The sequence below is a fragment of the Camellia sinensis genome, chromosome 4, assembly GCF_055761805.1.
Source record: "Camellia sinensis isolate YWXY chromosome 4, ASM5576180v1, whole genome shotgun sequence".
NCBI lineage: Eukaryota > Viridiplantae > Streptophyta > Magnoliopsida > Ericales > Theaceae > Camellia > Camellia sinensis.
This window is the reverse complement of record NC_138964.1, coordinates 181362384-181506562: the sequence shown is the minus strand read 5'-3', so window position 1 is coordinate 181506562 and position 144179 is coordinate 181362384. Positions and strand designations below refer to the sequence as shown.

Below are 144179 nucleotides of genomic sequence, written 5' to 3'. Positions count from 1 at the left end.
CTTATAATTGTGATATATTTTTTCTGTAAGAAGCTTCCCATAACACTTGAGAGATTTGTAGGTGAATCAGCTCAGAGGTGTAAAGCAAGGTTAGAGAGGCATCGAAGAACTGCTGAACGTATGTATGAATTGTGATGATCTAAATCCTTAGAAAACATTTTTTGAATGTGATCCGAGCAAACCCATGGAAGATATGTGTCATCTTCCCATTGTTAAGTTCAATATGCGGGGTTTGATCAGTAGCTTTGTTGGGATCTGGGATCTCGCCCAAGACCTTATAGAAATTATTTAATGCAGAAAAACACACCCACACTCAAGGAGACATAATATTTAACGTGGTTCGGCCTCAATGCCTACGTCCACGGGAGAGTAGCCGGTTATCACTATAACAATGGAGATATTACAGAAAGATTATAATAGAGGAGGAGCTCACACTCTCCTCACTCACCCACTCACCCGTCTCCCTCGCTCACACCGAGGGAGACGGTCTCTCCGCCTCACATATCTCACTCTCTGTGGCTTGCTCTGCTCACTCTCAAACCCTCCCCTTAGCCTCCATTTATACTCAATCAGAATGGAGATGGAGAGGCTGGCCTTGCATATGGCCAGCTATCTTGTGTGCTGGCTTCACATGGCCAGCTCATGTGTGTTGGCTTCCTAACATGGCCAACCTTGCAACACATGGAGGATCACCCCTCACATGGGGTGATGATATCCCACAAATCACCCCCTCAACCCATGTGAGGTGATCCACAACACACATTGCTGCTAATCTTGTCACGCCCAAACACAGTTTGCATCTTCTCACTGAGACGCTGCATCCCTTGAAAGCTAGAGATAATACACCAGAGATACAAGAGAAGGAGGGAATCCTACATCCTCAACTCAACTCACACCACTCTCTGATTTGGAGAGAACCGCTGCTCCTATCTCCTACAGATCTCTTCCATGCTTCCTGTCTTGGATGCCTTCACTGAGACGCTATGCTTGAACTTGCGCAACCAAGATATCCGACACCCCCTGATTGGATGTCCTGCACCCCCTGCTCGGGATACCCTTGCATTACCGTGCAACTCCTTGCATGATGAACACTGGAGCAACTAGAAAACTTCAGAGTTTGACACATCAACATCCTCAATTTTTCTTGCTCGGAGCTTATTTCTAAACAACCAGCCTTTGCTTTCTGCACTTCAGAACAACTTCCCAGCGATCTCATACGCCCGTTGTCTATGCTGCAATCCCTGATGTTCGGTTCTGTCTCACTTGTACGTCCGTACTGATGTTTGACAGTTAGCCCTTCTGCCAAGACAACTTCCACCGGTCTGTACAAGTTACCACTATGCAACTCCGTGCATAGTGCTCGCACCCATGGCTTCTAGTCTCCCTGCGTCAAGCTTGCTTGAGACATCTGCATCAACTCTATCATCTGCTGCCATGGAACTCAAGAAACCACCATAGAGAAAAAAGACTTGCCACTCCTTAACGCGCACTCTTGCGTTTTACCTGTCTCAATTTCTCTGTCTGGAAGTTTCTGTGAACTGTCAACAACCCGTTGCTGCACACTCTTCTCGCGCCTCTGTACGACACTCTAGCGTACCCTTGCACTGTTGCACGTCTGCAATTGTACTTCTGCACTTAGTATGCTCCTCTGCAACTATTGTTCTACATGTCCACATACCATTAGTACCTTCTCGTATACAGTAGCTCCAACAGCCACAGTATTTCCCTGAGCCTGTACTGGTTGCCAAATCATCTATCCGTCGATGAATGGTCTTCTCTTTTGATTGAACCAGATCCTCCAACGAACTCCGGAGATAATCATCTTTGCAATCCTCTGATCACCCCTGACCAATCCTGATCTCCCTTGATTTGCCATTTGATCAAGCCTGATCTCCTCTGGTCTTCAATGATCTATCTCAATCTGTATCTGGTTGTCCAATCTGGTCAGAATCTGCCCATTCTAACCTCTTCAGTGAATCCGCAACGTTCCACAATATCCGGTAACCTTCCTTCGACTATTGAAGATGACAAACACCCATGTTTTGACAATCTTTCCAAACCGTTCAGAATTTCACTATTCTGACCTCGCGGTTGCATCCGGAGCGGTCCATTTAGCTAGAACCAATCTTTGCTGCAGTTTCGGGGACCTCACTGAAAACTATCCCCGAAAGCTGGGCCACACCACAATTTTCTGAAAATTCTAGGCCAAATTGCAATTTTCAGAAGTTCAGGGAATATTCCGTGTACTAACAGAATATTCCGTCCACTGCCCCTGATGCCGTTCGCCTCTTTAATCTGCCTTCTTTTTACAGAAACTCCGTCTCTAGAATCTGACCATACGGATGTGTCCGGAATACTCCAAATAGTCGGAAATCACTATTGGATCACCAAAAACGGATTCCAAATGGCTTAGATCTAGCCAAAACATTTTGTACGCCTCAGATCTAAGGCTGCACCGTAGCCGCGAAGCACTGGATCCTTCTTCCTGCGGCTACACCCTTGCCGCGTAGCACTGGATCCCTCCCTGCCTCTGGTTGACTGGTCAACACCACTGCTAACGTGGCAGACACGTGGCACACCTGTGCTGACGTGGCAATGCTCTATGGACACGTGTCGATGACGTGGCTGGTCACGTGGCGGTGACCTGGCTGATAACGTGGCAACCACGTGGCAACTCTTGCTGACGTGTCGCCACGTGTTGACGACGTGGCACGCTGACGCGGCATGCGCGTGTCTTACACGCGCCTTCCCCCACTCGTCTTCTTCCTTCAGCCGCGCGTGGGGCGCGTACGTGAGACTGGGCCGACGGGCCGACTCTCTTCACGGCGCGTGGGAGCGCGTGCAGCGACTGGGCCTCACGCGCCTTCTTCAGGAGGTGCGTGAGGGAGCGTGGGGACTCCTCTGGGTGTCTGCTTTATATGGTTGGACTCCTCTTCTCGAGCCCTTGCTCCTGGTATACTCAAAACCTGATTTCGAGCAACTTGATTTCTGGGCAGTTTCAAACAACACGCTGTTTTTGTTCCGAAACGCCACCAACGAGGCTCTGATACCAATTGTTGGGATCTGGGATCCCGCCCAAGACCTTATAGAAATTATTTAATGCAGAAAAACACACCCACACTCAAGGAGACACAATATTTAACGTGGTTCGGCCTCAATGCCTACGTCCATGGGAGAGTAGCCGGTTATCACTATAACAATGGAGATATTACAGAAAGATTACAATAGAGGAGGAGCTCACACTCTCCTCACTCACCCACTCACCCGTCTCCCTCGCTCACACCAAGGGAGACGGTCTCTCCGCCTCACATATCTCACTTTCTGTGGCTTGCTCTGCTCACTCTCAAACCCTCCTCTTAGCCTCCATTTATACTCAATCAGAATGGAGATGGAGAGGCTGGCCTTGCATATGGCCAGCTATCATGTGTGCTGGCTTCACATGGCCAGCTCATGTGTGTTGGCTTCCTAACATGGCCAACCTTGCAACACATGGAGGATCACCCCTCACATGGGGTGATGATATCCCACAAGCTTGAATCTGTCTTCATATTTCAATGGCGCCAATAATGCTATTCCAATGCACTAATCTACGAGAGAATACTATTTTCTCAGTATGATGTTGCCAAGAGAAATTCAGAACTTAAGTTTTTTTGAGGAACCATTCGTGAGTAGTGATCCTTTAGTGGTATGCATGATACAAACAATAGTTTTCAAAAACAATTGGTCTTTCCAAAAATACTTTTACTTCAGAGGTGTTTCAGTTCTCTTATGACTCTCTAATGCACATTTTGAAATCTAGTGACACTTGAATCTAATTTTCAGAAATGAAAGAAGCTCATCACCTAGCATGTGAATGACACTTAATTCAGATGTATTTTTCTTGCGAATGGTGCTCTCACTAAGACTACAAAGATTTTAACCAATCGATTTTGTTGAAAGTATTTCATCTCAAATCACTTTATAATCTTAATCACTCACTTCTTTCATTTATTGTTATTCATATATTTGTATAAACAAAACCGAAATCCAAATGTTGAGCAGGGATGTTTGTTGTGTGATCCATGTCCATATCAATAGCTGATCACATTGTCCCACAAGAGGATATCGCAGCATTTTTCATCACATTTTTGTGTTTGATGATTTTTGGGCGAAGCTAGTAAATACATGCTACCGCATCTCTTACTTGAGTGCACCATCATGATGTTACTTGAGAAGTCCAACTTCAGCTTGTCATCCCTTTTATTAGACAGAATGATATTGTCAATTCCATCCATGCTAACCATGTGTTATACATAATACATGTGATAGGTACTTTTTCTACAAGTGATAGATGTATAAATAATTGTACCAATCCTCCAACTTATGTTATGTGGACTCTTCTAAATGCATGAAGTACCGTGTCGGACATTCAACCTTTGGGTAAGGGTATAGGATGTGTCCGACATGTGTAGTTAGACTTTCACCTAGTAAGCATATATGGAATTTGAGTTAATCATAAATCTATGTATAAAACCCCCCACATTATGGATGAAATTCTTTATGACACCTTTTGAGCACCATTTTACCTTAGAAAATTAATGAAGTATAGTAAAAAATCCAAATACTTTTTTTGCATGACATCGGATTAAATGAATTGGACACTTAGACACATACCCGCACCCAATACCCATCCCTGACTCCATGTATAATAACCTCCAACATATGGGCTGGCATTTATATGCAAAAGAATCCAGTGAGTGAACAGGGTGGCAACATATTTCATGTTTGTTGAAATCACTAGGTTAAATGTTTCGTGAGGTTACTGAGACAAAAACGTGTCATCAGATGGTTTACATTCTCACAGCGAATAACTTATAATTTCTACATATTTGCACCTATTTCGGTTTGTTAGTTTGTGATGAATTAGTCTTTCTCTGGTAGTTTCTGCTACAAAAGAGTACAACAGTTTTGATAGATTTGAATTCTACTTCTACATATCTAATTCATATTATTCCTTATAGACAATTCAACTTTCAGTTGGGGACTAGGTGTTGGAATCATGTGTATGATGTCTGCTGGGAAGGCTGAAATCAGTAGGCTGAACACGGCAGTGGATGAGACTACAAAAGTTGTTCAAGAATTAAAAATTGAATTTTCTAGAAGAAAATCATCACGTAATCTGCAAGTTTCAAGTTCTAAAACTGAAATTAGTACAAGTCCATACAAAACTAGAGGCAAACATACTGAACCAATACCTCAGTCAAGCACTGAGAAAAGAGACAATGTTCAAGATTCTGGTGTCTTTGTAACTGAAGAAGGTGAAAGTACAAGTAGTGTTCTTACAGAAGAGCCACAGCAAGAGGTGCTGGAGATGGACCTTCTGGAAGCAGAGCTCGAGTCTGAACTGCAAAAGCTTTCTTGGTGCTCCACAGAAGCTTCTGGATTTGAAGGAAAAATATCAGACATTTGTGAGTTGTGCTTTGTCCTTATTTTTGTTTTTACTAGCATTGACTCATCATTTATATCTTTATACTCATCCTTGAGATACAAGATTCTTTTGTTTCTATGGCTCTTTGATTATTTACCGCACTAGGAAAGTGCTTCTAGCAAATGAATTTGCTTCTAAACAACTGTGCTTCTCAGTTTAATACAGACATAATTTGTGTTGTACAAAATGAAGATGCTTCTTTCGAAGGATTTTACAGACCAGATGTGCCAGACTTCTGATTCTTGTCAATTGAGTGGGGTGTTGCCATCTGAACTGGATCAGAAACTGTGCCATTTGCTCATCGAACAGCAAGAGAGCCAGATTGTAGGGCTAGAGTCTGAACTGCATTGGGCCCAATCTAAACTCCATGAGAAAGAAGCTGAACTCCAAGCATTGAAGGACTACGTTAAGCACCTTACTGAATTTTCTCTGGCAACTGACTCAGGTATAATTTTCTTTCATCACTTATTTAAACCAGTCTTTAATTTTTTTTTTTTTTAAATTTCTTCGTGCTTAAATTTTTTCTCTGTACAGCTGCATGACTAGTTTGGATTAATTTTTGTTAAATTGAGTTAAAGATTCTTTTGTTTTTTCATGATGATCCCTGTTTGGCCTCAATTTTTTTGGATTTTTACTTTTCTTTTGTGTTTTTGGGACTTGAAAATTTTTAAAAATACTATAGCAAACAAAACAAAAAAAAAAAAGAAACAAAAACAAAAACAAAACGACGACAACAAAAAACAATCAGAAAAAAAGTTCGGACGAAATGGGCACAATTTTAGATTTCTTTGTTTAACATTGCTGCCACTCTTTGCACTTAAAAGAGTAAAGGTAAGTGGACAAATAATTTTTCACTGGGATACAAAGATGTGAGATAAATGGCAGGTCCTACATATATAGTGAATTTCACAAGTCGGACTCACTTTTTGTCTCTATTCTGTAATCCATTTTTGTAAAAACCATCTTTATTTTACAGATGAAGAAAGTGAAGCGCAGAAGGAAGAAGAGAAGATTATTGATCATGGGGATTATGATAACAAGATGGGACCTGAGTCAAAGAGATCAGTGGTTGGGATGAAAAGATCAATGGACTTTGAACCATACAGTTGTGACATGAAATGAAATGATAATCATTTTATATCTACCAAAAGCAAAGTGGGGAAAGGATAGTAAACTGGCAATCCTTGGATGCCCTGAGATTTCATTCTAGGTATATACTTTTCATATGTGTGGGCCATCCATAACCATTAAATATTGTATCTATGTAGTGCACATTGCCTCTTTCTCACTACAATACACTTGTCCCCCTCCCTAACTTCAGTTGTATGAACACATTTAGGAGCTGTTTCTTTCAGTTTATTAGTTGTAACTTTTAACTTCTAGTTTTAGTTTAATTAGAAATAATATGTTGCTTGTAATTTATGATGAAATAACTTGAGTTTATTTCAGTTTATTTGATGTCACATAAGTTCATATTAAAAAGTTGTTTAGGGCATGCTTCTCAACTTTCAGCTCTCATAGGAAGTTGTTTTTATTTGAAAATTTTCTTTTATTTTTCTTGAATATTATTGAAAGTTATGATCTACAATCTATTAAGTTATTATAGTGTTTAGTGTTGCTTATAGCTTGTTTCATTGGTTTGTTTTTATTTTTATGTTGTGAATCCATGTCAAGACTGTTTGATAATAATTTTGTTTATAGCTTATGTGTAACTTAAATAATTTTTTAAAAAATAATTATTTGATATATGGAGAAAGAGTGTCTTTAACTATTTTTTATTATCAATTTTCAGTAGTTACACCAAATAAATGGGCATTTAATCTTTTGCCTATATCAAGAATTCTATGTTTTAAAATATTTTTGTTTGTCTCGATATATTAAAAGAAAAAAAAAATCTATGGACCATGAAAACAAAACCAAAAAAATGTCCAGAATGTTAAATGTATTGTGTAAAATCAAAGTTGTATGTGTGAGACCATATCATCCATGAATCTAGACTTTTGATTTCAATTTTTGGATAATTTTTGCTTCTTTTTGTCTGGTTCATAGAATTATTCATATTAAAATTGCAATATGCTATGGCATCTCGAAACATAAAATTGCAATAATTGCAAGTATACACTGCCTAATAACATTTCTTTTCCTAGTGTCTCGAGCTTTTTACAGTTCAGTGATTTCTAATTGACTTTCTTAATATTCTTACTATTCACTTTTTTCTTTTCTTTTCTTTTTGCTCTGTTTTTCAGTGCCAGAAGAAAGAGTGCCTGAAACCTTAGTTGACTTTTGCTTTCTTGTTGGAAAAAAAATAATATTTATCAATCCACTGATACTGTGACAACTACGGAGTTGTTTGGAATGTCCTAAATAAGTGTTCTTTTTGTATTTTTAGATTAAAAAATTGAGAAAAAAAATATAGATGTTTGGATTAACTTTTTGACTTTTTATGAAAAAATGTGTATTAAAAAAATATATAAATTAGTGTGTAGGAAAAAATTAAGATTGGGAGTTGTGCAGCCGTAATTTTTGACTTTTGGCGAATAATGATAACTTTTTAACTTTTTGACTTTTTGAGTAACTTTTTGACTTTTTTTCAACTTGCCAAACTTGACCTAAATTGCCCATCCCTTACCAGAAGTTAATCAACAATATAATGAAAAACTTTATATACTATATGATAATACTGGTTGAGAGATAAGACAATTCATCTAGTGTGTTTTATGGTTTTTAATTATTGAGAACACTTCATAAATAATATCGTATAATATTTCAAAATTACTTAATAATTTTCAAAAAAATAATGGAATATCATGAAGAATGGCATTGGCTACACAGAAAATACTGTTGGAGGGGTAGAGGGTTGCGAGAGGAGGGTGATGGGCATAAAAACTTATTTTCAAAATAAATGTAAATTCCTTCACTTTTTTTTTTCCTTCAAAATTTTGAAAAATTTGCCACTTCTTTCGCTTAAATGTAATTGCAAGCATGCTTTAATTTTAGTTTCCCAAAAAAAAATTGAAAACAAAATAAACGAAAATGTCATCAATTTGGCACCAAGTTCAAACTACCTACCTTCTAAAGTAAGGCTGCATGCTTATCTCTCAAAATCCCTGATGCAAGTACAAGATTTCCAAACAGTTCAATTCTTCACATGTATGAGATATATATATATATATATATAAAGAACAAAAAAAGAAAAAGAAAAAGAAAAAGAAAAAGAAAAAGGATACAGGCCACAAAACAGTCAATGTTGTTATTTTGTGTTTATTACAGACTGAGCATTTTCACTGGAAATCTCTTCCCATAATGCAGGTCTATGTTGATTCATATTTTCTTTTTCTTAAGCGAGTTTTATTCATGTTTTCTTTATTTTTCCCCCCGTAATTGCCATGAAGCAAATAGATCATGTGCCCAAAAGCCAGACTCAGGACGCTATTGGGAGTCCATTCTGTGTCCAAGCAGCATACCCACCAGCCATGTCTGTAGCACCTGTAAAACCCTGCATCAAAGAATTGAGGTTTCATTTAGTTCTGCAGAACTTGCATCAAATTTGAAGCTCATTTCAGCAAAATTAATTGGAACAACAGAATTAAGTCATGTCAAACTTAAATAAATTTGCAAATGAAGGCTGCCAAAGAGATATGCTCACTATCCAGCTGCACAATTATATATATATTCTATTATATAAAACACACTACTCAAAACAGTTTTTTGAAACTGTCAGATTTTGTTTTTTTCTTCAAGAATGCCCGTATTGTTAACTGCTCTGGTAAATAAATGTCTACAGTTTTCAAATTCAATACATCTTTCTCATTCATCAAATCACCAAAAAAATTGAGATGAAAAATTGTTAACATATTGCATTTGCACACACTGCTTATATAATTCTAAGAAGTGTATAATTTAGTTTAACATATTGCATTTGCACACACTGCTTATATAATTCTAGGAAGTGTATAATTTAGTGTTCTGCTTATGAGTTACACAAGTTCACCACACTATTATCAAAGTATCTCAAATTTTCATTTCCCAAGCAAAAGGCAACCTCCCAATCAAAAACCATGAAAATCGTGGAATTAAAAAGCTAAAAAACATACAATTCTTTTTAAGATCCTCGTAAGTGCAAGTTTACGATATCCCAATCTGATTACGAATCACCAAATGATTAATATGCAAAGCTAACAACTACTTGCGGAAAATCTTCAACGGTTTCAAGCCAACTGTGGTCAATTTTTTTAAAGATTTCACAATCTGACAACTAATGTTTCACTCAAATAACCCATGAGTGGGTTGGAGTAAGGATGCACCTAATTAATGGCACCAACAATAAAAAATTTGGAATACAGGAAATGATATGTTCTCTCTGTTAATTTTTTTAAATGATTTACTGAGTCCAAAATTGAGGCAATATGTTGACATAAAATATTTTTGAACCTAATATCTTTACACTAGAAGATTAGTAATTGGAATACAATAGCTGATAAAAACTCATCCAAAAGGGCATCTCAAAAAAAAAACAAAAAACCTCGTAAAAAATTGAAGCTATACAAAATATTTTTGTGCTTTTGTTATCACCAAGCAAATTCCCAGAAATTTCTACTTGATTGCTTTTGCATTTAGCCTCTTATAAAGATCAATTCTTCACCAAAACTTCAAACGTCTTAACTACTACAAGAATGTAGCTTTTCAAGACTAGTCTATCAAACCATAGCCTTCGGTGATCTTATTGACATATCTTTCTATTTAGAATCCACAAGCTAGTAAGTGGTTGAAGCAGAGGACTTCTACTATTCTAAAAACTAAAATGACAAAAACTCCTATCAAGTTCAGACAACATTAGAGCAGTAGACCTCCAACATGCAATGCCAAGCTAATACGCATTCATCTCTTAACTGCAAACTTAGATTTGCATAGTTCTTCCCAAAGATAGATAAGTTCCATTACTTCTACTATTCTAAAAACTAAAATGACAAAAACTCCTATCAAGTTCAGACAACATTAGAGCAGTAGACCTCCAACATGCAATGCCAAGCTAATACGCATTCATCTCTTAACTGCAAACTTAGATTTGCATAGTTCTTCCCAAAGATATAAGTTTCTTTACTTGGAGGTGTCTTCAACAATGATAGATAAGTTCCTAACTTCCAATAGAACATTTTAATTATACGTTCAGAACTTCTGATTAGCATTCAAGTGAGGCTCTTAAAAGTCAAAATCCATTTTTAGAAGGGTGAAGAGAAGATTGCATACCAGTCTCATGGGATGACACAAGACAAAAAATTTATGTGAGTAGCAGCAGGATGACAGTCATAAAGTTAAAAGTAAGGCATCACAAGGTAGTCAATAGGACGAAGCTACCAGCAGTTAGCAGAAAATTTTGCACCTCTCGTTTCTTTGTGGGAACCAAAGGGTCAAGAAATATGTGGTGTGCGACATGAACTTATTGCGGAAGTTGGAAAATAGCATTTCTTGTATACAAGGTTTAAGAAAATTACAAACACTGGTGAAGGGCATCCCAACATGCAGATTATGCATACAGAAGTTTTCATCACTTATCTCATACTCATACTATAATGAAAGAAATAAAAACACGAGAGTATAGTATTTTTGGTAATTTAAACATATACAAAATAAGTGTAGAGATCCTTCTATTAATGACATGTACTTACAGCAGATATAAGGCTTGTTGCTGCCATCATCGATCTTTTGCCAGACTGGCATCCCTGCAACATCAGAAAGTAAAACACTTTCAAATTCAGCAAAGAGAATAAAACAATGTCATGCCAAAGAATAAATAAGGCAAAAACCAGTGGCAGGAACTCACAACAATAATCTTATCATCTTTTGTAAACTGCAACAATACTTCCTCCAGAAACTTAGGGTTCTTTGTCATCCCTGCATCGATGAATAAAAGAAGAATAACGCGACAAATTGAAAGAACTAGTGGGCCGTATACATAAACAATGGAAAAATAAATGTTAATTCGTACCAAGCCTAAAGGGTTGACATGCAAAATATAGGTTTTATGCATAAATGTTGACGCCAAGACTGTGCCCTTGGGCTTGTTACCATTAACATTCATATATTTTTTGAAGTTTTTTTTTTTTTTTTTTTTTTTTTTAAATGTAGGGACTTTTTTAACTTATTTCCTATTCTAAGTGAAAAGCGTGCAACTAAACACGTTTTTTGAAAGCGTGTATAGTAGAAATTTGAAGCTAGATTTAGAGTAAAAATTTGTTAAAAGTCAAAGTGTAGAAAAAGCAAAATTGATAAAAGCATTGTTAGCAGCCACATTTTCCTCAAAGTTTGAAATAAAATAGAAAATTAGAAAGCGTGGTTATTAAAAGCATGTTTAGTACATGTGGTTTGGGAAATAAGTTGAAAAGGGCCAAATTTTTAAAAGAACCGTATTGATTGTAAAAAGCCCAGTACTTGTCCGGGATCACATTCGTCTCCCCTTTATAGGTAAAGAAAATGATATAAAAGTCCACTTTCTTGACCCATTTTTAAGACCCAGTGATGTGTAAAAGAAATTATTGGCTGATGATTAGGAAAAACATGAAAGAAAGTTGCCTTAGATATTTTAATAAACTGCTACATCACTAGATTTGAAAAATGAGTCTAACTTTTGGGCTAGAATAGCACTACTCCATAGGTAAACATTGATTTTGAGCAAGTTAGGCAGGCATGGAATCACTGTTGATATGCTGTTGAGCTTCTATCAATTGCATAAGCCTCAATGAAATACTTCCAGTTTTGAAGTTAAGAAAGTCCAACATAAAACCCAGAGTAAGTTCAATATAGATGTTCACCCCTAGTATTTAGCTGTAGAACCTCACGCTTTTCCCAAAAGTTTAGACATAAAACAGTGAAATTGACAAATCTACAGCAGAGCAAAGAAGTAAACAGAACAGAAAAGAATTATAGTTTTTTACATAGTTGCAATGCATAAATATCTTCCTACAAGTGCGTACCATGACCTTGGGTTGGCCCAGTGGTCTTGTAGCTACACTTTAGGGTGTGGTGAGGGGAAGGTAAGGAGTTCGAATTGATGGAGCAACGGATTGAGGGGAAGGTAAAGTGCATAAACCACGAGGCTGTGTTTGGATCGTGGATTTGGGAAGGGGAAGAGATTTGGAAAGGGAAAACAAAAAATTGAGTAACCCTACCCAAATCCATGATTCAAACACACCCTAAACGTGCGTTGACCCGTTTTTTAGTGCTAGGAACACAAGTATTTCTCACCAAACACTATGGATTTGGGTAGGGATTAGAAAAGGAAATGAAAAATGTGGATGAATCCAAATTTCTACCCAAATATATGATCTAAACAAATAAAAACTATTTTATTAATAGATTGAATTGCAGAATTGCTTTCAGTAATTGACATAAACCTGATCCAACTTTGAACATGTAAGGAACATTGGTGGCCCCAACAGCATGCCCAGCACTGAACTCCTCAGCAGTCCTACACACACACACACACACAGAGTCACACCCACCACCACCAACAAAAATAATTAAAACACAAGCAGTAACATTTCTGGGCAAACAAACATGGATTTGTAATTCTGAAAACAACTCTGCAAAGAAACAAACCCAAATGAATAAATTTGTACCTGACATCCAAATAACGATGTCCAGCTTGAAGAAGGTCATGGGCTACTCGAACCGGCACCGACGTAGGAACTGCTGAGGATTCCACATTCCCTCCCACAGTAGTAGCCATCCCAACAACAACTGCTCATCATCACCGAATAATAACAAAACCCAAGTCAGTATCTATGAGTAATTTAAGCAAACACTTGACAGACGTACCACAAGAAAACTAGAATTTCTGTATTGGGTGCTTACAATTCGTCTTTCTGATGAAGTTTTTCAGATTGTATCAAGTCAAAGAAACAAAAATATACCCAAGTTAAATGGAAACTATCTATGTCTCTATATATACAGGAAGACAGGAACTTAGGACGTAACACAATGACCTGGAATTGAGACTTTGCTAGCGAATAAGAGGACGAATTGACGAAATAGGGGTGGAAAAAAAGGACCTTGTTGGGCTCCATTGTTTTTTCCAAGTTTTTCTCGGTTTCTCCTCTTTTCTTTGGGTGTGTCAGTGTATTTGACTTTTGAGATGCAGTACCTGTCATCTTCTGGATGAAGTTGACGAGGAGGGTGACGGTTATGGACCGCTTGGTGATGCAGTAAAAGGAAAACCGTTGACGAGAAATTAGTCATTGCCCCCCCGGAGCAAATCCGGAGGTATCTCATGGTTGAAATAGTGATCCTTCTATTTGTTTGTTTCTTTAGGGAAGATACACTTGTTCAAACATGAATGGTGTGACCAATATTTCTCAGATACCGAGGGCTAATTTGGCAACACGTTTAAAGTCGAAAGCTATTTTTTAAGAACGGTTTTACTTATATCACTATTTTATTTCTTTATACTTTTTATATGATTTTTTTTTTAATTTTATTTACGTGTGAAATTATTTTTAAAGATAAAATATTAAAATTAAAGTTCTATTTGGTTTGGATTTCAAAATATAATTTTATCATTGATTTGAGTGTAGTATTTGATTGTACCTTTCAAAACATAATTTTACACTCATTTCTTAAAACTGATTTTAAACTATAATCATTATTTTTCAAAACTTATAACCAAACACACAACTCAAAATTCTATTCAAAACTCAATTTTAAATATTTTTTATTTTTTTATTTTAAATATTTCATTCTATTTTATAGGAATATTTTTAGTATTTTAATTTTCATTATTTTTTTTAATATTTTGATATTTTAATTGTAAATATTTTGATTTTTGAAATATTTTTAATATTTTGATTTTCGAAATATTTTTAATATTCTTAATATTTTAATTTTCTAAATATTTTTAAAATATTTTTATGTTTATACAGGCCTAAAAAATTAATTGACAGAAAAATTAATTGACAAAAAATAATTGACATAGAAGTTATTTGAAAAAATAATTATTTGAAAAAAAATTATTCAAAAAAATTACTTAAAAACAATTAAAAAATCATTTTTTATTTGAGTATTTTAAAAATAGTTTGGTTATGACTGTTGATCAAAAATACGGATATCGAGTTATGAGTTGTGTGTTTGATTATCAATTATAGATTGAATTAAGTTTTGAAAATTTATCACCAAACAAATTTTCTTATTTCACATGTCACATCACATACAATTCAAAACTCAATTCAACATTCTATTCAAAAACGATAACCAAATAAATTTTCTACACTCAAATTATAATTTCACAACTCACAAACTCAAAATACAATTCATACTCTCAAATCATATTTACAAAACTCTGCCAAACGCAACCTAAATATATTTTATTATCCCCTTACACTTCTTGGTTTTCAATTCCTACTCTTCTTTTTTTTTTCAATTTTTTTTTTCTCTTACACATCTCTTTTCAAAAAGTGAGAATCATAGTATTTTAATCATCAAAGAAAGCAATGGATGAATAAATGGTGGTGAAGAATCATTAAAAAAGTGAAATTGTGAGTTTTTTTATTTGTTTGGAAGGTTTTTGTTTTGTTTTTCTAAACTATTCTTCGACTTTTATTCGGTGTTTCGAAATCAAACAAAATAAAATAGTCCGACATAATATTGCCGAACAAAAAATATAAGTCTAGTAACTAAATGCCAAATAAAAGATACATTTCCAATAACCTAACACCGAATTTTTTTTATTTGTTCAGCTAATCATTACCATGTATTTTCAGTTTTATTTTTTTGCTTTGAAGGATTATACTTATACTCATTGCAACAATGCAAGTATTTCATTATTAGTGGACTTCAGTCATAAATTCATTACGAACGAGGTTTGTTAAGTGTTTTTACGAATACAATTTTTTCTTATTTTTAATTTGTATTGAGTTTTATTAATAATTTGACGTATAAATATGTTTATTATGTTTAGATTTTTAGTAGTCATCAAGCATTAATTAAATGGGCTTCTAACGTTGAAAAGAAGACTGGATTTGTCATTATTATAAAGATATCAGATGCGGGAGGTAATGGCAGAAAATCAAGACTTACACTTGCTTGTGAAATGAGTGGTTACTATAGAGACAACATGAAGATCAAGGGGGAATGATTGAGGTTGATAGGTTCTAAAAAGTATGGATATCCATTTCTATTAAGGAGGAAAAATTACCTACAAATGATGACTGGATGTTGCATGTCTTATGCAGAGTATACAATTATCTGCCTGCTGAACATCTTGAAGGGACATTTGCTGGCAAATTATCTAATGAGGAAACATACTTATTAGTTGATATGTCAAAGAGTATGGTGCTACCAAAAGCGATATTGATTACATTGAAACGAAGAGATATTGCTTAAATCAAATCATATCTCTTACTTCGAACAATTTCTACAGAAGTTGAGACCATATATCCGTCACATAAAAAATGTACAAGCAGATGGCAATTGTGGTTTCAGGGCAATAACTGGATTGATTGGTTTAAGTGAATATGATTGGCAACAAGGTAGGCAAAACTTGTCGAATGAGCTGCATTTGAATGTAGTGCACTACGTGTAACTATTTGGTTCACAAGAAAGGGTTAATGACCTTACCTCTATCTTATCCTACTTCGAACCTAGCCCTGGATGTAATCATTGGATGACTATGCCCAACATAGGCCATTTGATAGCATCATACTATCGAGTCATTCTTTATCATTTATCCATGCAATAATGCTTGACATTTCTATCACTTAGAGCAATATTGATTGCAACACCTAATCAAAGAGATATCTGTATAGGATTTGTAAATGGAAACCGTTTCGTGTAGGTAACTACCGAGCATACTTTAATCATTACCATGTCTTATTTTGTAATTCTACTTATTGATTTCTTTGTTATAGGTTTATTTGCAACCTGGTCATCCAGTACTTCCGATAGCAAATAATTGGATTTGTTTTCATCACCCGCATGCTAGTGGATGAGAGAAAACATATACTATCTATATTCATCAATTTCGTATTCTTGTCAGCCTTGATGTAGTAACTACTAAAACTATTGATATAGGCGAATTATGATGACATGTTTGATTAAAAGATGCAAACAGCGACGGATTTTATGAATGTTTTTATGGATATTAATACATTGATTTTTTAATGAATAATTTTATGGATACTTTTTATCTATGATTTTATGGATGCATGTTTGATTTATGAATGTTTAAAGAAAAAAGTAAATCTTTCAATGTATATCGACAAGTGCCTAGACAAATCTATTATAGTTTGGCAACATGACACTAGAGTAATCCAATTTGTATAGTAATGTATCACCAAATAAGCACTTCACAACTAATCGGAATTAATTTCTTGCTATCATCCAATTAAACGACAACATATTGCTAAGAAAAAAAAGTTTTTCTGGTAACATGGCACTCGATGAATTCAAATTCGTTAGCATTGTATTACCGAACAGGTCCAAATTATTGTTTGGAATAAAATGGCTATGTAAATATATAGCAGCAAAACACTGGACAAACTTATTTTTCCCGGCAACATAACATCAGAAGAATGTAAATTGTCTAGTATTGTGTAACCGAACAAACACTTCACTATGGGCTCTACCGAACCCCTTGTCTTCCCTATTTTCTCTTTTTCTCTGTTGCTTCTCTTTTTTTCCTCAAAAAATTAGTGGTGTAAAGAGATGAAATAGTTAATTTAGGGTTAGTTTTGGTAATATATTAGGGGTGTAATGAGAATTACATTTTTTTTAGTGATGTAATGAGATGGAGGGTGTAAAGAGGTAAAATAGTGGCGAAAGTAAAATCACTCTTTTTTAATTCATTATGAGTCACATCGTCTCTAACATTTTTTATATATATTTTTTAAAAAAGTCAAAAAAAAATTTTAAAAATCAATTTTTAACTATCTTTCTAAAATACCCATTGGATAAATTTCTCATGACTGAGATCTACGAAAAAAAATTCCCACAAGGTGTCTTTAAAAATAAATATATTTGAGAGTTAATTGGTGAAAAATTCATTTTTATGGGTTCTATGTTATTTAATTCAATACTTAATCTTTTTTTGTGACAAAAATATGGGCTGAAAAGTTATCAAAAATCACCAGTAGTGAGGTGAACAAATAGGTTACATTAAATAGATAGATGATAAGTATACAGATAGGTGGATATTTGAATAGATAATTGATTTGAATAGATAATTAGACATATAGATGGCATGACATTTGAAGAGATATTTGTCGTTTTAGACAAATAATATCCATTTAGCCGAACAAATTATATACTTGGGCCTATCAGCCAAAAAAAATTTGAAATTGAATTTTGACCTAAACGTTTTATTTGAAAAACTCGAAAAAACAAATTAATTAAAAATAAAAACAATTAGTAAAAAGAAGGGTTAAAATGCAATTGTCAAACCCAATCAGCCAATGAGAGTTGCTGTTAGAGTTGTTTTAGGAATTAATTATTTTAATTAATTTTTAAATTTTTTACGAAGAAATGTGTAAAAAAATATATAGAAAAGTTTTAAATTTTTTTGGATTAAATTTATTTTACCCCTGTGGTTTGGTATTGGAGCACTTTACCCTCCTATGGTTTAAATATAGATAGAAAGCCCCTATGTAGTTTTGAACTAAAGTAACACTGTTAGTTTTTCTATCAAAACTAATGGAAAGTGTATTACACATACCATTTTTTACAGTGAGTTTTTTTGAAAAAACAGAATGAAATTAATATAACAAAAGGATAATTTTACCCCCATTTTATCGAAACCTGAAATTAGATTAATATGTTAATTAGAATAAAATAAAATAAAATATAATTAAGAATTGATCTAAAATGTATTTAAATTAAAATTAGATTAACATGTTAGAAATTATAATAAATAATTAAGAATTTAGGATTAATTTTGATGAAAAATATAATTAAATTAAAAAGTTAGTAATTATAATAAATAATTAAATATTTAGGATTAATTATGATTTAAAAAATAACTATATTAAATTTAGAATAAAATTTCAAAATTACAATAAATAATTAAGAATTTATAATTAATTGTGATTTAATTGAATTAATAGTATTGTGTGTATGAGATATCAGAGATAAAAAAAATAACAAAAAATGTAAGGTTTGATAGTATTTCACATCTCTAGTTATATATTTGAGGAGACCATATATATTTATATCTTTCTTGGGTTGAATCAGAACACAAACATTAAGAGAGAGGATGCTGTTGTCCGCCGACGCCAATAAACACGCTGCCCTACTGCCCATGAAGCTATTCCCAAAGTTTATTCCAAGTTTGAAATAACCAGGTTCTTTTCCAAACTTGAAAAATTATGAGTTTTTTTATTTTTTATTTGGAACTTTTTACCTGATTTATTGAAATTATATTATTGGGTAAAAATTAAGGATTTTTACTAGTCGGTTCCAATAATTGAATCTATTACCCATTAGGTCCTAAGTTTCTATCTCATGCACTAAGAAGCTCCGTTATATTTTTTTATCCCGATTTTGCCCTTGTTACCAGCCGATAAAAATCCCTATTTAAATAATCCCAAACGCTTTCAAAATCTTTAATTGTTTATAATATCTATTACTCATTAATTTTTTCAATTTGTATTAACTTCTCTCTTGATCATTTTTCCAAAACTCTTCTTCTTTCTCATCTATCTCTCTCTCTCTCTCTCTCTCTCTCTCTCTCTGTGTAGAAAATTTCACCATTGTAGCTATGGCCATGGCCATGGCCATCCACCCACAACTACCATCGTCGTTCGTCACTAACCACCGCCACCTCTATCGATCACCACCACCACCACCACCACCTTCGCCGACCACTACCACCACCATTGTTCACCAATCATCTCTACTCTCGCCGATCTATACTTCACTATCTCTCAACCGTTTGACTCGCTCGCCTAACATTGTCGTCTTTCTTCCTCTTTGTCATTACTGTCGCTTTTCCTCCATCCTCCATCATTCATCTGTCATCACCATTGTTTTTCTTCAATCATCAATCCACCATCTTCAACGTCAAACTTCACTAATGGCTTCAAATCTAGTTGTATTCAATGCCGATCTGCCATCTTCGGCGCCAATCTGGTACTTTACATGGTTGCCGATGAGATCGAGACTCTTTCTACAGTGTGTTGGTGAAGATCTACCTTTGCAAAATATGTTGAACTAATGTAATGAATTTATCACTTAATTCAGTGATAAATTTATCACTGATTTGTTTAATATGTTGTGGACTGCTGCTGCTGGAATTTTGATATTAATACAATGATAAATTTATCACTAATTTTTGTTCATATTATATGTATCACTTATCTCTTCCTCGCTCTCTCTCTCTCTTTATTTCTCTTAAACCAAATCTACTGTACTAATGATAAATGTATCACTGATATATTTTTCTGAATCTTATGTTGATTTGTGACAATGATGACGAGATATTTTTTTTGTAATCTTTTAACAAACAACTAGTGAGAAATTTATCAGTAAATGTGTTTATCACTGCTAAATTTATTACTGAATATGTCTTTGAATCTTGTGTTAATTTGTGACGATGATGATGAGATTTTCTTTTTATAATTTTTTAACAAACAGTCAGTGATAAATTTACCATTTTTGTCACTAGAGAGAGATGAATATGCAGTATGATTAATCTATCAGAGATAAATTTATCATTGATTTGTTGAATATGTATATATTGTTGCTGTTGTTTATATTTATAAAGTGATGAATTTATCAATGATTTGTCATTGTAGATATGAATATGTTGGATGGGTCAATCTATCAGTGATAAATTTATCACTGGAAAGAGGACAAAGAGCAGATGGTAAAGGCATGGTTATGTTGATCTACGACACGAAGGTTAACAATTTTCTACTAAGGCATTTCCTTTTCCTTTTCATCTTCATCTTCTCTCTTCTTCTTCTTCTTCTTCTTCTTCTTCTTCTTCTTCTTCTTCTTATGTCGCCATCAGATCTTAGGAGATAGTGACAGTAATAATCGTCGGAGGTTGCCAGAGGTGATCATCAGAGGTTATCGGAGGTTATCACCGGCGGTTGAAAGTACTCATCGATGGCTAGAAGTAGAAGGTGGTAGGTCATAGCAATGATTTGATAATTGAGTTGTTAAAGAAGGTGTAGGAAGCGTATTTTGGGGATATTTAGAGGTGAAAAATTGAGCAGGACTTACAGGTAAATAAATCTGGTCAATGTGACCGACCCGTAAGTCCTCTAAAAATTAAGGTATTAATTTGGGACTTTTTACATGAATATTTTAAAATATATTCTTGGATAAAAGTTACGATTTTGATTTGGGGGTTTTATATACAATTTCTTTCATATTTTCTGTGTTGATTCAAGTTATGCCTTTGTTACCTTTTCTTCGGTATATTTTTTTTAATAATGTCTCAATATTCATATACAATCCAATCACTCTAGCTGTGAATAATTATGAATTTGTTATAGATTTGTATTTTTTTCCTACAGAACTGTTTCTCTGTTTGGTATATGGTGCACATGGAAAATGCCATAGCCCCATTGACTTTAGTGGTACTCACTGAACTAAGATTTGATGTTGAATTTGATGAGGGTTTTGTTGATATTTTGGATAAATTTCAAAATGCTAGTACGTAGCAGGATTAAAATATAAGTATGTACATATATATAATGTCCCCATCCCTTTCCTTGGTGGGTCATTTAGCTTGTTGATTACCTGGGTTGCGTTCATTGGCGCCAACGACAGGGCAATGGCGGGTGACGGCTCAATCGCAGTCTTACTCTCCTTTTTCTCTTTCTCTTTAGCCCTATTTGGCACAGCTTATAAGCAGCTTATTTAAGCTTCTAGCTTATATTAAGTTATTTTAGAGTGTTTGGCACAGCTTATCAAAACAACTTATAGCTTAAGTTAAGCTATTTTCAGCTTATTTTCCAAAGCAGCTTTGGGGGTGCTTAACAAATTCGACTTATGCGGGCAGCTGGTAAGAGGGGCTAAAATGACTTAAATGCCCTTCCTCAAATTTGATTATTACCAAATACCTCGTATATAAACCACACTCTCACACTGTTCACTCTGAGAGAGAGAGAGAGAGGATTTCCGGCGAGGGTGGCGATTTCCAGTGAAGGTCTTAAGTTTCTGGCAAATGTCTCTGTCTCTCTCTTTCTCTCCCCCTCTCTCGATCGACCTTCTACCATCGTGATCACAACTGAGGGGCAAAACCATAACCGTCGCATTTTATTTAAAACCCCAGAGTCGCTAGTGACGATTTGAAACCCTAGCGCCGCCGGTGATGATCTGAGCCAAATCTAGCTCTCTCTCACTCTCTCCGGCGTGAACCAGAGCTAGCTCTCTGTGAGCTCTATTTCTCTCTCTCTCTCTCTCTCTCTTCGCGATCGCTAAACCCTAACCGTGGCAGATCTCTCTCTGATACAAATTGAGAGTATACCTGACACAACGGTCTCGGTATTCTGTACATCTCCCGATACGAGTGCAAACACTCTGCCTTGCCTCATAGGCTCTTTTCCGGTAGCTGTCGGATTTGGTTTCGGTGCAACAGTTGATGCTGCGACGCTGGCTACAACTTTACTATTGCCCTGAGGAGCAGAAGGGCAATCTTTGACCATGTGGCCCACCTTGCCACACCTGTAACAAGCACCATAAATTTTATAGCAAACCCCTTTATGTTTCTTACCACATTCAGAACAGGACGGTATGGAACCACTTCCCTGACTGGAACTGGTTGTTGACCCTGTATTTTGCTTTTTATTCAATGAACTGTTCCGGCCTTTCTTAAACTTGAAGCCTCGTCTCTTACCAGGCCATTCAGTCGCTGGTGTTTCAGTCTATTTCAGTGCCTTGATGTTCGACTCAGCCATTATTGCTCGGTCAAAAATATCTACATATTTCAGTAGTTTCAGAACATTGATTATGTCAAGGATTTCAACATTAAGGCCGCCTACAAACTTCCTGGCCTTTTTGTAAGCGGTATCCACCATGTGTGGTGCATATCTGGCGAGTTCAGTGAATTTCAATTCGTACTCAGCTATGGACAGAGTGTCTTGTTTCAGTTGTTCAAATTCAGTCACTTTTTGGTCCCTGACACACTGTGGAAAGTATTTCTCAAAGAAGGCTCCCTTAAATTGAGCCCAAGTCATAGCAGTATTGGTGTCACAAACAAGCATCCACCACCTTCTAGCCTCTTCTTGTAAAGTGAAGGTAGCCAGTAGCACTTTGTGTGCTTCAGAACACGGAAAGACTTCATATAATTTCTCTATTTCAAGAACCCAGGCTTCGACCTTTAGTGGTTCAAGGCCTCCTTGGAATGATGGCGGTTTCATTTTACTAAACTTCTGTGTTAGAGCAATTATGTCATCATTCACATTCGGTTCCGGCTGTACCGGAGGAGGTGGGGGCTGTTGGTTCTGTTGTTGCCTTAAGGCCTCAGTTCGCAGTTCAACTGTTCTTTCTAGCCTTACCATTCTGGCCTCAGATGATTCAGGTTCATCAGTATTTCTTGCGTTATCCATTTCACTATAGACAATTATGGCAATTATAAACATAGACAGTTGCATACTTAACATATTAACACATTAGCACATATATTCATGTCATGGCCACACACACTTTTTTCAATGCTCATGCAGTGCCCTATTCGCTTTTCTAGGACATCCTATAGCTCGTTTGGACACGTGTGTGCTGTATAACTCATGGTTTAGTATCGCTCTGATACCACTCTGTCACGACCCAAACCCGCCCCTATGGGTTTAGCACCGTAACCGGCCAGTAATCCGTGATTACCGAAGGCCTGCTTAACAGTAATACAGAGTACAGGGGCTGACGGAAGCCAAAATAGTAATAAAAGATGTCCAATGAGCTGTGACAGTCTGTATGCAAAAAGACTTTTCATAACATATTCACATTCGGAACAAAAACAGTATGTACATACATCATAAACAGGCATTCAGGTTAGGGACCAAATCCCTACCATAACAGTACAGTACAAGTCTATACAGTATTATAGAACAGAGACAGAAGGGTGAACTGAGACACCCTAAACGAGCTTAAGCTTGAACACACTTGGAACCTCGCAGTGAGGCACGTTGGTTGGCTTGACAAAAAGGGAGTTTAACCCAACGCTCCTAGCTTCGATCCGGTGCCTGAACACCTACATATATATATATATAAACAGTGAGCTAAAGCCCAGTGAATAACATATGCGTAAAGAGGTTAAGAATGAATGTCCTTTCAGTATTTAAAACAGTCAGTTATAACAGTATATCAGTCATTCAGTCATAGCAATCATATGTGGTACATCCCATAGCAAAACAGTACAGTAGGTCTTAATAGACCGAACAGTCAGTTAATGGCTATCATATCAGTAAACAGTAGTGGTTCCAACATGGGAACCGACAGAGATCTCTGTGATAGTAGCAGTACAGTATAATAACAGTAAATTGCTATGGATGCCACGAATACAGTTCGCAAATAGGACAAGCATTCATTCAGTAAGAAATATCATTTCAGAAAGCAGTACAGTTGATCATTCAGAAAATATTCATGATTGAATATATCTTTACAACATTGTTACTCACAGAGTTCTAGACTACAGATAGGCTAGTGAGTGTCCTCGGATGCCAACCCTACACAGTTACAGGATGAACACACACTAAGTTACACGTTTGGGAAACAATAACTTAGTCCCTATCTTGACTTGATGTGGTTCTATAGCATTATCCTCATTAAGATGCCTTAAACTAGGCCTAGGAATGCCTAGGATGGAATGAGGATGCAAAGATGCACTTTAAAACACTTTTCAAATTTTTGCTGAAACAGGGGTCTCGCTCGAGCGTGGATTTCTACGCTCGAGTGGACATGCAGACAAAAGATCTCCGCTCGAGCGTGACTTTCTCCGCTCGAGCGGACTGCAAACTCAGGCAAAAGTACTGGATGTATGCAATTTATGCTCAACGAGCGCTCGACCTCCGCTCGAGCGTGAGACACAAGTCCTCGCTCGAGCGTGCATTCCCTCGCTGGAGCGACTGTAAACACATGCAAAGTACTGGATACACGCATTTCACGCTCGAGCGTTACTTTCCCTGCTCGAGCGGACTGCATGAACTCAGAGTGTACGCTCGAGCGTGGAGTTTCCCGCTCGAGCGTGGATCCAAAATCTGGAATTTCTAGATTTGTCTCCAAGCATGAAACTCAACATTTAAAGCATCAACATCGATCCTTTTGGGCTAATTTTCTGGAAAACACTTTAAAACTCATAGTATGACATGTTTCAAAGATCAATTTGCAAAATCAAAGCCCAAAGGTAGTTCAATTGAACCCATTTCCACACAAAACTTCAAGAACATGATGTACATGCAACATGCATGAATTAAATCAACTTCAAAGCTTCTATACAAGAACAAATGAGTCAATCCTTCCAAAAACATGCTGAATTTATGGACCAAAGCTAGAATATGGACATGCATGTGAGGATTTCCATGAAATCAACCTCATAACTCAACAATGTATACATGCATGCATAAATTAAGCCTCAATTCAACATTTTGAACCAATTCTAGACTCTAATCGCCAAACTTCCATGAAATATGCAAGATACAACTTAAATACAAGTTCAAGAAGATGATTCTCCTACCTTAGGTCTCAGTTTCAAGAATGGAAGCTCAATTTGCTATTATCCTTCAATTCCTTTAAATTTCAAGCCAAGATTTAAAGATGAATCAATTCTCTCCCAAGACACTCTCTCACTCTCTCGGTTTTGGACTTGAGGAAAATGGCTGAAGAGTTGTGATAATGCTAACACATATAAATCAAATAAATGGCTCATGAAATAATCCACTAAGTGGCCATTTGTTAATAAAGCCAAACTAATGTAATTTAACCTTATTTAATCCAATTTAATCATACCAAATCAAATTTCAACTAAATTTACCATAAAATTACATTAATTCTAATTAACACAAAACACTAATCAGTTCCGGATTCGGCCGCCGATAAGGCCTTCAATTTACAATTTAAAACATAAAACATGAACAGATCATTAGCAGTCAAACAGATAGACATGCATTCAAACTAATATACTTAATCAATCAGTCAGAATTTCAGTCAATCAGTCACTTAACATGCTTAATCATAGATTAGCACTAATCAGTGGTGAGGGTTGTCACAATATATATATATATATATATTTTTGTTTCCCTCACCAAAACACAATCATTTTAGTGAGAAGACATATTATCTCTTGAATTGTTTTAATGATATCGATATCACACCAGCATCACTCCACAGCATCCAAACACATTTTTAAAAAACTAAGCGATAAAGTACTATCAAACTAAAATGAATTTTAATCATTTTTTTTTTTTTGGTTGGAAATGGCTTCCCTCTAGTTCAATCATTGATTGGAGGGTACTGTTAGTCTTTGTGGGGGTCTATCACGGGTCCTGTTTCGATAATTCGAATCATTTAATGTATAAAACTTGTCGATTACTATATCCTTATAAAACATCACGTTGATCGGATATCGATAGTTATGTGATAAAAAAAAATAGATATCCGATCAACAAAAATTTGTATAAAAAAAATAGACGGTGAAAAATAAATGATTTACAAAAATTTGATTTGATCACATAGCTATCGATATCCGATCAACATGATTTTAGAGATATGTAGTACTTGACGAGTTCTACATATTGAACAGTTTGAATTATCGAAACGGAACTCATGATGGGGCCCATGGGCCCAACGGTATCTTTTTTTTTTTATAATGGCTTCTTTAATTTTTAGTTAAATAATAACTTTCGAGAACAACCCTTAGTGGGGGAGCCAGCCGAGCAATGATTCTCTCATTGAATCCTCTCATTGACTTCCTACTTGATGGGTTATTAGGTCCACTTTTGGGTCCAATTTTGATGATTCGAACCGTTCACATTTTAAGATTTGTCATGTATATTATACCTATAAAAAATCAAGTCGATTAGATATCAAAAATCACGTGAACTAAAAGTTTTATTAAACAATAAAACTGTTTATTAAATTTTTTTTTAATAAACAGTTTTTAGTTCTTCTGATATTCGATCAATTTGATTTTTTACAGGTATGATGTACATGACAAATTCTAAAATGTCAACGGTTTGGATCATCAAAATTAGGCCCAAAAGTGAACCCAATGACCCATCAAGTAGAGAGTCAAAGAGAGGATCCTTGCTCGAACCAGTGACCCAAATATCTTAAGTTAGAGCATCTCCAACGGTGAACTATTTTTTTGTCACGACTCAAACCCATCCCTATAGATTTAGCGTCGTAACTGGCCAGTAATCCGTAATTACCAAAGGCTGTTTAACAATAATGACAATAATACAATATAAAGGGGCTAGCGGAAGCCAATAAATAATAATATACATCGTACAATGAGCTGTGAGGACCTGAATGGAAATGAACTTTCATATACATAGTTATACTCACAAACACTTATGTCCATAAAGCTCATATATAGAAGACAAAACACAATGTAGGAAATTAAATCCCATTATTGAAAACAGTATTAACAAAATTCATAAAATATTTGTTTCAGTTGACCAATATCAAATGGGTGAATTTGAACCACCCAAAAAGCCTTGACACATGTTGGTTCGGAACCTCGCGGTGAGGCACAATAGTTGGCTTGACAAAATAAAGATTCGGGTCGACGCCACTAGCTTTGATCCGATACTCGAAAACCTACATATATATAATAAACAGTGAGCTAAAGCCCAGTGAATAACATATGTGTAAAGAGATTAAGAATGATGTCCTTACGGTCTTTGAAACAATCGATTTCAATCAATATCTTTGTCAATCAATCGTTCAATCATTCGATTCAATCAATCACTTTCAATCATGTTCATATTCATATAGGTCATACGTGATATATCCAATAACAATAATACAATACAATAGGTCTTGAAGACTGAACAATCAATTGATGGCCATCATACAATAACAATAGTGATATCAATAACAATAACAATAACAATACGCTATGGATGCCACGAATACAATTCAAAAGAGGATCATCATTCAATCGATAAACAGTAACCATTTAGAAACAATATGATTTATCATTCAGAAAATAAATACAATATGAACATATCTTTACAACATTGTTCTCACAGTGGGCTCCTCGGTACACATACTATTGGTTCGGCATCCGATCTAGACAAATAAAGTCAAGCACAACACAATTACAATTACACTCTTACAATTCTATTCAATTCGATCGTTCGATCTCTATTCGTTTTCTCTCATTTGATTCTTTTTTTTTTTCATTCGGTTATTCCTATTTATTTTTCTTCCATTCCTTTTTAAATATGTATGACTAGTATTAGGAATAAACTAGATTATTAACCTCCAATTAAAATATGTTTAGCTATGTATTAACCAAACTAATTAAATATAAATAATCAAATCATATATCAACCCTTATTAAGTTCACTAATTACACAATCAAACTTAAATTATGCTCATACACATTAAATTACAATTATTCAGTCATGTTTAAATTACTGAATCAGAAACTCATAAATATGTACATTTTGCAATTTCAACTCCATTTTCAAGCAAATCAAGGCTCAAATAATTAATCTTCACATTTATTTCTATAATCTTAAGCCTAACTCAATTTCAATTGAATTTAATTAATTCTTAATTTGACTACATCTAATTTTACAAACCAAAATCAGATTTGTAATTGACTTCTTATAAGGCTCTAAATATCAAACTCAACTCATTAATCCATTTTTGAAACTCAATTTCCATGCAAAATAAATCAAACTCTTGAATTCAAATATAATCCCATAACTTTACATTCTTGAGTTCAAATCCTCTATGTAAAACTTAGTTGCATGAAATCTCTATTTTCATGAACCCAAACTTAATTCATGTTTAATCTCTTCTCAAACTCCATGAATCATGGTTAAAAACAAGTTTAGAACCCAAGTTCTCTTAAGAATATGCCATGCATGTAAGGATTATGAGTTAAATTGATCAATTCTTCAATTTGTTTTAACATGCATGCCCTAAGTTCTCAATTACATGAGCAAATCTCCTATTTGAGGACAAATTCAATTCATTTAAACTTAGGCCTCGTTTGGGAACCCTCTCTTTTAGCCAAAAAGTCAAAAAATTACTAAATTAGCCAAAAAACCAACAACCCATACCAAAAAGTCAAAGATTCTCTTTTCTCTCTACTTTTTGCACATCTTTTTGTAAAAAGCCAAAAAAGTCATCCCAAACATACTAGTTTTTTTTAGCTCATATTTTAGCCAAATAGTCAAAAAGTTACTAAATTAGCCTGTTCCCAAACGAGGCCTTATATCTTGGAAGATGATGTGTAATAGAGCTTCAATATCAAGAATTGGGAATGATTTCTTACCTTAATTGAAGCTTTAAGACCAAAATTCTAGCTTTTCTTAAGGTTCCTCTTCCTCTTTTTCAATTTCTCTTCTATGAGCTTAAGCTTCAACTTACTCTTCCCCTCATTCTCTCTCTACGTGGTCTGTTTGGTGGGTAAAAAGATGATTAACGTAGACAACCAAGCACTCTCTCTCTCTTAGTCTATGATTATGAGATGAATAGAAATATAATTTATTATTTAGTTTTTCAATTAGTTTGTTAAATTGTGGTTCCAATTAAATTAGATAAATATAAATAAATAATTAAAAAAAGAAACACTCATTTCTACCCAAATAAATTAATCCTCTACATTAAATGATCTTAATTATACTAATATAAACTAGGCTCTAATTCCTATCTAATGATTTAATTCTAACTTGTTAAAATTAGCAAATCAAATAGGTTTAATTTTCATTCTAACCTATCTGTTCAAAAAATACAAGTCAATAAATTTCATAAAAATCAATAACACTTAATCACATAATTAACATGTAGGAACATAATTAATAGTTTCACTTAAGGCTTAATTCAATCACAGACAATTTCAGTAAACTGAATCAATTTTCAATTAAATTTCCCAAATGGCTCTAAAAATTCCCATAAACCCCTCCATGTACTCAATTTCAATTTGTGCACCCAATAAGATTGTTGATTTTAGTTTCAAAGTTGTAACCTTAATAGGTAATTTTCTAATTTGGATAGATATGCACAAATTAAATTACTAGGCACTTAGTTCAATTAGAATTAACACATAATTAATTAATTAAAATCACGATTAGCAAGTCTGGGCCGTCACATTTTTTCATTAAATCTGATGAAAAAAAAGGCTCTTTCTTCGATTTGATACGAGTTGCTCCAACGGTGAACACTGATGCTTGCATCAAATGCCTGGGTACGTTTAGTGGGATGATCGGCCGGACGACCGGCCCGTCGACCGGTTACGCCACTGATTTTTTTTCCCGCCCCTCTATTTTTGTTTCGATTTTGTTTCCCTTCATTTTTGTTTCCTCAATTCAAACAAGAATTCTTTAGAATATCCACAGTGAGAATTCTTCAGAATACGTATATATACAAATTATATATTTTTACATAATTTAATTGTTAGTCAAAAAGATTGGAAGATTGAGAAATTGAAAAAGATTGAACAACTGTTAGTCAATAATACGTATATATATTATTTGTGTCAATTTCCGACCACACTGCCAAACAGGTACTCAGCTGGAGAACACCGACAGAATGGATTAAGCCCGAACGACCTGTCACAGAAGGATAAGATTCTGGCGGTGGTTCGTCCACCCGGGGGCACTCCAACGATCAAGTCCGTTATCTCTCAAAGATAGCAAAAGTGGTTAACTCACTATTTAGAATACAAAAAGTTACTTTAGACCCACGAGGGTGTCTCTCTTTTATAGCCAACACTGACCTAATCCCAATAGAAGCCCAACTTCAACGGACTCTGGCTCAATGCTAATCCTGGATTCCCAGTTGGATTGGGATAAACTGTCTAAGAGTCTTATCTTTAGCTAAACTGAAGTTCTCTCTCATCCTAGGACTCTTGTCCCTTATTCTCTTATCTCGGATTCCGGTATCTCCACAGATAACCTCGGCCTAGCCGAGATTAACTCGGCGCCAAGTCAAGGACACGTGGCACCTCGGCTGGCACTTTGGTGCCACCTCGGCCACATGTTCATTATTCAAAAATTATGTCCCCATAACTGCCCCCTAGGTTCTATTACCTCGGCATCCTGAGGTGATGGAACCAATATCGTTTATTCCATTTAGCGCGTCGACTAAGCTCGCTTCGTCCTTCATTATCGAGGTCATCATTCGTCGACTCAGTATGACCAAGACTTAGTCTATTTTCATTAATGCCTTTAGAACCAATAATCAAGTTTGTTCAAGTTTCTCAGCCGAGACCATCTCCCTAGCCGAGTTCCTGCTCCATTAAATCAAGAACTCCAAGAGTTTCAACACGTGTATGAGCTGTCACGCACAGTATTTCAACCGTTTTTGCCACGCGTCTTTCCCTTACTGAGCCGTGCCCGACACGTGCCATTAAGTCGCATCGCATTTGCGTGCGCCGTCTAACAAACACGTCGTCCTAGGCACACTAATTGCCATTTTGCTGCCATTCTGCGTGTTTGATCAAAATCATCTTTCTCTCTCTCCGTCTTTTTACTTTTGCATCTTCGTTTTCATTCAAGTTCTCTCTCTACTCCCAAATCCTCAATTGCTGCTTTCACGAAGCTCTCTGCAACCACTTTCACTCTCCCCCTCCAGTGAGGCTTCTGCTGCATTTCTTTGCTCACTGCCACCGTCTGACACGGGCATTCTTCACACTGGCCATTTTTTTCGGTAAGCGACTGTTCCTCTTATTTCAATTTCTTGTTTCGCTTTAAACTGCTATGCTTGTACATTGTCATGGTGTTTTTATTCATGCTCTTAATTTGTTACTTGTGTGTTGATTTCCACCATTCGTCATCTGTTTCACGATTCTACTCTTGCACAATCTGTTGCTGGTATACACACACACACATACTGTTCATATACTTGACATTCTTGCTTGGTGTTCTTGATAGCTTAACACTGTTCTTGACTTGTGCAAATTTATATTTTATGCAATGTTCTTGAACCCCTTCTGGTTTTCTTGAGTCTGAATCTCTATTCTTCTCTGTTTTCTTGTGTCTTTTTCCAGATTCTTACCCTCAATCCTTGTTTCCGTAGCCTTAGGTTTGGACTTGTTCTAGGACTTAAACACTTTAGGAAAAAATTGAAACAAATTCCCTTTAGAACTTCAAAAACCCTTGCCCCAGCATTCGTTTGGGTTTCGCCGAGATCCTTTAAACCTTAACAAACCACTTCCTTTTACAATCCAACATTTTCCCCTTAAGCCGACGTCATGGGTATGTGGAGGTGGAAGGTTGACACCCCACTTAAGCTAGAATATTCAGGCAGGAGTTCGCCATCCCTACCGATGTTCACCTTAGGTTAGCTGGGAAGGAGGACTCCATCATGCCCAAAGACGATTCTATGCCTTTTCCAGTCGTAGCCTTCGTAGAGTGTGGACTTAGGCTCCCTCTCGATATTCTCTTCCTAGAATTCCTTCACTATTATAAACTCAACCCAATGCAATTAGCTATTATCTCTTACAGAGTCATCAACGGTATTATCACCTTAGCCAGCCAAGAAAATGCTAGGGTAACTCTAGCCGACATCCAGTACTGCTATACCATGTGTGGCCTTAAGTCAGAAAAAGGATACATTTACTACCTTAAGCCGAGGTCCACACAATACAAACTCATCGCCGACCTCCTCGATTCCAACAAGGGCGCCAAGGACGATTACTTCATCGTCTCAGGCAATTGGGAGTTCTTTCCAGATGATGACCTTCACCTCTACCCTCTAAGCCATACATTATTCAGAGAGGGAGATGGTAAGAGCCAAGTGCTTATTTTTACTTGCTTCTCAAGTCTGTTTTACTTTGATATATTTTTATATGTTCTGACGTCTGTATGTTTTACTTTTGCAGTTCTTCCTCAGCCTCTAAAGGACTTCTGCAAAAACTTCTATCCCAGCAAGGATTTTAAGAAGCTACTCAACTTGCCTATCAATCAACACAAGGCTCCTCTACTCCTGAACTATATCCCGACTTACAAATCCGTCTTGCCCGACATCCCGAAAAAGAGCAAGTCTCCTCCCTCAGCAACAACTCCTACTACAACTTCATCACCTCGGCTAGATCAGGGATCAACATTTGGTCCTATGGAACAGCCATCAACCTCGGCTCCACAAATAATCCTACCTTCTCAGCGCAAACGCCGACGCCGAACCGCAGCTGCCGTCGAGATGGGTCATAAGAAGGCTATAGCAGACGACCTTCTAGCCGACATCCCCGACACTGTCACCGTACAACCTTCACCATCCTAGTCTCAGCCAAAGCCAAAGCCAAAAAGACTGAAGAAAGCCCAACCTAAGGCAACGGTAACTCAGATCGACTCTGAGGATACCTTGCCGATCTCCAAAATTGCTAAGGTGGAAAAAAGTGCCTCCACCATCGAAAAGAGGCCCGCGCGAGGCTGCTCCATCTAAATCAACCCAGTCAAAGAAACCGAGGTCAGAGTCTGCGAAAACCTTAGGGTCCATGAAATCTGATGCCCCCTGGGCCCCTCCAATTACTATTGAGGACAAGCTAGTCAGGGTCGGCGATAGTGCAACTGACCTTGAAGTCGGCATCGCACTCTCCACTGCCTTATTCCTTCCAAAAGACCTGGAACGCAACGCCGAGGTTAGCAAATACGAAAACACTGCTCTAATGTTGTAGCACTCCGTTCAAGTAAGCCCTAACACTTGGTACTTTTCATTCTCTGTTTTTCCATATTTAGAGAATTTCAATAACTTTTGTTTTGCCCATTTCTTCTAGGCGATCCAGCATGCTTACTCTTTCGCGATGCAAGCTTTTGACATCAAGAAGGAGTTGGTCAACAAGACTAAGGAGGCTGCTAGTTTGCTGAAGACAGTCAACAAAGCCGAGGCCAAGATGAAAACACTGATGGATCAGGCCAAGGCAACAAAACAACCCCAAGACGAGGCTGAGGAGAGGGCTGGCGCTGCTAAGGCCATTGCTAAAGTTCTTGAAGCCGAGAAAAAAGAGGCTGAAGCAAAGATCGCCGAAGCCCAAGCCGAGCTCATTGCTGCCTTGGCCACAAAGGACGCTGAGATCAAGGCGGCAGATGAGAAGGCGTATGCCGAGGGGGCAACCGATGTCAAAGAAGACTACAAGAAACAAGTGAAGCAGGCATGCAACAAGGATTTCACCCTTGGTTGGATGGCTGCTCTAAAGGAGTTGGCTGTCCCTGAGGATTCTCCTCTCAAGAATGCTAGCAACCTCGTCCTGCCATTTCCTCCCTCTCCAAGCCAATCCGAGGATGCGGCTGAGTCCAAAGAGGAAGCTGAGGCCGAAAAGTCTGAGAAGGCTGTGGATATTGGGGCCAAGTCCCCAACTCTAAATGAGCAAGTCTTGGACTTGACTCAGGATGAGGCGGATGAGGTCTCAAAAGATGCCACCCCTGAGAAGACAACATCTGACGCGCCTATCGCCAAGAAAAGCATCGACCAGACTCTCCAAGAGATCGATGCCGAGCTCGCGGCTGAGAAGGCTGCCAAAAAGAGTTTTCAGATGTCTTCCGAGCCCCAAACCAATCTAGCCGATGATGTCGAATAGTTTAATCTTAAAGCTTTTTCTCTATACTTAGTACTTTTTTCCTTTGAACAATGTTTAGCTCTTTATTTGGCCAATGTGCCTTTTTGTAATCTGAACAATTATTCTTCAATGTCAGGCCGAAGTGCCTTCTTTCCTTATCTGAATGCATTCTCTAATTTCTTCTTTCAATGTGATTGTATGTTTGTATATTTTACTACTTCCATACTTAAAATATTTTACATGTCTTCAGTTTATGCCTTTCTTGTATAGTCTCCTCGGATTAACATACCTCGGACAAAACTTCCAATCTTGCTTATCTCGGCCTTGGCTTAACACTTGAAAACATTGTAAAAAATATTTTCACAAGTGCTATATAAAACCTGCCGCTTTACTCTTACTTAGCAAGATTTCTATTTTCAAATATCTTCCAAGTCTTGGCAACATGGTAATCTCGGCAACTACGTTGATACTTCTTTCAACATAATCTTGGCTTAACTTCAACTTGTAAATTTTTTAAAATTTCAACAAGTGTTAAACCAACCTTCCTTTAGCGTTACCTCGGCTTAACTTTATCTTGTAAATTTTTCTTAAAATTTTAACAAGTGTTAAACCAGTTTTTAGCTTGTAAATTCCAACTCTCAAGCACCATTCTTCCAGCCATCTGCCCCCTAATGTGAACTTAAGTTCCACTTGGGTTCTCATTAAGCATGTGGTTTTGACCCCATCGCCGAGGTGAGATTCAAATAAAGACTGGCCGAGGTTACCAACCTTGGTCTCTCTGTTTAATCTATATACTTAGTTTCAATCTGTGTTTAACTCTGCCGATATGGCAAGTCCAGGTTAATTCAACTTAGTTCAACTCTATTATATGCAAGTAGAAAAACTCTACCATATAATACGTCTAAGTTATTCGTCATGTTTCAATCAGAAACATCGCCAACTTAGTTCAACTCTATTATATGCAAGTATAATTCAATTCTGTCATATAATAAATCTAAGTTATTCGTCATGTTTCAATTAGAAACATCGCCAACTTAGTTTAATTCTATTATATACAAGTATAATTCAACTCTGCCATATAATAAGTCTAAGTTATTCGTCATGTTTCAATCAGAAACATCGCTAAGTGACTGGTCAGTCATACTACACAAGCTTTAAAAATCAAGCTAAGACTTTATTATTACTTTGGCTAATAACAAGAAACTTAAAGAAACAAAAAATCTAATGATAGAAAAATTTCAGATTGCAAGTATTCCAGGATTTTGGCAACTCTTTGCCTTCACTGTCTTCAAGCTGATATGCTCCATTGTCCAGGACCAAGATGATTCTATAAGGTCCCTCCCAATTTGGGCCAAGCTTGCCCTCTCTGGGATCCTTCTTGTTGTCGATGACCTTTCTCAGGACGAGGTCCCTAACTTAGAACTCTCTTGGGTTGACTTTCTTATTATAATCCTTAGCAAGCTGCTGCTGCTGGTATGCCCCCAGCTGAATTGCTAGTTTCTCCCTTCTTTCTTCTAACAGATCCAGATCTCGGGCCAAGAATGCCTCATTGGTCCCGTTTTCTACTCCCTGGGTTCTGATCCCTAGGATGCCAACCTCCAGTGGAATAACTGTTTCTGTGCCATAAGCCATGGCAAATAGGGACTCTCCAATTGATCTTCTCGGCGTAGTCCGATATACCCAGATGTAGACACCCCATTTTTGACCGACTTTAAGACTCAGACGTCACCGATTGAGCGCTTGGTGATGTTGCATAATGTGCTTGTTCAGAAGTTTCAGAGTTGCGGCCGTGAGCCCTACCTCCGGACTTCCGAACCCTCTTTCGTACCTTGCCTCGGTTTGTGAACCAGACTCGGTTTTCTTTGTTTCTTTTCCTGAGGGAAGGGAGAGGTCCCGTAGGCCATCTCTCAATGTCCGTAGGCTACATTTGGTGGCCGTAGGCCATTTTTCCTATTTCGGAGTCCGGTTTCCAGTTTTCGGAGCCGTCAGGCCGTGTGCCTCGGTTCGGGACCGCTTAACCATCTCCTATTGCTCTGATTTTTGGCATACATCTTATTTTCTCCCTTTCGAGGGACACTGGGGTCTGAGAAACCCACTTCGTGGCCGAATGCCACTTTCGGTGCTTAACAGCCCATTTTTGGGACCTCGAACTGCGCGTTTTGGCCCCTGAACTTTCGTTTTGCAACGGTTTTCGTTCATTTTTGGCAGGTACCTCTGTTTTATCACCGGAGAGGTCACTGAAGGGTGGGAGGCCAGCAATTGTTGCAGCAACCAGTTATACATCCTCCGACGCCCTCCGCCGCCCGTTTTTCGCACTTCCGGGCTAATGTTGAACCCCTTGGACCATTTTTCTTGAACTTTGAACCACATATTTGTGATGTACACACATGAGAGGACCCTAAAAGTTCATGGCCGGCCATTAATTCAACTTGACCCTTTTGACCCCCTCCTTCCGGGCTAATGTTGAACCCCTTGGACCCTTTTTCTTGAACTTTGAACCACATATTTGTGATGTACACACATGAGAGGACCCTAAAAGTTCATGGCCGGCCAGTAATTCAAATTGCCCCTTTTGAACCCCTCTTTCCGAGCTAATGTTGAACCCCTTGGACCCACTTTCTTGGACTTTTAACCACATGGTTGTGTTGTACACACATAGGAGTACCTCACCAGTTGCTGGCCGGCCAGAAAATATGATTGAACCTTTTGACCCCTAGCCGGCCGGCTAGGGGGTGTGGCCGGTCGGCCACCTGGAGCAAAAGTAATAGGCCGGCCGTGTTCCTTACACTGTGCACTTTACAGCTGTGGGGCAATATCCCCCAGAAAAGATCTTTACCCGGGGGATATTTTGTGGGGGAATTTTGCTCTCCTTTTCCCCCACCTTTACACCCCCTTTTGAACCCTTATAACCAGCTGGTGGCTTCACTTACAAGGGTTAGAAAAATTATTCTTCAAGTCTCCATACACAACTCCATCTTCATCCTTCTCAATTCTTTGAAAAACCCTAAGTCCCTAACCATCATTCCTTCTACACCACCAAGCTCTACCACCACCACCTCATTTCCAGCAACAAGGAAGGTTTCTCAAAGGCCAAAGAAGCTGCAAATTCATCCAAGAAGCAACAAAAGTTTGAGTCTTCAAGGGTAAGTAATACTTTTACCCTTTTGACCCTTTTTCTTGATTTATTTGTAAGCCCCACTTGCTTTTTGTTTCAAGCTCCGGCCCTAACTGAAAAGGGCCCTCTTTTGAGCTCATCTTCACTTTTCATTAAGGGCTCAACCCTGTTTGAGCCCTCCATAATACACTTGCTTCATTGATCCTCTTATATGTCATGATTTTGCATGCTATTTTTGGCCCATGAGAAATTTATTTTAGAGCATGTTGTAAACTGATATTAGGCTTATTTTGAGTCCCTCTTCAACATTGAAGAAGGGCTCAACATTGTTTGGTGTCTTCATGTGTCACTTGTAGTTATATCCCTTATTTGGCCCCATTTTTGCATAAATTGGCAGCCCCCTTTGCTTCTGTTTTTGGACCTTGGTCCGAACTGAAAGTGGCCTTATTTTGGCCTATACTTCATGTTTCATTAACACTTTTTTTATGTTTGGTGATTATTTTATATACTTCATGATATAGCACCTTTTGAGCCTTGTTTTGCATCACATTTTTATCATGTTTGTATACTGATTTTGAGGCTGCCATATACTGTAAATATTCATATTTTTGGTCCCTCTTCAGTGTTGTAGAAGGAAATTTTTCAGTTTGGGTTTTGCTTATACCACTTGCTTCATTACCCCTCTTTTGGCCCCTATTCTTGCATGCTATTTTTCCCCTACCTATGCTTGCTGTTTGGCCATGTTTATAACTGTGAAAGTGCATCTTTTGGGACTTTCTAGCTTCTGTCTTTGCATTGCATGTCCATATTGTGCATGTTTGGCATAGCTATAGGTCATTTCGGGTACCTAAATTCACATTTCGAGACAATTCCATGCATTTCATGTCATTTCGCCTCATTTCGGGACTGTTTTCCCCCATATTTTAGTGCTGAAATCCCATTAGAATGATTGCATTTGTTTCCATGTCATTTCATCACATTCCGTCACCGCCTCGGTTTGTGTGCCCGTGTGCACGCATTTCGAGGCACTTCATTTTTTATCCGCCGGCATCCTATGTGAGTGTGGCTGAGGCTCACTCATGTTGGTATAAGTCCATATCATGTTTCCATGTCATTTCATCGCATTCCGTCATTGCCTCGGTTTGCGTGCCCGTGTGCACGCATTTCGAGACACTTCATTTTTTTATCCATCAGCATCCTATGTGAGTGTGGCTGAGGCTCACTCATGTTGGTATAAGTCCATATCATGTTTCCATGTCATTTCATCACATTTCACCATCGCCTCGGTTTGCGTGCCCGTGTGCACGCATTTCGAGGCACTTCATTTTCATCCGCCGGCATCCTATGTGAGTGTGGCTGAGGCTCACTCATGTTGGTATAAGCCCATATAATGTTTCCATATCATTTCATCACATTTTGTCATTGCCTCGGTTTGCGTGCCTGTGTGCACGCATTTCGAGGCATCTCATTTTCATTACATAACATTTTGCCATCGCCTCGGTTTGCGTGCCCGTGTGCACGCATTTTGAGGCACCTCATTTTCATTGCATTCTGCCATTTTCTCGATTTGCGTGCCCATGTGCACGCATTTCGAGACACCTCATTTTCATTACATTCTGCCATTTTCTCGATTTGCGTGCCTGCGTGCACGTATTTCGAGGCATGTCATTCCATAGCATTGAGTATGTTAGGATTATATCTTAGTTGCATTTCATGCATACCATGCATATTGCATCATGTCCGGAATAGGAGTTAGCCCGGGCACGGGAAACGAGGTACATTTCGTACTCCGAGTGACGGAATGTGTCTCAATTCCCCAGTCACCGACACTCCGGATTACCCATGATGGAGTTAGGTTTTAGTTGTAGTTTCATGTGCATTCATCCTATATTGAGTTGTGCATTTTGACTTCTCGGCCATCATGCCTCGATATGCGTGATTGGTGGCACGAGGATCGAGACATGCATATATCTGCGAAAATACATTGCTATGCCCCTTTCCTGCTCTCTGTTGCAGCAAAATGAAGAATCAGCAACTTTTTGGAGCATGGCGCGCATTTCAAGAACAGGTGTAAACAGAGGCTAATTGGGGCATTCCGGTGGATTTCCGCGCAAGACAATCCGGACATGCATCATCCACCAGAAGCAAGGCAGTCCCTGGCTTGCATGCCAGTTTTATTTGCTTTCTTAGTTAATTCATTAATTAATTAGGATTTTGTAATATTTTGAACTGTAATATTCTTTTATTCGGGACTGTAATATTGGGACTGTATATTTATTCGGACCCTTTGAGCGAGGGCATAACTGTAATAAGTGTGCGTGAGTGTGATGTATGTCTTCCAACCCCACGTCTTTCTCCCTTTTATTTATCCGCTTATGATGGTTAGATTAGGGCATATTTAAATTAGCATACAGTATGACAGCATGTTTGCATTCATTTATCTGTATTGCATGCACCGGGCTCGGCGCATCATACTAACTGCATTTGTATTTCAATTCCAAGTTGAATACATGATAGTTGTAGCATTTCATATACCATCATAGGACAACCGAGCCTGCTATAGTTGCATTTTGCATGTGTTGCATTAGGCATTTCTGTATACTTAGGATCATGCATGATTTCTAATGAATTCCTATTTTGGCTTGGAGTACTCGGTAAGCTTTATGCTTTAGCATCTTTGCATACGTGTGAGTGACTGCCATGAATAGCATGCTTACCATGAGGCTATGTGCTTACATGATATATCTGCCTGAATGCCTGTGGGTGAAGGTTGGGTTACTTAAATTGGAATAAATCATCAAATGTTTTAAAGCCTACATGCGGGTAGCAAACCACTTTCAAAAACAAGCATGAAATGTTTCGTTCCAATTCGGGCGACCCAGTCTATATTTGTATGCTGTGCGCATCACATAGTAACCTAGGCTAATAAACTGGAATAAGAACTCACAATGTTTTCAAAACTAGATATCATGGTTAGTAGAGGCCGGTCTATGACCGGGCGAGCGGGGGTGCTCACGATGTGACCTTCCCCAATCGTACCCAAGTTCCCGAGCCGAGGCAACTTTGGTGATGACGGACACGTGGCCTCTTGGCACCGAGTCAGGGTTTCCTAAATTTCCCAAAATAAAATATTTAGGTGGCGACTCTGTATCTGGCAAAGCAGTCCATATTTGGCACTACATTTTCAAAAAATCAGTTTCTCAAAACGATTTGCCGGATTTGGACTCTTTGGTTCAGATTAGGAACCGTGACATTTAAGAGTCCGAGCTGTAGTGCCCCCCCAAATGAACAGAACGGGAGCTTAACCCTCCCGGGGCGTTCGGGGACGTCTACACCAGAGTACACTAGGTAACTCATCTACCCACTTTCCTTTTGTTGCTTCAAGCCTCTTCTTGATCCCATCCAAGATAACCTTATTGGATGCTTCTGCTTGACTATTACTCTAAGGGAAGCTTGGAGTGGAATAATAGTTCTTGATTTTGTACTTTGCACAGAAGCTCTTGATTAGCTTACTGTCAAACTGCGTTCCATTGTCTGCTATTATTAGGGGTGTGCGCGGTGTGGGTCGGTGCGGTTTGAGAGAAAAATAGAAACCGTATGGCGGGTGGCGGACTGATAAAAGTGTCACTAGAATTTGCCATTTTCCTTATCAAAAATCGGCGGTTCAGTTGGCAAATAATTGCGGATTTGCCTTGGCGGTTCGGGCGGATTGGCGGTTTATAAAAAATATAATTCAAATTACAAAACTTAAATCAAAGAGTAAAAAAAAGACGAGAGATACCGTGATGTTAAGTATCTTGCGAAGCTTTCTTCTGATGCAGCAAGTGTAGCAGCAACATGATAATATCAACGACTATGCCATCAATTCATTACAAGCATCTGCGGAAGCTACAATGATCAAATACAATACATAAAATTAATATAATTCAGGGTTTACAATATATTGAAAATGTTTACTGTTGAAAAGTATTTAGATTGAAAAGTGAGATGATACATGTTTGCAACATGGCCAGAAAAAAAAAAAAGATTGAAAAGTGAATTGGAATCCAACTTTATTTTGGATTACTGACATCTTGAATTTCCCTCGAGCAGTAATATAATACTATATTCTAAGGTATAGAATAACAAGTAAACTTAAGTAAAAAAGAACATTTAGAATCTTATAAAACATGATTTAATAGCGGTGCGGGTCGGTGCGGTTTGGAAGAAAAATAGAAACCGGCAGATTGATAAAAATGTCACTAGAATTTGCCATTTTTCTTACCAAAAACCGGCAGTTCGATTGGCAAATAATAACGAATTTGCCTTGGCGGTGCGGTTCGGTGCGGTTTCGACGGTTTCGGCGGTATTATGCACACCCCTAGCTATTATTGCTCTTGGGATCCCAAACCTGGTGATGATGTTCTTCCATATAAAGTTCTTCACATCAACATCTCGAATCTTTGTGAAGGGTTCAACTTCTACCCACTTGGTGAAGTAATCTGTTGCCATTAGCAGGTACTTCCTTTGTCTAGTTGCCTGAGGCAGCTGTCCAACAAGATCCATGCCCCATTGGGAAAACGACCAAGGGCTGGATTGTCACGACCCAAACTCGGCCCTATGGGTTTAGCACCGTAACCGGCCAGTAATCCGAGATTACCGAAGGTCTGCTTAACAGTAATACAGTAAAACAGAGTACAGGGCCTGGCGGAAGCCAATACAGTAATTAAACAATGTCCAATGAGCTGTGACAGTCTGTATGCCAAAAAGATTTTTCATGCATTCATACATACACAAACAGTACAGTCTATACAGAATTTACAATCACACAGTACAGGGACCTAATCCCTTGATAACAGTACGGTAAACATTCAGTCTATACAGAACAATTAGACAGTAAGAAGACAGGCGGGGGAAAACAAACAAAACACCCCCAAGCCATAGCATGGCAACTCGGAACCTCGCAGTGAGGCACAAAGGCTGGCTTGACAAAACTGGAGTCTAACCCACGCTCCTAGCTCCGATCTGGTGGCTGAGCACCTACATATATATATAAACAGTGAGCTAAAACCCAGTGAATAACATAATGCGTAAAGAGGTTTAGAATGAATGTCCTTACGGTAATGAAAACAGTTCAATTCAATCAGTATTTCAGTTGTTCAGTACAGTAAACAGTCATATGTGGTACATCCATTAGCATAACAGTAACAGTAGGTCTTAAAAGACCGAACAGTAATGATGGCCATCAGTCAGTAAACAGTAGTGGCTCCACGAGGGAACCGACAGAGATCTCTGTAACAGTAACAGTAACAGTAAACAGTAGGTACTAAGGATGCCACAGTACAGTTCAGAAATAAAGGACATACATTCATTCAGTAATACCAGTTCAGTAAACAGTTCAGTTCAGTATTCAAAAGATATCAGTTGAACATATCTTTACACAATTGTTACTCACAGAGTTCGGGCTACAGTATGCTAGAGCGTGTCTCCCCAGTCGCCAACCCTACACAGTTAACAGATTGAACACACTAAGCTACGCAGTTAGGAAAGATTAACAACTTAATCCCTAATGCCTCGGTGTGTTCTACATCTATATCCTCAACAAGATGTCTTAAACTAGGCCTAAGAATGCCTAGGATGGGATGAGGATGCAAAGATGTACACTTAAAAGCATTTTCAGAAAAACAGAGTTCCGCTCGAGCTCAGGTTTCCCCGCTCGAGCGGCAATGCAACAAAGGTACACGCTCGAGCGTAAACATTCCCGCTCGAGCGTACTGTAAAAGTACTGGGTGGGTGAAATCTACGCTCGAGCTCCCAGTCCTCCGCTCGAGCGGACTGCAAAACAGTGCAGAGAGATGCTGGATGCTCGGATTCCACGCTCGAGCGGCACTTCCCCCGCTCGAGCGGAAGTGCGAAATCTGGAAAACCCAGATTGCACCTCCAAGCTCCAAAACCAAGTTCAAAAGCATCAAAACTCGACCTCTTGGGCTAAATTTCCAGAAAACACATGTAAACTCATAGTTAAACATGATTCAAAACTCAATTTGAGAAATCAAAGCCCAAGGGTGTTTTATTCAAACCCAATTTCAAACCATTTTCCAAGGACAATCCTCAAACATGACATGCATGATCTTTAAATCATTTTCAAAGCTTTAATGCTGTTTCAAAAGAGCTCAAACCTTCAAAAACAAGATGAACTCATACAGTATGACCAAAAGATGGACATGCATGTGAGGTATTATGAACTACAACCTCAAAACTCCAATATATGTACATGCATGCAACAATACAATGAAGCATGAATCATGCAAGAACAACTCAAGGACACCATTAAGATGATGAATGATCTACCTTAGGTGTAGAATTAGAAGTGAGGGAGCTCAAATAGGCAGATACACTTCAATTTCAAGCAATTCTTCAAGTTGACTAAGCCAAACCCCCAAGAACAATTCTATTCTCTCCCTCTCTCCCTCAAGGTCGGTGATGTGCTCGAAATGAGCTGAAGAAATGTTTTGATAAAGCATACACAAGGCTCAAATATGAGTAAACAAAGGCCCCACTAGATGGCAAAAGTGTAATTACGTCAAACTCTTTAATTAGCTTATTTTAATCTAATTTAATCATACCCAATCAGTTTTCAGGTAAATACACCATAAAATCACATTAATTACGAGGGTCATGGAACATCAATCGGTTTCTAATTCGGCCGCCGATAAGGCCTTCAATTAGCAGTTTAAACATATAAGCATGAACAGATAATCATACAGTCAAACAGATAGAATGCAATTTAACTAACATATACTCAATCAATTCGGTTTCCAATTTCAGTCAGTCAGTTCAGTACTTTAATCAGTTCAATTATCAGTCATAATCAATTCAGTTTAACGATAATCGATGGTTATCGGTAATCAATCAGTCATAAGTCGGTAAACAGTATGAGGGTTGTTACATGGATACTGGGTTTAAATCTGCTGTTGGTTGGTGTATCAAATGTGCAAACCTCTGGCACTTCTCACACTTTCTGACATAGGTTTTAGCATCTTTCTGCATATAGGGCCACCAGTACCCCTGAGTAATGGCCCTGTGAGCAAGTGACCTGCCATCTGTGTGGCTTCCACATACTCCTTCATGTATCTCATACAAGAAGTCTTCAACTTGTGAAGGATGCACACACCTCAAAAGGGGTCCAGTAAAAGATTTTTTGTAAAGGTGCCCTTCTACCGTCAGACTGAATCTTGTCGACTTCAGTCTGATCTTGTGTGCTTCTTTATGTGCTTTTTTATGATCATCTGGCAGTTTTCCCTCTTTAAGGAATACTATTATTGCTTCCATCCAACTTGGTCCCATCTCTACACGCATTGCTTCATGCTCTATGTTCAGTGGTTCTACACTTGGGCCTGACAAGTAGTCAACTATTATTGTCCTTGCTTCTCCTGGTTTCATTGCGCTAGCCAGGTTGGCCAAGGCATCAGCATGGCTGTTGTCATCTCGGCTAACCTGCTGTAGTCGGCAATTTTGGAATAAAGCTACTAATCTGCCCAACTCCTTTACATAGGCCGACATCCTTTTATTTCGGGCTGTGTATTCGCCTGTTGCCTGGTTGACGATAAGCTGGGAGTCATAGAAGACTATTACCTCTTCAGCTTTTATTGCTACTGCCAGCTTTAATCCTGCGATCAGTGCTTCATACTTTGCTTCATTGTTTGAGGCTTTAAACCCCAAACGAATGGATTGTTCCAATATCTGCCCATCTGGCGATACTAGCACTATTCCTGCCCCGCTTCTTGTCGATTTGAACTCCTATCAACAAATAGCTGGAAGGAGTCGTCGATGTAAATACTGCATGGCCTGAGTTTCTTTTCCTTCATTTGTTCTGCTATCCCCAGCTGGGTTTCTCCTTGTTCACTTGGACATCGTATACCTTGGCTCAACGGAGCCCGATGATGGCGTTTGGTGTGAACTTGGCCACGAAGTCGGCCAAAACTTGACTTTTGATTGTTGTTCTGGGTCTAAATTCCAGGTCATATTGGCCCAACACCACTGCCCATCTCGCTATTCTGCTTGTCAGATCTCCCTGCTGCAAACAGGGACTTCAAGGGATGCTCAGTTAACACCACAATTTTGTGGGCTTGAAAGTAATGATTTAGCTTCTTGGAAGCCATTACTAAAGCCAGTGTTAGCTTCTCCAAGGGTAAGTATCTGGTCTCAGCATCAACTAGGGTTTTACTCATGTAGTAAACTGCCATTTGCTCTCTTATTTCTTATCTGATTACTACTGTACTCACTACATGCTCTGAAACTGCTAAGTATAAAAACAACTCCTCTCCAAGTACTGGATTTGAGAGAACTGGAGTTGTGGTCAAATACTTCTTCAAGTCGGCCAAGGCGACTTCGCACTCTTCTATCCATAAAAAGTTTGTGGCTTTCTTCACTAAGCCGAAGAAAGGTTTACATTTGTCAGAGCTTCTGCTTACGAATCTATTCAGGGCTACAGCCCTTCCAGTCAACATCTGCACTTGCTTTGCCGATGTTGGGCTCTCCAACTCCAGAATGGCCTTAATTTGATCGGGGCTAGCCTCAATGCCCCTTCTAGTAACCAAGTATCATAAGAACTTACCAGACCCAACTCGAAATGTGCACTTCGATGTATTGAGTCGGAGCTGATATGTTCTAAGGATATCAAAAATTGCCTTTAAGTCTTTCAGATGGTCCTTAGGTTCCTTGGTCTTCACGACCATGTCATCAATGTATACCTCTACTGTTTTGCCTATTAGATGTCTGAACATCTTAGTCACCAATCTCTGGTAAGTTGCTTTTGCATTTTTCAACCCGAAAGGCATCACTCTGTAGCAATACAACCCTTTTGGAGTGATAAATGCAGTTTTCTCCTCATCTGGGGGGTACATAGCTATCTGATGGTACCCCTTATAGGCATCCAGGAAGCTCATCCTTCCACGTCCTGAGGTGGCATCCACCAATTGGTTAATTTTGGGGAGTGGGAAACTGTCTTTGGGATAAGCCTTGTTCAGGCTGGTAAAGTCCACACAGATCCTCCACTTCCCATTCTTTTTCTTCATGACGACCGTGTTTGATAACCATATCGGGTAGTTTACCTCTCAAATGGCTCTAGCCTCCAGAAGTTTATCAACTTCTTCTTCTACTGCCTCAATATGCATCAATGTCAGCTTCCTTGCTCGCTGGATGACAGGTTTAGCCGACCTGTCCACATTCAGTCTATGGCAAGTGACATCGGGGTCAATGCTAGGCATCTCGTATGGCGTCCAGGCAAACACCTCAATGTTTGCTCTCAAGAACACCTCTAGCTTTTTTTCCTCTTTCTCGGCCAAGCCCGAGCCGAGAAGGAGGAAGCGTTCTTCATCCCCTTGTTGGACAATGATTTTCTTCAGGGCTTCTTCACTCTTCTCGGCTGGCTCTTTGCCGACGTCCTCCAGGACTTCCATGTCCTTATCCTCGATCTCTGCTGCTTCTGCTTCTCGTATGTTGCAAATGGATTTCATTACTGCCATGGAGTAATTCTTTGCCTGCACTTGATCCCCTCTGACCTCTTCAATTCCATGCTCTGTTAGGAATCATAATAGCTGGTGCAATGTTGAGGAAATAGCCCCCATTACATGTAGCCATGGCCTTCCCAGAATAGCATTGTAAGGGGAGGGAGTGTCAATTACTGTGAACTCAGTTTTTACCTTCTTGGTGCCAATCTGCACCTCCAAACTTGCTGCCCCCAGGGGCCACGTTGGCGTTCCATTGAACCCTACCATTGGACCATTGGATTGTTCCATATCATCTTGGTGAAGGCCAAGCTCTTTGTAACATCTGACACACATGATGTTGCAAGAGCTGCCCTGGTCGATCAGAATTTGCTTTACCTGGCACGCTCAAATCTAGAGGGATACTACTAAGGCATCGTTATGTGGACGCTGCACCATCTCTAGGTCGTCTTCAGTAAAGGACACCATTAGTCCCTGGCACTCTTCTGCCCTAGGTCTCTTCTGTCGGACCTGATACACATGTTGAAAGTGTTTTACCTTCTGGGTTTCCCCACGTATTTCGTTCTCATTGACCTTCGAGTGAATCACATTGATCACTCGAGATCCGCCTGCCTGCGGTTGCGGTGCTGGAGGAGGCGGTGCTGCCGGTGCCTGAGGCAGCCTTGCTTGCTCTTCCCTTGTCCTGGCCTCGTCTACAAGGTCCCTTAAATGGCCCTGTCTTATCAGGTCTTCCAGATATGCCTTCAAGGCTCTGCACCCCCTGAGTCAGATGTCCATCTTCATTGTGGTAAGCACAGTGCTTGCCAAGGCTTCTTCCCATATATTCACCCGGAACCCTTACTGGTGCTCTATAATAGGACTGATTTCGGATTTTTTCCAAGACTTTATAAACTGGGATTCGGAATACAGTTGGGACTGCCTGCACAGCCCTTAATCCTGTCTCTTGTTTATTGTATCCTCCATTACCTCAGCCTTGCTTCGGCAAGCCGTTTCTCTTCTCTTGTTTTGACGCCTTTGTCCCCGGCGTGTCCTCCTCGGCCCTGACATACTTTTTTATCCTTGCTATAAGTTCCTCCATACTTTTTGGCAATGTCTTTGCCAGTGATTTTCGAAGCAGGCAATCATCTTTTAGGCCGTTCTTAAAAGACACGACCGCCACCTCTTGGTTGCATCGTGGTATTCGGTTGAACACCTCATAGTACCTCTTGGCATAGGCCTTAAGGCTTTCATCCTCACTGATTCTCAAAGCCATCAGGGAGTCCACCCTTAATGGCTGTAGTTTGTTTGTCACAAACCTGGCCAAGAACATCTTGGCCAGGCCTTCCCAGGTTTTCACAGTTCCTTTCGGCAACTTGTGAAACCAGCCCGATGCAATTTTCCCGAAGGACAAGGGGAACACCTTGCAAAGCAACAGCTCCTTCCCAGTGTATAGTGCTATCGAGTTCAGGTACAAGCCGACGTGAAAGTTGAGGTCCGACTTATCGTCGTATATCTGGAATCTTGGCATATTGAATCTTTTCGGGGCTTCGAATTTATCCAATTCTACCGAAAACGGCGTTCTCGATTTGACTGGAGAAATCGCCTCGGCATCTTGTCGCTTCCTTTGGAGGTAATCCCTCAGATCCTCCTTGGTCCGTCCAGGAGCTCGGCTATCTCCGAATTTCAGCCTTTTTGGTGCACTATTTCTAGTGTCATTATGAGTTCTTTTGGACCTCCCTCCATTGGTCGTGTCAAAACAGAGTTCCTTTGCCTGAACATTCCGATTTTCTTTGGTGCAGGCTTCTTTAGTTCGACGTGTCTTCTAGGATTCTCTCCTCATTGATTCTTCATGCCCAACCTCCCGCGAAGGCCGGTAAGAATGTCCCTTAATCTTGTCGTGCTGAGGGACTGTAGGAACTATTTTCTGCCCTTTCTGGGCATTGTTCTTGGCCGCTGGAATCAGCGTGTCTTGTAACGGGAACTATGGCTGCATGACGTTGTTCTGTATCATGAAATTGACGACTGTTTGTAGGTCTGCCAATTTGTTCGCCATTCCCTTCATCTCTTCGTCCCTCCGCAGGTATCTATCTTTCCATACCTGGAGGTCGTCCTCGTTATAATACCTGCTTCGGTCTGATTTCTTTGGTGCGCCGCCTTCCTTGCCGACGTATTTCTCTCTGGGATTCTGATACCGAGTTTCTTCGTTGCAATTATCCTCCTCTACGTTAGGGTCAATGTGCTTACCATTCCTAGTAGGGATGTCGTCCCCAACATTTTCTTTTCGTCCGTCGTTGGCCATCTATTCTTCTTTCGTTATCACAGACGACGCCAAATTGTGTGTGTCAATTTCTGACCACATTGCCAAACAGGTACTCAGGTGGAGAACACCGACAGAATGGATTAAGTCCAAACGACCTGTCACAGAAAGATAAGATTCCGGCGGTGGTTTGTCCACCCCGGGGCACTCTAACGATCAAATCAGTTATCTCTCAAAGATAGCAAAAATGGTTAACTCACTATTCAGAATACAAAAGGGAAATTTAGCTATAAACCCCCCCTTACCTTCCTTTCATTGTTAAAAGGACTAAGAAAAAAATTATATTTTCTAAACCCCCTCATAATTATAAAACTTTGCATAAAAGACAAAATTTATTATTTAAATATTTTATTAGACTATTATACCCTTAACTAAATTTCCCCACATTCTCCATCCAATCTCTCCTCACCTTCTCTGCTCTTTTACGAGCTCTCTGTTATGATTCTCAACATTCTTCGATCTCCTCCTACGCCGATTCAATTTTTCGATCACTCTCTGGCGATTCATACGCCGCCGCCGGTGTCTTCCTCAAGGCGGTGGAACATGATCGAAGCCTCAACCAAGCAAACGCACAAACAAATTCTCTCTTTTCCTTCTCTCTTCCATTCCTAGGGTTGGATTGGATTCGTTCGAAGCTCTCGTGATTTCAACCAAAACTGTGAATATACCTAAATCACTCTTAGTTGCAGAGAATTTTCTTTGAATGGCGCATAGGTTTCGTAGTGGAAGAGATCGTCGGAGATGATCGGAGAAAGCTTCGACGACGTCGATGTATCGCCTTCCAATTCTCATGAAGTTCATGTTCTTGCCGTTGATGATAGCCTTGTCGATCAAAAATTCGAATTATGAAAGAGTATAGAGACGAATCGCGCGACTGTTCAAAATTTTCATATTTGAACACAGTTCTTCAGATTTTTCATATATATATGTGTGTGTTTGTGTGTGTGTGTGTGTGTGAGGGAGAGATTTTTCATTTGGATAGTGTTGTTAAGTTCTTAAATTGATCTATTGATGAGTTGTTACTATGTTCTCTCAACTTTTTGTTGTAAAATTGTTTTTAATTTTGACAAATTTTTGTGTTGTGAGTGAGCAATATGGATTGTGTATATGTAATAGATAACAAAGAAGACAAAGAGGTGATACGAAAGAAGTAAGTAACCGTGAAGAAACAGAAGAACAATGGTTGTGAATGATCTAATTTCATTTGATAGAATGCTCTGTTTTTTTCATTTGACAGAACCAGAGTAAAATTTTACTTTTATACAGAGTAAAATTTTACTTTTAGCTTCAGAATCTCACAGTTTACTTGTTTTTCAGAGTAAAATTTTACTTTTATACAGAGTAAAATTTTACTTTTAGTTTCAGAGTGTAAAATTTTACTCTTATTCAGAGTAAAATTTTACTTTTATACAGAGTAAAATTTTACTTTAGTTTCAAAGTATAATATTTTACTCTTATTCAGAGTAAAATTTTACTTTCATATAGAGTAAAATTTTACTCTGAAATACATAGTGAATATGGCTTAATAGGAGAACTGATAGATATGAGGATAATATAGTAAAAGAAACAAGTTTTAAAATATCAGGGGGTTTTGAAAGTACTTATATAATTCTTATTCTTTTGAAAGGCAAATTAGATAGTGAGGGGGCTATCACCAAATCCCCCAATACAAAAAGCGTACCTTAGACCCACGAGGGTGCCTCTCTTTTATAGCCAACACTGACCTAATCCCAATAGAAACGTAGCTTCAATGGACTCTGGTTCAATGCTAATCCTAAATTCGCAGTTGGATTAGGATAAACCCTCTAAGAGTCTTATCTGTAGCCAAACTGAAGTCATCTCTCATCCTAGGACTCTTGTCTCTTATCCGCTTATCCCGGATTCCAGTATCTCCGTAGATAACCTCGGCCTAGTCGAAATTACCTCGATGCCAAGGCGAGGACATGTAGCACCTCGGCTGGTACTTCGGTGCCACCTCGGCTACGTGTTCATTATTCAAAAATTATGTCCCCACATATACATATGCAGTTAACAAGAACACAAAATTAGAAGATTAAAGATTGTTGTTAATTTCCAAATCAACGTATCACCATCAAATTAATTCCAATCAGAACTGAAAACAGCAAGAAGAGGACATCCGGCTTGTTGTCCCGATAGGATCTACCTCCAATGTAAACGCACAGTATTTTAGTAAAACCTGTCCCAGCTCTTCAATTGGTAAAAATTTTATTCCATTCTTTTGATATCACCTGGTGAAACCATTGGAGAGGTAAAAGTAGTTTTATTTTTTTTTATTTTTTTTTATTTTCTTAAAAAAATCAAATTCAAATAATATTCAGCGTTGGAGATAGGGGTGAGTATGGTCCGGATTGGATCGGATTGAAGTAAAACTAGGACCAATTCATTATCTACGGATCCTGAAAAATTGGAACCAATCCAATTCGTTTAAATCGTGGAACCAATCCGAACCAATCCATTTAAACACGGATTGGATCGGTTTAGGACCACGGATTTACATAATTAAATAACAAAAAAAAATATATAACACTTTAATTTCATAAAAATATAAATATAGCACCATATTAGTTTCACAATAGCAACATGTCTTTTCATAATAGTGACAAACTATTTTAGAATTTAAACAACCATAAGAAAATTAGTTCCACCATAAGCATTTAGATCATTATAAATTAATACTAAAAACTAGCAAACAAAAGTAATAAAAGAAGATACTATGTAAGTTTAGGTTTGAATTTAAATTTTATATGAAATCAAAGAAGTTACTATGCAGGAGGATGTATAATAAAAATATAGACTATTTGTATACTATCCGGATCGGTTCCAATCCAGAACCGTGGGGTTCAATCCGGAACCAATTCATGTATTATAGATTTTTAATTTTTTAATCCAAAACCGAATCATGAATTCAAAAAATCAATCCAAACTTGGACAAGACTTGATCAGATTACGAATTTTACGGATTCGTGATGGTCTTATGGCGTAAGATGCGTCGTCCAGTCCAGACTCGTCACAGAGAGCCTAACCGCAGTGGAACCGTGCCTCTTTATCTTCCTCTTCCATAACAGTCACTCTTCGCTCCGCCCTCTCTCTCTCTCTCTCTCTCTCTGTGGAATTATTCAAGGTGCAACTTCGAAGATCTCATCGCTTGCACTGAGAAAATCGGTAACCAAACAATTCTCTCTCAAACCCTACCTTATCAGATATATCTGTAAAAATTTATCTACTTTATCTCGCATTCACTCCCAAATACACTATCATAGTCTCTGCTATATGTGTAATAATGTATGCTTCAAGTAATGCTCTTATCTGATCTTTCATTGCAACTCTATTCATCAATGAAACACCTATTTCACGCTTTTTAATTCTTAAACCAGTTTTGATCGACCATTATTGGCTCGATTGGCTCAACTTATCCATTATTATACAGGTTTTGTTTTTTATCCCCCCCAAAATGGTCGTGTATCTTTTACATGGATTGGGTGATTTCGGAAGAAAAGAATATTGGATTGGTAAAAATGAGAGAAATTAGGGGAAATGAGAAGAAAAGTAGAAAAACTCAAAAAAAATAAAAAATAGGGAGAGATTGGGAAAGGAAAGAAATCCACAAATTATTTTTATTTTAGTAATATCAAAATTGCCCAATAAAAAAAGGGAAAAACATCAATAAATTCCAAGTTTAGATAGTTTGAACCATATAGTTTGAACCATATAGTCCAGCAATTTATTTTGTAAACTTAAAGGTCCCAAATCAATGTTATTTACGCTTAAGCCCACTAATGTAACGTGTGGGTTGGTTGTTTGGAGGGGTAAATTGGGTGTTTAGGCGATGATGTAGTTACCAAAACGCCCAAAAGCATACTATAGCAATTTTTTCCTTTTCCCTTCATTGCGAACAAAACGGAAGCTCAAAAATTGAAAATTCAACATTTCCTTGTAGATGTTGTAGTGTTGATCCTCATTTTGTGTGAGTTGGACGCTGGATTTGGCAACGTTGCACCTAGCATTATTTATTTCCCAAATATCATTACAGAACCCCTTCAAAATCCTAGAAAATTCTAAAATCCCTTCTAGCAAATTTACAGAGGTGAAGCGGCATGGGTATTAGGACATCTAGGAGTGCAAGTAACGTTGTCGACGTAACATCGATGATTTCACATCAATCCGTTAGCGGCAGCGTTGATTGTGTATTGATGCAATGACAACAAGTATGAGTGTCTTCGATGTTACTTTGGTTGTTTGTGGAACAATACGACATCAAGGTCGATGCTCGAAATTGGATGTTGTTTAAATGGTGCGTAATGTGGGGTTTTTGGTGATATTGTTAATATCGCGGTTTTGGGGGTTACTAGTGACACCAAATGTGATGTTGTACATGTACGTAATGTGACAGACGCATGGTGTTTTAATTAATGTTTGTATGACTAGTTGGGTCTCATGTAATGTTATTATTTTCGCGGGTGTGGGGGTTACCAATGATTACAAATGTGATGTTGTGCATGTATATAATGTAACTGACGCATTGTTTTTATTTAATGTTGTTATGATTGTTTGGATCTCTTGCAATGTTAGTATTGCTGGAGGCCAGTGGGAGGATAACATCAATAATGTAACACCAAGTAGGTAACATTAACAATCCCCACAATCAGTTCACAAAATCCCTAAAAAAATGAAAATGTTAAACCATACTTTACCCATAACTTAGAAAATATGAGGAAGAAGAATTCCGAAAATATGAGGAAGAAGGAATATATTTCTGTTATATTCAAAACTTCTTATTTTACAAGACCAAATGACACTCCTTATATAGGAGATATTACAAATATCATTATAACTCATTATATGCCACTTACATATTATATATTACCACTATCTACCACTATCATATTATATACATGCCACTATCTACCACCAACACCACTATCATATTCTATACATGCCACTATCTACCACCAACACCACTATCATATTCTATACATGCCACTATCTACCACCAACACCACTATCATATTATATGCATTAACACAAATTTCCAGCACTCCCCCTCAAGCTGGTTTGAAGATATCTTCCATAGCCAGCTTGCTAGTCAGCTTATCAAATTGCTTCTTGTGTAGTCCCTTCGTTAGCACATCAGCTAATTGTTCACCTGTTGGAAGGTAGGTCATACAGATTATGCCAGCATTGATTTTCTCCTTGATGAAATGTTTATCCACTTCTATATGTTTTGTGCGATCATGTAGAACTGGATTATGAGCTATAGATATAGGTGCTTTGTTGTCACAATAGACCTTCATAGGTGTCGGGTGAGAAAGCTTTAATTCTTCAAGAATTCTTTTAATCCACATTACTTCATAGATTCCATGGGCAACAGCTCTGAACTCTGCTTCTGCACTACTTCTAGCTACCACATTCTGTTTTTTACTCCGCCATGTAACTAGGTTCCCACCTACAAAGGAGCAGTATCCGGATGTTGATCTCCTGTCTGTAACACTTCCTGCCCAGTCTGCATCTGTATATACTTCAACTTGAAGATGTCCATGTTTCTTGAACAGTAAGCCTCTCCCTGGAGTTCCTTTCAAATATCATAAGATCTTATAAACGGCCTCAAAGTGCTCTGCCCCTGGTGAGTGCATGAACTGACTTACCATGCTGACTGCAAAGGCAATATCAGGCCGCGTATGAGACAAGTAAATCAATTTCCCGACACGTCGCTGATATTGTTCCCTCTCTTTGACTTCTTCAGCCTTAGTAGCTTGTAACTTCAAGTTAGGCTCGATCGGAGTCTCCACCATCTTACAACCAAGCATACCTGTTTCTCCAAGGAGATCAAGAACATATTTTCTCTGATTAACGAATATACCTTCCTTGGATCTTGCAAATTCCATTCCGAGGAAATACTTGAGAGCTCCCAGATCCTTAATGTGAAATTCTTTTGCGAGTTTCTCTTTGAGGGCTGCTAACTCTGCTTCATCATTACCAGTTAAAATGATGTCATCAACATAAACAATCAAAATTGCAATTTTACTGTTTTTTGAATGTTTATAAAATATTGTGTGATCTGCTTGACTCTGCGAGAAGCCACAACTGATAACTGCCTTCCCAAAGCGTTCAAACCACGCTCTTGGTGATTGTTTGAGTCCGTATAATGACTTGTTCAATCTGCATACTCTGTCGCTTCCAAGTCTCTGCTCAAATCCCGGCAGTAGGCTCATGAACACCTCCTCTTCAAGATCACCATTGAGAAATGCATTCTTAATGTCAAGTTGATGTAGAGGCCAATCTGAATTTACTGCAAGAGATAACAGTACTCTGATGGAATTTATTTTAGCAACAGGAGCAAACGTCTCCTGATAGTCGATCCCATAAGTTTGAGTGAAGCCTTTAGCCACCAGTCTCGCCTTGTATCTCTCAACGCTTCCATCTGCGTTACATTTTATCGTAAACACCCATTTACACCCAACTGTTTTCTTGTCTTTGGGTAGATCAACTATCTCCCAAGTACCACTTCTCCTTAAAGCATTCATCTCCTCCATGACTGCTAATTTCCAATTCGGATCATCCAATGCTTCCTGTATATTTCTTGGAACAAACAAGTGTGAAATCCTAGATGTGAAAGCTCTATGGTTTTTAGACAGTCTTTGATAGGAGAGGTAATTTGCAATAGGATGTTTAATGCAATTTCGGACACCTTTCCTAATTGCTATAGGAACATCAAGGTCGGAAATAGAAGGAATAGGATTACCTAAAATTTCGATGCCAGAACTCGGGTGGACATTCGAGTCATTAGGATGGACATTCAGGTCATTATTCCTCAGATGAAATCGCTTCCTAGTATAAACCTGAAGCTCAGGATTTAGATCATTTTGTAGTACTTCTCCCCCTAAACAAGAATCTTCTTGACTAGGCACCATAGAACTTGGTTTTCCTAAGTGATCATTATCAGACAGATGTGGTTTTTGTGTAGGATAAATGACATTGGGGAGCGGGATAGAAATATCCCCAAAACGGTCTTCTACTCCACTTGTCTCCCCCTGAAGAGAAGTATTGGGGAAATAGGATTTTGTTTCCACAAATGACACATCCATACTCACATGAAATTTCTTGGTTTGAGAATCGAAACACTTATACCCCTTTTTGTTTGAGGAATAACCCAAAAAAACACATTTTATAGCACGGGGGTCAAGTTTTGAACGAAATTGACTAGGAACATGAACATAGGCAGTACATCCAAAAACTTTGGCGGGTAAATCAGAAAACAACCTCGTGTCAGGAAAAAAAGCTTTGAGACAATCGAAAAGTGTTTTGTATGTTAACACCTTTGTAGGCATCCTGTTTATCAAATAAGAGGCTGTTAAAATTGCTTCACCCCATAAATATTTAGGAACATGCATGTAAAACATTATAGCACGTGCAACTTCAAGTAGATGTTTATTTTTTCGTTCTGCAATGCCATTTTGTTGAGGGGTATCCCGACATGTAGATTGATGAAAAATCTCCTTTTTTTCCAAAAACTCACCCAACTGCTCATTGAAATATTCTGTTCCATTATCAGAATGTAAAATATCAATTTTGGTTTGAAATTGGTTTTCAATCATATTGTAAAAATTTGTGAATAAATTTTTCACGTCAGATTTTTTATTCATCAAATAAATCCAACATAAGCGGGTATGGTCATCAATAAATGTAACAAACCATCTTTTACCAGAAAGAGTAGTGATTTTAGAAGGGCCCCAAACATCACTATGAATCAAATAAAAAGGTTTGGAAGTCTGGTAAGGTTTTGGCAAATAAGTAGAGCGATGAAATTTTGCAAAAATGCAACTTTCACAATGAAAAGAAGAACAATCAATCCCTTTAAATAATTCTGGAAATAAATGTTTCAGATAAAGAAAACTAGGATGTCCTAGCCTATAGTGCCATAGCATTATTTTTTCTCGAACAGAGATTGAACTAGTACTATTAAAGCTCTGAGCTTTTTTATTACTAACAGGTACTTCATCAAAGTAGTAAAGACTTTCAAGCATCCTAGCACGCCCAATCATCATCCCCGAGTTCTGGTCCTGAAATTCACAATGGGATTCAAAAAATGTAACATGACAATTAGAATCCTTAGATAGTTTACTGACAGACAAAAGGTTACAGGCTAAGTTGGGGACGTGAAGAACAACATTGAGATTAATTTTCTCAGTTAGTTTAATAAATCCTTTTCCTGCAATAGGTGAAAAACTACCATCGGCTATTCTGATTTTGTCATGACCAGAACAAGGGAAATAGGTACTAAATAAATGGGAAAAACTAGTCATGTGATCGGAGGCACCGGAATCTATGATCCACGGAGAGAAGTTTAGGCAAGAGAAGGCTTTAGGATTTCTACCTGTTTGTGCCAACAAAACACTAGGAGTACCGGATGAGGAGTTGGATTTTATCAGCTTTAAGAGTTGATCAATCTGCTCTTTGTTGAAGGGACCTGAATCGGCTTCATTAGCGGTAGGAAAGTCACGATTCTTCTCTCCTTGTTTGCTGCTTTTCCAGTTGACAGGTTTGCCATAGATCTTCCAACACGTTTCGCGTGTATGGCGAGGCTTGTTGCAAAAATCACACCAGACCCGTGGCTTATCATCAAACCTGCGCTGGTAATTTGCAGCCTTGTTGGCCGCAACATTGCTAATTAAAGCAGAAATTTCAATTGATTCACCAGTACCTTTTTTCTTAAGCATGACGCTCCTTCGGCTCTCTTCCCTTCTGACTTCGGCAAATACTTCGCCAATGGATGAGAGAGGAGGTCTGCCAATAATTCTTCCTCGCACTTCATCGAACTCAATGTTGAGGCCGGCAAGAAACTTGTAAATACGACTGTCTTCCACAATTTTCTTGTGGTGGTTGCAGTCGTCAACCGATTTCCATTCGTATGTGTTGAAGATGTCAAGATCCTGCCACAACCTTTTCAACGAATTGAAATATTTGGTGACGGAATCATCTCCTTGACGAATCTCTCCCAACTTCAAAGTTAATTCGAAAACTTGAGATTGATTTCCTAGGTCAGAATACATCTGACTAACATTATCCCACAATTCTTGTGCAGTAGGATAGCACATGTAATTAGAGCTTATATCCTCCTCCATAGAATTGACCAACCATGTCATAACCATGGAGTTTTCAGCGTCCCAACTGTCGAACAGCGGATCATTAACAGCAGGAGCCTTCTTGTCACCAGTGATGTAACCGATCTTTCCTTGCCCACGGATATACATCCGGACAGATTGTGACCAGCGGAGAAAATTATCACCATTTAGGCGGATGGTGGTGATTTGGACAGAGTGAGAGTTGGACGTTTTCACCGGAATGGCAGCGGCAGGGGTTGAAGTGGTTTCGGACGTGACTTCCGACATGGCTATGACGGTTTTAGGGCTGCTGCGTTTTTTGTTGCTCTGATACCAACTTAGAAAATATGAGGAAGAAGAACTCCGAAAATATGAGGAAGAAGGAATATATTTCTGTTATATTCAAAACTTCTTATTTTACAAGACCAAATGACACTCCTTATATAGGAGATATTACAAACATCATTATAACCCATTATATGCCACTTACATATTATATATTACCACTATCATATTATATACATGCCACTATCTACCACCAACACCACTATCATATTCTATACATGCCATTATCTACCACCAACACCACTATCATATTATATGCATTAACACAAATTTCCAGCACCACATATACCTAAATTCCCAAAAAACATCAAAACCAAATCTCAAATAAGGGCAAACAAGTAAACTCTAATATTACTAAATTAAATCAATAATGCATACTGCAAATAAAAAAGATTAATTGGTTTATAAAAAAACATGTAAGACTAAATAGACTAACATTTTCCTAAATGGGATTTATGAGTAATTTTTTCAAAAAAAGTTGATACTGGTAAATAATATAATAAAATAATTTATTTTCTTTCCTTTTATGTTGTTTGGTTTAGGTTATTGGAGTCATATAATCATTCTTTTTTCTCTCCTAACTTGTGAAATCATTTATTTTCTTCTCGTAGGATGCTAAACATAGTGTTATACAGGAAAATTATTCCATGTCCCTTGTGGCATTGCCACAAAACAATTCAAGCCATTTATTTGTATGAGACCCATGTGCAACCCACACAAATGAATGGTTATGCATGTTTTGTGGCGTTGCCACGTCATTGCCCCTGGGGCACTAAATAATTGTTCGTTTTAGGCCACCTTGACAATGACAATGTTCCTTTTGATCAAATGAAATCATTACATTTGATTTGTTTGTGATTGATGCTTATATGTGTATTCCTTTTTTTTTTTCAATTGGTGTTTTGAAGATTTTTTGAATATAAGAGAGAGATGGTTTTCTTGTGTTGGACTCGCCCGTCTCCTCAAGAACAGAAGGCTTGCATTATGAAGTAAAAAATAGTGCACTTCAGCTATGATTTTTCTGCTGTTACCAGTGAAACTAAATCCATTGAGGGGTATAAGTCTATTGTGCTGATGGCTAACACATCAACAGGTCTGGAGCCTTTAACTATGACTCTAAACATAGAGGAGCTAGTGCCAAGCCTGCATCTTCACTTCAAGAAGATAGGGAGCTCTCAAAAAATGGCTTCTTGATCAATCATGCCCGTATTTTAGTCGGTTCAGGCCTTGAGACCTATGAAAAGGGCAAAACAGCTCTTCAAACTTGGAGGTGTGCACTGTGCACACACCCGCTCACTCACATATATATATTAGATTCCAATTAGCAACTAATGAGACAGGTTTTAATCTACATCTTAATTTACTTTGCAGGCATTTTGGATTAGATTGGTCATTTGTTGATCCCAGGACTCCCATTCAAAGTGGGGTGAAGTTCTGCGTTTGTGTGAAAGAATTTTTCCCCTGGCTCATGATGCCTCTTCAGGTTGTATACGTAAACGAGAACAGGAACACTAAAAAGACTGCGGCCTCTTTTGGATTTGGTAGTGGCACCCTTCAAGGACACTTACTGGTTAGTGCTTATTGGCTAGTTGTAATTGTTTGTACATGGTAGGTTAAATTTTTGTGGTTCCATGATTCCAACAATAAAAGAGACAGGTTTATTCCCTTTTGTTGCATCTGTAGAACGTCATGAATTCTTGTGTGCTATAAACAATGGATACATAAGCCCTCCTTGTTTTTGAAGCAAAATTTTTTGTTTCTCCTGTTTTTGTTTTGAAACAAAAAGCATGGTGAAGGACCTTTGGTAAAACATCTTACTCAGCAGTTGCAGCAACCATCAAAACTCAGCTGTGAATTTTTTCTCTACTCTTTTGTTCTCTTCAACAAAGCAAAAAGTTAGGTGCTACTTTTTTATTCCCTTCCTCTCTAAAGAATATAGAATTAGAATGCATCAGAAACAACAATGCCTTTCATTGTGATTTTTTTTTTTTTGGGGGATAAATAATGCCTTTCATTGTGAATTGACATTTGATGTTTGAGGTTTTTATATTGGTACCAAACTGGACAATGTGCTATCGTTATGGGATTCATTTTGATTACTAAGTTAGTTGAACATTAATTTCTTTTACTTCAATGTAAGGAATCCTGCTTCAAAACTGCAATGTACTTTTTTCCGCTTTTGTTGCTTGTTGAACACTTGTTACTTTTTGCCTATACTCTCATATCAGATTATTCAGGTTTGGTAACTTGTGGTGTGTGTATTTATATATGATTTTAATTTAACATCTACATTTTGGAAATAATATAAGAGTATAGTGTCGAGAGAGATGTTAAAGTAATCATATCTGTTCACAGAACATTATTTGTTAAGTAATTTACATCATTAAAGTTGATTTGACACTGGTATCATCAGTTACATTTATGCGTACATAACACCTTGCACAGATTTGACTTTGAGAGTTCTTTGATGTGCAAAATTGTATAAATTTTCCGTATTTTATTTGATTTCTACCTGATAATTATATAAAAAAATCTTTTATTACTGCCTGATTTTCTATACTATAAAGAATGAAAAATGTGTAGGAAAGCGATTGGGCCACACCAGATGTATCTAAGTAATTTTTTGGAGCATTCACTGTCTTTATTCCCTGGCCAAGAGGTTGACTCCATAACTGGTATCTGTAGATAGAAGATTATTGCTTATTTATACATGACACATATCATAACTTATTTGAGTGATGGTGTCATGTATAACTTATTCAATCAATGCTATTTTTCTTGGCAGACAAATTCTATCACAAGTATAGGACTGGGTCAACTTGTTCATGTAATTCATTTATGCCGTCAAGGTTTTAGTTAGTTACACGTAATTCCCTCTTTGGTGCATTTCCTTAACCTTCCAGAATGCTTGATGCCAGCAAGTTGTGTAATTTTTTATTGCATTTTTTTATTTTATTTTATTTTTATTTTTATAAAACTGACATTGTACCGAAGGCATTCAAATCATCCAAGGTCCTTACCTACACAAGACCATTCAAATGATATTGTTTTCGTTAAATTGTGTAATTGGTCCATCTGTTGCATTCCTACTGTCAAATGATTGTTTTCATTAAATTGTGTGATTGGTCCATTCTGTTACATTCTCACTGTCAGTTTGATGGAGATGAGGAGATTTAGATGCTGACAATGTAAACACATTTTTTCCCTTTTGGGGATTGGTGAAAACTTAATTACATTATGGTTTACCGGAGCTGAGCAAAAATGAATCTGTGCAAGCTTTTTCTGTAGTAATCTATGATGATGATAAACTGAAATTGTGATTGACTGACTTCACCATTGTTCTATTTTTCCTATTTTTATAGATGGCATTCACATATATATTCTTTTTTCTTTTTATTACTGCTTCATCAAGTGAAAATTGCTTCACTTGTCAAACCACCAAACCCCCCCCCCCCCCCCCCCCCCCCCCACAAACAGAGAAGAGAGAGAGAGAGAGGGGTTATATTTGTTCTTTCTTTCTTTTTTTCCTTTTCTTTTTAATCTCTACTTTTCTTGTTGTTCAGACTTGGAAATCATTTTTCCAAAAGGTGCATGAATTCAGTTTCTCTCCTAGTTTCTTTCATATAATTTAGCATATGGAGCTTTCTTCTCTGAACTGGTTAAAGCTGAAACATTGCTAACATCTTTCACATTTCTGCTGAGTGCAGGCTGGGGAAGAACGCTTCTCGATTGAACTGGATGAGGACAACCAAGTCTGGTATGAAATACTTTCCTTCTCGAAGCCGGCACACTTTCTCTCACTAATTGGGTACCCATATGTACATCTTAGGCAAAAGTACTTTGCTCATAAATCTACTGATGCTGTTAAGAAACATTTGTCTGCTTAGATCTTAATGTATATATGTACATATGCATACATAACTTGTAGCCTCACTAATGTCCGTTTTTCTTTATATGAAAACTTGAAGTCTTAATGAATTATTTCTTTGCAGCAAATAAGCACGATATTTCTTTGCAATCTAATATTAATATTGTGCTTTCTGATTCATTTGATATAATTGGTGTGATATAGGACAAGACATCATATAAAATGGTACTCAAAATGTATATCCGAATACAATCATCACATAACTTTATTCAGAAAAGACAGCATTGCATATAGTACATATTTAGAAAGGAGGCTACACAGGGACTGCCAAAATCTAAGTAGGCAAGTAGCCAAACTTAGAAGCAAAAATGAAAGTATAGGAGACAAAATTTAAAGAAGTTTCATCGCTTATTAATCAAGTCCAAGGGCCCCAAACACTCTTCTAGGCAAGCTTATTTATTCATATACATATCCACACTTCTGAATAGAACACAAACCAGTTTATGAATTCAAGTAGTAGTATAGTGAGACAATGATGTTTAATATATCATATCTTAGACATTAATTAATAATTAATTAAGTATAATAATTATGTATACAAAGCCAAGTGACTAAAATTCATGGGAATAACAAACTGTGCAGAACCACCATAGAGGGAAAGGGCAGCCAAGTGGGAGACAGCTTGAGTGGGATGAAACCAGTCCCGGAACATGCATTCCTTTCTATTTGTGTAAAGGTTGGGTGATGATGGTGTGCATGGCCCTAGTCCATTGAATTCTCCCTGCCCACAGCATACTGTTTTCACTTCCTTTAAATCTAATGAATGTTCAAATTATAGGAAACTGTTAAAATCCACCTACTCTCCACCTACTTCACCCACTTAAACCTACTCCACTAAACCTAACCCATTACACCACTACCACCTCCACTTCACCTACTCCTTACCTACTACACACTCACCCTCTTCTATATATAGGAATCATGAATCATTGTAATAGATATCAATATATCAATCAATAATAATACATACAATTTATTCTCTCTCTTTCTCTATACATTATTTCTTACATGGTATCAGAGCTGGTTTAAAACCTAGTATTTTCGCTTCCCCGGCGGGCGGCAACCTCACCTTAGCCGCCCGCCGGACCTCAACCTATTCCGCTGATAAAATCAACAAAGATTTGTGCAACTGTAGTCATGTGTGAGGCTGATGGAGAAGAATTCTTCACCTCATATGACGAGACAGTCTGGAACTGGAAACACTGCAACATTCTGCTCTGGAATTCTGCAGCAGCTAGATTATAGCTTGGTTGAGTGCCAAGCTTTGGTTCTTCCACCCACTCTTGAACTTGCCCAGCAAAGTGTGAAGGTTCATGCTTGTGTTGGAGGGACTAGTGTGCGCGAAGATCAGCGCATTCTCTCCAGTGGGGTTCATGTTGTTGTTGGTACTCCTGGTCGTGTGTTTGACATGTTGCGGAGACAATCACTTCGCCCTGTTTACATCAAAATGTTTGTCTTGGATGAAGCTGATGAAATGCTGTCACGAGGTTTTTAAAAATCAGATCTATGATATTTTCCAGTTGCTGCCACCCAAAATCCAGGTTGGGGTGTTCTCAGTTGCTGCCACCCAAAATCCAGGTTGGGGTGTTCTCTGCCACAATGCCACCAGAGGCTCTTGAAATCACCAGGAAATTCATGAATAAGCCTGGAAAGAGAAAAAGCTCATGCTAGGATTTGCGAAGTGATTCGCTGCAGGAATTTTGGCTTTGGATGAAACCCTTACCATACTCCACTCATTCTCTCCAACTGTTCTAACTTTTTATTTTTATTATTATTATTATTATATCAAATAATCAATGCACTCATGTTCCCCACTAACAGTGTCCACTTTTGACCCAAACCATTTTCAATCCATCATTTCTCCTTCACCTTTTGCACCCCACTCACCGACTCTCTCTCCACTTTATCACATGGGTTTGTCCCTCTCTCTCCTCCATTTGATTTCAAAAATCACTTATTTTTATTTATTTTTTCCAAGTCACTTTTCCTCTTTTTTAAATACCCCACTTTATTTTGAAACAATCGCACTGATGTTTTTCATATAATCCATCTATAAATATTTTTTATCTATTTTCTTTCTCCCTTGTTTTCTTTCATTTTATTTTTATTTTTTCAACAAAACACTCCCAAAACAAAAAAAAAAAAAAAAAAAAAACATCTTACAAACTTGTCATTTCTTCATGCCGGGGATCAACCCCGATCAGCATTTTACACCATAAAAAAAAAAATAAATAAAAAAAATAAAAATAAAAAAAACACAAAACAAAACAAAACACAACCAACACAAATCGGAACAGTGGGATTTTTCTTCTCGCCTATTCCGCCGGTCTTTTCTTCTTGCCACCGTCTTGGGCGGCCCTTGCCGGTGTTGCCTCCGTGTTTCCCACTCCACTGGGCATGATCACTACTCCCTGCTCCTCCACTGCAGCATATGGCGGCCCTCCAAATCGGAACATAAAACTGGCCTTCCGCTTCAGCTCCTTGTTTTCCGCCTTTAGCACACTTATCTCTGCTCGCGCATCCTTATACATGCGTTGGAGCAGAGCCAGTTGGGCGTTTAACTGCTGCACCTCATTTGTCCTACTCTGCAGCCGGTTCGACAAATTTGTAACCGCAGTCATGGTTTCCACACATGACTTCAAGGTATACTGATTGGCCTCCACATCCGACTGCACCGCCATTTTTTGCTCCACCGACCGCATCGGAAAGTTCAACGGAGCAAAACCAGAGGTATTTGGTTGAGGTTCACTGGCCACCGCACCAGTTATTTCTCTTGTGGACTCGTTCAGTTCTGGAAAGAGCGTGAGCAGACCACGGGAAGAGGAGGCCATGTTCTGGGTAGCTGGACGGGAAGAAGAGGCCATGTTGTTGAGTGTTTCAGAGACGGGTTGGTTACAGAGTATTACAGAGTTTCTTTCTCAGCAAAGGAAGAGTTGTTTTCAGAGGATTTTCAGAAGTTTTTTTGTCTGCCTCAGCCTCAGCATCAACCTTGGTTAAATAGCGAGGCAGCCACGCGTATCGCGCGCCACTTGACGCCAGACGACAAACGGGCGCGCCAGTCAAGGCACTCACGTGCCTCGCCATCATGTCCGGCACATCTTTTTATGACTTGGGCACGCCTTTTGATGGCACGCCTTTTTATGGATTGGGCACGCCTTTTGATGGTACGCCTTTTGAAAGATTGGGCACACCTTTTGAGGGTGCGACTTTTTAGGGATCCGACAAGACTCTGTAAACTGTCCCGACATTTGATTCCGGTTAGCTTTTCCAAGGGTCCGACAAGACTCTGTAAACTGTCTCGACATTGATTCCGGTTAGTTTCTACATGGGTCCGACAAGACTCTGTAAACTGTCCCGACATTGATTCCGGTTAGCTCCTTCATGGGTCCGACAAGACTCTGTAAACTGTCCCGACATTGATTCCGGTTAGCTCCTTTATGGGTCCGACAAGACTCTGTAAACTGTCCCGACATAGATTCCGGTTAGTTTCTACAAGGGTCCGACAAGACTCTGTAAACTGTCCCGACATTGATTCCGGTTAGCTCCTTCATGGGTCCGACAAGACTCTGTAAACTGTCCCGACATTGATTCCGGTTAGGTTCTACAAGGGTCCAGCAAGACTCCGTAAACTGTCACCACAACTGTCACAACATTGTCTGCTACAACGGTCCGACATGACCCCATAAACTGTCTTCTACATCGGTCTGACACCGCCATCCAGTGTCCTCTACACCGTTATGACACCACCATACAGTGTCCTCTACATGGTTATGACACCCCCATACAGTATCCTTTACAACGTTATGACACCACCATCCAGTGTCTTCACCAATGGTCTGACACGACCATACAGTGTCTCTTATCCTCTTTTATTTTTATGTATTTTCTTGTTTTGTTACTCTCTCCAAACTCAAGTTGGTTAGTTCCTATCCCCCTTGAGTTTGCGGGGGCTGTTAAAATCCACCTACTCTCCACCTACTTCACCCACTTAAACCTACTCCACTAAACCTAACCCACTACACCACTACCACCTCCACTTCACCTACTCCTTACCTACTACACACTCACCCTCTTCTATATATAGGAATCATGAATCATTGTAATAGATATCAATATATTAATCAATAATAATACATACAATTTATTCTCTCTCTTTCTCTATACATTATTTCTTACACCAATATGTGATTTCTTGTTTTCTTTATAATTAAATTTTTATCATTAAGGAATCCATACTCAAAAAAATTATATAAAACAAAAGGGTAAATTTCACTTTTTACTCTCCAACTTTCACCTGAAGTAGCAATTAAGTTTTCAAGCTTTAACTTGATCCTCCTATTACCCTATTGTTTAAAATTTGAGTGAAAATTGAAACATGAGGGACTAAAATGGAATGTAAGTGAAAGTTGGAGGATCGGAAGTGTAATTTGTTATAACCAAAATTTGCTCTAATGTCCTTCAAATGTGCTCACATTAACAATTTTCATCCAAATTTTTAGTGGTGAGTGACAGGAAGATTACATTGAAGTACAAGTTGAAGCATGATAACTTAATTATTACAATTAGAAGATGATTGACCAAAGTAAAATTCAAATAGCAGTTGGTGGGTGAAAAATGTAATTTACTGTTATTTGTTTTTAAAATTACAATCTGCGATATGATGTATTTTTATTTAAAATAAAAATATTAGAAAAGGCCATTATGATGAAATTGATATAAATGGGGTGTTTGGCAAGAAAAAAAATAGCTTAGTTTAGGTTAAAATTCACAAAAAGACAAAATAGGCTAAAATAACTAATAAGACAAAATATCACATCAAATCCATAATCATTTCACTTTTTCTCTTACAAACATCACATCCAATCACAAAAAAATTCAATCATCTCCCCAAACACAAAAATTTTAGCCTACTAAAATAGTCAAAAATTAAAATAACCTACTAAAATAGCAACTTCCCAAACAAAGCCAAAATGACTCATGTTCAATTAGTTGACAAGAATGGAATGGGGAATGGGGAATACTGAAGGACACCAACTTGGCACACTCAATTAATATCATAGTTTCGCCCTGAAGGTGGACTCATAATGAGTCAGGCTGAACAGTCTAATGGGTTAAAATTAATCTCTATTTTTTTTTTTTAAAACTAAAAAAACAAATATTACAAAATAAATAAGGTGAAGAATACTTAGGCACCACTGCTTCGGGTGGAACGATGAAAGCCAATTTCAATTTCCTCCGAGGTTTTGCTATCTCTCTATGTAAACCAAGAATACATCAACAAATTGTAATTCTAAAGATTCACCTTTGTTGTCTTGATTTGGATTAATGATTCGTCTACCGAATTTATTTAGCTTGAATTTGTTTGAATGAGTCTCTTCTCGGGAAGAGAGTCTCTTTCTAGAGAGAGACTCATTCCAAAGAATTTGGACTAAAAAAATTCGGTAATGTAGCAGTGTTATTTGATTTGATATAAAATGACTCATAAACGTGTTGACATAAACATTTTTTATTCAAATTTTTTCAACTATATTTTTTTTTAATGTCATTTTAACACTATAGTTTATGAGGACTGAAAGTGAGTTCACAATTGACTAATGTGGGAACTCTTTATTGATTATTGATGGAGTTTCATTACATGTGTCACTTTTGTCTTAAATATTAGTTGAACTGTTAGTGTGTTAGCTTAGTGTGTTAGCTTTATGTTAGTGGTTTATACTTTATGTATAGTGCAATGTTAGTGCTTTAGATTTTCATCATTACAATTTGTAAATCGTCTCCTATATAAGGAGCCCCTAACCATATGAATACATACAATCTATTCTACCTCTCTATACATTATTCAAACATGGTATCAGAGCAATAGGTTAGCTCTTGGTGAGCTTCACCTTCCGGCGGGCGGCAACCTTGCCTTCACCGCCCGCCGGACCCTAACCTGTTACATAATCAAATCTCAAACAGACCTGATTAAACAGCCGTGGCCTCCTCTCCGCAGCCGTGGCCTCCTGCTCCCTCGCCCGAGCCTGCTCTGCCTGCGCCTCCGCGCTCAGCTGCGCCGCCCTCGCAGATAGATCGGCGTTGCGCCGCACCGCCTCTCCATCAGTCTACTCAGCCACCTCCACCTGGGACTGGGGGAACTAAAAGGGAAAATAATCAATCTGTGAACTCAGACGATCCAACCTCCAAGGCAGCACTTAAGGCATCTACTATGCTCCCTCCACCCCTTCCACCACCTGGGTTGCCATTGCATTTGTCAAGTAATCAGTCTGAAGGTGCACCATCTGAATCCGAGCCCAAACGTTCTTCAGGGACCAATGATCTTTCTAAAATGATTCCTCCGCCACCTCCTCCAAGGCAACAACCTGCAGTACCCAGGCCTGGTCCGGTTACATCCTTACAGCCTGGTGTATTATTACCACCAGGAATTTCACAGTTCCAACCCATCTTTCTTTTTTTTGTTTTTTTTTTAATCAATATCCCATCTTTATATCCACTTTATCTCTTTTCTATACAACTCCACCCACCCATGCCTTCTTTTATTAATACCATACATCTTGCTTTTTTTATTTTAATAGTCCTACCGAGTGAGAGTTCCACCTTCCTCCCCATCAACACCTTTCTTTTTTTTTATTTGTTTTTTTTTTTTTTTTTTCAGTGGACTGCCATATCAACCCATGTGCATTTATTTTTTGTTTTTTTGACATAACAACCCATGTGCACTTTTTTCCCACCGCCCACTCCATGCTCCATATTTTTTATTATTATTATTATTATTATTATTAAAAAAAAAAAAAAAAAAAAAAAAAAAAATTAATAAAAAAAAAAAAAAAAAACAAAAAAAAAAAAAAAAAAAAAAAACACAAAAAAAAACAAATACCAAACTCCATTGCAACCATTTTCCCAATTTGCTCAACAACCCATATTTTATTCATCTCAGGGATCCATCCCGATCACCCTTTTACACGATCAACAACAAAAAAAAAAAAAAAAAAACAAAAACAAAAAAAAAAAAAACAATAAAAAAAAAAAACAAAAAAAAAAAAAAAAAAAATACCACAACAACATTTTTGTTTTCTTTTCTGCAGACGGCCACACACCCTCAGTGAGATTTCCCTTCTCTACTCTGCCGCCGGTCTCTTCTTTTTGCCTCCGTCCTGGGCGGTCCTTGACGGTGTTGCCTCCGTGTTTCCCACTCCACTGGGCACGATCACTACCCCCTGCTCCTCCACTGCAGCATATGGCGGCCCTCCAAATCGGAACATCACAGTGGCCTTCCGCTTCAGCTCCTTGTTTTCTGTCCTTAGCACGCTTATCTCTGCTCGCGCATCCTTATACATGCGTTGGAGCAGAGCCAGCTGGGAGTTTAACTGCTGCACCTCATTTGTCCTACTCTGCAGCCGGTGCGACAGGTTTGTGACAGCCGTCATGGACTCCACACATGCCTTCAACGTATATTGATTCGCCTCCACATCCGTTTGCACTGCCATTTTTTGCTCCACCGACTGCATCGGGAAGTTCAACGGAGCAAACCCAGTGGTGTTTGGTTGAGGTTCACGGGACACCGCCCCAGTTCTCTCTCCTGTGGACTCGTTGAGGTCGGGAAAGAGGGTGAGCAGCCCACGGGAAGACGAGGCCATTTTCTGGGCAACAGAGTGTTACAGAATATCTCTCACAACAGAGTGTTACAGACTATCTCTCTCAGCAATCTCAGCAAAACTCAGCACTCTCAGCAAAACTCAGCAATCTCAGCAAAACGACCTCTCTTTCTCAGCAAAACGAAGAATTTTTCAGAGGTTTCTCTCAGTTTTTCTGTCTCAGTTTCTGCCTCCTCCGCTTCGGTTTATAAAGACCATGACACAGAGGCAGCCACGCGCATCGCGCGCCTCCTCTGGCCGACAAACTGGCACGCCTTTTCATGGCACGCCTTTTGATGCATTCGGGCACGCCTTTTGATGGCACGCCTTTTGAGGGTGCGGGCACACCTTTTGAGGGCACGACTTTTGAGGGCTCGATATCTACATCCATGTATATTTTTTTTGGGCAGCCTATATACACACTCATACAGTGTCTTTTACACCGGTCAGCTTTATCAATCCCTTTGTTTCAACCTCAAATAGGTTTCTATCTTCACACCTATTTGAGTTTGAGGGGGGGTTATACACAGTATCATGTATAAGTCGCTCATGGCGCACTCCCTAAGTCGCCCCCTTGGTGCACCACCACAATTTGCTACAACGGTCCGACATGACCCCATAAACTGTCCCGACATTGATTCCGGTCAGCTTCTACAACGGTCCGACATGACCCCATAAACTGTCTTCTACAACGGTCCGACATGACCCCATAAACTGTCTGCTACAACGGTCTGACACAACCACACAGTGTCTGCTACAACGGTCCGACATGACCCCGTAAACTGTCTTCTACATCGGTCCGACATGACCCCGTAAACTGTCCTGCTACATCGGTCCGACATGACCCCGTAAACTGTCTTCTCCAACGGTCCGACATGACCCCGTAAACTGTCTTCAACAACGGTCCGACATGACCCCGTAAACTGTCTGCTCCAACGGTCCGACATGACCCCATAAACTGTCTTCTACATCGGTCTGACACGACCACACAGTGTCTTCTACAACGGTCCGACATGACCCCGTAAACTGTCTGCTACAACGGTCCGACATGACCCCGTAAACTGTCTGCTACAACGGTCCGACACGACCATACCGTGTCTCCTATCCTGTTTTATTTTTTATTTATCAGTTTACTTTCCTGTTTTGTTACTCTCTTCAAACTCAAGTTGGTTAGTTCCTATCCTCCTTGAGTTTGAGGGGGGCTGTTAGTGTGTTAGCTTAGTGTGTTAGCTTTATGTTAGTGGTTTATACTTTATGTATAGTGCAATGTTAGTGCTTTAGATTTTCATCATTACAATTTGTAAATCGTCTCCTATATAAGGAGCCCCTAACCATATGAATACATACAATCTATTCTACCTCTCTATACATTATTCAAACATGAACAATCATTTTCCCCTGGATAATGCAATTTTCTCTTGGCTATCTATTCTTGCCCCTATGGACTAAAATTAGAAAAATTATATATTTTACTTTTATAACAAATACAGGTGGAATCTCAAGTTGAATTTTATTAATTAAAATATTGAAATTTGTAAATTTTGTATCTTTTTCAGATAAGAACAAGTATTCTGATATGATTGACTTAGAAAAATGTTTCAAAATTATTAAATAATTTTTAAAATTGGGAGGGGGAACAATCATATATATTAGATATATTTATTGATGGAAAATGTTTGAGACTCCCACAAAGGAGGATTCTTACGACTCCCACTAATATATTGATTATTGATGTTTTTTTTTTTTAATCTCTAACAGTGATATAAATGGTTCAGATTATTTTAAAGGTTATAGAATTGTATTTTGTAGGAATTTTTGTCATTGCTCATTTATTGACATATGTTTAATTATGGTACATGTGCATATATGACCATTTTCTGAAGGACTAGACAACGGAAGAGATGGAAGGGAAATCAATCATCTTTGCCCATCTGTGGGAATCAGCTTTTTCCTTAACTAACTAGTTAGGTGCTATTCACCCAAAAAAAACTAGTTAGGTGCATATGTGCATGTGTGACTGTGATTTTGACTTCGCTTCTACTGCTGAATGTATAGATGTTAGATTCAGCATGCCAAGAACAGTTTTGTGTGATGTTTGAAAATAAATAAATAAATAACTGTATGCGAACCATTCACGTAATAGTGTGAGAGGTCAGTGTCTCATTTTATGAATGATTTTTGTATTTCTAGTATTATTAAAAAAAAAAAAAAAAAAAAGAGAGGGGAAACTTAGGATAGTTCATGGATCAATCAAATTATATTTTTATTTTTTCTTATAAAATTAAATTGGAAAAAAAAAGAAGAGAATAATATTATAGTAATACAATATTCAACTTCTATTAGCTTATTTTACTATATGATATATTAGTTCATTTGTCGTATATGTGAGATGAAATTCACTACAATACAGTAATATTATGTTAACAAGTAAAATGATAAGTATAATACAGTAATATTATGTTAACAAGTAAAATGATAAGTATAATATAAAATAAGTGTTGTAAAGGTAACATTATTGAAAACATATATATATATATATATATATATATTTTTGCCACCCAATGATATCATCGAGTCATATGATTTATATATATTATTTGGGCACCGTCAAATCATATAATTTGGGTGTGTATAGTTGTTTCAAATTATCAATGTTTTTAAAATGGATAAATTATAATTGCACTCATCTTTGTTTACTTGAAATCACATTAATATCCCTTTATTTTTTGAAATTACTTTGTTACCTCTTGCTTAATATGTAATAGTTAGGATCATTTATTAGTTGACCATCTATTGACCACATAGAAAATGACGATCTCAACATAATTAAAATGCTTAAAATTTCAAAATTGCCCTTAGTCTCATTTGGGAACAAATTATTTTAATAATTTTTTTTGGTTAAAATATGAAGTAAAAAAATTAGTTTATTTAGAATATTTTTTTGACATTTTACAAAAAAATATGCAAAAAGTAGAGAGCAAATGAAATATGACTTCTTTTTTTTTTTTTTGTGTATAATTTGTTAATTTTTTTGACTTGTTAGTGACTTTTTGAAATATTTATTTCAAAATAAAATATAAATTTTTAACATATAATTTTCAAATGTGATTATAATTTTTCTCCTCCTTACTACATATGGATGTTGAACCTAGTAAACGTCTACCACCTATTGTTGCTACAAACAGAAGATGTCATGCAGTAAAATTTTTTTTGGAACTTGATTTTCTTATAGGTGCATTATTTTCAAAATTGGTTTTGCAAATGATAATCATGAACACGAAAATAAGAACTTAAAAAAAATCATATTTTCATCGACTTGAATAATTAGATTATTCTCTATATCTGAACTTTTACTGTGTGTTTGGTAACGTTTACGTTTTCAGTTTATATTTATAAAAATTTTATAAACTGGTTTTTGTTTATTTTTAGAAAAACATAAACTATAAACGCGTTTGGTAATTGGCAAAATATTTAAAAAAGTTAAAAAATATAAAAAGAGTGAGAAATTGCAAGTGGCGGCGGAAGACAGCGGTGGAAAGTGGTGACGGTGGGTGGTGGTGGTGGGTGGGTGGGTGGATGACGGTGGCGGGTGGTAACGAGTGGGTGGTGGTGGGTGGTGGTGGCGAGTAGTGGTGGTAGGTGGGTGGGTGGCAGTGGCGGGTGGTGGTGGCAGGTGGGTGGCAGATGACGTGTGGTGGTGGGTGGTGGCGAGTGGGTGGTGAGTGGTGATGGTGGGTGGGTGGGTGACGGTGGCGGGTGGTGGGTGGTAGCGAGTAGGTGGTGGTGGTGGTGGTGGATGGTAGCGAGTAGGTGGTAGCGGCAGGTGGGTGGCGGATGGCGGGTAGGTGGCAGGTGGTGGTGGTGGTGGGTGGGTGGGTAATAGTGGCGGGTGGTAGGTAGTAACGAGTGGGTGGTGGTGGTAGGTGGGTGATGGTGGTGGTGGTGGTGGTGGTGGTGGGTGGTGAGTGATGGTGGCAAGTAGGTGGCGAGTGGTGGTGGCGGGTGGTGGTGGGTGGATGGTAGTGGCGGGTGGTGGTGGTGGCAAGTGGTGGATGGTGGTGGCGAGTGGGTGGCAGGTGGGTGGTGGTGGCGGGTGGTGGTGGCAGGTGGGTGGTGAGTGGTGGTTGCAGGTGGTGGTGGGGGGTAGCAGGTGGTGGCGAAAGACGGTAGTAGAAAATGGTGGCGGGTGGTTGCTAGTGTTGGGTGGTAAAAAAAAAAAAAACTCAAAACTCAAAACTCAAAATGGAAATACATTTTTTGTGTTTTCATTTTTTGATCAAATTTATAAACTGAGACTACTGATTTATAAATCAAAAATTTTACCAAATAAATTTTTATTTTAATTTTTTAAATTTTTATAAATATAAACAGAAAACTGAAAAGTATTACCAAATAGTGATATTTTGCAAATCTTCCATTCACACAAATCTATAATGACGGTGGAATATAATAGTAGAATGTTATGAATAATGGAGTATGGAGTTGCACAAACCTAATAAGTGAACAATAGAACAATATTAATTAAATTTATGATAAATAATGGAGAAGCCGTAAAGTAAGTAAGGAGCAATGGAAGAAGTGAGAACAAAACCAAAAATGGAGGAGTAAATCTGATGTATACATTTTTTGAAAAGAATATGTGTATTAAACATTTTTTTATGTGCAAAAGATGTCTATCGAGAGAAAACTTAATTTTAAGATTTGACATGTGTATTGATATTTATTTTAGTCATTTTATTTATGATAAAATTGTAAAAACTAATAATTTATTAACGCTGTGTTTGATTAAGGAATTTAAAAAAAAATTAGGAAATAAAAAAAAATAAAAATAAAATATATATATATATATATATTTCATATAATTTTATATATATTTTTTTCCATTTCCAAACTCCTTTTCAAATCTGCAACTAAATACAACATAAGTTTGTACACAATATAGTAGATAGTATGCACAATAGAATTTCCCGTTGTATTTAGCAACACTTGAAATCATGATTTTTCAAAAGTACGGAAACTACCCTTTAACCCAAACTTCCCATCAGAATTGTACCAAAATTGAAAAACAGTTTTAAGAATTGAAGTGGGAAATAAAATTTTGAAGAACTAAAGTGAAAAAAGTTTGGGATAATTATAAAAAAAACTTTAGAGCTTGATTTTTATAACAAAATAAAGTTTTAATTTTTAATTTTATTAATCAAAACTCTAATATTTTTGTTTATTTTCAATTAAAATAATTTATTTATTTTCATTAATTAAAATTAATGAAAAAACTAGTATTTTAGCTATTAAACTTAACATATGTATATATAAAATATCATTTTCATTGAGTTTAATGATTAGAATATCATTTTTTCTATTAATTTTACTAGCGAAGATAGAAAACTGATTTATAGTGAAAATAAATTAAAAGAGTCTAGCTTAAATTAATAAAATAATTTTTTTTTTGATATAAAAAAATTAACTTCGCAGAATGACAGAATGGGTTTTAGAAATTAAAGTGAATTGTTCACTAGAATAGATAAATAGATTTTATAATTATTCCAAAAATTTCATATTCTATAGGGGTGAAAGTGTAAACTTATTCAAACGAAAAACGTGCGTCTGGTGGACACGCCGAACCCAACCAAGACGCATCGCCTAACGCTTCGCTAGCACCTTCCCCGACCCAACACGACTCCACCGCTCGCACACCATACGCGATCATCATATCTGCTCCTCTGCACTTCTATTGAATTCCACACTTACTTCTAAGTTCTATATTGAATGCCCTCTCTCTCTCTCTCTCTCTCTCTCGATACACTGACAAAAAAGACTTGTCTTTTGCTCAGCAGTGAGATGCAAGTGTTTTGGTTTTGTTTGATGCTGCTGGGTCCATGACAATGGTGGCTCTACGCGACGCATGGAATTGCGCCTCCGACCGATGCTTCCATTTCTTCCCCTGTCTCTCCGACCCAGGTCAAAAAGCCTCTTCCTTATCCCCATCCTCATCCTCATCCTCATCCTCATCCTCATCCTCTTTTTTATTTTTTATTTTTTAATTTCTAACATTTCTATGCATTGATGTGTTCAATTCGATGTTTTTGGGATTGTGGGTTTGTTGGGTTTTAGCTCGGAGATCTTCGCTTTGTTTGAAAGTATCGTTGGTGTTGTTGCATCTGATCTTCGCCGGCATTCTCTTCCTTCTCGATAAGGATTTCATTGAGAAAACAAAACAAGAACCATGGTATGTCTGTTCCTCTTTTTTTCTTTTTCTTTTTCTTTTTTTAATTTTCATTTTTGGTTTTGGGCTTCACAAACTATGATTGATGAAAAATGAGCGTGAAATTTCTCTGTTTAATTATTATCCAAAAATATATATAATACCCTTTAATAGTAAATCCAATCTCGGCATGTTATGTATTTTGAGCTTTGTTTGGTCTTCAAACATGTGTACTGCTACTTAAGAAGACATTTAGAATAATAAATTGATTTTTTTTTATTGAATGGGAAAGGAGTTCAAGTAGTATTATGGAATATAAAACTTTCAAAAGTATAAGGAACTCATGAGTCATGAAAAAGTTTTAGGCCAAGAAGCATCACCTGTGGTTGATTATGTCGGAAAATGGACTGAGTTAGGGTAATTGAAATGGGAGCCTAGGAGACGGGAAAAATGTCCAAATGTTATCGACCTTTGTGTGCAACTCAGGACCTACGAATGTATCAGTAGTCCTTTTCTTTTGGTAATTTAAATTTATTGAAGAACCGAGCAAAACAAACCAACAAAGGCATATGTACCCCTGATCACAAAGAAAACTATGCCTCTCATCCAACAAGATAATGACAGAAGAAAAGAAGATGGGGAAAAGCCAAACCTCTATTTTATCCCAAAACAACACAACCTGCAAAGGCAATAGTCAGAACACTACCAACACTCAGCACCATCACAATCCAAAAGCATATTAAGCATTACTGCTCTCCTCTGCCTTCAAGATTGTTGTAGGTACATTCCAATCAAGACAGATTAGCCAATTATTCTGGGAATTTTCAACCTTTCTCCATGAACACATCCTTGCTCTAACATCATCTATAATAGTTTCATCCAGTACCCTTATGTCATTAGCATTTTGGCCAAAGATTTGCCATTTCTTTCCCTCAATAGGTGGTAGATGGATGCTGCCAATGAGACCTTATAAACTGCATTCTAAAAAATATTCTTTTTGACAATTTTGGGTTACCCATTTCAATTCACCATCCCAATGAATGAAACACTAGTCTTGTAGCATTCAGTCGTTATGTTGACGCTGGAACATTGATCGTATGCTTGAAATTCCTGCATTGTATATATAAAATATTATTAAGGAGTATTAAGGTTGAGCTTCATGATTTTAACATAAATAATTAAACTGACAAAATTCCGCTAGCCTGTAAAGTTTTACAGGAAACTTTGATTTGAAATCATTTGGTTCAGCTGACATCATACAACCTTTTGTAATAGTTTTCTTTTTTATTTTATTTTATTTTTGCTTATTTTGATGCGTTGTCTCGAGCATGAGAATACATGACTGATACATTGAAGATCCTTGTATTGTACAAGATTCAGATGCCAATTTATGTGATTCACATGGTCAACCTGTTTTGGCTAACGTGATTCACATTTGATGTGTGAGCCTCGAGATACGAGTTTGTAACACCTTCGAGGGCAATTACAAAGATTTGGTGAAAACAATTTTTGTTTTATTGTCAGACATCTTAGTTATATCTATATGTTCACTAATTCTCACTTGATGACTGATTTGAATTGTTTTTAATATTTACTGATGTTTCCTCTCTCTCTCTCTCTCTCTCTCTCTCTCTCTCTCTCTCAGGTACACAGCATTATATTTGCTATTGTTTGTAGCTACATTGGCTCAATATTTCCTGACTTCCTGTTCTTCTCCTGGGTAAATGTCAATGAATTAAAAGAATAATCTTTTTGCAAAGAGCTTCCATCTAAAAGTGCTTGTATCATATGGGAATATTATGTCGTTGGCTATCTGACATGATTGCTTCGGTCTTCATTTTTGTTTGGTTAGCTATGTTCTTGATGCAATGAGGTCTGCTAATGAGAGAGATGCCTTATTTAGAAAGACAACAATGACTTCAAAGTAAGCCCTAGTTTCCATTTCCATTTGGTTTACCATTACTATGACGAAACACTTTGGAAAAAGGAAGATAATAAGTTTTGAAGTAGATTCATTTCATGTTTTCATAATGCAACATCGAGATCGTAGGAGATTTTATTATTTGAATTTGGTGTTATATTGTTCCACTTATCTTAATTTTCTAACTGATCAAGTAAAGACAACCTGCTTCAAGCAAAAATGGGAGCGTAGTTATTAATGTGGATGGGAATCAGTTGGGAAGGAATCTTTTAGGGAGTGATGCAACATCTTGGACAAAACTGGTGATGGAGATGTACCCTCCTCGAACATCTGCTAGGTAAGAGAAATTTGATCAATGATCTGATTGTACTTCTCTTGGCATCACCAGATCAACTCATCTTGCACATTAAATCATGCCTATAATCTCAACCTATGCACTTTGTTTACTTTCTGTTAGATGTTCATCGATGTTCATGAATTCGTTTACTTTCTGTTAGATGTTCATCAATGCTCATGAATTCTATTTGGTTGGGAAGTTATCATTTTTACATGTTGAATCAAGAGATTGTTTTGTGTAGAAATTTAATGTATAAAGAGAAATAGAGAATTGTATTATTGATTGATTTATATTGATGACTGATATGTTGATATATATTGATATTTATTACAATGATTCATGATTCCTATATATAGAAAAGGGTGAGTGTGTAGTAGGTAAGGAGTAGGTGAAGTGGAGGTGGTAGTAGTGTAGTGGGTTAGGTTTAGTGGAGTAGGTGAGGTGGTAGTGGTGTAGTGGGTTAGGTTTAGTGGAGTAGGTTTAAGTGGGTGAAGTAGGTGGAGAGTAGGTGGATTTTAACAGCCCCCCGCAAACTCAAGGGGGATAACAAAACAAGAAAATACATAAAAATAAAAGAGGATAGGTGACACTGTATGGTCGTGTCAGACCATTGGTGAAGACACTGGATGGTGGTGTCATAACGTTGTAGAGGACACTGTATGGGGGTGTCATAACGTTGTAGAGGACACTGTATGGTGGTGTCATAACGGTGTAGAGAACACTGGATGGCGGTGTCAGACCGATGTAGAAGACAGTTTATGGGGTCATGTCGGACCGTTGTAGCAGACAATGTTGTGACAGTTGTGGTGACAGTTTACGGAGTCTTGCTGGACCCTTGTAGAAACTAACCGGAATCAATGTCGGGACAGTTTACAGAGTCTTGTCGGACCCATGAAGGAGCTAACTGGAATCAATGTCGGGACAGTTTACAGAGTCTTGTCGGACCCATGAAGGAGCTAACCGGAATCAATGTCGGGACAGTTTACAGAGTCTTGTCGGACTCTTAAAAAGTCGCACCCTCAAAAGGTGTGCCCAATCTTTCAAAAGGCGTGCCATCAAAAGGCGTGCCCAATCCATAAAAAGGCGTGCCATCAAAAGGCGCGCCCACTTCATCAAAAGACGTGCCCGACAGAAAGCGTCGAGCCATCAAAAGGGGCGCCTGACACGCGGCGATGCACGTGATTAACAGAGCGCGTGTCGGCCTCGTCGTCTTTGTCTTTATAAACCAAAGCGAAGTCTGAGGCTTGGAAGCATAACAAACCAGTTGAAACCTCTTCGTTCTCTGTAACATTCTGTAACCAACCCTTCTCTGAAACACTCAGCAACCCAAAAACATGGCTTCTTCTTCCCGTTCAGCTACCCAGAACATAGCCTCTTCTTCCCGTGGTCTGCTCACTCTCTTTCCCGACCTCAACGAGTCAACAAGAGAGATAACTGGTGCGGTGGCCTGTGAACCTCAACCAAACACCTCTGGTTTTGCTCCGTTGAACTTTCCGATGCGGTCGGTGGAGCAAAGAATGGCAGTGCAGTCGGATGTGGAAGCCAATCAGTATACATTGAAGTCATGTGTGGAAACCATGACTGCGGTTACAAACTTGTCGAACCGGCTGCAGAGTAGGGCAAATGAGGTGCAGCAATTAAACTCCCAGCTGGCTCTGCTCCAACGCATGTATAAGGATGCGCGAGCAGAGATAAGTGTGCTAAAGGCGGAAAACAAGGAGCTGAAGCGGAAGGCCAGCGTTATGTTTCGATTTGGAGGTCCGCCATATGCTGCAGTGGAGGAGTATGGGGGAGTAAACGTGCTCGGTGGCGTGGAAAACACGGAGGTAGCACCGGCAAGGGCCGCCCAGGACGGAGGCAAAAAGAAGAGACCGGCGGCAGAGTAGTGGAAGTGAGGTCTGTGGGTGGCCGTCTGCAGAAAAGAAAACAAATCTGTGGGTGTTGTGTTTTGGTTTTTTTTTTTTTTTTTTTTTTTTTGTGTGTAAAATGGTGATCGGGGTTGATCCCTGAAATGAATAAAATATGGTTTGGTGTGCAAAGCTATATATATTTTTTATATTTTTTTTTTTGTTTTTTTTTTTTTGTTTTTGTGTATTGTGAAAAAGGGAACACAAAAAAGATAAGAGAAATAAATAAAAATTCTATTTTGTGGTGAGGGAGTCGGTGAGGGAGGTGTAAAAGGTGATTAAAAGAAATAAATAAAGAAAGTTTAATAAAATATGAGTGAGTGGGTATTCAATCCTGCCAAAAGGAAGAGAGAGAGAGATGGGGTGTCTTGATTGCCTCAGATCAGTTCATGGATTAAAATATGAGTGAGTGGGTGTATGGTGATAGTGGAATAAAATATGAGTGAGTGGGTCTTCAAGTCTGCCAAAAGGAAGATGCTTATCACAGAGCATTATTGATTGCACCAGACAATAACAAGATGTGCAATTTGGGTATTTGCTTGATGAAGCAAGGGAGAATTGCCGAAGCGAATGAGACTCTTCGGAGAGTAAAACCAGCAGCCATGGATGGCCCAAGAGGTGTGGACTCCCACCTCAAGGCCTATGAGAGGGCACAGCAAATGCTTCGAGATTTGGAGTCTGAAATGATGAATAAGAGCGGTGGAGATAGAGAGATGTGATGGAGGCTTTTCGTCTTCTGGAAGTTGCATTGCAACAGTCTGCAACAGATCACTCCACTGGAACCATTGGAATGGATCTCATTACAACTGGGGTCTCTGCAAGTGAAAGGATGAGAAGGGAAAATCTGTTATCCGCAACTCGCAACATAAGTATGGAGAAGATGCAGATTGGAGGGGCCTCTACTCGGTTCTTGGAGTTACTGGAAGAGTTGGCGTCAATTCGAGCTAGCAGTGGTTTGAGTTGCTGCAGTGGTTATTGGCGGTGATTGGAGAGGAGGTATGTGTTGAGGTCCGGCGGGCGGCCAAGGCGAGACTGCCGCCCGCCGGTGAAGCAAAATTACTAGCTTCTTAACCTTGCTCTGATACCATGTTGAATTTTAATGTATAAAGAGAAATAGAGAATTGTATTATTGATTGATTTATATTGATGACTGATATGTTGATATATATTGATATTTATTACAATGATTCATGATTCCTATATATAGAAAAGGGTGAGTGTGTAGTAGGTAAGGAGTAGGTGAAGTGGAGGTGGTAGTAGTGTAGTGGGTTAGGTTTAGTGGAGTAGGTGAGGTGGTAGTGGTGTAGTGGGTTAGGTTTAGTGGAGTAGGTTTAAGTGGGTGAAGTAGGTGGAGAGTAGGTGGATTTTAACATTTTGTGTATCTGTAAACTTCATATGAAATGGTTGCTGCAAATCAGCGTACGTTAGCATTACAGTAGATTCTAGTTGCTTGGACTAAGATGGATTTCAGGTTTGTGGTAGTTGTCTTTAGAAAACTAGAGGATGGATTGTAGCACATAGGGAGAAGGATAGTATTTTGCCAAGCTATACTTATTTCTTGTATGAGAAGATAGAGGCAAATAGGTAAAGGCTCAAAGCTGACCCTTGATGCTATCCTACCGTGATTGGAAATTTAACAGTTTTTTCTGTAGGTGATCTAATCATAGTCACAATTCTATCATGCATATCTTTTATTGCATTAATATTCCCTTTAGTCATATCTTTTTTGTCCAACACCCACTTTATTATATCTCTAGGCACCCCACTATCATAAGTTCTTTTTGTTTGTTTTTATTTTTATTTTTATTTTATATTTATAGAACTCATATGTAGATCCCTTCTTTGACTCTCTTAGTGATATCATCTTCTTTAAAATTGGAAAACCTAGGTGCAGCCTCTTGTTTAAGGTGGACTTGAGGTGGTGGGACAATGGACAATGGATAAGAAATCCAGAGTACGGATCGAAGATGCCCGAAAGGTCTACGTGTGACCTGTAATAGGAGAGTTAACGTTGTGATGGGAAACATAGGACACACTACAACATGTTGCTTCCCCAGGTGTTTGCCTGTATTAGCAAGACTTTGTTCAATTGGTTGGGTGACTTGTTGGGACGCTATACTGGCTACCTTGAAAGCAAACCTCCTTACTGAATTCAACATGTTGTCTATGGGTTTGAACTTTGAGTATCGATAGTAATATGGATTTCTCTCATCTATTTTTCAAGAGCATCCATGCTATTTCTGATATTGGTTGTAAGGGCAATTAGGTTGAGGCCAGAAAACAAGATCTGAATAATGAGTCGGGGTGGGGTAGTAAGACCCTTTCGTTGCACTACTCTTTGTTCCCTTTCATGCCTAGTTGGAGATTGTCTCTTAAACCTTTGAAAGGTTATTCCGGTGAGCTTCGTTGTACTTTGTTGATCATTTTCTCTTCAATTTGTGAAAGGAAGCTTGCATGATTTAGTTAGGCTACTATCTAAGAAAACAATATAATACACTAGAACACATGTATATATGGGTTTCTTTGAATTTGTATTTTCTTTGGGGGGACATACCAATATGAATATGGGTTTCCTTGCTTTCTATAAATGTGGACATACCAATATGACAATTTTCAAAAAATGCACAACATGACATGTGAGAGGTACACACAAATAACATAACACTAATTTCCAAAATTTAAAGGAGGCGTAAATAGTTATAAATCAACATTTTTTTTCTTTGACCATTAGATCCTAGGTTATTTTGTTCAAACTTGTGATGTGTTTCATGCGTGTCTAATCAATGGACACGTGTCCTTTAAGTGTCTGAAGTATGTCCATGTTTAATTTGAAAAAGTAAAATAAAACAATACAACAAGTTTGGACGTGTGTTTGAAACATGTTAAAAGCTGTCCGATGAGTGTTGGTGTCCGTTAGAAATGTCCGTGCTTCTTAGATCAATCCTAATTTTATTGCTTCCCCAAGTGAATTATAGCCAAATGGAATAACTTTTATTTAATTTCCAATCATCATCTATAAATGTGCAGTAATGCATTGAAATTCTAAACCTTGTATTGATTTTCTCAAATCAGATTTTAAACAAAAATTTTCATTCAGAATTTGGTAAATTCATTAATCATTATCTTTTTAAAAATCATGTCATTACCTTTTTCTTTTTTCTCAGTATTTCTTGAAAAACCATGTTAAGGAACAAAAACTTGTTGAACCAATTCTTCATAATTTTACTTTCAATTTTTTTACTATATAATCAACAATTGAATATTGTGCACGTATAAGATCATCGAAAATGTAATCAAATTATCTGTTGTAATCTTACCTAATTGCATTTTATTTCTATATCTATATTATTATTTTAAACTGTCTTAGTAGTACCACTTGTTGATCTCGCACTAGGAATTTTTGCAGAAAGTTTACAATTTTTTTTTTGTTTCACTAGTTTCATAAGGAAATAGTTACTTTATTTTTTCAAAATGTTCCCAAACATTAGAATTAATAGCAGCCCTAGATGATGATGCAACAATTCAAGGGGAGCCAATTGATTCATGCAACTTAGTGTGTGAGGCTGTGCATGCATCCATATTTTTAAAAGCAATAAGTAAAATTTTCTCTAGGGTCCATTATGTTTTACTATTTAATAATGAGCGTAATAAAAAAAATAGACAATTAGAAACCAAAGAATTAATGCTATTGAATGCGAAAAAAAGTAGTTGTGAATTAAATGTTCTAATTGCATTTTTGAATTGTGATTTGTGTGTGTGTGTGTGAGAGAGCGAGAGAGAGGGGGGGGGGGGGAGATTAGGATTTAATTATAGTTATTTTTATTTCTGGTTTTAATTCTAATTATTGTTTTTGCTATTGTTTAGTTTCGTTTATTTTATATTCTTTTTCCTTTGGTTTGTTTCAATCTCATCTACTATCCGACATCACTAGGTGTGTGTGTGTGTGTGTGTTTTATCAATATATGTTGGTAAGGGATCTAAATCTCAATATGCAAGGGATAGGGGTTTAAGAGTGTGCAATTGTCAATATGAATTGGTTGTGGATGTGAAAGTAAATTTGCAAGTGAAACTATTGGGATATTGCAAATTGTGTTAGGTTACTTGCAGTAAGTTTCTTTTATTTTTTTCTTTTTCAATTTGAATGCACGTTATTTTTGCTGTAATTTTAATTCTCCCATCAATATGGTTACTTAATTTGTGTGACATGTGGTACTTGTGTAATAAGTTGATGAATATTGTAGATATATGATATGGTAATTCTCTCACTGGTAACGTGCTTGTTTTACGTGACATGCACCAGTTGCTTGATTATTATGTTTTAGATAAAAAGTTAAAGTCTAAGTATTCATCAACTCTCTTGGCTGTGAACTTGCAACACTGTTATGTGGGGTATTGCATTAATATAGTTTAACCATATTATTGACAAAGTAATTAATCAAGTTGAGACTTGTGTTGAAGTTGTGTTATGTCAGCTCAAAAAATGCAGTATTGTATTCTCTCTTCCCCACCCTTTTTCATTTAGGTCAAATAATATTTATTGAATCCCATGTGCAAACTTGTTGTAAACTCATAATTTCTTTTGTTTAAAAATTAAAATTTGTGTGAAACTGGAAGTAACTTCAAACTGAGTGTCTTCTTCTTCTTCTTCTTCTCCTTCTTCTTTTTCTTTTCCCAATATATTATATAAGAAATGAGCAATATAGAAAAAAAAACTCACATAATTAAGTTTGTATTGATGCACAGTTTAATGACTCAATATTTCCTCTTGGTTTTTGCAGAACTTGGACTTGCACTTACTGTAACATTGTGCAGGTAGTATTTTATCATGTTTGTAGCTTTCTTTTGTATACTACACCTGATTCTGCTACCAATCTTGTCAATGCATGATCAATGTAACAAATGAAGATTGTTATAGTATCCTATCAGGATTAGGGGAAAAAATGAAGAGAAAAAATGTCACTTAAGAGCCAAGAATGATTTTCCTTCTTCATTTTGCGTCATTGTGAAATCAGCAGAGTGCTATGCTGTTTGAGTATGTTTGCCTACTGGAAGCATGCACAATCTTTTTGGAAACAAAAAAGCTAAAGAAACACATTATTGATAGACTGGAAATGAGAACTAACTATACAATGATCAATTCATTGTGTACATGTTATGTGTTTGGGGGTGATTAATGCTAATTAGCACATATAAAAAGACACCTTATAACCTAAATTGAGATCACCTTTTCTAAATTTGATTGGGACCATTACATAGTTGATCTTGGTCAATTTTTCTAAGTTCTGAAATGTGTTTTTGTTGGGAAAATTAGTTTACAAGGCCTAAAATATAAATAAGCTGAACCTTTTCATGGCACAAGTCAGATGGAGACTGTCTTCTTTCAGCACCAGCACATATGTTGAACACTGTGCATGTGTGGCGCTTAAAACACGTTTACCGACCATACTTTGAGGTTAATTTACTATTTTCTATCCTCGGTGTTTTAAAAACCGGACCAAATCGGCTAGCTCAACTAGTTGAACCAGTGACTAGGCTAGGTTCTGATTTGGATAAACCCCCAAACCCATTTGACTTTAAAAACAGTTTATTTTTAAGAAATTGTTGAAACACATGGTTTAACCAGCAAACCAGTCAAACCATTACCGGTCCCTGAGAACCACCTAGTCTCTTCCATCTGCAGAATTGTCCCATCACAAGTGTTGGAAAATACATTCCACTATCTCGTCCCTTAACAGAGAGGCAACCTGATGGTTTTATTTATTATTTTTGTTGTTGTTGGTGAGGTTTCAGTTGTAGTTTCAAGGAAGTATAGGTTCTACTAGGAGAACCTCAGACACTCAAGTAAGATATTATACAGTTTACACAACCAACATTTCTGAGAAAGTTGTTGCCTAGAAATTGCCTTGCACAGTTCTGCATTTTAACGTTAGCTGTATAAATTTTACTTGACTAAGTTTATAATGCGTGAGCTTTTACAAAATTTCTTTGAAGCTGTTATGACAGTTTGCTAACTTTGATGTAACTTCTGGTTGTTGTTTATTCTGCATCGGCATTTTCACAGCCCCCACGTGCGAAGCATTGTCAAGATTGTGACAAATGTGTTCTTCAGTTCGACCATCATTGTCTTTGGCTTGGGACCTGCATAGGCCAGCGTAACCACTGTCGATTTTGGTGAGTGTACATCGTTTTAGTATGTCATTTATTAATTGTATTCTATGGTTGGTTTGGTTGGAGCGAAATAAGCGTGTTTTTGAAGGGCTATCTCATTCAATCCCTTGGTTAGGAAGACGGCTTCTTACGATTTTGTATGGTTGGGTGACTAGATCGGTCGATCCGGATGTTTTGGCTTTTGTAGAATTTGTGGAGGATTTGATTTGTTAGTTTGTGGAGCCTCTATGGCTTCCTTTTTTGTATTCTTTGCATCGTCTTGATACTTTTTATAAAGTTTGGTTATTTATCAAAAAAAAAAAAAAGTTTCTTTTACCACCACCAGCGGGTGGTTAGGTGGTAAAGTGCTCAGTCTTACTTGCTCAATGCTCAAGTTGGACTTATGACTATGTGGTCAGCTTATGCAGGCCGCAGGGGCCCTGCTGAACCCTTGCCCATCTTTTAAGTCAAAAAAGGAAAAAAAATTAGTTTCTGTTTGCTTATGTTATATTTGACATTTTTGTTGGTCATTTGAAAAGTAATAGCGTTGACAGATTTTATGTTTTCTTATCCTGTTATTAGTTTTTACAATAACACTTGTGGTTGTGTGCTGGTAATGCACTTGTCTTCCATATCTACTAGACCTTCCTGTATTGGTGAATGAAATGTCTCATGTTTAAAAAGGTACTCTCATGTGTGAGGGTTTATCTGTTTCTCAACATCATTTTAAAGTTATCTACAACTATTGATGGATTTAATAATACCTCAGTTGAATTGAAAGAGAATAGATAAAGAATGAAGGAGGGAAAAAAGAAGACAGACGACAACGCTAAAACAAGAAAAGAAAATCAATTATTATTGCTCTAGGGTACTCGGGAGCTTCTATTTGCACACACTCAATCCACTCTGTGCACACACTTAATGATAATTATTTTTATTACAATTTTATTCCCAAGTGAAATTACTATTATGGACATCACACACAATTCAAATATACACATTCGGAAGTTGAATGTCAAAAGAAATGATAATTTTCGGAATTCTACTTCTGAACAAATTGTTTATTTTCGGAATTTTACTTCCGAACAAATTGTTTATTTTCGGAATGCTACTTCCGAACAAGTTATTTATTGAAAATGATGTGCATAGAGTGTAATGGGTGTGTGCAAATAGAAGCTCCTAGGGTACTCTCTCTTATATTTCTACTTATAAACCAAAGATTACAAAACTACCCTTATAGCTAAATACTCAACCAACAACATCAACTAAGCATACGATAATCCTTACATGACAAGGGCTGGTTATCAGTTACTATGTAATACCAAAGATGCGATGGTGTTACCTGTAATTTCACCTTTCTAACATTTTATATGTGTTGGAAAAAAGTTTAATTCAATTATAAACCCTGAAAAATATATTACAGATAATTACTTTTTCTTGTTTTTATTTTCTTTCCACTTCATAGTTATTGAATTATTTATGTTGTGTTTGGTTGGGAGATTTGAGAAGAGATTTGGAAAAGAAAAGAGAAAAGGTGTGTGAAACTATGTAAAATGTAGGTATATTTTATTCACATTTTACCTACATTTTCCCTTTCCCTTTTCAAATTCCTTCTCAAATCCCCCAACCAAACACAGCGTTAAAGTCCCATTTTGTGGTTTTCATGTGTGGTGTCACATTAATGTTTATTGGAAGTAGGTCTTCACTTATTTGGTTGTAATTTTCATTTTGCAGTTCAGAATAATCTGATTGAAACCTTAAAATTATGATTTGAATAGTATATAAAAATGAGGGTTTGAAGTTGTGATACTATGTCTATGTCACACCCATAATTTTAATTTTATGACATCAAAGTTATGTTTTTGTCTGTTGTTATTCGGAGTTCTACATTGCAGCTTGTTCAGAACATTGGAGATATAGTTATCTGTAAACTTTGCAATCCAACCAAATATAATATGTTACATGGACTCTTATAAATGTTTGAGGTACTCATGTTGGATACTTGACACTTGGGTAAGGGTATGGGATACGATTCCTATATGTATAGTTGGGCATTCACATAGCAAACATATTTAATAATTTGAGATTTACCATAAAAAATGCATATCCCCCCCCCCCCCCCCCCCCACACACACACACACACACACACGCACGCACAATTTACCGTGGAATGATCTATTACACCTTGTGAACACCATTTTACGTTAAAAAATAAAAGAAGTATATTAAGAAATGTGAATACTTTTGCCATGCCTTGTGACATGCGAATTAGATGAACCAGACATTCATACCCCTCAGCTGAGTCCTTGTAACATGGATAACAGTAGACACACATTTTGTTTTCATGTACTTTAAATTCATTTTTTAACCAATAACACTCTTCATTTTATTTATCTTTTTGCAAATTGATGCACCAGGTGGTACATTTGTGAGGAAACAGCTTTGTGCATTTGGACTGGCATCTTGTACATTACGTATTTAATGGCCAATTTTTCAAAGGCGTGGTATGCTTCCTTCTAGGACCTTTATATCAAAGGGGTTTGGTTGATTGCCCACAACCAAAAAAAAGAAAAATAATAATATTGAAAGAAAGAAAAAAGGAGCCAGTATTTTGTAAATATGGCAATCTTTATAATATCGTAGCTTGTTAAAATTCCCTTTCCATTTGCATTTTTCAACTATCTAATGTTGGATTCTGGAATGGGTTTGTTTCAGGTGGATAGATGTAATCATGATCTTGCTGTTGTTTGCTCTGTCAGTTTCCCTCATCTTTCTGTTCCTTCTTCTTCTTTTCCATACGTAAGTATTTATCATTCCTTGAAGATGCAACCCTTTTCACCATAGAACCATGGATTGGTTTATATTTATCAGCAGAATTTTTCTTCACATTGTTGTAGCCATGAGAATCAGAATGCTTCGGGATTTAATTGTATATTGTTTGGTGTAGCTACATGTTGTCTATGCCACGTATGGATTGAGTTCCTTAATTATTATTTCTGTCATGATGCTTTATCTAACTAGCTTTTTCATGATATTTTGCTGCTAAGATTTGATAATTGTAAATATGAAGACACCTGCTTTAGATTTGAAAGGTTTCGGGACAAGTAAAACAAATGACAATTTCATATGTTAGTGTAGAACGGTTAAAAATAGAAACAGGGATTGATGGCCAGAGGATGCCCAAGAGTCAGTTTTTTAGTTTTTTATCGTTACTGAATTGACTGTCCATAAGAGGGGCTAATTAATGCAGATTTCCATTTAAATTGAACCGTGATGGATGAAGATAAGAAAATTTGAAGTGAAATATGATAATTGGAATCCTTACAAGCTAAGATATAAAGCTGCCCAAGAATTCCAACACAAATTGCTGGCAAAATGAATTATATCAAGAAAGTGTTAGAATAGAAAATAAGTTAGAATAGGAAATGCGTGATTATGTTTCCTTATATTATGCCTTATGACACTCCTATAATTACTCAGTATTATCAATATAAAAGGAAATGAAGTCTAACTTATTCCCTAACCCTTTTTTTTCCCTAAACTTACATGGTATCAGAGCCAAAATCCTAGCCCCTCTCCTTTGCTCTTCTTCTCTTCCGCTGCCGGCAGTCTCGTTTTAACAGCCCAGTCACTGTAGACCCTCACCCAGCCACTGTCGACCTTCACTTAGCCCACCTATGGGCCACCTACACCTCCGATGCACTTACCCTAGTTGTCGGCAGTTCTCTTGGACTCTCCGACCGCCTCTTGGACTTAGTCGGCAGCCCTCCTAGTTGTCTAGGGGTCTGTCGGTAGTTCCTCTGGCATCCTAGGGGCATGTCGGCAGCCCCTCTGGGCTTGTGGGCTCCTGTCGTTGTCGACTGGTCGTCTCTCCTTGAGTCTTTTGTCGTCTCTCTCTCTCAGTCTGAGTCTGTAATGTTCTCTCTTTAAAAGGCCATCGTTAACACACACACATACACAAAACAAAAAAACAAAAAACAAAATTCTAGTGATGTAAAAAGAAAGAAAAAAAAAATCTAGCTTCTTAATTCCTTATGTTTTTCTAGTTACTATTGTGCTTGTTCCTCCACCATCTTCCAAGTTTGTGATTGGTCTTGGGTTTGAGGGTTGCTTCGTAGAATCTTCATGGCAGATTTCACTAGTGAGTCAACCACTTCTCAGCCGCTTAAGAGCGAGGGTTCCGTTATCCCTTCTACTATGACGGATAATCTTAACCCTGACCTTAAAATCATCACTTCTCTATTCAATGGTCAGAACTTTCTAGCATGGTCGCAGGGTCTGACTATTTTCTTGAAGAGCAGAGGGAAGATGGGGTATGTTGATGGCAGGATACAGGCACCCACCACCACGGACCTAAGTTATGATCAATGGGAGATCACCAACTCCCTCATTATGGGTTGGTTGATACATTCAATGGTCTCGGAGATTAGAGAGGGCTATCTCTCTATGAAACATTGCACAGGATATTTGGGAGGTAGTGACTGCCACTTACTCCCGCAAGGGAAACTTCTCCTAAGCTTTTGAGTTACGTCGCTCTATTGATAGGTCGGTACAAGGTGAGATGACTATCTTTCAGTATTTTACCTTCCTTAGCAATGGGTGGAAGCAACTTGATCATCTTCAGGATTACAAACTAGTCTGTCCCACTGATTCTGTGGGTTACCGGACGTTTGTGGCACAAGAGCGGGTCTTCAAGTTCTTGGAAGGCCTAAATGTGGAGTATGATCCAGTGCGGAGCAGAGTCCTTGGCATGGATGTGCTTCCTTCTCTCTAAGAAGCCTTTGCTTTTGTGCAGAATGAGGAGAGTCGCCGTTCTGCGATGCTTACCTTTGCCACTCCTGATCGCTCGGCCTTGGTCTCTGTACCCCTTCGCAATGGTGACTGTGTCACTCGTGGTTCTTGTCCTTCCTCTGAGAAGGATAATCTTTTCTGTGACTATTGTCGTCGACCTCGCCGCACACGAGAGACCTGTTGGAAGCTGCATGGGACTCCTTCTGGTGGCCGAGGAGACCGTTTTGGTACTCGAGGCGGTAGGTCTGGTCCATCTAGAGGCCGAGGGACCAATGCTCGGGCACACTTTTCAAACACGGTTGAGCAACCATCTTCATCTTCGATTGTCTTCCCTACTGCTGATGTTTCGGGGTTATCTGCCTCGGATTTTGAGATTGTTTTTCGCCACCTGCTAGATCGTCGAGCCTCCACTTCTGCTCCAAATGCACCCTTTTCTTTCTTTGCCAATTCAGGTAACTTGGCTTCCTTCCCATGTGCATTGCTATCTTATACGCTTATACCATGGATTATTGATTCTGGTACTTCTGACCATGTCTGGCTCTTATAATTTATTTTTAGAGTATAACCCCTCCTCTGGTTAGGACAAAGTGCGTATTACTGATGGTACTTTTTCATCTGTGTCAGGAAAAGATTTAATTCATGCCACCTCTTCCCTTCCCTTCCCTTCCCTTCCCTTGTCTTCTGTACTCCATGTTTCCAATTTTAGTGTTAATCTTTTATCTTTGAGTCGTATTGGCCGTGACTTAAATTGTAGCATGATGTTTTTTCTTGATCATTGTCTCTTTTAGGACCTTATCACGAGGAAGAGGATTGGCAGTGGTAGAGAGGAACGTGGTTTCTACATTCTGGATCAGACAGACAAGCTGGCCCATTCATCTATTCAGTTACCACCCACCAAGGACGACATTTGGCTGTGGCACCGTCACTTAGGACATCCCTCTTTTTTATTACTTAAGCATTTATTTCCTTCTGTCTTTGAGAAAAATAATGTGTTTGATTTTCAATGTGAGTCTTGTCAACTTGGAAAATAACACAGAGCCTCTTTTGCTCTTTCTATTAATAGAAGTTTAGTTCCCTTTCCTTTGATTCATTCTGATGTCTGGGGTCTATCCTATTTTGTGTCTTTAACCAGTCAAAAATGATTTGTTACCTTCATAGATGATTGTTCCAAGGCCACTTGGGTATATTTGATGAAAGATAAAAGTGAGTTGTTTTCTGTGTTTCAAAACTTCCATAAAATGGTTTGTACTCAGTTTGGGGTAGTTGTCAAAATTCTCCGTTCTGATAATGGAGGGGGAATATATTGACTCTGGTCTTGCCACTTACTTCGCCACTCATGGCATTATTCACTAGACTTCATGCACTAATACCTCTCAACAAAATGAAGTTGCAGAACGCAAAATCACCATCTCCTTGATGTCGCCCGTTTTCTATCCTTTGAGATGCGGGTTCCTCGATCCTAGTAGGGGAAAGTGGTACTCACTACCACTTATTTAATTAATCGTCTTCCTACCTAAGTACTTCAAAAACAAATACCTCCTAAAGTTTTGTTCGGGTCTACCCCTTCAGGGTTCTCCATTTCTCTTAAGACTTTTGGTTGTGTTTGTTTTGTTCATAATCATTCATCCACTTGTGGTAAATTAGATCCTAGGTCCATTAAGTGTGTTTTTTTGGGTTATTCTGCCACAAAAAAGGGTTATAAGTGTTATCATCCTCCCACTCGCATATGGTTTGTCTCCATAGATGTCACTTTCTTTGAGTCTCAGCCTTACTTTCCGACTTCCCCGGTGTCACAGTCATTCCTTTAGGGGAAGCCTTGGTGTGAAGCAAGGTTTTAAAAAGCGGCCGCAACCGTTACATAACGCCGTTACGTAACGGTTTTGGCGGTTACCGCCACCCGTTACGGCCGCTTTTGCAATGTGATTGAGATTCACAGGTGTGTCGGCCGTAGCGGCTGCCGTAGCGGTCGTAACGGTGCCGTAACAGCCGTAACGGCCTGTTACGCATCGTTACGTAACGGTTCCAAACTGTTTCTTTCGAAAAAACACACAAAAAAAAGCTGAAAATGGGGGAAGAGGGATAGAGAGAAGAGGGAAGATAAAAAGAGAAAATAGAGGAGCAAGAGATAGAGAGAGAGAGAGAGAGAAGAGGGAAGATGAAGAACATGTTATTGATTTGTTGAAACTATAAGACCTATGCTATTCTATTCAGCTACTATCACTAAACCATTTTATTTGTGTGTGTCTATCTATATATTGTTTGAAAATAATAATAATAATAAGTGTGGTCATTATCTATTTGGCTTAGTTAAAATATGTATATATATATATATATATATTTAAGTTCTTATTTATTCTCTTACTTTTGTCATTATTTATCTTATATATAATAGTTAGTGATTAATTTTTTATAAAATATAAAGTCATTAATTATTAAAATAAAATGTAAAAAACTCAGTTTATAGTGATTTAAAAATATGAAATCATACCTGAAAATTTATAAAAATTGATCAATATTTATTTTTAACCCAATAAATATGATCATCGAAAAAAAATATGTGCATCGGTAAGTTTTTTTCAAATTGTGCAAAAAATAAAAAAATTCACGGTTCCGGTTACCGCAACCGTTACACTACGGCCTTTACACCCCGCAACCGCGTCACCGCCACCGTTACGGCGACCGCAACCGCTTTTCAGAACCTTGGTGTGAAGAGATTCCTGTTTCACTTTTGCTCGTGGTTGTACAGATAGAGGATGATGAGCTAGCAGTTGTTGAGGAAAAGGAAGCAGGCAAAGTTTATATCAGGGAGAAGGACAGATAGCAAGTCACCTGGATGCAAGAGACTACTTTCCTTCATCCACTGCTAACTTCTTCTCCGGATGAGTGTCCAGAGTCAATTCCCTCTCCTGAGAGTCTAGGTAATTCTGATTCTAGTGCTCTTATTCCTGATTTTTCAGATCTTGATGTTCCCATTGCTAATAGGAAGGGGGTTAGGTCATGTACTCAGTATCTTATAACTAATCATGTCTCTTATTCTAATCTGTCTGCGTCATATAAAGCTTTTCTGTCTAAAGTGTCTTCTGTGAGTCTACCTACCAATTTTCAGGATGCTCTCTCTATTTCTGAATGGAAGCATGCCATGATGGAAGAGATGAGAGCTCTCAGCAAGAGTGGCACTTGGGAGTTAGTGGAGTTACCTAGAGGCAAAAATCTTGTTGGGTGTAAGTAGGTGTAGACGGTAAAACACAAAGCCGATGGTTCCATAGAACGATACAAAGTAAGACTGGTTGCTAAGGGATTCACTCAGACTTATGGGGTGGATTACCAAGAAACATTCGCACCGGTTGCTAAGATGAATTCTGTGAGAATCTTACTCTCTCTTGTTGCAAATTTGGATTGGCCTCTTCATCAGTTTGATGTGAAGAATGTCTTCCTTCATGGAGATCTAACAGAAGAGGTCTATATGGATATTCCTTCTGGTTTTGTGAATGCTAAGTCCAATGGTAAAGTATGTAGGCTCCGAAAGTCACTTTATGGGCTAAAGCAGTCTCCTAGGACTTCGTTCGAAAGGTTTGCGCAAGCTATGCTGAAATATGGGTTCCAGCAAAGTCAAGCTGATCACACCTAGTTTGTGAAACACTTCACACATGCTAAGACCACAGCTCTTATTGTCTATGTTGATGATATTGTTCTGACAGGAGATGATATTGAGGAGATTCCTTATTTGAAAGAATACTTAGCCAAGGAGCTTGAAATCAAAGACTTAGGCTATTTGAAGTATTTTTTGGGCATTGAAGTAGCTCGGTCCAAGGATGGCATCTTCATATGCTAGAGAAAGTATATACTTGACTTGCTAAAGGAAACTGGATTGCTTGGAGGTAGACCATGTGATACACCTCTAGAACCGGGTCAGAAACTGAGTGCGGATTGAGAGGGAGATCCAGTGGACTGGGGGAGATACGAGAGACTAGTGGAAAAGTTCATATACTTATCCCACTCACGTCTAAACATTGCCATTGCCGTGAGTATGGTGAGTCAGTTTATGCATGCTCCGAAAACTTCCCACTTAGAGGCAGTTATGAGAATCTTGAGATACCTGAAATCTTCTCCTGGAAAGGGTCTCTATTTCTCAAAACATGGCCATCTCAGTGTGGAGGCATTTACTGATGCAGATTGGGCTGGATCCATCACTGATAGACGATCAACTTCTGGATATTACACATTTGTTGGTGGCAACATAGTCACATGGCGAAGTAAAAAACAGAATGTGATTGCTAGATCTAGTGCTGAGGCAGAATTCAGGGCTATGGCTTAGGGTGTATGTGAGTTACTATGGATTAAACTATTGTTGGGAGACTTGGGAATCCATTAGAATGACTCCATGCGAGTATACTGTGACAACAAGGCCGCAATCACTATAGCTCATAATCCCGTTCAATATGATAGAATTGTGGAGATTAATAGGCACTTCATCAAGAAAAAACTCACTAGTGGTATCATATGCATTCCGCTTGTGAAGACTGGAGACCAACTAGCCGACGTTCTCACCAAGGGGCTAGGGAGCAAACCATTTCATGGCATTTTCAACAAGCTGGGCATGAGAGATATCTTCGCACCAGCTTGAGGGGAAGTGTTTGAATATGAAATAAGTTAAAATAGGAAATGCGTGATTGTGTGATTGTGTTTCCTTATATTATGCTTTACGGCACTCCTATAATTACTCAGTATTATCAATATAAAAGGGAATGAAGTCTAACTTATTCCCTAACTTCTTTTCTCTAAACCTACAGGAAGCATAGTTTGGATGAAGATGCTGATAGATGAGTAACAATATAGATAAGATAGTGGCAATTGGGATGGGATAAAGGAAGTCCATTTAGGATTTTATGGTTGAGACAATGGAGACCCTAGACTGCAAATAAATAAAGGGAGTCTATCCAAATTGAAGGAAATACAGGGACCTAGGCTAAAGAAGAAATTGAGTTGAGACATGATGGCATATGAATTTAGGATACAATGAAGATTTTTTTAGCTGATTGTGAGATTAAGATTATGCTGTGAAGGTGATCTTGATTAATTCAATTAGAAAATGCTCTTATCCTTTTGTTCTCTTTAAGTTCAGCCTGTGTATTGTGATGCTACTATTATATTCTGAAGCTGTTATGCGCTTTTTTTTTTTATTTTTTTATTGAATTTAGTTAGATTTGATTTGCTATTTCTGTTATCAACTAGTGAAAAGTTTTCTGAGATGGAATTGGCAGTGGGAAAGCAGAGACAGGGAGTTGGAACTTAAAATTACTTGATGGACTGGTTTTTCATGACAGGGAAATGCTTGAGCTGGACAGTTGATTAGTGTGGCTGGCTACTTTCTAGGCTCAACATTGAAAAAAAGACAATTAAGAATCAATGGCTAGGGCCATGAAGTGACTTATTCCATATTCCTTATGGATAGGTATCTGTATTACTTGCTAATAAAGGTGAAATGTATCTCGGGTAATCGTATAATTGTGTTGTTTTTGGCCAAAGTGATAGGTAGTTGTGAAAAGCTTGAGAGTTCTGGTATTTTAGCTTGATAGATTTGTGAATAGGGCTACAAATGGGCCAAACCAAGCTGAGTTTAGTGGTAGTGTGTTCAAGCTCAACTTGATGAAAATTAGTTGAGTTCGAGCTCAAGCTTGGCTTGTCTGGTGCTTGAGGAGCTCAAGTTTGAGCTTGAAAAGAAAACCCATATATTAGACCAAAGATGTGACAACCCAAGCAAACAGACAAAACCCACAAGTAGAGGAACACAGTTCTGAAGATCAAATAATAGAGAATTTCATCAAGACACAGAAATTTCAACAAAGAGAAACCCAGAAAAAAGCTAAGTTACTTGAGTTGAATAATATAGTTATGGAGTTTAGAGGATGGAAAATGCCCCCAAGATAGAAGGAAAAGTGGTAAATGTGAAACGCACAAATGTCAGGACAAATATATATGGCCATGTTCGGTTTGTATTTATGAAATAATTTTGAAAAATAATTTTCTGGCCACATCCGCATCAATCTCCTCCGCCGTTATTTGTGGTCGATTATCACAATGGCAGGGGAGATTGATGTGGATGTGGCTCATAAAATTAAGGCGGGATGGCTTAAGTGGAAAAGTGCGTCTTGGGTACTGTATGATAAACGAATACCCACTAGATTAAAAAGTAAGTTCTATAGAACGGCTATTAGACTAGCGATGTTGTATGGGACGGAGTGTTAGGCAAGAAAGAAACAACATGTCTATAAAATGAGTGTTGCTGAGATGAGGATGTTAAGGTGGATGTGTGGCAAAACTAGACAAGACAGAATTAGGAGTAAGTGTATTCGGGAATGGATAGGAGTGGCACCGATAGAAGATAAGTTGAGAGAGAATCGATTGAGATAATTTGGTTATATTCAACAGAGACTAATAGAGGCAATAGTGAAGAGATGCGATGCAGTGACGGTAGATGGAAGTGTTAGGAGATCAGGTAGGCCTAGATTAACATTGGCTAACGTTGTAAATAGAGATATGGATCTACTTAATTTGACTAATGAAATGGCCTTTGATAGAGCCGCGTGGAGAATGAGGATTCATGTAGCCTACTCCATTTGATGGAACTTAAGGCTTGGCTTGGCTTGGTTTGGTTTGTAGTTGAATAGATGGGTGTGAGAGAAAAAGTGATTGATTGATATATAGGATGTGAGAGAATGAGAGAGAAGAGAGAAAAAGTGGTTGATTAATGTGTAGTAGAAAGAAAAGTGATTTAAATTTTTTTTTTTTCTAAAATTTTCAACCAAACAAATTTTTGAAATTTTTTCTCAAAAATTGTTTTTCAAGGGACAAACCAAACAAGGCCATAATATTCCAAGTCATGAAAAAGAGGAGAGAAGATGAAAATTCAAACACAGAGGAGGCATACAAAGAAGGCCAAGACTATATATGGCCCCAAAACATCATCATCATAATATCATTGTATGTAATTTCATAAAGCAGATGATTAAAAATGAAAGAAGATTGAAAACCCAAAAAATCCCTGAAAAATCTAAACTCTGACCCATATCAAAATAATAGGAAAGAAAGTATCAAATGGCACAGAACACAAGAACACCCATCGAGAGAGAGAGAGAGAGAGAGAGAGAGAGAGAGAACCTAGCTGTATGTAATGTCGATGAGCAATTCTATAATTAAATGAGCCCAAAAAATGTGACTCGAGTTTGTTTACTTACTAAATGAATGAACCATGCTCAAAAGAGCTTTAAATGAGTTGAGCTTGAACTGGTCATGAACAACTTGATTTGTTTATGAACACTAGATGAAAAAAATGGCCATACCTGTAATGCATGTGTAGCTTTATAATTCAGTTGTTGACTTAATGTGTTGGCGTTGCCAATTGCCATTTTCTTGTATGAAATGTTTGTCTTGAATGAATGACATTTAATTTTGTGACACCCACAAAAGAAAATATTTTTGTACATATGTTTGGTTCTTTGTGTTTGCGTGGCTGTATTATATTTTTCACAGATTTTTTAAACTGGTATTAACTGAGGTGGCATGTGGACCCCCCCAGTTTTCATAAGAACATTTTGTTGCCTTCATCAGGCAACATCAAATTTTGAGCAGAACCACTATAGTTCTCTAATCCTGACACTTCTTTTCCCCCTTCTATATGACAGCTATCTTGTTCTAACAAATCAAACTACGTATGAGCTTGTAAGACGACGGCGCATCCCATATCTAAGGTCAGTCTTCCATTTTTTTTTTTGTTTCTTTAAAATTGAATTATAATGATGAGTGTAAGAAGACATCTAATCACGGTGCATACATTTTTTTTTTATTAATTTAGAAAGGAAAAAAAAACACTTGAAAATAAAAAAAAAACACAACATAAATGATTGATGGTTTTATTAGCCAATTTGATCAAAAATAGGAAATGTTCAGAAAAAAATGCAAGTAAACGAGCTTCATTGGCCAAAAGTTGGAAGCGCGCAAGTGGTAGGACTGTTAGGAATTCATAATACCTAACTAGGATTGGTGAAAATATGAAAATAGAAACAAACAAACGCACAAGAACGATAAATCATACGCACACATGAAGAACACAAGATTTACATAGTTCACCCCAAACTAGGGCTATGTCCACGGTTTCTGCGGTTTTTCACTATTATCTAAAAAGATTACATTAGATTACAAGAGATAGACATCTCCCCTCAACCCTAAATATATAGAAATTAGGGCAACACGTCAGAAGTGCAAAAATACCATAAATGACCTTAATAAAAATATAAAGAAGGGATTGGGAGTGGTTAGTGTCCAATACTTATCATCATCCACACAACCCCAACAAGGACAACCTGCTTAACAAATCTCATCGAATTTGACCTAAAATTACAAAGATGAGATTGGGTAAGTAATAAGGAAACACCAACAGAAAGAAAATGTGATGATAATTATTCTTGTAGTGGTTTGTTATCCGATTTCAGTTAATACTTTGCATTGATTCACAGGGGGATTCCTGAAAGAGTGTATCCATTCAGCAATGGAGCATGCAGAAATTTGAAGGACTTTTGCTGTGCTAGAAGTGGCGTATACAAGTTGGAACCATTACCAACAACACAGGAGCTTGAAGAAAAGGCAAGACCTTATACATGCATGGATGTTTTGTCTTGTCGTTGCTGTTGCTGATAATTTGCTGCTTGTATCATTCCTCACCATTACAAATTTTTTAATTTTATTTTCCATGAACTGCACTGTGATCCTATTATAGAATTGTAACCATTCGTTTTAGGGATTTGAGTTGAGGCATTGAAAATATGTTACTACTGTTTGTGGGTCACATAGGTTTGTTCTTGAGATGGTTTTTTGATCCTACTGGTTTTCCCTGCTTAAAAATCAGAAAATTTTCTGAGGTGTTTTTTGCTGTTGCTATTAGTTCCACTCAATTATGTTTCATGTTTCCAAATTCCAAGTTTGGGGTTAATGTTTTCCAACCCAATTTTACTATATATAGTCTACTTGTTTAAAAGGAATGAAACCAGCTGTACTGAGCATGTACATTTCCTTCAAGTCTTCCATGTCGAGTCTAGCTAGTGGGCTGGGATCCTTGGTCCTCAAAATGAGCCTGTCTTCTTGTCCCATGCATTTACAACTATACAATCTTGTATAGTTAATTTCTAATTTTTAAAAAATCTGATCATATGACTGTAGTAAGTGTATTGGACATGATGACAGATACTTTGAGGACATAAAATCCGCGTCCCCTAGTTAGCTAGAAAACAAAACCAAAGCTTAGAACAACAATCACATGACATTCTTAGGGTGTGCTAAACCAACAATTACTTCATCAGAGTCCAATTTATCGAACTTTATATCACAAGTCATGGAGAGGATAATGGTTAGCTACTTACTTAGCAGGATGGTTAGGTGGTAACCTGAACACATGCATGCCTGGATCTCCTGCTGAATCACAGAGGATATCACAGTGAATTTCACGATCATTCACCAAATGCCTCAAGTAAATTCAAAGGCTGAGTTCATTTAGAGTTTTTCCCTCGCTCTCCTGCAGCTTGTGTTTCAGTGATTACCACAAACTGCAAGTTTGAACAAGTTTTAGAGTGGATGGGGGCGCATTTAGTTTTTTAGAGTAGATGGGGGTGTATGTAGTTGCTCTTTCTCGGGTGATGTTCATTCCGGGTCCATCTTGTTTGATCCCTGTTCCTTCATAGCTGGAATTAGGGTGATTGGAGTGATTGGTGGCCAAGCTTTCTTGCATCATCAAGGACTTCACAAAAATGTGACAGTGGTGGAGATTTGGTTCCACCACAATTTTCTCAGCATTGTAATTTTCACCATGAAGGATGTTGAACTTAACAAAACACACATCATTTGGATATAAAGTATACCAGTATGCTATCAAGTTTCCCATATTTTACACACTAGAAACTGACAAAGTGGTTTCCATCTTGAGTGATAAAAGTTAATACCAAACAATGCTGTCAAGTTTATATATATACACAGGGAAATGTGCTAGAAAGTGGATTGGTTCTCATCCTTGAACACAGGAAAATAAAATGTGCAAAGGCAGATGATTATATTGACTACTGATTTGATTCATAAATGTTCTCCCCCAGAATTTTATTCAGTCATTGGAAACACTGAAAAAATAAGTGACACTCAAAGATCAATTGATGCGGAATTAGTTAAGTCTTAAGTTACCATACAAAATTTTGTTAAAAATAAAACAGGGTTCCAAACAGAAAAAAAATGCAAAACAGAGCTACTTTCAAAATTGCACAGCTCAACACATCTGTCATATTTCCAGAAGAATCAAATGAAATAATTGCAAAATGCAGCAGAGGTGCAAAGCAAAAGCTAAAACACAGTATTTTCTATATAAACTCTGTAATTTGCATTAAAATAAAGATGAAGTCGACAAAATAATGAAATGGTGTCCCTGTCAATTACAGTACCCAAAAAAGAAACTTCTGCAACCCACATTATTTAGGATGTCTATACGATTGAATAATAGGTAAATATCATACACGAAATACACATTAATTCTCTTATGTTTGGGACTTGCGATACTTGAGTGCTTCAAAACGCGCAGCAAGAGCATCATAATCTGGCAATTTTGGATGAATGCGAGGAACTTGAGAGGCAGGACGGTTTGGCGGTATATGGTTGCCATCAGTAGGTTCTTCCATGTCAATTTCTTCGTCACAGTCCGATTCATCAAACTTTATATCACAACGTGCAGGTGGGACATTGTAGCTGTGTCTCCTATTAACATTTTTCGCATCCATGTTGGTCGGCATTATGTCTTCATTGCTTGAATAATGAGACCTTCCAACACTATGTGACTTGTACGTCTGGGCCGGGACTTCAGATATATCATCCATATCTTGATAGTTGATTGGATTGACATTGAAGTTATTACTATAACCAAACGCCTCAGAGACCTGACTTGGGTCTTGTTTGGCCAAATAGGCTGCAGCTTCTGCCGCAGCCATTGCTTTCTTTGCAGACTCAGCAGCGGCTTCAGCAGCAGATGCAGTGTCTTGAAAATGCATGGTATCCCTTTCCGTGTTACCTGAATATCTGGGTCAAAAGACATTAAAAATTGTGGTACAAAGAACAGACAATTTCATATAAATCCTCTGCGTGCTAATAGAATTGAGATGAACATAAAAAATCAAATCATTTGTAGATCTTGAAAGTAAAACTAAGTACTATTCAACAGTGATACTTGTGCATTGTTTGGTCACTGGAATCAGGCTGGAATGGAATGATCATTCCCGTTGTAATACCCATTCTCATGTTTGGTTTTGTAAAAAGGAAAGAAATTTACATTGGAAATGGATTCTCACCATTCGCCAATTTAAGAGGAATAGCCTTTCCATTCCTGCCTAAAATCATTTCAGTGAACCACTACCTTAGGGTGCACAAATTACCTGGAGATTGGCTTATTTGGTTCAGTAGATTGCCTTGGTATAGGCTTTACAGGTAGGCTGCTGGCACTAACAAAAGTTCGTGGTCCTTCCTGATCAAAGACACTACAGATTAGTAAGTGGCCAACACAAGCTGATGAGAGAGAGAGAGAGAGAGAACAGACTATGAGCTCTTCTGGAGGTTTGAGAAGCTCCATCTCAGACTCTGTCGTATCCCATTCAATCTGGTGTTCCTTGGCTATTTCCTTCATGACCTTCAATTTTACTTGACCACTAGGGGTTCTAACAGAAAGCTTCTCAATAAGCTGTACGAAAAGGCATGCGCATGAAATTAATCATCTACAGTACTGATTCAAGTAAAAGTCAACATATATGATGTAAAATATGCCATTCAATAATGAAAAATTGATGTATAGTAGAATTTAATCTTTTTAAGAAAGAACAACTGAATTCTAGAACTATTGGTCATAAAAGCAATGGTTGAAATTGTGGAACACAATTACCATTCGATTGACACCAGCGTTGGGTCGTAGATCAACAGCTGCAGACACAAAATCTTTCCCATACTTCTTCTCAAAAATGTCCCGAATTGCCAATAGTTCTGGAATATCTGAGCATCGAGGGGCAGCAAATAGTAAACTCGATATCCCTTCTTTAAGATCTAAAGGGCATTCCCTGGAATATGTTGGACACAGAACAGAGTTAATTGTTTCTGAGCATTTCATGATGTGTGCCTAATAATATCATGAAAATCCTGCATTTCTTGTTACCTTTGCTTTGCAATAATTGGAAGTCTTGATACAACCAGTTCACAGAAGAGCTCAAGGAATTCATTTGCAGCCATAATATTTTGTTCCCTTATCACATGTTCAACCTACAAGTGCACAACAACTCAATCAGAGTCAGACTCCACATCAACCGTAAATATAGATCATAGTCTACTAGATCGATGTAATTCTTGTATAACCTACAAATCCTAGGTCATTTATAAATCTTTCCTGTATTGAATTAATTTAATTTCAATTTCATAGAATACATCAAAGCAATCAACATTGAGACAAATCTCCAAGCAAAAAAGAATAAGCATCTTCATATACACACATGAATGCACAAAAAGTTGTATATATATATGGAAATTGGAATTCAATCTAAATTTAACACTAGATTGTTTACAAACAAACTACCCACAATAAAATTTTACAGTACCATGTACCCTATAACCAATCAAATAGATTTTGTGTAGAGCACCAAATATAACAAGATAAGATGCGGAGGGGAAGAAATTTATGCTCCCTTATGGGACTTTCCCCTACAGTGATCAGTTCAAACAACTTATAATATCAAATTGGGTCTCAAGTAATATTTAAAGCCTCTTAAAAGGTACCCCCCATAAGAGCCTGCCGCCCTGCCCAACACAGGGAAGCCTTAAATCCAAGGAGTCTTTTAATTATAAAATCCACATACATGGTTAATTTAAACAAATATTGAGCAAAAACCACAAAAGCTTCTGTAGGTGTGTAATTATGCGCCAACAGCTTCATCTAAATTCAAGTAGAAGCCAAGAAAGCAATATTCCAAACCAATGCCCAAAAATGAGAAAGAAAATATTCCATCACAAGACATCCAACAAACCAAAGCTCGAAACCAAAATTGACATATAATAGTAACATCAGAGCATCTCCAATCCTTCACCCTTTTTTTTTTCCCCATCAAATTTAAATTTGATAAAAAAAGTACTCAAAAATCATCTCCAATCCTTTTATCAAACGTTCATCAAACTAAGGAGAGAGTCAAATTTTCATCAAATTGAAAATTCATCAAATTTGAATTTGATGAAAATTTAAAAAGATAAAGCATTGGAAATGAATTTTTTCATCAAATTTGATGAAATTTGAAAATTTGAAATAAGACCCAAATTTTTTACTCAAATCAAGTTTTTTTTACTCAAATTTTGAATCAAATTAGATGGGAAAAAAAAAAATTTGGTGAAGGGTTGAAGATGCTCTAATATGTAGTTTCCATGTCAAAAGGCAAATAACCCAAAATCAAATTTGGGGATAGCTAGCTCCACACAGATTAATTACAAAACAATAAAAGTGAGATGAAATGAGAGAAGGAAAATTAAAGAAGAGATACCCGAATGCGAGCAGTGGCATCTTGACCAGATCGAAGAAGCACAGCGATGTCATGCCTCATCTGCTTCACCACCGCCTCTCTCTTGTTCCTCAGCAACTTTATCCTGGCCACTGCCATCTTCGTCATTGTCTTGCTGTTTTTACAATCATCAAATTCAATATACATACACCCATTGTTTGTCAATTTTAGGGTTTAAAAAACATAGAATCAAGAAATGAGAGAAGACAAACCATTTGGAGGAGTTGAAGCCTCTGCGGAAGAGAGAGATTCCCAATTTCATTGCTTTCTTGCAGTGTCTGGTGGCTACACTCACCGCAGTCATGTCTTCTTCTTCTTCCTCAACGATTTGCAGAGAGAGAGAGAGAGTAACGGTCTGCTAAGAAGATGGGTCGATGATGATAGTGAAGTGAAGCACCGAGCCTGATGATTGTTACGGCTCGGCTTTAATTTTGTTTTTGTTGAAAGGGACGGAAAAAAGAGCCGTTAAAGGGGTTTGACACGTGGAGCAAATATATTGGCGATTGATTGTCGGTTGTAACCCACGATCTGGCACATGGATCGAGCACTGCACATTTGGTTGAATTTTGGGCTTTGAGATTTAAGTTTGGGCCTAGCTGTGTTGTCATCCCTCTGTGGTCCAATGTCCGTTTACTATTATTTTTTATTATATAGGGTTTTTTTGGGGCCAAAACCCATTATTGGTGGGCCTTTTTAGTAATATTCCCTCTGATTTATAAAAGAATATTGCAAATGCGTTTGTCAAAATTAATGTAATCTCAACAACGCCTTATATATTTTTATATATTGTAATATTTTTTTTTAGGAAAATTTGGCTATAAACCCTCTTTACCTTCCTTTTATTGTTAAAAGAACTAAAAAAAAAAATTATACTTTCTAAACCCCCTCATAATTATAAAGTCTTGCATAAAGGACAAAATTTATTATTTAAATATTTTATCAGACTATTTTACCCTCAATTAAATCTTCCCACCTTCTCCCCCCACTCTCTCCCCACCTTCTTCGTCTCTTTCCTCTCCCTCTAAACACAGCTTCTGTTCGTAGCCATGTTAGAGGTCACCTAAGTAGCCGGAGCATAGTTCGCCAATGTATTCCGGCCACCAACCGCCATGATTTCCGGCGCTGTAGACGTCCCTGAACGTCCCGGGAGGATGAGTCCCGTTCTGTTCGTTTTGGGCTCACTACAGTTCGGACTCTAATTGTCACGGTTCTTAATCTGAACCAAAGAGTCTAAATCCAGCAAATCATTTTGAAAAATCGATTTTTGTAAAGAAGTACCAAACATGGACTGCTTTGCCAGATATAGAGTCGCCACCTAAATATTTTATTTTGGGAGAATTTAGGAAATCTTGGCTCGTTTGTCTAAGGCCACGTGTTCGTTATTACTAGAGATGCCTCGGATCCAGAACTTGGGTACGATTGGGGAAGGTCAGCTATGAGCACCCCCTCTCGCCCGATCCGAAGATCGGCCTCTACTAACCATGATATCTTGTTTTGAAAACATTATGCGTTCTTATTCCGGTTATTAGCTTAGATTTACTATGTGATGCGCACAGCATACAAGTATAGACTGAATCGCCTGAGTTAGAACAAAACATTTCATATTTGTTTTTTTTTTTTTAAAGCAGTTTGCTACTCGTAAGTAGGCTAAAATGCAGATTTTGCTACCCTCAAGTGGGCTTTAGAAAAGATGGTTTTTGTCACTATCAAGTGGGCTTAAAACTCACGGTTTTAATGCATTATTCCAATTCAGGTAATTCAACCTCCATCCACAGGCATTCAAGCAGTTATATCACATAAGCAAATAGCCTCATGGTAATCATGCTGTCATGGCAACACTCACACGCATGCAAGGATGCTAAAGCGTAAAAACTTACCGAGTACTCCAAGCCAAAACAAAAGCTATGTTAGAAATCCATGCATGATCCTAACTATACAGAAATACCTAACGCAACACATGCAGGATTGTGAATACAATAGGCTCGGCTATTCTAAAATGACATGCGAAATGCTACAACTAACACGTATTCAATTTGGAATTGAAACACAAATGCAGTTAGTATGATGCGCCGAGCCCAATGCATGCAAGACAAATGTATGAATGCATGCATGCATAACATAAGGTATGCTAATTTAAATATGTCCTAATACTAACCATTGAAAGCTGGTAAATAAAAGGAAAGAAAGAAGTGGGGTTGGAAGACATACACATACTCACACACACACTTACTACACAATTGCCCTCGCTCGGAGGGTCCAAAAGAATAATACAGTCCGAATAATGAATCAACTATCCTAGCTAATTAATTATTACAGACCCCCTTAATTAATTAACAAATTAATCACAAAAATAATTTAAATGTGAAGCTAAAGAGACTGCCGCAGCCCTGTCTCGGAATGTGCGAATGATGCATGCTTGACTGCCCGGAAACCCATACCATGCCACTGTTGTCTCTGTTTACACTGTCCTGTTCCTCTGAAAATTTGCACAAGTCCCAAGGATACTTCTCTGAACACTGGGGAGCATCACCGACCAAGTGGGAACACCACCGGCCGAAGGGAATGGTCATCGACCATTGGTTAAGCCACCGGCTAATTGTATTTGGTTGGTCGGCACTCCAAGTAGCCGGCCGGCTATTTCTTCCAGCAGAATCCTGCAGTTGACAGCAGCAGAGGGCAAGCAGTGTATGGCATAGAATTTTCAAGCAAATGTGAGCATGGCTACACTCCCCATCATGCAATGGACTCAAGGGAGCATAACCCTCGGCTCTTGGGCCATCAATTATGCATTTTGATGCATGATGGCCTAAGAGGCCAAGTTTGCCATTCAATGTAAAATGCATGCAACAAAAGAGATAAATGCTAACACCCTATCATATTGAGATCAAGGGCATCAGCGACCGAGGATTGAGACGTGTTACGTCACTTGGAGTACGAACACTTTCAATCCTCATGCTTGGTTTGACACCCCAAACCAAGCAATGCAATGCATGTATACAAACATGGCTCAAGAATGCAACATGAGGCTAAGATGCAAAACATGCCAAATGCAATGCAATCTATTATGCAAGCATGCAATGTGCTAATCATGCAAGAGGCAATACAATGCAATTTAACATGTGATGCAAACATGGTATAATGCAAGCATGCAACGAGAGGCAACAAGTCAAACATACAACTATGTACAAGAATGGACTTAAACTGAAATGGGAGGCCTCAGCCACACCCTAAAACAGTGGCCAAAATGGTCAAAAATGGCACAATTTATGCATGCAAGCATGCACACACCAAGGCCTATCATCTAAGCATGGAAGGAGACAACTCTAAGCATACTTAAAGGCAATATACTTGGACATTAAACACTCATGTTAAACTCTGAAAAGCATGCAAAAGATGACACCAAGACATGATAGGGAATGGATGCAAAATAGAAGTTATTCAAGGCCACAAAAGAGAGCATTGCTCAACACCTATCCCAAGCAAACATAGCATGAACTAAGCAACCCAAAACAGAGTTTTTATACATCAAAATATTCCCTAAAACCCACTGATATGGCAGCCCCAAAAACTTAAATACATAAGCATGCACAATGCTCATTTCAAGGCACAAAAGGACACATCTTCAAGGCATGAAAAGGGTGATGGATACAAGCATAGGAACATGGATTAGGGACTGAAATGGTATGTGAAATAACTCCAAATCATTGAAACAACCCAACTAAAACATGCTCATGACTCACACCCTCAAGGCTCACAAGCCAAAATACAAAGGGGCTATACCAAACATGGTAAATATGATCAAATAAGCTCCCAACAGACCTTAAGCATGGTAAGACATGGCTAAGAACTTCACAAAGTTAGGCCAAAACATGAGAGCATAGTAGGTTAAATGCATGATGCACTTCTAGGCATAACGGGGGAATACAAAGCAAGTATATTATGCATGCAAGGGACCTTTAATCCAACCAAAAACAGAGGCATAATATGACCCAATAACACCCAAAAACCTCTGGAATGAAGCCAAGAACAACTAATCATACATGCTACCCTTATAGGCCAAAAATGCAAACAAAAGAGAGACCAAGGGAGAGGGGTGTCCCTCCCTTATGCAATACTTCAAAACCCCTTCTTCACCACTGAAAATCCACTGGATTTCAGTGGTGAGAAGGCCAATACACAAAAGTCCCCGACGCTTATCAAAGAGAGCACAAAAGGGCCAAACAAGGCCTAAGAGGGGGAGATCGACTGAAGTATCTTAAGCATGCAAATACAAGACTTTTTTTAGTTATACACGAAGCCCAAATCAGTATGCAAAGCAGGTCAAAAGCTAGTGCAAGATTGGGGAATCTAAAGTAAAAGTGTTACCCTTGAAGAACACCTCAAGAACAGCAAGTCCATCCACCTTCTTCTGATCAAAACCAGCTCAAAACCTCAAGAATAAACCCTCAACACCTCCCAAAGTCGAAGTATGGTGTAATGGTGTGTGTTTTAGTGCAAAAGTAAGAACAAATCACCTTTTTAGGCCCTCAAACACACACAAATGAAGAGAGAGTGGGAGATATAGAGAGAGAAGATGTATATCAGATATATATATGTATTTTTCTCTGGTTTTTCTCAACCTCCACAAAGGAGGAGGATGGGGCTCTTATATAGACCAACAAAAGTGTTAAGCTTTCAAGAGAAGCTAACAAAAGAGACCAAGGCTTCTTAAAGAAGCCAAGGCAAATGGGCCAAGGCTTCCTGAGGAAGCTGGGACAGGGTTCAAGCTTCTTGAGGAAGCTAAGACAAAGGTGTCACGACCCAAACCCGGCCCTATGGGTTTAGCACCGTAACCGGCCAGTAATCTGAGATTACCAAAGGCCTGCAGAACAGTAATACAGTAAAACAGAGTACAGGGCCTGGCGGAAGCCAATACAGTAATTAAACAATGTCCAATGAGCTGTGACAGTCCGTATGCCAAAAAGATTTTTCATGCATTCATACATAAACAGTACAGAACAGTATGCACAATATTTACATTCATTCAAACTAGGGACTCTACCCTAGATAGCGGTACAGTGAACAGTCAGTCTATACAAAACAGTGAAACAGTACAGAAGGGGGAATTCTTAAAACACCCCTGAGCCTTAGCAGATAGGCTCGGAACCTCGCAGTGAGGCACGAAGGCTGGCTTGACAAAACTGGAGTCTAACCCTGACGCTCCTAGCTGCGGTCTGGCGGCTGAGCACCTACATATATATATAAACAGTGAGCTAAAGCCCAGTGAATAACACAATATGTAAAGAGGTTAAGAATGAATATCCTTACAGTATGAAAACAGTTCATTTCAATCAGTCATTCAGTTGTTCAGTACAGTAAACAGTCATATGTGGTACATCCATTAGCATAACAGTAACAGTAGGTCTTAAAAGACCGAACAGTAATGATGGCCATCAGTCAGTAAACAGTAGTGGTTCCACGAGGGAACCGACAGAGAATTCTGTCGCAGTAACAGTAACAGTAAACAGTAAGTACTAAGGATGCCACAGTACAGTTCAGAAATAAAGGACATACATTCATTCAATAAATAATACCAGTTCAGTAAACAGTTCAGCTCAGTATTCAAAAGATAATCAGTTGAACATATCTTTACACAATTGTTACTCACAGAGTTCTGGGCTACAGTATGCTAGAGCGTGTCTCTCCAGTCGCCAACCCTACACAGTTCACAGGTTGAACACACTAAGCTACACAGTTGGGAAATCTCATAACTTAATCCCTAATTTGCCTTGGTGTGTTCTACAACGATATCCTCATCTAAATATCTTAAACTAGGCCTAAGAATGCCTAGGATGGGATAAGGATGCAAAAATACACTTAGAAAACATTTTGCAAAGTTTGCTGAAAATAGGGGCTTCGCTCGAGCGAGACTTTCTCCGCTCGAGCGTAAGTCCAAAATCAAAGGCTTCGCTCGAGCGAGTAATCCTTCGCTCGAGCGGTCTGCAAAACAGTAAAAATACTGGATGCTGAGATTTTACGCGCGATGGTCGCTCGATGGTCGCTCGAGCGGAGCCCTGGACAAAGGTGCTCGCTCGAGCGGGGAATCCTTCGCTCGAGCGAGGAAGCCAAATCTGGAATTTCCAGATCTGCCTCCCAAGCTCAAACCAAGCATTCTACCACTCCAAACTCGACCTCTTGGGCCCAAATTCTGGAAAACATCACTAAATTCAATGTATAACAAGTTTCAAAGCTCAATTTATGAATTCAAGCCCCAAAGGTGAGTCAATTAAAACCACATTCAAACCCATTTTCAAGAATAACATTCAAACATGTCATGTATGAGTTTTAAACCAAATTAAAGATCCAAAGCTTGTTCAAATGAGCTCATTTCTTTTCAAACCAGTTGGAAACATGGTCTATGACAACAATATGAGCATGCATGCACTAATGTCCATGTAATCAACCTCAAAATGCAACAATACTAACATGCATGCAAGAAATGAGCTTCAATCCACCATTAATGAACCAAATCATGACTTAGCTCTACAAATTAACATGAACCATGCAAGAACTAGCTCAAAACATGATCAAGAAGACAATGGAGCTACCTTTAGTCTTGTATTTCAAGAAGGGAGCTCAAATATGCAATCACTTCAACAATTTCTTCAATTACCAAGCAATTTACAAGCAAAATTGAGATGAACTCCACTCCTCTAGTTTTTCTCTCTCTATGGTCGGCAATGAGAGGGGAATGGCTGAGGAAATGTTGTCTTTGGCTCAAGTGTATGAGTGTATACAAGGCTTAAAGATGTGTGAGATAGTGGCCCACTCAAGGGCAAAACGGTAATTAAGTCCAACTCTTTAATTAGCTTATTTTAATCTAATTTAATCATACCTAATCAATTTTCAGATAATTATACTATAAAATCATATAAATTACGAGGGTCACAGAACACTAATCGGTTTCAGATTCGGCCGCCGATAAGGCCTTCAATTAGCAGTTTAAACATATGAACATGAACAGATAATCATACAGTCAAACAGATATAATGCAATTTAACTAACATATACTCACTCAATTCGGTTTCCAGTTTCAGTCAGTCAGTTCAGTACTTTTAATCAGTTCAATTATCAGTCATTATCCGTTTCGTTTAACAGTAATCGGTGATTATCGGTAATCAATCAGTCATTAATCAGTAAACAGTACGGGGGTTGTTACAAAAGGTTCAAGCTTCCTCAAGAAGCTAGACCAAAAAGGTGCAAAAGGGGCAAAACAGCCACACTCGTGCATGGGGAGGAGGGTCCGTGCATTCCAGCTAGCACAGCTGGCATGCATTATGCCTGTAAAAGGCAAAAAGGTGGTACCGGCCAGCAAAAGAGGCCATCGGTCAAACAGATGGTCGGCTGACCACACCAAGTGCCGACCGGCCAACGATATATTTCACCAATGGCCGGTAGCAAGAATACACGGCCGGTGGCCTCAAACCAAGGCCGGTGGGGGTCAGGGGTAGCTAACAAGCTACTCTCTACCCTCAGGTACAAAAACACACAAGTCCTTGGTGCAAAACCAAGCACAGAACAAGCAAGTCGAGAGATCCTGAGGCAAGGCGTGTAGCTGAGACCTCTGGGAACTCAAAACAAACACGAACAAGGATGATCACCGAGGGTTCAAACGGTGACGTCCAAGTCTTGAGGACGGTCAAAAATGGGGTGTCTACAAGCGCCACCCCCTCCTCCGTATCCAATGTCAGTCAAGTGGAAACCCTAGAATTGAAGAAACTGGAGGCTTCATGCACCTCTACCATACTCCATTTACTTGTTTACTAGATTGAAATTCTAACAAAGGTTCTCCATCTTCCTTCAGTCCTCAGTTCAATTTGTGATATGAGAGAAGCCCTAATTTGAGTTTGTGATCTATGCTTAAGAGGTTTGGGTAAGGTTGATTAACATCTCAGATATGGATTTAACTAATAACATTTCAGATTTGGTTTGTGGCATTTTGAATTTGGTGTGATTTCACCATTACGAACTCGATTTTGAGTTTTGATTTGGAGTCGACCTTGTAGCTCAAAATTTTGCCTAAGATCTGGATTGATGACTTGACCCTCACATTTGGTTCGATGTTGCTATTTGATCTTCAACATATGTTGATTAGTTTTTTTTTGTTTTTGTTTTTGATTTATTTTTGTTGATTTGCCGAGTTCAATCAGGTGTGTGCGCTAGTTTTTGTTTGACAGAATAAGAGTAAAATTTTACTCTGATTTGTGCTATATTTTTGTTTGACAGAATGAGTGTAAAATTTTACTCTGGTTTGTGCTCTGTTTTTATTTGACAGAATGAAAGTAAAATTTTACTCTGATTTGTGCTCTGTTTTTGCTTGACAAAATAAGAGTAAAATTTTACTCTAGTATGTGTTCTATTTTTGTTTGATAAAATGAGAATAAACTTTTACTTTGGTGTTATCTGTTCTATTTTTATTTTTTTTATACAATGATAGTAAACTTTTACTTTGTTATTGTGTACTTCTATTATTTGTTTTTGGACTTCTAGCGTCAGTAAAATTTTACTATCAATTCATTGCAAATTTGAATTATACAATGATATTAAAATTGTACTTTCAGAGTAAAATTTTACTCGATCAAAGTAAAATTTTACTCTGGTAAAAAACATGTTGATTTGCTTTACGATATAAAATTTTACTTTGAATCATAGTAAACTTTACTCTAATTCAGAGTAAAGTTTACTATAATTTAAAGAAAAATTTTACTCTGAAATATACTATGAAGATGCCTTAATAGGAGAGCTGATAGATATGAGGGTAATATAATAAAAGAAACAAGTTTTAAAATATTAGGGGGTTTTGAAAGTACTTATATAATTCTTGTTCTTTTGAAATATAAATTAGACAGTAAGTGATCTATCACCAAATCTCCTTTTTTTTTTTTTATACAATTTTCAAAATTAACAATAATTTTAAGACAATATTTTCCTTTCTAAAATTATACACTATCATTCCCGGTCAAAGTTAACAAGAAATTCTATTTTTATACCATTATATATGTCAATGCTCTATTTTTTAAGTTTACACCATACATAATCTGATTTTTTTTTTTTTTAATATTTTCTAAAGGAATTGAGATGGCTGCTATGTCCCAAACAACAACCACTATTGTGCAACTGATGGGTCTCATTTTAGGGCGTATTTCAATAATTCGAACCTTCATTTTTTAAGATATATCAAATAGAATATACCTAGATCAAGTAGAATATTCCTTTCGTCGCCATTCCTAACCCTTTAACCTGTTCTTCCACTTCTTCTTTTGCAAATCCTAGATCTAGAAACCAAAATCTTAAATCTGTCTCTCTCTCTCTCTTCCTCTCCATTTCCCTCTCACACACACAATGGGATAGGATCATTTGGGGGAGCTACGGAGATAGTGGATCACAGGTGTTGGAGTTGCAACGGTGGTGGTCGCAAGGGTGAATGGTGGAGGGCTACAATGAGGGTTGGGAAGGGAGGTCGTAGTAATAGTAATGACTGATTGTGTGTATTTAGAAATTAGGATTTAGAGTTTTGTTCAAAAAAATAATGTACTTCAGGGATACAAATGTAATTTGACCTTATAAGACTTCTTACACCACATGTTTTGACATAGAATACTCAAAACAAAGTGGGTGTTCAAATTGAAGGATGATAGCGAAAACTAGTGAAGTGTAAGCATTGTGTGGTTAAAATTTATTTAACTCATTATATAATAGTTGAATTTGGATCACACGTTATAATTTGGGATAAATTTTTTGACATTTCGTTTTGGGTCTCTTTTGTGATCAATCAAAGAAGGTCAATTGCAATTAAGAAGGAATGATGGCTTCCAAATTTGTCTGGAGAGGACAAACCTTCACCAAAAAAAAAAAAGAAGAACAAATTACATATACTTCCCTCGAGATTTAGTTAAATTACAGATACTCCCCCTGAGGTTTAAGAAATTACAGATACCCCTCTGAGATTTATATTTTCATAACAAATTGCCCCCTGAGGTTTATATTTTTATAACAATTTGCCCCCTAATTTGTTATGCAAATAGTACCTTCAGGGGGTATCTGTAATTTATCAAATCTCAGGGGGGTATCTGTAATTTTGCTAAACCTCAAGGGGGTATATGTAATTCCCCCCCCCCAAAAAGGAAAAAAAGGAAGGTAAAATCGTACAAAGACTGTGTTGTATGGAGATGAGATGTAGAGAAATCGTGAGCCATATTAATAATTGATTACATGATGTTATTAAGAGCAATACTAGAGACTCCAAATATTCTACCAAAAGTTTTACCAAATGTCCCACATGTGTGGGTCCCACACCCATGTGAGACATTTGGTAAAACTTTTGGTAGAATTTTTGGGGCCTCTAGCATTTTTGTGTTATTAATGAATGGGTAATGCTAGGGACACCAAGTTTTCTACCAAACAAATGACCAAATGTCTGTGGGGTCCGCAATTTTGTGGGCCCCACACCCATGTGAAACATTTGATCATTTATTTGGTAGAAAATTTGAGACCTCTAACATTTTCCTTAATGGATATATTGTAGTTAGAAGAGTCCAATTAAACCATAAAGATATTCAATTTCGTGCACGAGTGACATATATTATTACAATATAAAAAGAATTAATACATGGATTTTGTTTATTATTTAATTTTGTTGTTGTTGTTAGATACATGATTATATTATCATAAAATACAGCTAATATGTTTTGTAACTGAGTGGTGGGTGACGAAGATTTTTTATTTAATATCTCATTAAATAATAAAGCCAAAAATAATTTAGTAGGGGACATTATCGGGTAATATTTTACATTAATTATTCTTATATTATTAGGTGAGATCCTAAATCTTATGTTATGAGGTTCCATGTATAAATTAATAATCACGTTGAAGGACCATATTAGCATATGATAATAATACCCTCCAAAATATTTAATAATTACTCATGTTATAGTACAGAAATTCTTGGACTGGAGAAATTATTACTGGCCAATAAGATCATATTATTTCTATGTCATTTTCTTATTTTTGGCAAAATGTAATTATTAGGCCTCTTGTTATTAGTTGAATATGCTGCCAATGTAAAATTTTCATAAGACATGATAATTAATAAATTTTAAAATATGTTTAAATTTCATTTATTAACGTAATAAATTGATTTCAAACGATTATTTTAGATGGTTCCTAAATGGACGCAAGCAGTCGAGGATATGATTTTAATAGTCATTGGTGAATCAATGTGCACGAGAGAAAACCCATTACACATCATCGATTGTGTTTGGTACAATTCTGAAACGTTAGTTCCAAAACTTATTTTGCACATGATATTTGTTTACAATTTTCAAAAGTTAATTCCACGTATAATTTTGAAAACTCGATCGAAGGCGGGAAAATTTGAGCTAACCGGTCGTCCCACCGAACGTCCTACTGGACGTCCTATCGGTCGTTCGGCCGGTTGACCGGAACAGTGCAAATTATTATTTTTTAATTTTTTTTTTCACACATGTTAATTTTTATATGTTCGAAAAAAATATTTTTCAGATTTTAATTTTTTTTTGAGCTTTAATAGAATTTTGAGTTGTGGGTTTGGTTATAAGTTGTAAGTTTTTGTATCAAATATTATATGTCACATCAAAAATTCCTCACTCAATTCAAAACTCTTTCACCAAACAAAATTTTCACACTCAAATCATAATTCCTAAACTCATAAACTCAAAATACAACTCCTACTCTCAAATCATATTTAGAAAGCTCTACCAAACGCAACCTAATATTTTACGCTCACAAACTTCATGAGGACTTCAAACCCATTGGAGATTTGACTTGCAGCAAAATATCTTGTAAAACCCAAGTTATTTATAGAATTATTTTGAATAGATTAATAATTAAAATAAATTGTATGGATAATTTAATAATTTTAAGAATTAGGTTTTCAACCCTTTTAAAAAAAGAAAGAAAAAAGGAAAGAAAAGGGAGCCTTGTGAAAGTGATGCTGGGTATTTGGAGGCTGCTGCTGCGCAACGGTTTGAAGAGTAGAAGAAGAAAAAAAAAAAAAAAAAACAAAAAAAAAAAAGTGACCAAAACCAAAAGGAAGAGGGAGGATTCATAAGAGTGGTGGTTTTTCTTTATTCATCATTTAGGTAAGATTTATTTTATTGTATTCCTATCTATGATTTTAGTGTTAATATATCAATAGATGATTTTATGAGCATATATGATTAAATAATTATATTGATGTAGTCTATGTTGGGGGTCTCGATTTTGCTCAATTTTAGAGTGTATTTTGCATTCCGTTTGGGTGGTTCATATTTTGAGATTAATATGTGATTGGTTAAGTTTAATGGTGGTGTGTTTGTGGGATACACGATTGGCTTTAAGCAATTACAAATTTATACATGTATATGAACAACAATAGGAACATAGGTTGAGAATTTCTAAAACCGTGATGGCTTTGTTTTGATGCTAAATCGTGAGAGTTCCTAATAGACTATTGGGTTAATTTATTCTATTGTTGTTACAAGAAGAGAAAGATGGGTGCACATAATAATTGTTTATGCGGTGTAATATTTTATTAGGTTTGTGAGATTGAGGTGGATCTTGGTAATTTGAGATTAGCTTGGGAAATATTATTTTAGCTGTTTGGGGTAAGTAACCCTCTATCACTGTTGGTACATTTTTATTCCTATTGAATCGTTTAAAATTATAAGTATTTATTTATAGCCTTCCTGTTCTCTTAAAATAAAATATGGGTCAAGTATAAAACAACATCGAATATTATTATAAAAATTATTTGAATATTTTGTGGAACTATTCTGAAAATTATACAAAACGTTTATTCTGAAAATATCGAATATTTTATTTAAAATTTGTGTATTGTTTGAATTTTGAACACTACTCTAGTCTGACTATGATTTGGACCCTAGCCAATGGGGGTTATTTATTGGCACAAAAACTAGTTTCTTTTGGGGCTTTACGATCGGCCTATGTGTGGTTCTGGGCCTTGTTACGGGCTAAGTGACCGTAGTCATTAAGACTTGGGTTTTGTGAATCAAATCATTGCACCATCTGAATATCGAACCATTGATTTGAACAACGAATTTACTTTGAATTATCTTGTTGGCTTTTCAATTAAAATGGATTGTACATTGTTTATTTTTAGTTAAGAAACCATCTTACAAATAATTGTTCATTTATTGAATTGTAGCAAAAAAATTATATTTATTGGTTACCGACTATTTATTTATTTTTGTATACTTGATCCAGCTAGTAGTGATGGTTGGTTATTTACTGGACTATCTAGCTTATCCTCATTTTTTTTTTCAGATTCTGAAGAATAGAGCTGCGCGGGATTTTTTTTTACATGTGGGAGTGCCAAGAGTAGGACTATGATTTAAGTACTTGGATTATTGTTTTGTTAGTGGATTAAATTAGTGGACTTAGTGGACATTTTCGTATAAGAACTATCTATTTTTATGGATTTTAGCATTATGACAATTAAGGATTTAATTTGAGTATTTTACATTGTGGGTTATGTGATTGGATTCTTAGCCTTGCATGCTCACTTATATGAATGTGCGGCGTTGTCACGGAACTTGGGGCATGACAATTTTGTGGTATCAGAGCTAGGTTGTAATTTTAAAAGCTAGTATAGAATAGTGGTGAGATTGGGTAGATGTAGGATTGGAAACGCTTATAATTTGATATAATGTTAATTTTATTTACATGTTATAGGGACTTGAGAATAGAATTAGATGAGGTTTTATTATTGATGCATTTAGGTTGTAATGGAACATGATGAGACATTGGCAAATATGGCTAGGAATACACGCCAGGGTCAAACGAATCAACGGACTGGTAATAACAATTGGTGAGGGAACGTGACTAATAATGGTAGTGGTTCTCAAGCAGTCGGAGGAAATCAGGGGCAAGGGTTGGGACAACAAGAACAAGCTGCAATCCCCAATCCAATTGGAATGGTTCAAGTGCTTCAGACTTTGGCCGGGGTGGTGCAACAACAAACCACCATAGGGAATAACTTGACTAGACTTATGGAGCAATAACAATGGATGCAGCCAGGTGTTGGGCCACAACCGAGGCCACGTTGTAACATTATTGAGTTTAAGAAGATAGCCTTGGCATTTGATGGAGCCACAGACCCTTTGAAGGCTGAAAAATGGTTGATAGAAATGGAAAAGTTATTTCTTGTTTTTGAGTGCACGGATGATCAGAAGGTGACCTATGCTACGTTTATGCTACAAGGGATAGCTAATGATTGGTGGCAGATGGAGAAGTGCATACACGAGTGAGAGGGTTATTTATGTGAAAATTGGGCCGAGCTGGGCAATGGGCCGTTATGAGCCACAGTATAAAGGGCCAAGTAAAAGGGCCACGTAAGTCACTCCGGTCGTATGGATATTCCGAAGTTAGTCCGGTCCTAAGACTTCGAAGCTAGTCCAGTCCGACGTAAAAACGAAGTTAGATCGGTCTAACAGTACCTTTGCGTTAGACCGGTCTTGGAGTTATATCGGTCACGATTTGTTAGTTCGGCCTAACCACGCCGTGTGTTGTGCATGAGAAGCCGACGTAAGAGAAGCAAAAGGAAGAGCTAGTTCGGCCTACTTTGTGGCTCGGCATAGCCATAATTACTTCGGTCATGATGGAGTTTGGCCATGGTAAAAACCATCTCACTTGGTTCAAGCAGTGAGGGGGGTGTTGAAGGATAAGCATTATCTTTCAGGAGTAAGAATCCTAGGAGGACTCTGCATGGAGGAGTAGAAGTCCTACTAGGATTATGCCACACGAAACCTATAAAAGCTCACAAACATCACCTTTGGGGAGGTAACACACAACTTTGCTTTCTGAATATACAGAGCTTTTGTCTATTTGTCAAGTTTACTGACTTAGGCATCGGAGAGGTTTCCGGCACACACCCGCCGGCTAGCTTACGTTTGTGTTTTCAGGTGATAAAGCGACGACGTACGGAGGAGAGTAGACTTGGTCAACAGGATTATACGAGAAGGTTTATTTCTTTCCCGTACAACGAGCATGATGCCAACCCCTATACATGGAAAAGGTTTAAGAATGCATTCAATGAGAAATACTTCCCTAAGAGTGTTCGTCTATAAAAACAGATGGAATTTTGGAAATTAGAGCAAGGGAATAAGACGGTTGCAGAATATGAAGCTGAGTTTACGAAGTTGTCTAAATTTGCATCAGTATTTGAAGCAGACGAGGATAGCAGAGCACGAAAGTTCGAAGGTGGGCTAAGAACGAACATTATGCAACAGGTGGTTCCTTTCGAGTTACCTACTTTTGAGTAGTGTTGAATAAGGCATTATTGGTTGAGAGTGGCCTCACTAGAGCCCAAGAAGAGAAAGAAGAGAATTATAAAAAGAGACCTAGTTCTACCAACTTTCAAACTAACAACAGTTCGAAGGGCAATGCTAAGAGACAAAACACTTCTTCGGTTGGGAGTTGGGGAAGTCGAATTGTGGGTGGTAGTGTTGACAAGCAGAACGATCGGGTACAGTGCACTAGGTGTAATGGATTCCATCAGGATAGTGAGTGTCGTTGGAATACTGGGGCTTGTTTCTCTTGCGGGCAATAGGGGCATAGGATAGCTGATTGCCCTAACCGGAAGGGACGTGAGACTGAACAGAAAGCATGGACAAATAAAGAAACATCAACAGACAGAGGGTCTTCAGGAAATCAAAAGAAAAATGGGGGTCATAAGCCAAAGACTCAGGGTCGAGTGTACGCACACATGCAACAAGATGTTCGGACTTCCAACACGATGGTGTCAGGTACTATTTTAGTGTCTTCTGTTTATGCACATGTGTTATTTGATTCTGGCGCTACAAATTCATTTGTGTCTATGGGATTTGTTGAGAAACATGGATGGAAATGTGTCTCTAGAGAGATCGAACTTATGTGTTGAAACCTCGATAGGAGGTGTTATGGTTGTTGACTTAATTTGCAAATCTCTTGTGGTTAGTATAGATGACAGGAAATTGCTTATAGACTTAACTGTTTTAGATATGCGGGACTTTGACATAATTCTTGGAATGGATTGGTTGGCAACCAATTATGCTTCTGTTGATTGTCGAGGCAAAAGGGTAGTATTTCAGATTCCTAATCAACCAGAATTTTGTTTTGTGGGTAGTGGAGTTAACACTCCTCTTCTGGTAATCTCAGCTTTGCAAGCTAGACGGTTGTTAAGGAATGGTTGCGAGGGCTATTTAGCTTCTGTGAGAGATACCCGTGAGACTGAATTGAAGTTAGAGGATATTCTAGTTGTGAAGGAATTTCCCGATGTTTTTCTTGAAGAGTTACCAAGGTTGCCACTAGATAGAGAGATTGAGTTTGCCATTGAATTGATACCCGGCACAGGTCCTATCTCCAAGACTCCGTATCGGATGGCCCCAGCAGAGTTGAAAGAGTTGAAGGAACGATTACAAGAGTTATAGATAAGAGCTTTATTCGGCCTAGTGTTTCTCCTTGGGGTGCGCCTGTTTTATTTGTGAAAAAGAAGGATGGTAGTTTTCTCCTTTGCATTGATTATCGAGTGTTGAACAAGGTGATAATTCGAAATAAATATCCTTTGCCTAGGATAGATGACCTATTTGATCAGTTGCAAGGAGCACAAGTCTTTTCTAAGATTGACCTTCGTTCTGGCTATCACCAGTTGAAGGTTAAGGTGGAAGATATACTTAAGACAGCCTTTCGAACTAGATATGGGCATTATGAATTTTTAGTGATGCCGTTTGGGTTAACCAATGCGCCTGAAGCTTTTATGGATTTAATGAACAGAGTATTTAAATCCTTCTTAGATCAGTTTGTGGTAGTTTTTATTGATGACATTCTTGTGTACTCGAAGAGTAAAGAGCAGCACGAAGAACATCTGAGAATAGTGTTGCAGATATTAAGGGAGAAGAAGTTATTTGCTAAATTAAAGAATGTGAATTTTGGTTGGAAAGTGTATCATTTTTGGGTCATGTGATATCTAAAGATGGGGTGTCTGTTGACCCCAAGAAAGTGGAGGCGGTGGTGGAGTGGAATCGGCCTACTAGTGTCACTGAAATTCGTAGCTTCTTGGGTTTAGCAGGATATTATAGAAGGTTTGTTGAGGGATTTTTCCGAATTTCTATGTCTTTGACTCGTTTAACACAAAAATGGGTTAAATTTGAGTGGTCTAATGATTGTGAGAAGAGTTTCCAAGATCTAAAGAGTCGATTGGTGTGTGTTCCAGTACTTATAGTTCCGTCCGGAGATGAAGGTTTTACCATCTATAGTGATGCATCGAAGATGGGCTTGGGTTGTGTCCTGATGCAGAATGATAAGGCAGTGGCATATGCGCCTAGGCAGTTGAAGCCATATGAGCAGAATTATCCTACGCATGATTTGGAGTTGGCTGCCATGGTGTTTGCATTGAAAATCTGGAGGCACTACCTGTATGGGGTGAAATGTGAGATATTCACTGATCATAAAAGTTTGAAGTATGTTTTCACTAAAAAAGAATTGAATATGAGGCAAAGGCGATGGTTGGAGCTATTAAAGGACTATGATTTGACTATCAATTATCATCCAGGAAAAGCCAATGCAGTGGCGGATGCCTTGAGTAGAAAGACCCCGAGTAATTTGGCTACCTTGATCACTGACCAAAAGAATATCTTGGAGGACTTGCAGAGGTTGAATATTGAGATTAGATGGCATAGCCATGGAGTGCAGTTGGCAAACCTTAGAGTTTAACCCACATTGATTGATAGAATTAAAGATGCTCAGGGAAGAGATCTTCAGTTGCAAAAACTTAAGGCTGAAATGGAAATAGGGCTACAGATGGAATTTTGTATGCATAAAGATGGAACCTTGAGATTTGGAGAGAGGTTGTGGTTCTGGGCCTTGTCATAAGCTAAGTGACCGTAGTCATTAAGACTTGGGTTTTGTGAATCAAATCAATGAACCATCTGAATATCGAACCATCGATTTGAACAACGAATTTACTTTGAATTATCTTGTTGGCTTTTCAATTAAAATGGATCGTACATTGTTTATTTTTAGTTAAGAAACCATCTTACAAATAATTGTTCATTTATTGAATTGTAGCAAAAAAATTATATTTATTGGTTACCGACTATTTATTTATTTTTGTATACTTGATCCAGCTAGCAGTGATGATTGGTTACTTAGGCCTCGTTTGGGAACAGGCTAATTTAGTAACTTTTTGGTTATTTGGCTAAAAAGGTAGGTAAAAAAAACTTATATGTTTGGGATGATTTTTTGGCTAATTACGAAAAGATGTGCAAAAAGTAGAGAGAAAAGAGAATCTTTGACTTTTTAGTATGGGTTGTTGGCTTTTTGGTTAATTTAGTAACTTTTTGGCTAATTGGCTAAAATAGCCTTTTGCCAAACGAGGCCTTACTGGGCTATCTAGCTTACCCTTATTTTTTTTTTAGATTCTGAAGAATAGAGCTGCGTGGGATTTTTTTTACATGTGGGAGTGCCGAGAGTAGGACTATGATTTAAGTACTTGGATTATTGTTTTGTTAGTGGATTAAATTAGTGGACTTGGTGGACATTTTCATATAAGAACTATTTATTTTTATGGATTTTGGCATTATGACATTTATGGATTTAATTTGAGTATTTTACATTGTGGGTTATGTGATTGGATTCTTAGCCTTGCATGCTTACTTATATGAGTGTGCGGCGTTGTCACGGAGCTTGGGGCGTGACATATGTAGTACTAATTTCAACAAAGATTTCAAGTTGATTTTTGCTTTTTACTTACAGAAAGTGGTCAATGTAAAACCTCTAATTTAATCAAAGGTCAACTGATCTCACACCCCTCAAGTAACTGTTGCATGAAAATTAGAACAATTAGAGCTTTCTCTTTTGAATTAAAGGTCAACTTTTGGGTCGAATAGTGATCGACCCATCCTTTTGGGTTGAATTGATTTTTTATTTTCAATTTCACTTTTTGATTTAAAAGTCAACATATCATTGTGGGTTGAATTGTGAGATCTTTTTAGAGGTCTCAAACATTTTCCAATTAGAAATTATTTGATCATGGATTCAAATAAGAGATTTTGCAAGAGGAAAAAAAAAAAAAACTTTTTCTTTCTCTTTTCTTTTCTCGCTATAAATCCTTTCTCAAATTCTTGATCCACCACAGCCTAAATGTCATTGTTTGTGCACATCACAATGAATTAGTTTACGTTCGAATTTGTTGTAAAGTGGTTTATAAGAATGAGTTTGAAATTAGGCCATCTGATGAGTGTTAGGATCAAACACACCCATAAAATAATCTCACACAGACATAGAACACAATATTTACGTGGTTCAGCCCAATGCCTACATCTACGAACAGAAATGAGAATTTTCCACAAAAGTGGATCAAAATGCAAAACAGAGGAGAAGGAGTATCTCACTCTCTCTACTCAACTCAAAGCTCTCATACACTTCTTACAACTCTCTCTTTTCTGATACAAATCACCCTCTTGCTCCTGTTTCTATTTATACACAAAGAGAGTGAGGGAGAGGAGACAAACTCACCACCATTTTCTACCTTCTTTAATGGTGACAGTCAACAATGGCTACAACGGGAAGAGAAGGGAGAAGTGCCCAGCTTAGACCTTCACTTCACCTGTGGTGGAAGTCCTTACACGCCATCCTTCCTTGACTCTCTCCTTTGCTTGCATGGAGTTGGAGCAATAATTGGCCTGCAGCATGAGGATCACCCTTTTCACATGGGGTGACCTCCAACAATGAGGAGGCTCATACCGAATGGAGGATTGTTAGTGAATAAAATGGATACACGTAGAAAGCAAGCCATTCGTGCACACATTAAAGTATTGGTTAATGTTCCTTTGATCCTAACCTTGATATCCCATCCACATCCTTAAAAATTTTGTTAGTCCCCTACAAATCTGGATCAAGTTGTCCCTTGTATCTTTATTGATATCATATAATATGATTTGTTGTTGTTGTTATTGATGACTTCAATTTTATAGTTGTTCTTTGAAGCAAGACAAAAGGTGAGGTAGCTTCAATTTTATAGTGGCGAACACAGGTAATGTGGCAGTAATATAGCAATGCAGGGGAGGCAAAAGGGTGGTGATGAAATGACAACACATTATTAGGACACCTCATCCTATATAAAAAATAACAAATTATTGCATCATTGTTGACAAAGATTAACCTAATTCAAAGGGAGCCCACACTGTCATCACATGCTCTGATGCTCATCACATTCTTTTCAAGAGTCCATGACTCATCTTGTCCCCTTTCACGTGTTAATATAAATAGAAAAGCATTGAGCTTGTAGTTTCCATCACAAATTTGAGCTTGTTTTGGAAACAAGAGCAACAAAAAATGGGTTGTTCTTCAAAAACCGAGAGATCAATTAGTTTGCCTTGCAGATCACATCCTAGCACTGCTAGAGTTGAGGAGGAGCTGAACAAGATCAAGACTTGGGATGCATCGTTGAAAGAAATCAATTATGGTCTATCAAGATTGGAGGATTTGTACAAATGCATGGAAGATCTTCTCAACTTGCCACTTACCCAACAAGCCCTCTCTCATCACCAACATGAGAAATGGACTGGCGACTTGCAGGATGGATTCATAATGCTTTTGGACATTTGTGGCACTGCAAGGGATGTCATGACACAAGTGACGGAACATGCTAGAGATCTTCAATCCGCTCTCAGAAGGAGAAAAGGTGATTCAAGCATTGAAACCAGCATTGCTAAATACAATTGTTTTAGGAAGAACACAAACAAGGATGCCTTGGCTTGCATAGGATTGGGCTCAATTATAGGTGCCAACCTAGTTGGGATGTATTTTTGAGCTATGATGCATTTCAGTCAAGTCCCCTCTTCTATCCTTTATCAATAAAATTATTCTTTGCTGATCAAAAAAAAAAACAAACAAGGATGCCAAGAAGTTGATTGCAGCAATGAAGCAAATCGACAACAAAATTGAGGCCACACCACTCTTAGAGCTAGATCAACATGTCTCATCAGTGATTAAAGCTCTGAGAGAAGTTGTTGCAGCAAGCATCTCTATCCTCCATTTGGTTCTCTTGTTCTTGTCTGTGCCAATTTTGAAATTAAAGCCAGCAAGATGGTCACTGTTTTCAAAGTTGCTCTACAAAGGGGCAGTTGCGTGTGAAAATCATCTACAGGAGAATGTGAATGAGTTGGAGAAGGTCGATGTTGCATTGCACAGCCTATGCAGAGGTGATTCAAGTGAAGGGGATAAGTTGCAAATTGCACAGAACAGCCTCAAGTCTTTGGAGGCTAGCATTGAAGATGTTGAGAATGTTTTGGAGTGCTTGTTTAGGCGATTCATTAAAACAAGGGTCACTCTTCTAAACATAGTCTCCCACTAATATGTCATGTCCCCAAAATCCTGCATAGGGCATCCGAGTTTTAGAGGATATGTGTGTCGATTTCAGTTTTGTTTGTTAGCCATGTACATGAATCAAAATTTGTATTCATGCAAGTAAATACAATACAATACACTTTTTAAAGTCCCACTAATATTACCTCTCTCTCTCTCTCTCTCTAATACAACTATGCAACTAAATATAAGAAATATTTTCCTTTGAAAAATGTTTTCACGAAAAGAGTACAAAAAGAATAATTACAATTGTGGGAATAGAGTAATCAATGTTATTTATTTATTTATTTGTACATTTGGTAGAGGGGAATAAGAAAAGAGAAAGGTGCATTTCGCAATGTTGAAACTCAAACTCAGAAATCAATCACCAATGGTGGAGCTAGGATTCTGATTGAAGCGGGATTACTAAGGCAAATTATTGGAACATGTTGATTTGAGACCCGGGGCATAATTTAGTTTGGGTTGATGAAATTTATTTTATTTTTATCAAGTTTAATTACAACAAAAAATTATTGTAACATTTAAATCTATAAAGTCTCAAGCAATAAAAAATAAAAATAAAATTGAAAATTTTAATAAAATACACCAAATAAAAGGAACTCTTTCTTAAATTTATTTGTGAAGTAGATAAGGAGTCAATTTATATCCTGTTCTAATCAATGGTGTGTCGAGTTTATTGTGAGAAGAATGACAAGATAAAGGGCATAGGTAAAAAAATTTGAAGAGGAAAATTATAATTTTCAGAACATTAGGATAAAAAAATAATTTTTGAAAAGTTGAGGGTTATGTGCCAGTTGATATCACACTCGGTAACACTACAGGAAAATACACCTTTGGCGACTAAATTTTTAGTCGCCAAAAGTCCCCTTTTAGTCGCCAAATGTCAAATTTCCACTTTCCCCGACAAAATCTTTTAGTCGCCGGGTTTGTCGCAAATAGACGGTCGGCAATACCTTTGGCGACAAAAAAAACTTTTAGTCGGCAATACACAGGTTTTCAGCGACTAAGGTTTTAGTCGCCAATAGTCAATTCCATTTTTGGAAATTATACCTTTGGCGACTAAACTATTAGTCGCTAATAGTGAATTATTATTTTTATTATTTATACATTTGGCGACTATTTTTTTTTTAGTCGCCAAAAGCATTTTTGAAAAAAAAAAAATTTTTCCTTTGTGCCTCACAGCTCCCACGGTTCGAACCTAGGACCTCCAAGTTCCAAACCTTAACCATACACTCCACCCCACTATGCCACTGAGTCATCTCATGATTATAATTGCAACTTATATTATTTATATATTACTTTCATCAGTATTAATACACAACTATATATATAAATGCAATTATATATATTCAAATATAATTTATGTAAAAAATAAATTATTTATTAAAAAAATTTTAGATCACTTTTGGCGACTAAAAATATTATTTAGTCGCCAATTGTATTATTTTTGGGCTACTAATTAATTTTCCGTCGCTAAAGAAAACCATTCCGCCTAAAAACCTACCCTTTTGGCGACTAAACTTGTTTTTGGTCGCCAAAAACCTCCCCCTTTGGCTACTAAAGTGAATTTTAGTCGCCATAAACCTGTTTTTAGCTACTAATTTTTTTTTAGTAGCCAAAAAGCTTGACCTTCAGCGACGAAACTGTTTTTAGTCGCCAAAACAGGTACAATCAGCGACCAAAGTGGTTTTTAGTCGCCAAAACCTTAACGTTTGGCTACCAAATGGTTTTAGTCGCCAAAAACCCTAACCTTTGGCTACTAAAAATATGTTTGTCGCTAAAACCCCTATATTTGGCGACTAAACTGCCTTTTAGTCGCTAAAACCATTACATTCGGCGACTAAAGTCTTTTAGTCGGCAAAAGTGACCAATTTTGGCGACTAATTCCATTTTAGTCGCCAATTCCATGACTTTCAGCGACGAAAATTCCCATTTCATCCATCAAGCCATGCCCTTGGTGTCAACTTGTAGATCAATATGTCCAACGATATTTGTGGAAGATTTTGAAATTACAGAAATAAGAAAAATTGAACTTCAGACCATTCAATTCCGGCAGATGTTCAAAAATTTGAACAGCTGTGGGAAAATTAAAAAAAAAATTCTCCTGCAATTTGGAAGTTGAATGCTTATGAGAAGAAAAGTTCCATGTTTTTTTTTTTTGAAGAAAAGTTTTGTGTTTCATACTATTTTCTCCAAAATGATTAAGAAGAAAGTAGATAGGTTAATCATTCTTATTGACCTCTGAACTAATGGCTAATTAGTGAACATATAACACATATAGTGGAGACATACCGACAAGAAGCCATTTGTGCACATATTAAAATTATTAGGGATCTTGATCTCTCCAGTGTCTTCATTACCATCACATAATAACTGTGGTTTGTTGTTGTTGATGATGACTTGACAGGCCACGTCTGTGGAGGTGAGGCAGCTTCAATTTTATAGTATTAGACACACTGTAATGTGGCAGTAATGGCGCAAAGTAGGGGAGGCAAAAGGGTGGTGATAACACTTATTATTAGGACACCTCATGCTATATATAAAATAAAATATAACAAATCATTGTGTCATTGTTGACAAAGACATAACAAGTGATGCTCGTCACATTATTATGAAGAGTCTATGACTCATCTTGTCTCCTTTTCACGTGTTATATAAATAGCAAATCATAGAGCTTGTATTATGCATCACAAAATTTGAGCTTCATTCGTAAACAACAACAACAAAAATGGGGAGTTTTTCAAAAACCAAGTGATCAATTAGCTTGCCTTGCCAATCACATCCTAGCACTGCTAGAATTGAGGAGGAGCTTAACAAGATGAAGATTTGGGATGAATCCTCTAAGCCCACAGCGAAAGCAGTCAGCAATGGCATGTCAAGATTGGAGGACTTGTACAAGTGCATGGAAGATCTTCTCAACTTGCCACGTACGCAACAAGCCCTCTCTCATCACCAACATGAGAAATGGATCGGTGACTTGCAGGCTGGATTCGTGAACCTTTTGGATATTTGTGGCACTGAAAGGGATGTCATGACACAAATCAAGGAACATGTTAGAGATCTTCAATCCGCTCTCAGAAGGAGAAAAGGAGATTCAAGCATCGAAACCAACATTGCTAAATACACTCACTTTAGGAAGAAGGCAAAGAAGGATGCCAAAAAGTTGATTGCAGCAATGAAGAAAATCGACAACAAAATTGAGGCCACACCACTCCTAGAGCTAGATCAACACATCTCATCAGTGATTGAAGCACTCAGAGAAATTGTTGCAGCAAGCACCTCTATCCTCCATTCGCTTCTCTTGTTCTTGTCTGTACCAATTTTGAAATCAAAGTCAACAAGGCGGTCACTGGTTGCAAAATTGCTCCACAGAGGGGCAGTGGCTTGTGAAAATCATCTACAGGAGAATGTGAATGAGTTGGAAAGTGTAGATGTTGCATGGCACAGCTTATGCAAAAGTGATTCAAGTGAAGGAGACAAGTTGCAAATTGCACAAAACAGCTTCAAGTCTTTGGAGGCTAGCATTGAAGAGGTTGAGAATGTTTTGGAGTGCTTGTTTAGGCGATTCATTAAAGCAAGGGTCACTCTTCTAAACATAGTCTCCCACTAATCTGAGCTCAATAGATGTCCTCCGTATCCTGCATATCCGAGTTTTAGAGGATATGTGTGTGGATTTCAGTTTTGTATTCAATAGCTATCTAGCCATGTACATGAATCAAAATATTTAGAAATGCAAGTAAATACAAAAGTACAAAGCTTAAAGATCCACTACGTCTCTCTCTCTCTCTCTCGATAATTTATAGAAAAAACTGCCAAAATTGTGATAGCCTAAATATCAAGGCTTTATGCAACCAAGAGGTTGTAGCTTGTGTGATTAGCCCTTTGGCCGCCAAATCTCTCCTAAGGGTAGGTCCTAGGTTCCACTTTTAGGAATGGAATGGGAGGCAAGACTTAAGTGTTTGCAACATAGTTGTCAAATCGAGATTCGTACCGTGAATCGAAATGACCTTGTACCGAATCGTGAATCGAATCGTATCGTGAATCGTAAAGATTCGGTCACTTTTTTAAAATTACTTTAAAATATATATTTACACATTTAGATGTTAAATATATCTTATGAATATGAAATATTTAGACTTAAATCAATGAAAATGTTATTTTGAATGATAATCATGTATTTTAATAGGTAAGAAGTTAACAAAATTCTTATGTAAGATCACTATCATACTTTTTTTCTTTTTAGATATTTCTTATCAACCATTCTTAATAAAGATAATAACCAAATAAACAAATTATCAATTTCTAAAATAACAATAATTAACAACGATATTGATATTTGGACAATAAGCATACATACTTTTCTAAGTAATAGTGAACAAATAATAAGAAAGAATTATTTAGAATATTTTATTGTAAAGCCTAAAACATTTTCAAAGGTATAACTGACTTTACATATGTAATATTCAATTATATTCAATTTAATAAAATAGCAATAGATAATTCATAGTGTAACTTTAATCTTAAATATCTTTAGAAGATATATTATGATTTTTTAAAGGGGAAAAAAATGAGAAGAAATGTTAAAAATATGTTGGGTCTGACTGAATCTGATTGGATTTTATTGAAAACTTCATGATCACTAAAATAATAACAAATTATGTATATATGTTGGTTATTTTGGTATTAAACGCTATTAGACGTTGTATTATGTCATTTTCACTAAAAATATGGAGAAAGAAATAGTTGAAAATATGTCGGACACAATAATTTAAAAAATTAAATGAATCGTAAAAAGTGAATTGAATCGTGAATCGATTGTGAAATCGTGCGATTCATTAGAGATTTACTTCCAAAATGGATTCATCCATAGATTCGTATCAATTTTGCAAAAAATTCGAATCGAATCGTGAATCGAATCGCGAATCGTAAGATTTTGATAACAGAGAGATTCACTTATAGATTCGTATCGATTTTGCAAAAATTATGAATCGAATCGCGAATCGAATCGCGAATCGTAAGATTCTGATAACAGAGGTTTGCAAGGAGAGGGTAAGAGTTCAATTCCCCTTAAGTGATAATCTAACAACTAATCACTAACTGTCACCAAGTAGCTATGTTGCAGATACAATGTTGTAAAAGAAACATGCAAATTTCTGTTCTGGTCCAGGAAGAATAAGTAAAAAAACTATTTACTTGAAACGATGAATAGAATTTACGTCCACTGTTTGTGTAAAATTCAGAAATTGCGACCGTTTTTCGATCTGTCTGTTTGATTAGGTGACTAAATCTGATGCTGCAGGATTATCAGGAAGGCTGGGTACAAGAAAAAATTAAATACAAGACATTAGCAAACCTAATGTCTGATTAGGAGAGCAAGAAGTTATTACTAGCAAATAATATTGGCTCAATTAATGAGAAATTGTGCCATCACATCTTACACAATTAGTAATGCATGTTGTGCAAAGTATGGGAAAGAAAGATAACCCTCATATCATTTTTTATACCAGGCTATAGTTTGTGAAAGATTAGTTTGAGAGAGTGAGAGAAGCTATAGAGTGAGAGAGAGACTCTGAAATGTTTGTATTATGTTGTGTGATTTACAAAGAGATGAAGGCTCTCTTTATAGAGAGAGAAAGGGGCATTGGATACCACCATTATCACCAAAAGCAAACACTATACAATTAATAATATAAAGTTAAAGCTACATAAAGCTATACAAATAATAATGAAGTCTGCTAAAGCTATGCTAAAGCTATTCTAACAGCCCCCCGCAAACTCAAGGAGGGAAAGCATCAACCAAGTTGAGTTTGGAAACAAGATCATTGAAGCGGCCAGGAGGATGAGCCTTAGTGAAGATATCAGCGGGTTGATCGACTGAAGCAATAGGAAGAAGATGAACAGTTCCACAGGTGACATGCTGGCGAATAAAATGACAATCAATCTCAATATGTTTGGTGCGATCATGAAAAACATCATTGTGAGCAATCTGAATGGCACTCTGATTGTCACAGTAGAGAGGCGTAGGAGCAGATGAAGAAACACCCATATCAGCAAGGAGCCAGCGAAGCCAGAGAAGTTCTTGAGTAGTATCCGCAAGAGCTCGGTATTCAGCTTCGGTGCTAGAGCGGGCAGTGAGGGATTGTTTTTTGCTACGCCAAGCAAGAAGAGAATCCCCTAAGAAGAAACAGAAGCCCGTGGTGGAGCGTCGATCCGTAGGATCCCCAGCCCAATCAGCATCAGAAAAGGCATGTAGGTCAAGAGAGGAAGAAGCCGAGAAGTGAAGACCATGGAACATAGTGCCTTTGAGGTAGCGAAGGATACGGAGTAGAGCAGTATAGTGGGGAGTGCGAGGAGCCGACATGTACTGACTGACAATGTGAACAGCATAGGCAATGTCAGGACGAGTGACTGTGAGATAGACAAGACTGCCGACGAGCTGGCGATAAAGAGTAGCATCAGAGAGAAGAGTCCCATCGAGAGGAGTGAGACGAATCTGGGGATCAACCGGAGTAGAGGCAGTTTTGCAATCAGTAAGACCAGCTCGAGCTAGAAGATCGGATGCATATTTGGCCTGGGACAAATAGGAACCAGTAGAATCATGAGAGACTTCAAGGCCTAAGAAGTAGTTAAGAGTACCAAGGTCCTTCATCTCAAACTGTTGATGGAGAAATTGTTTGAGGTGGAGAATACCAGCTTGATCATCACCAGTGATAATCATATCATCCACATACAGAAGAAGAAGAGTAGTACCATGAGAAGTAGTCCGTATAAAAAGAGCAGAGTCATAGGAGCTAGAGGTGAATCCGAAGTCATGAATGGTAGAACTGAACTTAGCAAACCAAGCACGAGGCGCTTGCTTGAGACCATAGAGAGCACGCTGTAGTTTGCAAACCTGATGAGGTTGAAAAGTGGACCCAGGTGGGGGTTGCATGTAGACCTCTTCAAGAAGATGACCATTGAGGAAAGCATTTTTGACATCCATCTGAAAGAGCCCCCAGTGGCGAGCAGTAGCAACAGCAAGTAAACTGCGAACAGAGGTAAGCCGAGCAACAGGAGAGAATGTCTCCTCATAATCAATGCCATATTCTTGGTTGAAACCCTTGGCAACAAGACGAGCTTTGTAGCGTTCAATAGAGCCATCAGAATGTGTTTTGATTTTGTAAACCCATTTGCAGCCAATCGCAGTCTTGCCAGGAGGAAGATCAACAAGATCCCAAGTATGAGCTTTGTCCAAGGCATGGAGTTCATCAGTCATAGCTTGCTGCCAAAGAGGATTAGTACAAGCCTCACGATAGGAGGTAGGTTCATAAGTAGAGAAGGCAGCAGATCCAACAATATAATCACGAAGATGAATAGGAGGTTGAGTTACCCGGCGGGGTCGACCCGTAGGAGGATCGGTGGGAGGAAGAGTCGGTGGAGAAGGAGGTGTGGCAACCAGAGGTAGACCTTCAGGTAGAGCAGGCTAGACAGGATCAGGGGTGAGCAAGGGCGTCTCGATGGAGGAGGAACCTGTATCAAATTCAGCAGAGAAAAGATCGATGGAAGGATTAGTAAACAGTGCAGTAGTGGAAAGTCCGGGTAAGTGAAAGGAGGATAGCGAGGAAAACATTTGGTGTTCCCAGAAAACGACATGGCGGGAGATACGAAGACGTTTAGAGAGAGGATCCCAACAGCGAAAACCTTTATGTTCAATTCCATACCCAAGAAAGCAACAAAGACGAGAGCGAGGTTCAAGCTTGGTGTGTTCATGGGATTGAAGTAAAACAAAACAAGCAGAGCCAAAAACCCGGAGATTGGCGTAAGGAGGGGGAGTGCCATGCAGACGTTCAAAGGGAGTTTGATTATGGATGACAGGGGTAGGAGCACAGTTGATAGTGTAAACAGCAGTGAGAGCAGCTTCTCCCCAAAAGTTTTCAGGACAGGAAGAAGAGAGAAGGAGAGCGCGAGTAGTGTCAAGAATATGCCTATGTTTCCGTTCAGCGCGGCCATTTTGCTGGGACGTGCCAGCACAGGAACGATGAGGCAGTGTACCATGATGCTGAAGAAAGGAAAGGAAATCTGAATCCCGATATTCCATAGCATTGTCAGAGCGAAAAATTTTGATGGTTTTGGAGAATTGGGTGTGAACCATTTGTGCAAATCGATAATAAATGTGTTTAAGTTCAGACCTATTTTTCATGAGAAAAAGCCAAGTAAACCGGGAAAAATCATCAATAAAAACAACAAAATAGCGGGATCCCCCCATAGTAGTAGTAGGGGAGGGCCCCCAAATATCCGAATGTATAAGATCAAAAGGGGCAAGAGAAACAGAAGTACTCTTATTAAATGATAAAGCAGGTTGTTTGGCAAGTTGACAGGGTATACAATCGAAATTATCGGGAATTACATGACCCAACTGTCCACTAGAAACCAAAGACCTTAAACGAGTAACAGAAATATGCCCTAAGCGACAATGCCAAAGATGAAAGGGAGATAATAAGGAAGTAGATGTAGGAGCAGCAATCTGAGGAGAGGCAGGAACATGAAGGTGAATGAGTTCATAGAGACGTCCACGCTTACGGCCGATCCCAATAGTCTGCCCTGTCTGAGGGTCCTGTACCAAACAATCAGTAGCAGAAAAGGTGACAGTTAGACCAAGTTCACATAATTGACCAATGGAAATAAGGTTTAAGGTAAGAGCAGGGATATGATAAACGTGAGGTAGAGATAAAGAAGAGGTGGAAACAGTACCAACATGACGAACAGACATGAGGGAACCATCAGCAGTATGTATTGAGGGAATATGAGGAGATGAAGATAAGGAAGAAAAGATAGTAGAACTGGAGGTCATATGATTACAACAGGCAGAGTCAAAATACCAAGAAGAGTTACCTGGGATGACAGACAAAGCAGTAGGAGGAGGTGTACCAGATGAGGAGAGAAGTTGTTTGAGCATGGCCTCTACATCCGTTGGAGAAAAGTGAGGGGTAGATGGAGCAGGTGACTCAGAGAACCCTACAGAGGGGGCAGTGTCAGGGTGATGAGACTGATTCCCGGAAGCAGCAGCAGCAGTGTGATGAGACTGGTTGCCGGAACGATGAAAACTTCCCCGGGAAGAGCCACCGCGAGAGGAGTGGCTATTGGAGGATGAGCGAGATGGATTGCGAAAACAATCCTGTTGCAGATGACCAGGACCAAGTTTGTTGCAGTAGCGGCAGGATCTGACGGGGCAATTGACCAGGAGATGGGTTGAAGGAAGGCCCCGATTCTGACAATAGAGGCAAGCAGTTGTCCGCTGGGTAAATGATGGCCGGGACGGAGGAGTGGCAAGAACAGAGTCCACATGATGAGTTTGAAGAGTACCTAGACGAGTCTCCTCTGATAGCAACTCAGAAATGGCTTGTTCAAGAGTGGGCAAGGGATGGCGATGAAGCAGAGAGGCACGTACGGGCTCAAAAGAGGGGGTAAGAGCCATGAGAAATTGCACCAACCTCTGCTGGTTGCGATGGTTAGTAAATAAAACTGCATCTTCGGGGTCATGCCAGGTTGGTTCTGAAAGAGCAAGCTGATCCCAAACAGAGTATATTTGAGAAAGGAAGTCATTAATGGACTGAGTGGATTCTTGACGCATGCGGTGAAGTTGGTTCTGAAGTTGATATTGATGGGCAAGACCAGTAGTCTGGTATCGTTCTTTCAAAAAATCCCAGATGTCTTTCGCAGGAGTAGTTACAGAGTCAAGCTGAAACCGGCCAAATTGAAGACTGATAGAGGTAACAGAGGTATTACGAAACCAGGTAATGATTTGGTAATTCTTACTGTCCCATTCCTCAAGTCGGTCTTCATATGTAGCAGTAAGAACAGGAGTTTCAGTAGTGGCACTGTCTTTGACTGGTTTAGTCACATCCCCGGTGACAATTCGCCAGAGCTTCTTGCCTTTAAGAAAGGAAGACATGGCTTGGGCCCACAGAACATAGTTTGAACCATTCAGAATAACGGAAATGGGATGGGAGGTGTCAAGACGATCCATAATACTAGTTAAGTAGGATTAAAGCAACAGGAAGAGACCTGTAGGAGCAAAATTTGGTAAAACAGAGTGTACCAGTGAGTCCGGAAGGTCGAAAATAGCCAGAAAAGGCTGCTGGACAGAGATGATGTCAGCGATGATGTCAGCGGCGCACGTTAGCAGAGTGCAGGGAGGAGCACGTTAGCAGAAAGGCGGCGGCGCACGGTAGCGAAACAGGCGCAGGCGCGGCGCACAATAGCCGTTTTGGCGCACGCGGGTGCAATGTAGTGAAGCGGCGCACGAAAGGCGTACGATAGTAGGCGCGGCGTACGGGAGTGGCAGGGCTGACGTCAGCCGCGGTTGTGTGGGCGCGTGGAGGCGCGTGGCGGAGGTGAGTGGCAACAGATGGCGCGTGCGGGCGCGTGTGAGAGTGGTGGCGGAGCTGGTGACGCGCAGAAGGTAAAGGCGGCGCGTGTGGGCGCGTGGAGGGTGTTCTGAGAACGGGCTAGGTGCCGTTGGAATCGTGAGAAAATTCCGAGCGTTTTGATGTATGCCACTGTGTACGGGACTAAACACAAAAATTGAAAATTGCCAGAAATGTAACACTGGGCTCTGATACCATGAAAGATTAGTTTGAGAGAGTGAGAGAAGCTATAGAGTGAGAGAGAGACTCTGAAATGTTTGTATTATGTTGTGTGATTTACAAAGAGATGAAGGCTCTCTTTATAGAGAGAGAAAGGGGCATTGGATACCACCATTATCACCGAAAGCAAACACTATACAATTAATAATATAAAGTTAAAGCTACATAAAGCTATACAAATAATAATGAAGTCTGCTAAAGCTATGCTAAAGCTATTCTAACAGTTTGAAAAAATGGCATGAAGCAATTCCCCAGTCTTATGGAAGTAGTTTCTTTGGGATCCATTGAACAAGGATTATTTAGGATCAACTTGTGAATTTTTGCACCGTAATGGAATGACTAGTAGAGCAGTCGTTGCCCCACTGACTTTTTGAAAATTATCATTTTACTTATAATTTTTAAAAGAGTGCTGTTAATAGGCCACACCAAATTTTTCAGACCTCTCACTTGTTTGCACCACTATCTACCCAAATTATTCCCTTCCTCTTTCCTTTCAACACCCACCTTAATCCCAAATGCATGATGATGATGATGACGCCTCCCATGTTTTTAGCTTGTTGAGCTCTTCCTCGACTCTAACTGTTCTAGGATGTGATCTGCTAGGCAAACTAATTGACCTGATGTGGCAACGAGTTTTGAGATTTGAAGAATGAACCATGGTTTTCTTATTCTCACAGAAAAGCTCAAGTTTGTGATGGTATATACAACCTCTATGCTTGTGTATATATGTTATACCTCATGAAAAGAAACATAATTGAGCCATGGACTCTCTGTTACAACAATTTGATGAGCCATGTGATGCCAGTGTGGGCTTCCCATCAAATTTGGTTATCTTGTCACATCTTTGGTGAACATTGATCTAATAATTGTTATTTTATATATGTTTGTTGTACCAATTTTCATAAGAGTCAGTAGCTCTTGCCTCCCCTGCATTGCGCCATTGCTGCCACATTGGCTTTTGTTGGCTACTAAAAAATTGAAGCTTGCCTCACCATCCACAGACCTAGATTATCAAGGTTGTTTGGAAGAACCTTGAGTCATCTATGACAACAACAAATCATAATTAATTATGTGGTGGCATTAAGACACTGGATAGATCAAGATCCAGATCTGTTGGGATTTAACAAAAAATAGAAATGGAGGTGGGTTATCAATTTTGGGATCAAAGAGTTACGTAAACAAAAGTAGAGTACATATTTTAATGTGTGCATGAATGGTTTCTTGTCGGTATATGTCTCTATTATATGTCTATATCTACTAATGCTGCATAATGCATTAATTAAGCGGTTGATCTAAATTACATCCGTACTGTTATAAGGTGACTACTTTTACATAATTCAAATGCAATTAATCAATGTAGCATGGTTTAATATTATTAAGCTCCAAGAAATTAAGAATATAATATTGAACTTCCATTCTTTAAGGAAATGTATGATCATTTGTAATTCATAATTCCAAGTTTCCTTGTATTACAACATCTACATGTGGTGGAATGCAAATATTACAACTTCGAGATCTGTACATCAGGAAGCAATTAGTAATTTATGAAGCACTTGGTAATTTATGTTAATTTCCTGCATATGGTTATGATAAGATTTATGCTCGGCTCTATCTAGAAGCACTTGGTAATTTATGTTAATTTCCTGCATATGGTTATGATAAGATTTATGCTCGGCTCTATCTAGAAGCACTTAGTAATTTATGCATAATTATTAGCCTTAACTCAATTTTGTTTTGAATAGCCAACAAAAACTATATATATTAAAAAATAAAAAGGTGCAATAATAGACTATACATAGCCCCTCCAAAATCCTAATTATCATTTTCAACTACTTCAACTCTATAATAGGATTGGAACTGAAATTTTCCCAAAAGAAAAAAAAAATGTTGGTTGAAATTAATCTCTCCATTCATCCAACATCAGGCTGCTAATGTCTTGCAAATAATTTTTTCGTGTACACAGCCTTGAAGGTCCAACAATATCAAATTTAGTCATCCAATCAAAGAGATAGGGATCAGAAAAGGGTTGCAATCTCTGGATTTTACAAAAATAGAGGAAATTAAATTATATTCATGATTGAGTCCATTGAAGTAAATACCTGCTATATTTTTCCATCTTCCTGGACCAGGACAGAAATTTGTCTCCCTAGTTTCTCTTGCAACTTTTTATCTGCCACAGAGCTACTTGCTAAAACATTATGCATAAGGACTTGCATTGATATTCAGGCTATCACAATTTTGAAATTTTTTATTCTAAATTATGGAGAGAGAGAGAGAGAGAGAGAGATAATATGTTAGTGAAGCATTAAAATTTTATTGTATTTTCTTGCATGACTACTTATTTTGATTCATGTACATGTATAGTTGTAAAATACAAAACTAAAATCCACAATTGTACTCGAATGCCTATGGGGATATCTATTGAGATCACAATTGGTGAGAGACTATGTTTAGAAGAGTGGCCCTTGCTTTAACGAACCGCCTAAACAAGCACTCCAAAACATTCTCAACATCTTCAATTCTAGCCTCCAAAGACTTGAGGCTGTTCTGTGCACTTTGCATCTTATCCCCTTCATTTGAATCACTTCTGCATAAGCTGTGCAATGCAACATCTACACTTTCCAACTCATTCACATTCTCCTGATTTTCACAAGCCACCTCCCCTTTCTGGAGCAATTTTGAAACCAGTGACCACCTTGTTGACTTTGATTTCAAAATAGGCATGGACAAGAACAAGAGAACTGAATGGAGGATAGAGATGCTAGCTGCAACAACTTCTCTCAGTGCTTTAATCAGTGATGAGATGTGCTGATCTAGCTCTAGCAGTGGTGTGGCCTCAATTTTGTTGTCCATATGCTTCATCACTGCAATCAACTTCTTGGCATCCTTCTTGGTGTTCTTCCTAAAGCAAGTGTATTTAGCAATGCTGATTTCATTGCTTGAATCTCCTTTTCTCCTTCTGAGAGCGGATTGAAGATCTCTAACATGTTCCTTGATTTGTGTCATGACATCCCTTTCAGTGCCACAAATATCCAAAAGGCTCACGAATCCATCTTGCAAGTCACCGATCCATTTCTCATGGTGGTGGTGAGAGAGGGCTTGTTGGGTAAGTGGCAAGTTGAGAAGATCTTGCATGCACTTGTTCAAGTCTTCCAATCTTGATAGACCATTGCTAATTGCCTCTGCAGTTGGTGTAGACGATGATTCCCATGTCTTGATCTTGTTCAGCTCCTCCTCAATTCTAACCGTGCTAGGGTGTGATCTGCAAGGCAAACTAATTGATCGGATGTGGAAATGACTCTTGGTTTTTGAAAAACTACCCATAGTCATTGTGGTTTTTTTTGTTTTATGTTTTCAAATGAAGCTCAAATTTGTGATGGCAACTACCAGGTCTATGCTTTGCTATTTATATAACACGTGAAAGGAGACAAGATGAGTCATGGACTGTTCATAACAATGTGAGGTCCATGTGATTCCATGGTGGGCTCGCTTTGAATTAGGTTAACTTTCTATTTTTATGTAGGATGAGGTGTCCTAATAATATGTGTTGTCATTTCATCACCACCCTTTTGCCTCCCTTGCGTTCTGCAATCACTGCCACATTAGCCTTGTGTTTGCTACTATAAAATTGAAGCTGCCTCGCATCCACAGACGTGGCATGTTACGGTTGTCTCGTTTGGAAGAGCCTCAAGCCACCAATAACAAAAACTAATCATATTTGTACTATGGCAATAAAGATAGAGAAGACTTTGAGACCCAGACTTTTAGGGACTAACAAAAATTTTAGAGATGTGGATGGGATATGAAGGTTAGGACTAAAGAAACATAACTAACATTTTAATGTGTGCACGAATGGCTCATAGCTACGTGTGTACACTTTATTCACTAATTATCCATTTAGTAGGGAGACTAATCAGATGGCCAAACTACAAATTTAAGGATAATTCCTTTCGCTCAAACTTGTTTAAATTTCTGAACTTTGGCAGGAATTGAATAGTCCGGATTTCAATTTAGCCAAAATTTTCAGATCATCTATACATGCTTACAAACTACTTCACAACTGTTTCTGTGAAAAGCATTTCCTCACAGAAAACATTTTCTTATGAAAACTTTTTCCAATTTTTTTTTCTTGAGAAAACATTTTTTTGTATTTGGTTGCGTCCATGAAACCAATGTCATAATGGTTTGTATTAGTGGTGGTGATGGCGGTGGTAGTGTAGTGGTATTGGAAAACTTTAGTCTAAGAAATATTTTTTACCTTATCAAAGTGAAAAATATTTCTACCTACATAGGCTCATTTTCTATAAACTTTCATTTTTTATTATACCAAACTCTAGAAAATACATAAGCCGAAATAAATGGAGCACAATTGTAACTAATTCATTGTGGCATGGTTTAGTGTCATTAAATTATTTCTAATTTGGGGGTGATAATTTTCACACATTAGAGCCGTGATTTCAGTGGACCTTTGAGTAAATCAGAACTTTCACATTGACACTTTCTGTAAGTAAAAGGCAACAATCAGCTCATGAAGTTTGTGAGAGTACAAAATTAATTTTTAAGTCTATGGTATGTAATGAGAATGGTTGAAAGTGAGGGAAATGAAAAAAATATATATATGTCTATATATCTATATATTGAGTTTGTTTAACATAAAGTGGTAAAAGTTACATAAAAGTTAATTTTCACGGACAACTCAGGATAGCATGGCAACTAAACTTTTAGTTTCTTGCAAAAAATACAAAAAAAAATATAAGAAAACAAAATTCGTTATAAAATAGTTACTTATAATTAGAATTCCTATTTTCTTACAAAATTTTCATCCTAATCAAATTCATAAAATAAAATATATTTTCTCTTCCTTTCCATTTCTTTCATTTCATTTTTTATCATTTTCACTTTTCGTACTTTATTTCTTTTTAATCGATTGGAACCTAGATTAAGATATAAACATGCAGAGTTCCCAACTCTTTTTGTCTTTTTTTTTGGTTTTGCCGACAGTCAAGTTACGATATCAATCAAACTGAAACTACTTTATCCCAAAAGGTACACAAGAAATTATCTTATTCCAAATTTTGTGCAGATTAGTTAGGGGATTTTTGGCCAAAAATCTTAGAAATCCTTTTTTGTTATAAGGATAACTATAAGTTTTCTACTTTCTAAAGTCCTCGAAAATCATATTTCTCTTCCATTAAAGATATAAATTTTGTTTTCAGATTTTTTATGGACAATTTTGTTCTTCAATATACCGTTTGGTCGCATTTTTGAATCTATATTTCAAAACCCAAAACTTGTTTGGTTTTGGGTTTTCACACAATATAATTTAAATCTATTTTTGAAAATCTAAAACCAAACAAGTATTGGGTTTTGAAAACTCATTTTGAAACTCAAAACTCTTTCCACAAAATATAATTTAAATATATTTTGTCTGGCTTTCAAATATATATGATCTACATATATTTAAATAGTAAATAAAATGTGAAGAAATCAAATCAAATTTAATAAATATATAGCACATTGAACTTGTATTGGTTTTTAAATTGGGTGATTTTTTTTTTTTGGGGTATATTTGTCATTATTCAGTAATTCTATAAAAGTTTTTTATAAATGCGAAACGATTTAAATGTACGTAGCTTGAGTAGATATAAAACTAGAAAAGATAGGATGAAAATTTTAAAACATTCATAAAAAATAGTAAATATAGAGTAACATTTTGCCGTATAGATTAGATTAGATATATCTAAAAAGTATAATTAGATAATGTATATTAGGGGTGAGCAATGGATATACCACTCTGCCCAAACTGACTAAACCGAACCGATCCACCGCATTTTGGATGGATGTGTGATAATGAGCGGATGGTTGTGGATTGATTTTTTTCAATTCGCCTAGTTTTGGATGGATGACGGATTTGAGATTCCTTTGGCTGCAATCGAATTGCCAAACAGCGAGCACCCTTAGTAATTTGTAAGACTTTATGTTTTCAATTTGTTTAGATATTCTGTTTGTGCTTTCGATTGAAAAATAGTTTAAATATTCTATTGAAAAAGAGTTTTCAACTTGAATATATTTTTTGAATTGAAAAAAATAAATGTATTATTTATCTATATTTTTTGGCTTTTAAATCTAACTCTAAAAATAATAAATCAAAAAGATGATATATGCTGGTTGGTTTTTGTTTTCCAAAACAGATATATATATGTAACAATACAGAGACATACAATCTGTATTACTGCTCTGTTTATGGTTTTAGTAGTTTGAATTGCTTTTATATTTTAAAAATCACAGATTGTAATACTTTATGTGGATGAGGCATGCTGTGATTGTAATATGTGGATAAGACATGCAATGATTGTAATATTCTAAAGTTTCAAACTTTCCTTATTTGGATGAGGCGTGCAGTGATTGTAATAATTTTTTGAGTCATTGACTGTAATACTCTTTTTTGTTTTTTTGTTTTTGAGGAAGTGCACAAGTTAAATTATGTTAGAAAATTTAAAATTCTAAACCACTAAACCGATTCGTATCCATTGGCCAATCTGCTTAATCCACATCTGCCGAATTGGCGAACGGATGTGGATTGATTTTTTCTAATCTGCTAATCTGGCGAATGGATGGCGAATTGGAGATTTTGTAATTGCAACCGACCCACGTCCACCCTAATGTATATGCAAGAAGTAAACAAATTTAATGTTGGGTTTTGAACAAAATTTTTGACTATTAGACCAAAAAACACAAGACTTACAAGAACTCAAAATTGAGTTACTCATGACCAAACAAGTTTTGAATTCAATTTTCTAAAAACTCTTTTGAAAACTAATTTGACAACTCATAACTAAATAGATTTTGAATTTTCAAAACTCTTTTGAAAACTAATTTGAATGCCATTTTTGAAAACTAATTTCAAAACTAAACCAAACACTACTCATAATCAAATAACTTTTCAATTTTTTAAACTTTTTTCAAAAACTTATCTTCCAAAATTGATTTCAAAATTAAACCAAACGCAATCTCTCTCTCTCTCTGCGTTAATGGAGATCACCGCCGGCATTCTACCAGCGGCTGATGGTGGTCACTAGAAAATTGTCGCTGGCCAGTGGTGGTCAACGGTGGTTGTGGTATTGTAAGATGGTGGGAGAGAAAGCTAAAAGTTGATGGTATTTTTTTTCACAA

General features: G+C 37.7%; 7 protein-coding genes across 12 annotated transcripts; 4 read left to right on the top strand and 3 right to left on the bottom strand.

Moving 5' to 3' along the window:
- Window positions 1-8591: 8591 nt before the first annotated feature.
- LOC114277361 (thiosulfate sulfurtransferase 16, chloroplastic) lies at window positions 8592-13877 on the bottom strand. 4 transcript variants are annotated; one of them, XM_028219253.2, is made up of 6 exons: window positions 13516-13877; window positions 13084-13204; window positions 12859-12932; window positions 11289-11359; window positions 11134-11187; window positions 8592-8963 (listed from the first exon to the last, which is right to left on the bottom strand). In XM_028219253.2, the coding sequence occupies exons 1-6, from the start codon at window positions 13733-13735 to the stop codon at window positions 8889-8891; spliced, it is 615 nt and encodes a 204-aa protein (XP_028075054.2). In that variant the 5' UTR covers window positions 13736-13877; the 3' UTR covers window positions 8592-8888. The 4 variants fall into 4 exon arrangements, with proteins under 4 accessions (XP_028075054.2, XP_028075053.2, XP_028075055.2 ...); XM_028219252.2 differs by having other exon boundaries at window positions 13450-13852; XM_028219254.2 differs by having other exon boundaries at window positions 13319-13810.
- A 38156-nt stretch (window positions 13878-52033) lies between these two features.
- Window positions 52034-72020, top strand: LOC114277360 (outer envelope protein). 2 transcript variants are annotated; one of them, XM_082867071.1, is made up of 6 exons: window positions 52038-52209; window positions 59399-59479; window positions 59584-59760; window positions 59862-60060; window positions 62198-62247; window positions 71933-72020. In XM_082867071.1, exons 2-6 carry the CDS (start codon window positions 59421-59423, stop codon window positions 72003-72005), a joined length of 558 nt encoding a protein of 185 aa, XP_082723197.1. In that variant the 5' UTR covers window positions 52038-52209; window positions 59399-59420; the 3' UTR covers window positions 72006-72020. The 2 variants fall into 2 exon arrangements, with proteins under 2 accessions (XP_082723196.1, XP_082723197.1); XM_082867070.1 differs by lacking the exon at window positions 71933-72020 and having other exon boundaries at window positions 52034-52209; window positions 62198-62513.
- Window positions 72021-75640: 3620 nt separating this feature from the next.
- Window positions 75641-100272, top strand: LOC114277359 (protein S-acyltransferase 10). Of its 2 annotated transcripts, XM_082867073.1 has the most exons (11): window positions 75641-76007; window positions 76161-76275; window positions 77897-77971; window positions 78104-78175; window positions 78372-78509; window positions 85195-85228; window positions 86478-86587; window positions 88981-89067; window positions 89279-89362; window positions 99037-99102; window positions 99868-100272. In XM_082867073.1, the coding sequence occupies exons 1-11, from the start codon at window positions 75926-75928 to the stop codon at window positions 100043-100045; spliced, it is 1041 nt and encodes a 346-aa protein (XP_082723199.1). In that variant the 5' UTR covers window positions 75641-75925; the 3' UTR covers window positions 100046-100272. The 2 variants fall into 2 exon arrangements, with proteins under 2 accessions (XP_082723199.1, XP_082723200.1); XM_082867074.1 differs by lacking the exons at window positions 99037-99102; window positions 99868-100272 and adding an exon at window positions 92143-92444 and having other exon boundaries at window positions 75654-76007.
- Window positions 100273-101744: 1472 nt separating this feature from the next.
- On the bottom strand, window positions 101745-105383 carry LOC114289339 (Regulator of Vps4 activity in the MVB pathway protein). Its single transcript, XM_028233046.2, has 7 exons — window positions 105174-105383; window positions 104944-105076; window positions 103578-103681; window positions 103311-103482; window positions 102972-103112; window positions 102811-102899; window positions 101745-102457 (listed from the first exon to the last, which is right to left on the bottom strand). The coding sequence occupies exons 1-7, from the start codon at window positions 105263-105265 to the stop codon at window positions 101923-101925; spliced, it is 1266 nt and encodes a 421-aa protein (XP_028088847.2). The 5' UTR covers window positions 105266-105383; the 3' UTR covers window positions 101745-101922.
- A 20552-nt stretch (window positions 105384-125935) lies between these two features.
- LOC114299535 (uncharacterized) lies at window positions 125936-126370 on the top strand. The gene has a single exon (XM_028244300.2). It carries the CDS (start codon window positions 125936-125938, stop codon window positions 126368-126370), a length of 435 nt encoding a protein of 144 aa, XP_028100101.2.
- A 2699-nt stretch (window positions 126371-129069) lies between these two features.
- LOC114299534 (uncharacterized) lies at window positions 129070-130152 on the top strand. The gene has a single exon (XM_028244299.2). It carries the CDS (start codon window positions 129200-129202, stop codon window positions 129989-129991), a length of 792 nt encoding a protein of 263 aa, XP_028100100.2. The 5' UTR covers window positions 129070-129199; the 3' UTR covers window positions 129992-130152.
- Window positions 130153-139299: 9147 nt separating this feature from the next.
- LOC114289341 (uncharacterized) lies at window positions 139300-140364 on the bottom strand. The gene has a single exon (XM_028233048.2). It carries the CDS (start codon window positions 140334-140336, stop codon window positions 139434-139436), a length of 903 nt encoding a protein of 300 aa, XP_028088849.2. The 5' UTR covers window positions 140337-140364; the 3' UTR covers window positions 139300-139433.
- Between the last annotated feature and the right edge of the window lie 3815 nt (window positions 140365-144179).

Bases quoted from the DNA above. Each gene is read 5' to 3' on its own strand.
- LOC114277361 (XM_028219252.2), bottom strand. From the start codon at position 13,735: ATGAGATACCTCCGGATTTGCTCCGGGGGGGCAATGACTAATTTCTCG. The intron at 11,188-11,288 runs GTGAGTTCCTGC...CTGATGTTGCAG, and splicing joins AAGATGATAAGATTATTGTT to GGATGCCAGTCTGGCAAAAG. The intron at 8,964-11,133 runs GTAAGTACATGT...TCTTTGATGCAG, and splicing joins CAACAAGCCTTATATCTGCT to GGTTTTACAGGTGCTACAGA.
- LOC114277360 (XM_082867070.1), top strand. From the start codon at position 59,421: ATGGTTTTCTTGTGTTGGACTCGCCCGTCTCCTCAAGAACAGAAGGCT. The intron at 59,480-59,583 runs GTAAAAAATAGT...ACACATCAACAG, and splicing joins CAGAAGGCTTGCATTATGAA to GTCTGGAGCCTTTAACTATG. The intron at 59,761-59,861 runs GTGTGCACTGTG...TTTACTTTGCAG, and splicing joins ACAGCTCTTCAAACTTGGAG to GCATTTTGGATTAGATTGGT.
- LOC114277359 (XM_082867073.1), top strand. From the start codon at position 75,926: ATGACAATGGTGGCTCTACGCGACGCATGGAATTGCGCCTCCGACCGA. The intron at 77,972-78,103 runs GTAAATGTCAAT...TTGTTTGGTTAG, and splicing joins ACTTCCTGTTCTTCTCCTGG to CTATGTTCTTGATGCAATGA. The intron at 89,363-99,036 runs GTAAGTATTTAT...TCTATATGACAG, and splicing joins CTTCTTCTTCTTTTCCATAC to CTATCTTGTTCTAACAAATC.
- LOC114289339 (XM_028233046.2), bottom strand. From the start codon at position 105,265: ATGACTGCGGTGAGTGTAGCCACCAGACACTGCAAGAAAGCAATGAAA. The intron at 105,077-105,173 runs GTTTGTCTTCTC...TTGTAAAAACAG, and splicing joins GGCTTCAACTCCTCCAAATG to CAAGACAATGACGAAGATGG. The intron at 102,458-102,810 runs GTAATTTGTGCA...CTTTTGACCCAG, and splicing joins CCAAATAAGCCAATCTCCAG to ATATTCAGGTAACACGGAAA.
- LOC114299535 (XM_028244300.2), top strand. From the start codon at position 125,936: ATGAAGCAAATCGACAACAAAATTGAGGCCACACCACTCTTAGAGCTA.
- LOC114299534 (XM_028244299.2), top strand. From the start codon at position 129,200: ATGAAGATTTGGGATGAATCCTCTAAGCCCACAGCGAAAGCAGTCAGC.
- LOC114289341 (XM_028233048.2), bottom strand. From the start codon at position 140,336: ATGACTATGGGTAGTTTTTCAAAAACCAAGAGTCATTTCCACATCCGA.